Genomic DNA, 144,179 nt, shown 5'->3' on the forward strand with positions numbered 1-144,179 from the left:
AGGAAAATGTTCAGAGATAGATTGTGGTGATGAACGCATAACTATGTTATCATACTGTGGACAGTGGACTGTATATCATGGATGATTGTATGGTGTGTGAATGTATTTCAATAAAACTGAATTTAATAAAAAATAAAATAAAAAAAATGTGGAGAAAAAAAAAAAAATCAATTGCCACAAATGTACCACACCAATCCAAGGTGTTGGTGGTGGGGTTGTATATGGGAATCCTGTATTTTATGCATTATTGATCTGTTAACCCACAATTTCTATAATAAAATTAAAAAAAAAAAAAGACTTGGTATCTGTTTCATAAAGGAGACTTTAGCCAGACATCCTCTCATGGGAGCAAACCTGATTGGATTATCCTTAAACAGTCATTGCATATTTTTCTGCCTATAATGGACCTGGTCTTTGGATCCCTGGGCTTTTCAGGAACCACGTTTCATTTCCCATGCTTTCAAACACTGTTCAGAATGAGAATTATAGGAAGACACCAGCAGATTTAATCTGTCCGAAACACATACTGTCCTGAAAGTAAATTAAGTACATATAGATTGCCCATTCTGACACAGAACTAATGATGCTCCAACTTGTTGGGTTGTTACCTAGTTTGAATTTAGCCCAGTGGTGAGAAATTTAAGGTTTTTTGCAGCATCATGATGTGCGCACATTGAATACCAAGTTGTAGGGACAATCCCCCAATCATCACCAAAAAATTAAGGCACAAAAGACCGACGTATCTCATAGGTAGGTAAACTCTGACCATTGTATGCCCACAAATTAATGAAAATATAAATGTGTTTCATTATTTTTGCCAAATATAAATGCTAAGCAGACCTTAGGAATAATCTGACAAACCCTTGCTCATCTTTGTTTTCGTGGTTCAACAACTTGTCAATGCACCATTTTAGTTTTATTTTTATTATGGAGACAATATTTCAGGCAGAATCCTACCACCTAAAATATAATCACCCTGTACTTCCTGGCAGCAGACACATCCCCCCTAGCGTTTACATTAACAAATATCTATCTAGGCACATGTTCAAAACTGAGGTGATTATTATGATCAGTACAAAAAATTTAAGTCCAGTTTCATGCCTCAAAGAACTTATAGTCTTAGTGAGGATCTTGGGCGAGCATTCATTTATTCATACAAGAAACATTTCTGGCACAGAGCTAACTACTATATATATAAAAAAGACCACCAAAGACACAAAGACCAGATGAAACTAAGAACTTACAGAAAATATATAGAAAATAATTCGATAAACACGATAAAATGTTTATTTAGTGTATAACGAACATGGCATGCCTGATTCCTCTCCTTGCTCAATTGCCTTATTCTTGTCTCAACATCAGCTTCAACAAAACTATTTTCAATATAACTTAAAATTTCAAAATCACAGGTTTATGAAATTGTATAATTTTCTATTGCTGTCATAACAAATTAACACACTCAGTGGAATTGCTGTCATTACAAACTGTCACACACTTAGTGGATCAAAATAAAGCAAGTTTATTATCTTACAGTTCTGGAGGTCAGAAGTCTGAAATGGACCTCAGTAGGCTAAAACCAAGGTGCTGGCAGGGCTGTGTCCCTTTCCAGAGGGTCTGTGGGAAAATCTGATTCCTCGCCTTCTAGGAGCCGCCTGCGTTCCTTGGCTTGTGTCCCCTTCCTCCACCTGCAAAGCCAGCAACATCAGGCCAAGTCCTTCTCTTGCTGCTCTCTTGCTAGTTCTCTCTTTTCTACCAACCTCTTCCACTAAGGACTCTTGTGATTACATCAGGCCCATCTGGGTAATCTAGCTGGTTGGCAACTTCAATTCCATTTGTATCTTTAATTCCCCTTTGCTGTATAACATAAATATTTCCATGTTCCAGAGATTGGGACATTATTATCATTATATTATCTGTCTACAACATATATTACCTGAAAGATTCCCTAAAAGAAATTTTAGAGTAAAAATATTAATTTGTATTGTAATGTCAACTATGGACTATAAAAATATTGTTTCATTAAAATATATATTAATATCTGGGCTCAGTACTATAAATTGAAAGAAAATTTAAGAAGTCCTTGAGATTACTGGAAAACCCTTGCAATAAAATGAATACTTATCATACAAGAGTGTTCTTCCATGAATTATAACCAAAACTTACAGTATAGTTAAAAGACACTAACTTATTGTATTATTTAAGAAAAAATACAATAGTCACACTTGTATATTTTGACTGATTGTTGATGCTCCTTGGTCTTCTTCAACATCACAAATTTTGTCATTAGATGGAACAGAGTTGTTCCCCAAATCATCATTTAAGTCATCAGATTTCTGAGTGCTTGTCCCTTCTCCTTCTCCCGACTTATCAGCATCCTTAGAGGAACATGAAACCTCTTCTCTTTTTTCTTCATCACTGGATGTAGTGAGTTTTTCTAGGGATTCTATTACTTCATCTCTCAACTCATCTCCAGATTCTTCAAAATTTCTGAAACAATAAATATGAAAAATCAACTTTTTAATATCAAAACACTGAGGAACACAAACAGAAACTAGTTTTCCTTCTCATTCTCCCAATTTCACCAGAGCAGTATGAAAGCTGCACTTTACCACTGCTTATAAATTATGTTTATTTTATCAGTCTGGTTTTGCTCAAGGTGATAAACAGCTAATGTTGGGAAAAATAGGCTTCTGTTTTGTTGGGCTTCAGTTCAGCAACCTCTATTTTGTAATATTCACCTACATGCATGTTTAAGAAGATTGGAAAGGAAGAAAATAAAAAGAGAGAGAAAGGAAAAGAAGAAAATAATGACACAGATGCTTTCTATTGTGCCAATACTATGTACCAGTCACTGTTCAAGACCCTTTAAACACACTACATTTCTTTTAATCCTGCAAACACCTTAAGGTAGACTTTCTCATCATTAATTTAGGATGAAAAAATTGAGTCTCAGTGAGGCTGAAAAAGGTGCCAAAGGTCTCATGGCTACTAATTAATAGGACCAGGAACTGAAATTGTGTCTAGAACGCCATGTTGATAATTTTAAAAGGAACGAGAGCAGGAAATCAAGAAAAAAAAATCTCAAAGATCACTAATGTTCAAATGGCAGGTGAAGGAGACTGAGAAAGATATATCAAATTGGAGGACCAAAATGGAAGAAATAAGAAAAGCAACATTTGGAGATATCAGAGTGAAAAATCACTGGCATTCATATGATCATCTCTTTCCAACGTGCAAGGATTTTGAAATCCCGATTTTGAAAAGAGATTATAATAGACATTAGTTGGAAATTTCAAACTTAAACTATACCATTAATAAAATGAATAAGAAAGTCACAGGCTGAGAGAATATTGGCAAAATATGTATCTGACAAAGGAATGGTATCAAGAATATAGAGAGAATTCCTATAATTCAAAAAATATAATGACAATATTAGCCATAAAAACGGTTAAAAATTTTACAAAGACCATACCAAATTTTGGTTAAGGATGCAGAGCAACTGGAATTCTCCTACCCTGTTCATGAGAATATAAACCAACACATCCACTTTGGAAAACAGTTTAACAGTTTCTTTAAAAACATACACTTACCGGTAAACTCAGCTATTCCATCCTAGGTATTTACCCACAAGAAATGAAAACGTGTATCCACACAAAGACCTGTATGTGAATCTTCATATCAGATTTATTCATAATAGCCCAAAACTGGAAACAACACAAATGTCCAACAACAGGTTGAATAAATAAACCAAATTGTGGTACCTCCACACAATGGAATATTACTTAGCAATAAGTATGAATGATCCATCAATACCTGCAACCACATGGATGAATCTCAAAATTATTAAGCTGAATTTAAAAAGGCAGGCAAAAAGAGCTCATAGTGTATGATTCTATTTATTTGAAATTCTAGAAAAGTTACACTTATATTTAATGACAGAAGGATAATCAGTGTTTGAGGACAGGTTAAGAGGGAGGGATGAATTTCAAAGAGCATGAGGAAACTTTGGGGGATGATGGAAATGTTTGCTACATTGAATATGGCAATGATTGTACTGGTATATACAAATGTCAAAAAGATCAAACTGCATACTTTAAACATGAGTTTAGTGTACTTCAATTATACTTCAATAAAGATGGAAAAAACAATGAACTAAAAAGTTAAAAATATACAACCCAATTGAAAAGCATACAACCCAATTTTTGAAATGGACAAAAGATTTAGAGACCCTTCACAAATGAAGATAGGTGAATGGACAGTAAGCATGTGAAAAAGTGCTCAATATCTTTAGTCACTAGGGAAATGCAAATTAAAACCACTACACACCTATCAGAATGACCAACATTAAAAAGATTGGTAACACCAAATATTGCTGAGAATATGGAGTAACCAGAACCTTCATACATTGCTAGTGGAAGTGTGAGATACTACAACCACTTTGGGTAAATGACTGACAATTTCTGATGAAACTAAACATACAACATCCTAACACCTGACATAGCCACTCCTACGTATTTACACAAGAGAAATAAAAATATACAAACATATCTCCGCAAAAGACATTTACCGGAATGGTCATATCAGATTCTTTGCAATAGGCAAAAACTGGAGATGACCCAGTTGTATTTCACTAGAATAATGAATAAACAAATTACATGTATCTAATACTATGCAGCAATAAGAGGGAAAGAACTACTAATACATGCAATAACATGTATTCTAGAAAACACTAATCGAGAAAATGTTATGCTGAGTAAAAGAAAATGCATAAAATAATACATATTGTATGTATGATTACATTTCTATGACATTTAAAACCAGGGAAATCTAATAGATGGTGGGGAGAATATGAGAAGACAAGTGAACTTTGAAGGACTGGGGACAAGGACTGACTGGGAAGGAGCTGGGGGGTTGGTAAAGTTCCATATCTTGAATAGGGATTTGGGTTACACAGATATAGGCATTTATCAGAACACTGCAGACACTTAAAGATCTGTGCATTTCGTTACATGTAAATTTTACATCAAAAGGTAAAAACTAAACAAATATTTAACTTTAGTTAACCATATGTCTGCAGAAGTATTTAGAAGGAAATGTACTGATAACTGAAATTTAATTTTAAATGCATCAAAAATAAGATGGATGGATGGATGGTAAGACGGATGGATCGATAGACAAGTGATAGAACAATATAGTACAATGGTACTGGTAGAATATGGGCTGTGGGTAAATGGGTGTGCACCGAAAAATTCTTTCAACTTGTATATTTTAAATTTGGCAAGATGAAATGTTGAAGAAATTGAATCATATATAACCCAAGACTAAAAGAGGAAACTACAAAAAAATTGTAAAGACATTTGAAAATGAAAAGAATGAAAACACTATATAATAATATGTGTGGGTTTCCGATTAATAGTAAACAAAGAGAAATTGTCTGACTATAGCTATTATAGACCAGGGGTGAGAACCATTTTTTGTAAAGGAGCAGTTAAATACATTAGGCTTTTGGCCATACAGTCTCTCTCGCACCTACTTGACTTTGCCAATGTGGCTTAGAAGCAGCCATGGAGAATGTGTAAATGAACATGTGTGACTGTTCCAATAAAACTTTATTTACAGAGATAGGAAAGTGGGGTAAAAGTTATTGGAAACTGGAGGAAAGGGGGATCCTTGTCATGTAGTGGAAGAAAGTTTAGCTAAAGGAAAGAGTTAAAAAGCTGTGTTTTTTTTTTAATAGTTTGGTGATTTTCAAAGTTCTCAGCCTCTCCACATGGCAAATGATACTAAAATTAAGAAATGGCTTCCAAGCAAACAGCAAATCCAGGGCACTTGTGGGAAGACATGGGCCAAAGAGGAAGCTGAGAGTATGACTACAAAATCTTTCGTTACTATCTCAGAAAAATTAAATATGGTGCCTCAGAGCAGCACTCAGTCAGACAGAAGGCCCTCTAGAGGGTTTAAGGGTGTGCCCTGTAGATCCCCTCAGACAGTCAAGGTTGCTAGGAAGCTTAAGGTTGAGGTCCCCCAGAGGTTTTCGCATAAGCCCCAGACACAGAATGGCTTTTCTCAAAAAGATCTGTGGGCCTGGCTTTTGTCTAATGGCGTGAACTCCAGTATGATTTGCAGAAGAACCTCAAGGTTTTTGGTAGAATTATATATACAGAAACACAGCCAGGTAGGACTGAAAGGGACAGAGACAGTACAAAGTGAGGAGATTGCTGGATTCCAAAATTCTTTTGGCAGGAAGCAGGCTGGGAAAACTACCCATCTGTAAACATGTGCTTCCTTTCATGAAACAGGAAGACTCAGAGAGCAGAACCAAGACCCCAGGGTGCAGATCCAAAAGTCATGGAGAATTATTTCCAGACTTTGACCCCTAATCAAGGAACCTCCAACATTTGTCCAGCTATATTTCAGAATTTCTATTAGCCTGTGGCCCTTTCGCCTCTCCCATTCCCACCCCTTTGTGAACAGGACTGCGTATACATTTGTGCTGTGCCTGTCCCATCGCTGTATGTGAGTTGTGTAAAGGGCAGATATTTTGTCTCTTTACTTTCAAAGGTCTATAGATTGAAAGGAACTTTACTCGAGGAACTGAACTTAAGGGATTACACCTGAGGAGCCTCGTATGCATCTGGACCTCATAAGATTATGGATTTTGAACCTATATTATAACATAGAAATAAATAACTAACATCCCTAGGAATAAAATTTAACACGAAATGTGCAAGATCTACATAACAAAAGTTCTAAAATACTACCAATGGTGCAAAAATTACAAACATAAAAGCACACATTTTTCCTGTGGAAAAAAAATCATAAAGATGTTAATTCTCCCTGAGTTAATCAATAAAGTTCACAAGATCCCAATAAAAATGTCGACAATATTTCTTCCCTCTCTCCCTCCTTCCTCCTTCCCTCCTTTGTTCCTCCTTCTTTCCTTTTCTTCCTTCTTCCTGATTCTCATACTCATATGGAAAAATAAACAAGCAAGACTAGCCAGGAAAATTCTGAAAAAGGACAGTATTTAGAAGAGTTAGTCCCAAGAGAGAATAAGCCATATTATAAAAAATTTATATTTATAATACAATAATTAGATTAGAAAGCATAGGAATTCTGTACATACAAATACATAAATAAATATTGTGTATCAAATACATGGTAAAGGGAAAGACTTCAATAAATGGTGTTGGGATAAATGAGAAGCTATTTGGATAAAATAAAGATGGAGCACACCTTGCATTGTAATAGGAATAAAATTCAAGATGATTAAAATATTTAATTTAAATATAAAATTAATTCATAAATGTACTAGAAATAGCTTGGGGTCAGTTTTTAAATAAAATAATTGATAAGTCTATGTAAATAAAAGTAAGAAACGTCTACATGGCACAACCTACCATAAAGAAAGTCAAATGGCAAACAGCAAACTGGGAAAGATATTTTCAAATTATATAACAGATAAAATACTAAATTCCCTAAAATAAAGAAGTTCCTAAAAATCAAATAAAATTCCAATAGCCCAATTTTTTTTTTTTATCAACAAAGGCAAAAGCTTGTTTATTTTGAAAAAAAAAAATACAATCCTCTAGTGAGATTGATTTACATAAGAAGAGAGATGACTTAAATGATATTAGGAATGAAAAGGGGGATGTAATTACAGTAAATATAATAAGAAAATATGAAAGGTCATGGAGTTATGTCAATACGGTAATTAAAGTACATCACTCCTTTCTCTGCACTTCTGAAATGCCTTACTTGTGTACCTATTACAGCACTTATTTCATTCTCTCTTGTATCAGGTGTTACAGAAGACAATCTTCAATAGACTGTGATTTCTTCATGAGCAAGACTGTCTAGTCATTTTTTTTTTTAATCTTCATTTTATTGAGATATATTCACATACCACACAGTCATACAAAACAAATCGTACTTTCGATTGTTTACAGTACCATTACATAGTGGTACATTCATCACCCAAATCAATCCCTGACACCTTCATTAGCACACACACAAAAATAACAAGAATAATAATTAGAGTGAAAAAGAGCAATTGAAGTAAAAAAGAACACTGGGTACCTTTGTCTGTTTGTTTCCTTCCCCTATTTTTCTACTCATCCATCCATAAACTAGACAAAGTGGAGTGTGGTCCTTATGGCTTTCCCAATCCCATTGTCACCCCTCATAAGCTACATTTTTATACAACTGTCTTCGAGATTCATGGGTTCTGGGTTGTAGTTTGATAGTTTCAGGTATCCACCACCAGCTACCCCAATTCTTTAGAACCTAAAAAGGGTTGTCTAAAGTGTGCATAAGAGTGCCCACCAGAGTGACCTCTCAGCTCCTTTTGGATTCTCTCTGCCACTGAAGCTTATTTCATTTCCTTTCACATCCCCCTTTTGGTCAAGAAGATGTTCTCCGTCCCACGATGCCGGGTCTACATTCCGCCCCGGGAGTCATATTCCACGTTGCCAGGGAGATTCACTCCCCTGGGTGTCTGATCCCACGTAGGGGGGAGGGCAGTGATTTCACCTTTCAAGTTGGCTTAGCCAGAGAGAGAGGGCCACATCTGAGCAACAACGAGGCATTCGGGAGGAGGCTCTTACGCACAACCATAGGGAGGCCTAGCCTCTCCTTTGCAGCAACCATCTTCCCAAGGGTAAAACCTGTGGTAGAGGGCTCAACCCATCAACCCACCAGTCCCCTATGTCTGTGGTCATGTTAGCAACCATGGAGGTGGGGTAGACGAATACCCCTGCATTCTCCACAGGCTCCTCAAGGGGGCACTACATCTTTTTTTTTTCCTTGTTTTCCTTTTTTTTTTTTTTTTTTTTAACTTTCCCTTCTTTTTTAAATCAACTGTATGAAAAAAAAGTTAAAAAGAAAACAAACATACAATAAAAGAACATTTCGGAGAGACCATAACAAGGGAGTAAGAAAAAGACAACAAACCTAAGATAACTGCTTAACTTCCAACATGTTCCTACTTTACCCCAAGAAAGTTACATAATATAGCAAAATTTCTGTGAACTTGCTCCTACTATATCCATCAGAAATTAACAGACCATAGTCATTCCTGGGCATCCCCAGAACGTTAAATAGCTTATCTGTTCTTCTTGGATTATTGTTCCCCCTTCCTTAATTGCTCTCTATTGCTAGTTCCCCTACATTCTACATTATAAGCCATTTGTTTTACATTTTTCAAAGTTCACATTAGTGGTAGCATATAATATTTCTCTTTTTGTGCCTGGCTTATTTCGCTCAGCATTATGTCTTCAAGGTTCATCCATGTTGTCATATGTTTCACCAGATCGTTCCTTCTTACTGCCGCGTAGTATTCCATCGTGTGTATATACCACATTTTATTTATCCACTCATCTGTTAAAGGACATTTGGGTTGTTTCCATCTCTTGGCAATTGTGAATAATGCTGCTATGAACATTGGCGTGCAGATATCTGTTCGTGTCACTGCTTTCCGATCTTCCGGGTATATACCGAGAAGTGCAATCGCTGGATCGAATGGTAACTCTATATCTAGTTTTCTAAGGAACTGCCAGACTGACTTCCAGAGTGGCTGAACCATTATACAGTCCCACCAACAGTGAATAAGAGTTCCAATTTCTCCACATCCCCTCCAGCATTTGTAGTTTCCTGTTTGTTGGTATCTCATTGTGGTATTAATTTGCATCTCTCTAATAGCTAGTGAAGCTGAACATTTTTTCACGTGTTTCTTGGCCATTTGTATTTCCTCTTCAGAGAACTGTCTTTTCATATCTTTTGCCCATTTTATAATTGGGCCGACTGTACTATTGTCATTGAGTTGTAGGATTTCTTTATATATGCAAGATATCAGTCTTTTGTCAGATATATGGTTTCCAAAAATTTTTTCCCATTGAGTTGGCTGCCTCTTTACCTTTTTGAGAAATTCCTTTGAGGTGCAGAAACTTCTAAGCTTGAGGAGTTCCCATTTATCTATTTTCTCTTTTGTTGCTTGTGCTTTGGGTGTAAAGTCTAGGAAGTGGCCACCTAATACAAGGTCTTGAAGATGTTTTCCTACATTATCTTCTAGGAGTTTTATGGTACTTTCTTTTATATTGAAATCTTTGGTCCATTTTGAGTTAATTTTTGTGTAGGGGGTGAGGTAGGGGTCCTCTTTCATTCTTTTGGATATGGATATCCAACTCTCCCAGCCCCATTTGTTGAAAAGACCATTATGACTCAGTTCAGTGACTTTGGGGGCCTTATCAAAGATCAGTCGGCCATAGATCTGAGGGTCTATCTCCGAATTCTCAATTCGATTCCATTGATCTATATGTCTATCTTTGTGCCAGTACCATGCTGTTTTGGCAACTGTGGCTTTATAATAAGCTTCAAAGTCAGGGAGTGTAAGTCCTCCCACTTCGTTTTTCTTTTTTAGAGTGTCTTTAGCAATTCGAGGCATCTTCCCTTTCCAAATAAATTTGATAACTAGCTTTTCCAAGTCTGCAAAGTAGGTTGTTGGAATTTTGATTGGGATTGCATTGAATCTGTAGATGAGTTTGGGTAGAATTGACATCTTAATGACATTTAGTCTTCCTATCCATGAACATGGAATATTTTTCCATCTTTTAAGGTCCACTTCTATTTCTTTTAGTAGAGTTATGTAGTTTTCTTTGTATAGGTCTTTTACATCTTTGGTTAAGTTGATTCCTAGGTACTTGATTTTTTTAGTTGCTATTGAAAATGGTATCTTTTTCTTGAGTGTCTCTTCAGTTTGTTCATTTCTAGCATATAGAAACATTACTGACTTATGTGCATTAACCTTGTATCCCGCTACTTTGCTAAATTTGTTTATTAGCTCTAGTAGCTGTATCGTCGATTTCTCAGGGTTTTCTAGACATAAGATCATATCATCTGCAAACAATGACAGTTTTACTTCTTCTTTTCCAATTTGGATGCCTTTTATTTCTTTGTCTTGCCGGATTGCCCTGGCTAGCACTTCCAGCACAATGTTGAATAACAGTGGTGACAGCGGGCATCCTTGTCTTGTTCCTGATATTAGAGGGAAGGCTTTCAGTCTCTCACCATTGAGTACTATGCTGCCTGTGGGTTTTTCATATATGCTCTTTATCATGTTGAGGAAGTTTCCTTCAATTCCTACCTTTTGAAGTGTTTTTATAAAAAACGGATGTTGGATTTTGTCAAATGCTTTTTCAACATCTATTGAGATGATCAATTGATTTTTCCCTTTTGATTTGTTAATGTGTTGTAATACATTGATTGATTTTCTTATGTTGAACCATCCTTGCATGCCTGGAATAAACCCCACTTGGTCATGGTGTGTGATTTTTTTAATGTGTCTTTGGATTCGATTTGCAAGTATTTTGTTGAGGATTTTTGCATCTATATTCATTAGGGAGATTGGCCGGTAGTTTTCCTTTTTTGTAGCATCTTTGCCTGGTTTTGGTATTAGATTGATGTTAGCTTCATAAAATGAGTTAGGTAGTGTTCCATTTTCTTCAATGTTTTGAAAGACTTTGAGTAATACTGGTGTCAGTTCTTTCTGGAAAGTATGGTAGAATTCCCCTGTGAGGCCATCTGGCCCTGGGCATTTATTTGTGGGAAAATTTTTGATGACTGATTGGATCTCTTTGCTTGTGATGGGCTGGTTGAAGTCTTCTATTTCTTCTCTGGTCAGTCTAGGTTGTTCATATGTTTCCAGGAAATTGTCCATTTCCTCTACATTATCCAGTTTGTTGCCGTACAGTTGTTCATAGTATCCTCTTATAATTTTTTTAATTTCTTCAGGATCTGCAGTTATGTCACCTTTTTCATTCATTATTTTGTTTATATGGGTCTTCTCTCTTTTTGATTTTGTCAGTCTAGCTAGGGGCTTGTCAATCTTGTTGATTTTCTCAAAGAACCAACTTTTGGTGATATTTATCTTCTCTATTGTTTTTTTGTTCTCTATGTCATTTATTTCTGCTTTAATCCTTGTTATTTCTTTTCTTCTACTTGGTTTAGGATTGGTTTGCTGTTCATTTTCTAGCTTCTTCAGTTGATCCATTAGTTCTTTGATTTTGGCTCTTTCTTCCTTTTTAATATGTGCATTTATTGCTATAAATTTCCCCCTTAGCACTGCTTTTACTGCATCTCATAGGTTTTGGTATGTTGTGTTCTCATTTTCATTCGTCTCTATATATTTAGCAATTTCTCTTGCTATTTCTTCTTTAACCCACTGATTTGTTTAGGAGTGTGTTGTTTAACCTCCAGGTATTTGTGAATTTTCTAAGTCTCTGATGGTTATTGACTTCTAATTGTATTCCATTGTGGTCAGAGAATGTGCTTTGAATAATTTCAATCTTTCTAAATTTATTGAGGCTTGTTTTATGTCCCAGCATATGATCTATTCTCGAGAAAGTTCCATGAGCACTAGAAAAGTATGTGTATCCTGGTGATTTGGGATGTAATGTCCTGTATATGTCTGTTAAATCTAATTCATTTATCAGATTGTTTAGGTTTTCAATTTCCTTATTGGTCTTCTGTCTGGTTGATCTATCTATAGGAGAGAGTGATGTGTTGAAGTCTCCCCCAATTATTGTGGAAACATCAATTCCTTCCTTTAGTTTTGCCAGTGTTTCTCCCATGTATTTTGTGGCACCTTGATTGGGTGCATAGACATTTACGATTGTTATTTCTTCTTGCTGAATTGCCCCTTTTATTAGTATGTAGTGGCCTTCTTTGTCTCTCAAAACATCTCTGCATTTGAAGTCTATTTTATCTGAGATTAATATTGCTACACCTGCTTTCTTTTGGCTGTAGCTTGCATGAAATATTTTTTTCCATCCTTTCACTTTCAGTTTCTTTGTGTCCCTGTGTCTAAGATGAGTCTCTTGTATGCAACATATTGATGGTTCATTTTTTTTGATCCATTCTGTGAATCTATATCTTTTAATTGGGGAGTTTAATCCATTTGCATTCAACATTATAACCGTGAAGGCATTTCTTGAATCAGCCATCTTATCGTTTGGTTTATGTTTGTCATATTTTTCCCCTCTGTCTATTAATATCCTTTATTGTACCCATACCGAATCTCTTTAGTACTGAACCTTTCTCCAAGTCTCTCTGTCCTTTCTTTGTGTCTCTGTCTGTAGGGCTCCCTTTAGTATCTCCAGTAGGGCAGGTCTCTTGTTAGCAAATTCTCTCAGCATTTGTTTGTCTGTGAAAAATTTAAGCTGTCCCTCAAATTTGAAGGAGAGCTTTGCTGGATAAAGTATTCTTGGCTGGAAATTTTTCTCACTCAGAATTTTAAATATATCGTGCCACTGCCTTCTCGCCTCCATGGTGGCTGCTGAGTAGTCACTACTTAGTCTTATGCTGTTTCCTTTGTATGTGGTCAATTGCTTTTCTCTTGCTGCTTTCAGAACTTGCTCCTTCTCTTCTGTGTTTGACAGTGTGATCAGTATATGTCTCGGAGTGGGTTTATTTGGATTTATTCTATTTGGGGTTCGCTGAGCATTTATGATTTGTGTATTTATGTTGTTTAGAAGATTTGGGAAGTTTTCCCCAACAATTTCTTTGAATACTCTTCCTAGACCTTTACCCTTTTCTTCCCCTTCTGGGACACCAATGAGTCTTATATTTGGACGTTTCATATTATCTATCATATCCCTGAGGTCCATTTCGATTTTTTCAATTTTTCTCCGCATTCTTTCTTTTATGCTTTCATTTTCCATTCTGTCATCTTCGAGGTCACTGATTTGTTGTTCAACTTCCTCTAGTCTTGTACTATGAGTGTCCAGAATCTTTTTAATTTGGTCAACAGTTTCTTTAATTTCCATAAGATCATCCATTTTTTTATTTAGTCTTGCAATGTCTTCTTTATGCTCTTCTAGGGTCTTCTTGATTTCCTTTGTCTCCCGTACTATGGTCTCACTGTTCATCTTTAGTTCTTTGAGTAGCTGCTCTAGGTGCTGTGTCTCTTCTGATCTTTTGATTTGGGTGCTTGGGCTTGGGTTATCCATATCGTCTGGTTTTTTCATATGCTTTATAATTTTCTGTTGTTTTTGGCCTCGTGGCATTTGCTGAACTTGATAGGGTTCTTTTAGGATTTGTAGACCAATTGAAGTCCTTATCTCTAATTTATCAGATCTACAGCTTCGTGGAGTACACTTTCTCTAACTAACCAGCAGGTGGCGTCCACGAGCCACCTGTTCTCCACAAGCCAGTTCTCCCCTGCTTAGCCTTTTTGGTGAGTGGGGGAGTGAGTCTTGTGGGGTCCAATTGGTGTACCAAGCTTGCGTGTGTAGTTGGTGTTGCCTGCCCTGTATATGGGGCGTGTTTCTGGGCAGTCGGGGTGGGGGGTGGCTCTAACAATCAAATCTCCCTGGTGATCCTAGAGTTTTAAAGCTGCTGCAATAGTCTAATCCTTCAGTTCAGTCCTGCCACAGTTTGTCTCTGCCACTGACCCACAAGTCCTTGGTATTGGCGTATGGCTCCTGAGACTTGCAAGTGGGCCCCTCTTCCAGGCTGTGCACCCCGGGTCCTCTGTTGAGGGATGACTGTGCTATGTCACAGGTGAGTGCCATCTCCCCAGGGCGGTTCTGGGCTGCTGGGCTGTGTAGGGAGGCTCCCAGTCTGCTCAAATGATGGCTGAATGGGGCTCTGTTAATTCACACTGCTCCCCCTTCCCAGCTCTGGGACATTCAGCTGAGGTTGCAGGGAAGGCTAATGTCCACGCCCAGTTTTGTGGTGTGTGCCTGTCATTTGAAGCACTTCCGTCACACTGGGTTGTCTGGGGCAGTTCTGGGCTATGGGGCTGGGGATGGGCAGGAGTGTTTCCTGTCCACCAGGATGATGGCTGTGAGCGGACACCCCCCTTTTCTTGGGAAGTTGTGGTGTTTAGTGAATTTTCTCAGCCACTGGATTATTGCGTTTTGTCTCAGAGCTCTCCTAGTTCTGCTCTTGACTTGACCTGCCCAAATTGCAAATCTTTGAAGCTTTCTGTATTGGGCTTCTTAGAGTAATTGTTTTAGAAAAAGAAAAAAGGATTAAAAAAAAAAAAAAAGGGGGGGGGGACCTCCTCAGAGATCTAATGGGTTATTGAAATGCTAAGAGACAAAGCAACCAGGGCCATTAAGGAGAGGTCCACAGGGCAGAGAGATCAGCTTTTCTTCGGGATTTGCAAATGCGCCTCAGGGCCCTTCCCCTTTCTATGTTCACCAGAACTCCAAAAATTCTCCGCTTTTATTTTGGAGTTTTTCGTGTTGTTTTTTTTCTCTATGCCTGTCTCCTCTCTGCTGGGCTGGCTGCTCTCAGATTCTCTGGTGTCTGGTCTCAGTCTATCTATGGTTGGAGTTTGGATCAGTAGAATGAGATTCCGATAAGGGCTGCCACTGCAGTTCTCCCTTCTCCTTCCCGGAGCTGACAGCCCCTCCTCCCACGGGACTGAGCCTGGCAGGGAGGGGTGCGGGTCCCCTGGCCGCAAAAAACTTACAGATTTCGCTGATCTCAGCAGTTCCACGTTTTCATGAGTGTTGTATGAAGTATGCCCAAAGTCAGATTGCTCTGTGGTGTCCAGTCCACGCAGTTCTGGCTTTCTACCTACTTTCCTGGAGGAGTAACTAAAGCATACAGCTCACCAGTCTGCCATCTTGCCCCAATTTTTTGAAATGGCTGAGGCTGTGAATAAATTTTTTCCAAAGAAGTAAAGATGGCTCGTAAAACTTCACTCATAAGAGAAATGTTATTTAAAACTTTCCTGAGATGTTATTTTTAAAAAAATCTATAAACTGGGCAATAATCCAAAAGCTTGAGCAAGAAATACACTGAGCAATAAAGTGTGTGGGGAAACAGGTACTTTCATATTTTGATGGCGGGAGTTTCAACTGGTTTAACCTCTATAATGACAATTTGACAATCTCCAATATACAAACGTACATACACTTTGACCCAATACTTTCTACTTCTGGGAAATTAAACTATAGATATACTAGTATTTCTACATGGTGACATATATTCAATAAACACTGTTAATTGATAAAAGCAAATTGCAGGACAGTATGTACACTATGAAACCACCTATATAAAAAAAGCAAAAGATACAACATACACAAGATATACATAGTTCCTTATATTTGAATAGAATTCCTCTGCAGAAGCACATAATGAAAGCACATTAGATTGGTCAACTGGGGAATTGTGTGGGTGAGGTAAAAAGAGAGTTAGAAAGACTGTGAAAAGATTATACATTTTGACTTTGGAGTTATATGAATATATTACCTATTAAAAATAAATTATAATAAAATTTTTTAAATCCAAAGGACTCCAAATTTAGAACTAATAAGAGACCTAAGTAAGATTACAAGGTACAACATCAAAGTGTACACAAACCACAGCCAATGTGAAAACACAGTAGGAGAAAACAGAGGTCATTTATAATGGCAATAAAAACGAAATGACACCTATACCATGAAGAAAATTATACAAGATTGAAGAATATAAAAAAAAGACGTAAATGAATGGAGAGCTATATAATATTCATAGATGTTAAGACTCATAATAACCAAAGTCAATTCCAATAAATCAGTCAACAAATGTAATGTCATCTGATCAAAATCCCAACAAAGCTTTACAAGAAACCTTATTAGAGAAGGCAGAAATATACAGGTTGAGTAAAAGGCAGCAAAGGTAAGATAATTGTGAAGAAAAGGTGTGGAGACTTGAAGAAGATGTGGGGCCCAGCCTTACTAGATATCACAAGTTATGATGAAGCCATAGTAATTAAGACAGAATGTTGCTGATGCAGAGACAGACAACAGTGGCCATGGAAAAGAATTGAGAACCGTGAAATAAACCCAGTGTAGGCTACATTCTCTATCTCAGCAACATTATGAAGTAGATACTTACGTGTCATCATCATCTGATCTAGGTTCTAGTTGCTCCTCTTCCATATCAATATCAGAAACCCCTTCCACCTTCCCCTCATTGTCTTCTTTAGGAGGCCATTGTTTCAATGTTCCCACTATTAAAAAAAAGACAAAGGGAGAGATAAAATTTGGAATTTAGAAGTAGTTTGTAAAGTCACATAAAAGAGACAAATCTTTGGCAAGATTAACAGGAAAAGAAGAGATGAGGTACAAATAAACAATACTCAGAATAAAAAATGGGACACAAGTAAACATATGTTAAAAAATTTTAATTATAAAAGAATATCATGAACCTTGCGCTCATAAAATCAAAAATTTACACAACATGAAAAAATTCTTGAATATTATATGTATCCAAAATGACTCAATGAGAAAAAGAAAATGAAAATTAGAAAGTATCCATTAAAGAAATTAAGTAGTCAAATGTCTTCCTTACAATTCCCATACCTGCCACAAAGTCCAAGATCCAGAAGATTTTATAGCTGAATTTCAGCAAACCTTCAAGGTATAAATAAACCCTATGTAATATATATTGCTCCAGAGAATAGAAAACTACCTAACTGATTCTATGAGGCTGGTACCAAAACCAGAAAAAAACATTAAAAGAAAAGAATAGGTTAGTTTTGCAATGATGTAAAGATCCTCAATAAAATATAAACTCACTAAGTCCATTTACATTTAAAAAATAAAGTTCAATATTATCAAACTGGGTTTATCCTAGGAATTGAGGATGAGTTAACATCAGAAAATCTTAACTGTAATTTGCCATGTTCACAGATGAAAGGATGACTGATTATCTCAAAATAAGCAAAAAATAAAATCTTTCAATAAAATTCAAACTTCATTTAGGATGAAAACTTTAGCAAAACTAACCTGCTGTACCAGACTTTGCTTATGGACCCAAATTTCATCCCTCTCTACTTGACACCTATCTCTGGGCTTCCAATTAGATGAGATAATAAATTCCTCCATTGTTTACATCAGTTTGATTTCAGGTTTCCTGTTGCTTGCAGCTAAAAGCACCCCATCTATACACCTGATGAGGAATATGTACCAAAAACTTATGGTGAGCATCAACCACAAGGATAAAACTTTTTAATCTTTTCCACTAACATGGAGAATAAGACATGAGTGAGAAGTGACACCCCAATTATTCAACACTGTACTAGAGTGGTGAGCAACACAACAAGGCAAGAAAAAGAAGAGGAAAAAGAATCCAAAAGGAAGAGACAAATTGTCATTTTGGAGGTAAGTACTTCCATTATATAGAAAATTTAAGAAAATCTTATGTGTAAAAACTTGAGATTTGTCAAACTGGACCACCCTTTTTCTCTGCTGTTTTATAAACTGGTTATCTATCTTATAGTTAGGTTTAATCATGAATGCCCGCGGGAAAACACACACGTGACCATTTTTTCTTCTTCTTTCTGCATTTATTCTTCTTACCTAAAATGCACTTTTTTCTCCTGGGAAAATGATCAGAAGATGGAAGATGGTACAAAATTTCAGAAATGAAATTTCAGAAATGAAATGATCAGATGATGATGACACGTAAGCTGCTATAGAAATGTAGCAGCCCCTCAAAACTCCAAGATTTCATCAAGTATAAGATGTACTTTAATTTTATATACCAACAACAAAGAAAATATTCCCAATAAAATGATACAATTTTTTCTTAGTCCTTATAATTGATATTTTATAAATATAAATTAATAAAAGAACTCTTTTATACCTTTCTAAGGACACATTTTAAATCTTATGTCACTCTTGCACATTCATAAAAATGAAAGTATACCCTTCCCCATACTGTCCACACCCCCTTTCAATATGAACAAGTTAGGGTGCTCACTGCCTAGACACCCCTGAAGACGGAGAAAGAGATTAAGTGAGAGGAGGGGATAGCAACAAACAAGACAGGATTTAACAAAGGTCTATGAATACTGAAACTTTATATATAAATATATATATTTTTTAGATGCTGGGGTGTTGGAACGGCTGGAAGGAGGTAAATGACATGGTAGAGCTGTAACTTATAACATCCTTTGAAATTTGCTCTATAGTTACTCATTGAATTGTGCTTTGAAAGTCCTTACCTTTCTGTATATACCCTTTATTGCATAACAAGGAAAGAATTGAAACTGTGGAACTGTAACCCGTAACAATTTTTGAAATTACCTTTATAACTGCTTGTTGAGCTGTACATTGAAAGTTAACACCTTTCTGTATGTATGTTATATTTTACAATAATGGAAATGGCTGAAGTTGTGGAACTGTGACCCATGACATTCTTTGAAATTTGTTCTTTAACTACTTGTTAAATTGTACTTTGAAAGTTATCACTGTTAAGTACATATGTTAATGTTCACAATAAAAAATGCATTAAAAAAAGGAAAGTATAAGTGAAATAAATTGGATAAGGCATTCCTAAAATTGCTCACATTCAGAGTCTTACTCTGAATTATTTGTTTTATCTCACCTTTTTTTTTTTTATTAAATTCCGTTTTATTGAAATACACTCACACACCATACAATCATCCATGGTATACAATCCACTGTCCACAGTATGATAACATAGTTATGCGTTCATCACCACAATCTATCTCTGAACATTTTCCTTACATCAGAAAGAACCAGAACAAGAATAAAAAATAAAAGTGAAAAAAGAACACCCAAATCATCCCCCCATCCCACCCCATTTGTCTTTTAGTTTTTATCCCCATTTTTCTACTCATCCATACACTAGATAAAGGGGGTGTGATCCACAAGGTCTTCACAATCACACTGTCACCCCTTGTAATCTACATTATTATATAATTGTCTTCAGGAGTCCAGACTGCTGGGTTGGAGTTTGGTAGTTTCAGGTATTTACTTCTAGCTATTCCAATACATCAAAACCTAAGAGGTGTTATCTATGTAGTGCATAAGAATGTCCACCAGAGCAACTTCTCGACTCCATTTGAAATCTCTCAGCCACTGAAACTATTTCGTCTCATTTTGCATCCCCCTTTTGGTCAAGAAGATACTCTCAGTCCCACGATGCCGGGTCCGCATTCATCCCCGGGAGTCATATTCTGTATTGCCAGGGAGATTTACCACCCTGGGAGTTGGGTCCCATGTTGGGGGGGAGGGCAGCGAGTTCACCTGTTAAGATGGCTCAGTTAGAGAGAGAGAGGGCCACATCTGAGCAACAAAGAGGTACTCAGGGGGAGACTCTTAGGCACAATTATATGCAAGTTTAGCCTCTCCTTTGTAGTAACAAGCTTCATAAGGGCAAGTCCCATGATTGAGGACTCAGCACATCAAACCGCCAGTCCCAATGTTTGTGACAACATCAACACCAGTCCAGGTGAGGATGTCCAACACATCCGCACCTTCCCCCAGATCCTCGGGGCTGGGGAGGGGGAGGCTGTAAATATATTTTTTATTATCTGTCAAAATTACTCTGGGATGTGTCACTATTTCACTCCAGCCTATACTAACCTATCATATCTCACTTCCTATTCAAAGTTCCATGCAATTGTGGTGTTTGAACAAATCGACTGTAGAGCTGTACCATTTAGAAAATTTAAATCCTGTACCAAACAGATATCTCTTCCCTTGGTCTCATATGGAAGTTGAAGTTTTAAAACACAGTCAGTTTCGACCTTTACCCTTTGGTCTGGCTTGCCCTGGTCTTAACCAGACCTGCTTCATTCATATCACTAATTGAAATCTGGGCTCTTTTTCAGCTTTTTTTCTTTTTAACAGTGGCTGTATGCACTAATACTGACATTCATATCTGCTGAGCTCTAGCTCTGAGTTTTCAGGTGTCTCAGAGATATGCATTGTTCCAGAGACCAATCAGGTTATATGCTAGGGGATCAGCATCTCAAAGCTTAGAGATAGGCATTACAATTCAGGGACAGAGTTAACTGCTGTAAGAGCTTACAATCTAGGGACTATTACAATAATTATGTCCACATTAGGCTATGTTCTAAGATTCAATTCTGAGTTCACACATTGTAGTTAGTCCATACTGGTGAGGCACTGAAATGTTTGCCTTTATTTCTGGTGTACTTCACTCAAATACTGTGTACAGGATCCATTCACCTCGTTGCGTGTCTCACAGCTTCACTCCTTCTTGTAGTTGCTCAATTTTCCACTGTATGCTTACACCACCGTACACCATTCCATTCTTCAGTCAATGTACCCTTAGGTCTTCTGTACCCTTTGCAAATCATGATTACTGCCTCCATGAACACCAGTTTGCAAATGTCCGTTCATGTCTCTGCTCTCAGATCTTCAAATGACATACCCCACAATGAGGTTGCAGGACCTTTTGGTCCCCACATACTTAACTTTTTGTGGAACAACCACACTGACCTTCAGAAAGGCTACACCATTCTACCTGCTACTCAACAGGTAGATAGGTACATCCCTCTCACCATGTTTTCTCCAACACTGTTACTCCTATATATACATTTTCCTACAATTTTACAGAGTTATTGAATTATTTTTTATAATATATCAACCAAACTTTATTTGGATCCTAATTCAAATAGAAACAGTAATAAAATGATTTGTTAAATAACTAGGGAAATTTTGAATTACTTTTGGAGTCAAAATCCATTTTTTCCCACATAATTTCAATCTTCATGAAATTGAGGGCACTGTTGAAACAGTTTTCTCAAAAGATCGACAAAAGAACTAAAAATGTGCTTTAACACTATGTAACTAGTTACATACAAATTTAAAATTGTATGTGTCTGGTGGATTGACACTTTCTTCATTATGAAAATGTCTTTTTTTTATGTCTAGTTATGCTACTTGCTTTAAAATGAATTTTACCTTGGTTAGTGTTTTCATGTTATACATTTTTCCATCCATTTACTTTCTACCATTCTGAATACTTAGGTATAAAGAGTATCTTTTCAAAGCAGCCTACAGTTCTTTTTTTAAAAAAAACTAGTATAAAAATACATGTCTTTTAATTGGAATATTTAGTTCATATACATATAATGTAATTTTTCATATTTGAGTTAAATCTACCACATTACTATTTGTTTTCTGTTTGACTCATCAGTTCCATGCCCTTGTTTCTCTTTCTTGCCACTTTTTGGGTTAAGTTTTTATTATGATCTCAATTTTTTTCCCTCTCTAGGCTTGTAAATGTAGTTACCCTACATATTACATGCATTTTCATCTTAATGTATAATATAACTTAGTACTTTTGCCACTTTCCAGACAATGCATAGATGTATTTTGCATGTGCTATTTTGGTTGTGTACATCCTCTCTCTCTGTTTCCATCACTCCAAATTAATTAATTCATAAATCTACTGTATTTTCAAATGGATGCTTTTACATTAGGCATATGGGGCAATTTATTTAACAAGTGTGATTAGAAACAGGAACTTTTCTAAAAAAGTGGAATTAAAAGCAAAGTGTACATTTTCTTTTGTAAGTTACGTGAATACACATGGACATACCTGCAGGTGGAAATGTCACCACTGTGTAATTAAGTAAGTTTACCTATTTTAAATCAATAGGACTTTCACTGCAAATTATCACCCATATTATTTCCTAAAGTATGTTATAAAATAAATGAATTATCTGTAGATTCATATAGCTCATCTGTGAAGTAGTCTGGCTAGCTGCAAACAGCCTGAGTATTCTACTTGGTGTGGGACTCAGATAGTTTTTGTTCTCCTGTCCTAGGAGGACAATTTTAGAAAGCTCTTATTTTTGTTTAACATGATAGAAAAAAGAATGATTTGCTAACTAGAGAAGTATCAAGCAGCTATTAACAGGAAATGCAGCTATGATGTTATCAAGGCAACCATGCAGCCCAAACACACAAGAAAAACGGAGGAGACCTCCCCACCAAAGAGTCCCTCTGAGTGGTTAAACTATAAATAAGCTACTAACCTGAATTAATTTTGAACATGTAAAAAATACACTTGTCCTTGTTTAAAGAGCGTGGCTTTTACTAGTAAGACTGATTTAAAAGGATTTTGTAAAGTCCTGCTACTTTAAACTTTTTAAATTAGGAAAAATTAAAACATGTACTCAATGAAGCCTCATTTTTTAAAATGGAATCTGGAGCTAGAAGCATCAAAGCAATTAATTTTCAAGGAGCTGGGAGTCCAAGCTAAGGACTGTTTGATGAAGGATCTATGAATAATGCTTAAATGTATGACAAGTAACTAATTCTTAAATGCCTGCCTTTCATACACTGTGCAATTACACCTGTAATCAAAATTATTAACATTTAGACATGCAGAAAGTCGTTAGGAAGTTGATAAAAGTCAGTCTTAATGTTATGGTTTCCCTATCCAATCTGAGAGCATTCCAAGCATTGGCAATTACATGTCTTTGCATAAAGTGTTACTAAAATGCACTGAGGCTGTGTGCTAAGTCACAAATATTTACAGCACCTGTAACTGAGTTCCAGGCACTGGGAATGAAGAGGTGGATGGGGTGATGATCAAGACCAACTCTCATAGCTATAGTGTGTAGGGTAGTGGGGAAAAAAAGATATTAAATAAGAAATTGGAGAAAAGTGAAATTACTATTATAATCAGAGAATTACAGAGTCTGGTGGAAATATCCAACATTGAAATCAAACCTAGACCCATGGTAGGATTTGTTCCCAGGGCACAGATGTTTCCTCAATAATCTAAAAGAGTTGTTCCCCATCAGTAGCACACAAGAAATAATTTATTTTCATGCAGATCCAAGTTTCACATAGCAATTACTAAACATTCACAATAAAATCACTACTCCTTCTTTTCATGACCTGAACTTAAATGATTAGTAACAGAATGTCAGTACATGTATTTTTTTTTTCATTCACTTAACAAATATTTGAGTGTGAATGAATTTCAGCATGAGACTGAATGAATGTGAAATTTTCAGAGGTAGTTAAGTTTGGGAGAGAATATTACAAAGTTGAAGACTTACAGAAAGCTTCTTAGAATTTCTTGGATTTAAAAAAAAACACACATTAAGAATCTATTATATTCTACATATCTTTGCTAAGCCCTGCCTGGTAGCATGGGGGAAAGTAGGGAGAGAAGGATAACTGCCAATAATAAAACATAAGGACAGGAATGGGTGGGTGGTTGCATGAAAGCAGACTCATATGGGAGGGATTATTTAGGCAAAGAAGTGGGAGGTGAATTCTGAAGCAAAGGAAGAGGGGGTCTTGCTAATGAAGAGGGGCAGGCAGCTGTGGGGTTGGGCCGGCCAGGCTGGGAGGGGCTGTCCAGCCTTGAAGGTGCTTAGACAGGCTGCCCAGAGCCTAGATTTTATCATGAGGGCAAAGGGGCATCATTTGGCAGGATATAAGCAGAGAAGAGACTTAGTCCATTTTAGGGGGATCATCTGGCAGGGGTGCTGAGGGTGGACTGAATGGGAGGAAAGATTTCCAGAGCCAGAAAGTCAAAATTAATAAATGGAAAAGCAGAAGCTAAGCCTACTTATAATAATGCCTGGGAATCATCTCCAGAGAACCTCTTTTGTTGCTCAGATGTGGCCTCTCTCTCTAAACCAACCCTGCAAATAAACTCACTGCCTTCCTCCACTACATCGGACATGACTCCCAGGGGTGTAAATCTCCCTGGCAACATGGGACATAACTCCCAGGGGTGTAAATCTCCCTAGCAATGTGGGAGATGACTGGGGATGAGTCTGATCCAGCATCATGGGATTGAGAAAGCTTCTTGACCAAAAGGGGGAAAAGAAATGGAACAAAATAAAGTTGCAGTGGCTAAGAGATTTCAAATAGAGTTGAGAGGTCATTCTGGAGGTTACTCTTATGTCTTATATAGACATTCCTTTTTAGGTTCTAGTGTATTAGAATAGCTAGAAGGAAACACCTGAATCTGTTGAACTGTAATCTGGTAGACCTGATTCTTGATGATGACTGTATAATTATATAGCATCTATCTTGTGACCATGTGATTGTGAAAACTTTGTGACTGACATTCCCTTTATCCAGTGTACGTATGGACAGATGAGTAATAAAATAAAGACAAAATAACTATAAATAATAGTGGGGGATAAGGGGTATGGGATGTTTTGGGTGTTCTTTTTTACTTTTATTTATATTTTTTGGAGTAATTAAAATGTTCTAAAATTCATGTGGTGATGAATGCATAAGTATATGATGATCCTGTGAGCCACTGATTGTATACTTTGGATGGATTATATGGTGTGTGAATATCTCTCAACAAAATTGCATTAAAAAAAAAAAGAATGTGTATAGAAAAAAAAAAAAAAAAAAAAAAAAAAAAAAATTCCTGCAGGGAGAGAAAAGTGGGGTGAAGCCAATACAGGGACTAAAAGAGCATGCATGGCTGAAGCAGGAGGAGATGTCAGCGCCCTTTGCAGTTATAACAAAATATCCACACTTGGCTTTGGATAACACCTACAGAGGAAAATTCTTATTTCTAATCATACTTGTTAGCCAAATTGCCAACATACACCTAAAGTAAAACTGTCCATGTGAAAACACAGTTATGCTCATGAGTTAATTCATTCGGCATGATAGATGAAGAGATTTCCATGACTCTTCCCATGAATCATGGATGCCAATGCAGGCAGACACTTCACAGCCACCAAGTGGGGCCCCACCTCAGTGTTGTGAGGGGGTGTGACCCCCAACCTGGCACCCAGCCCTGGTCCTTGGAGACTTGCTTCCCCTGCTGTGGCCCAGACGTTGTCACCAGGAAAGAGCACACAAGTGTACTGCAATGTGGAGAACAATTACAATGTAGAGAACACCGGGAAGTCAGCTTTCTCTCTCTCTTCCTCCTTTTAAATTTTAAACAACAGTGGTCCAACTGAGGTAAGTAATATGACTGAACAACTCCACATCCTCAGGGACTCTGGCCCCTTCTACAATGTCTAGAAATTAGTCTAACTGATTTTCTCACTCTCTCCCACACGAGTCTTGTGTGTCTGCAAGTCCTTCCTTCATGCTTTCTCCACTTGAAATGTTCTCCTTATCATGTCCATTCTTTAATGCTCCATGAGATAGCTCTAATTTCACAAAGATTTCTCCTGTCCTTTGGTTCCACAAACTGGCAGACCCAATCTCTGGCAATTAATAATTTATATATCTTGCATTTTTCATAATATTGCATATATTTCTGTACTGTAATTTAACATTTTAAGCATTTGTCAGTCTCTATGATGATCTAGTTTTGGTCTAGAAAGTCCTTGAGAACCTCACCTTCATATCCCACAATACCAGGTACAAACCTCTCCCCACAGTAAATGCTTATGGTTGAATACTTGCACGCCTACCTGCCATAATCCTTTTTAAATTCATACCCGAATACCTGAAATAGGACCAAAATCCACTGTGATATGAACTCCCTCAAACTTGAGAAAATGACAGTTTCTGTTAAAGCAGAATCTTGCTAAAAATTGTGAGATGAAGAAAAAAAAAAACTATTATGTTGTATTTTTGTTGCCCTTAAAAGTGTAATTTGAGTCCACTGAGTAGCTGTCAGAAATAAACTGACTCTCTCAGGTAAAGTTAAGCCATAACAACTCAACTCATCATCTACAAAGCCACCAGCTGTGCTTATTTAACTTTTTTCATCAGTGGTCAAGTGATTACATTAAAGACATTTACCCCACCCTCTTGGAAGTTCATGTCTTTTGTTCATCGCATTTGGGACAGGCTTGGACAAAGCAAACCAGCTTCTAGAAAGGCTAGACACCCTCCCGATCCCCTCTCCAGGCTGAGGACATTTATATCCCCTTTCTGCATTTACAAGGCTTTGGCAAAATTCCTCTGGGGATGGACTATGTTCTTAAAAATAAGTTACATACCTAATTCTCCTTCATTTGCAGAGAATGAGCTTCCTGTGAGCTGTGCTGCTGCCAAGCACCTCAATAGGGTCCCTGGTGCTTCCTGCTGCCACCGTTTCCTACTTTCTGGGACGCTTTCAATCACAATAGCTTGGCCATCTGAAGAGGAAACCACATTATCAAAAGTAAAATGCTTCTTTATTTGCCCTTCTATAAAATCATAGTGTGTTAGAACCCTAGAGGTAAGTTAATCCCACCCATGCATTTTCCTAATTAAGAAACTAAGATATTAAGAAGTTTAGCAACTTATCACATTGCTGACAGGTAGAAGAGTCCTTTTATGCTCTGTCAACTGACTTTTTGGTGTGTTAAATTTTCGATTTGCTAATTTTATATTGGATTTCCTCTTTCATTGTCTCACTGGCTCAAAATGAATTAAATTGTATTACTTTCGCCAATTCTTGGAAGTTTGATGACTTCGGTCTTTTACAAATATTATTAAAGTCAAGTCAATTCATGCTTCTGATTACTAATTTCAGTGACATACTTACATATTTTAACTTAGTTTCTTTATAACACAGGTATAAATTTTAGCTCTCCCCAGCCCCACATTATCAAGATGAGCACAGGGGATAAGTAATAAAAATCTTCCCCACATCTAGAGAAAAGAAATACAGGGAAGTTGCTGTGAAAGCTCTCCTCAAAGGCAGCCATGTCAGAAGCTTCAAATATAAATGAAGGAATTGAGGCTGAAAATATCACCACATCTGAACACTTCAGTAATTTAGGCTGAAAATATCACCACATCTAAACACTGCAGTAGCACACTGGCTATTTTCTATGTGCTGGGCATTAACTCTCTAAATCTTGTGGAATAGCTATTATTTTTATTCTAACTTTATTGATGAAAAAACTGACATTCCTGCAAGTAGCTAGCACTGGACCGCAGATCCAGTCTACTACCCACTTCCTCATCCATTCTCTTAGGAAGCTGGGATCCTGGAGCCCCCTTATTTTCATAGCTAAAGTAGCCAATTGTCTAAGACATTCCACAGGCAAGCCTCTCTGCAGGTAGCAGGAAACCAAACAATATCTTTGAAAGGTATTGGACACAAAATCTGTAGGGATTCTCCTGGAGAGTGGGAACTTTCACGCCTGGGTGTGCACTGCAGCCCGGCTGTATCTGGGGTCTCCAGCCCCTCTGAGGGATGTTATTCACCATCGGGCACTGTAGAGCAGGTGGAGGTGAGTTCAGCTGCCGCCATCTTTCGCAGCAGGGTCTGGGGAGCCCTGGCCTCCCACTGCCTCCTATTTCCTGTAGCAGCAGCCTCCTGGGTTAATGGCTCTGAGAGCAAGAAAAAAACTTGTTAATGCAAAAGCAATCAAAGTGTGGCTGATGTGTTCAAAACAGAGGAAGTCCCCACCATCATTCCAACAGAGATCGTAGCTTATAAGACTGAAATCATACAGACTTAAAAGTTACTTCACTTTTATCATTAATATTTGATTGCCTACCCAATATACCTAAATGCTAAAGGAATTTTAGGGATGCAATTGGACAAATTCCTTGCAGTTTCTATGACATCTTTATCTTTCTATGAGATCAGTTTCTATGGAAATGCAATGTTACATTTTCTTAATTTAAAAAAAAAACTTTTTTTTTAATTTTATTACCATGTTTTCTTCATAGGAAATTTGAAAATGATATAAGTAGAAGAGAAAAATAAAAATCATCCATAATCCAACCATCCAAAATTTCCTTTTTTTTCCTTGCCTATACTTTTTGCTTTGCTTAGAAACAAACAAACAAAAAAGGACACATGCTACGTTTTCTTTCGTAACTTGCTTTTTTCAATTAGCAACATGTAATATCCAGGTTACCAGATATTCTTCTACACAACCATTTGAAAGCATGCATAGTACTCTGTTTTATGGATGTATTATAATTTACCTAATTTCTTTTTGCTGGATTTTTAGGTTGCTGGTGATTTCTCACTTTTATAAATTATACTACAATGGACTCATTTGCAGCTAAAATTTTGTGGATATTTATAATTATTTACCTTGGATAAATTATTAAAAGTGACACTTCTGGGGGCCAGTATTATTTGCCCTATCAAAGGTTTTTATTAAGAAAGTCAAATCTATTACTAACTATTCTGTGATTTTTTCCCCATGTATTTTGAATGAGTATTTCTTCCCTTTCAAAAAACTCTTCACCTATATTTTCTTTCACTTGCTTTATAACTGAATTTTTTTTACATAAAACTCTTTAATCCTTTTGAAATTCATTTTGTTATATCATATCATACAGGATCTGATTTCACATTTTTTTTCCAAGTTGTTAAGTAATTGGCCTACCAGTATTTATTTGAATAATCCTTTCTTTTCCCTCTGGCTTGTGATATCACTTTTAGCACACACTAAATTATGATACAGCCTATAGAGTTTGTTCCTAATCTCTTCATTGTTTTGTCTATTGTGGTGCTAGTATCATATTGTTTTAATGATTGTAAATTTATATATTTTGATATTTGGAAGACTAAGTGCCATTCACTGCTCTTCTTTTTCAAACTTTCTTTGCTAATTAAGAATCACTCTTAATTGTTTGTTAATGGGATTCTAAGTATCAGAGCTGTATTGAAGGTGAAAAGGATTGAAAGGGGTTGTTTAAAGCATGTATCCCACAAATAAGCACCACAAATATAGAAGGTGCTTGCATGATATACTTCTAAGGTATAACACTAGTACAGAGAGTTGACAACAGAAAGGTATATGGGAAAAATCTACCTATTGCATACTATAATTAATAGGAATATCATACTATAGTTAATAGGAATACTAGGGACAAATAATTAAGGGCTGAAAAGAGATACGAGGTGTTTTGGGTCATGAGAATTGTTTAAAATGGAGAGTGATGAGGATTGTACAACTAAGTGATGATAATGTGAGATATGGATGGATTATTGTGGACATAACATATACTATATGAACTTAGGAACCCCCTACTTTATAAGTCAAGCCCTCGATCTTGAGTCTTGCTCGAGTGAAACCTAGGGTTGTAAAGGGGAGTCTAAGCCCATCTACAATTATGCCTAGCAGTCACCTCCAGAGAACCCGTTCTGTTGCCCAAATGTGGACTTTCTCTCTCAAAGCTCAACTCGGCAAATAAATTCATCACCCTCCCCCAACATGGGACAGGACCCTCCAGGTGAGTGAGTCTCCCTGGCAACGTGGGACATGGATTCTGGGAATGAGCCTGACCCTGGCATTGAGGGATTGAGAATGTCTTTTTGACCAAAAAGGGGAAAATAAAGGCAACAAAATAAGATTTCAGTGGCTAAGAGAATTCAAACAGAGTCAAGAGGCTGTCACGGAGGTTACTCCTATGCAAGCTTCAGGTAGATATGCCAAATGACTACAGTATAAGCCAAGTCAACAGTCATTCCAAAAACCCTAAAGAATACCTGGATCCCTATCTGAGACTTCATAAAAGTTTCACTCACTAAGTTTACTCTTCAGAAACTTAAATCCTTCAGAGAACTCTTATGACAGCTAAGTCCCCAAAACCCAGAGGCAACAGCCTCTTCAAGAACAGCAAGCAGGTATGTCCCCTTTTTGCATAAAGTCGACACCCCTCTTTAACATGAACAAATTAGGGAGGTCACTGCCTAGACATCCCTGAAGTTCAGGAAAATGATTAAACTAGAGGAAGGGATAGCAACAGACAAGATGCAATTTAACCAAGGATTATGAATACTGAATCTCTGTATAATTTTCTTTTTCTTAGTTGCTAGGGTATTAGAATAGCTAGAAGGAAAGAATTGAAATGGTGGAGTTGTAACCCATGGCATCTTTTGAAATTTGTTCTATAGTTACTTGTTAAATTGTAATTTGAAAGTTATCACCTTTTTGCATAACGTATATATTTCACAATAAGGAAATAACTGACACTATGGTACTGTAACTCACAACATTTTTGGAAATTTCCTATATAACTACTTCTTAAATCATACTTTGAAAGATACTAACTTTTTGCATATATGTTATATCTCACAATAAGGAAGTAACTGAAACTGTTAAACTATACTCATAAGATTCTTTGAAAATTGCTAACTACTTGTTAAACTGCACTTGGCAAGTTATCACTTCTGTGTGTATATGTTATAGTCTACAATTAAAAATATGACAAAAATAAAAAGAATCATTCTAAGACAACACCCACCCCCCTGAAAAAACCCTTTCATATTATGGTTTTAATTGAAAGTGCCATAAATCTGTATATTTTTATTTGGAAAAAATATTTCCAATGTGTAGCACTGTGATTTCTCTCCATTTATTCTTGTGGTCTTTAAATACCTCAGTACAGTTTTATAGTTTTCTTCATATGTCCTACACAAGTTTTGTAAAGTTTATTTCTAAGTACTATACATACATACATTTGTTGCTGATACTGTAAATGAGATCTGAAGACCAATTGGGGCAAATATTTGGAATACATATTATAAGCAAAGGTTTAATTTAAATGCCATAAAGAAAAAAACAATCCATTACAGAAATGCAAATTAAAATGAGAGAGCATTTTCAGCACTAAACTGATTAAGTTCTTTTTTTTTCCTGTCTTAAATTTCCTAACAGAAATAAGGAAACTAAGATAAGACCTGAAACCCAGAGGTACCAGTCTCTCCCATAAGGCACCCTACCCCATAATGTCGACCCCCCTTTACAACACGAAGTTGCTAGAATGGTCATTGCCCAAACATCCTGAAGATTGAGATCCCTGAAGATTGAGAGAATGATCAAATGAGAGGGAGGAGTTGTAAAAGAGAAGTTGGATTCAAAAAATGATTATGACTACTGAATCATTATATAGATCTTTCTTTTTAGTTTCTAGTGTATCAGAACAGCCAGAAGGAAATACCTCAAATTGTGAAACTATAACCTATACTACAGTTTGAAATTGGCTCTATAACTATTTGTTAAACTGTACTTTTAAATTTATGACTTTTCTGCATATATGTTATATTTCAAAATAAAAAAAATGTTTAAAAAAAAAAAGGCAGGTAAGTCTTTTGAGACCCATGACCTACTCTCTCCTCTTTGCAGCCAGACTATGCCAAGAATAGCTTCTGAATTCATCTCTCTGATGGAAACTGCTCTCACTGAGGCCACTAAGGGTCCCTGATGGCCAAATCCTGAGGGCTTGTTCTCCTCCTCACTGGGTCTTTCTCCGTTTGTTGGTGTTGCCTCCTTCTGGAACTTTCTCTCCTCCTCTAGCTTCCCTCTTTCCGGAGTCTCCCAACACTGTCTAGACATTCTAGGGCTCTGTCCTGAGCTCTCCCTCTACCCCATCCGTCCAGGTATCTTCAACCATCACCAAGGTCTAAATACCACATGCACGCCAATGACCGCCAAACCACGCCTTTAGCCTTCATCACCCCAGGGCTTCAGTCTAACACAGCTTCCATCTCCAGCGGAAGCTCATGAAGATCTAAACCTCAACATGTCCCCGATTTCCATCATTGCCTTGGCTCCACTGAACTCCCCTGCATGACGTTTCTTCCCCTGTGTTGCCCATTTGGTTGGTGACAGCTTCAACCACATGAATTTGAAAACTGGGGGTCATCCTAAGCCCCTCTGTTCTCTTCCTCCACCCCACCAACTCCCGTCCATTCTACCTCAAAACAGCTCTCAGAGCTGGGCCCCTTTCTCCATCCCGCTGCCATGCTCCAGGTGGCACCCCATCTTCCTCCCTGGCCCTCCACACCTAGTTCCCTCCACGCCACCCCTCCCACTGCAGCCTGCATAATCTTCCTCAAATACCAACTTGATTAATTTCTTTTGACTGAGAGTCAGCACCCACACGGCATGAAGAAAGCCCCGTAGGAAAGGGAATCCCTGACTCCCGCCAGCTCACACCCAGCAGGGCCTTTGCATTCCAGGTTCAGAGACCGTGTCCTGTGCTTCCTTTCCTCTGCTCGGGGTCCTTCTGGGATGTGGAGGGCAGGGCCACCCCTCCCACCCAGAACTATCTGTGTTACAAGGGAGAGTCCAGTCAAATGCGTGCTAAACCGGATTGACTAAGATTTCTCCAGATAAAAACGAGGTAAAGTGTGTTATGTTCAGGAGAGGAAAGTGAGCCAAGCCAGGGCATGTAAATGCTCACCTGGATAGGAGGGAAAGTGGGGGCGACAGCAGGGTAAAAGAGCCGACTGTCAGTGGAAGAAAGAGGGGGTGCTGGTATAGGAAAGGGGGGACACTGCGGGTTCAGGCCATGCAGCGTTAAACACGATGCTATGTGGTAGGGATTTTAATGTCCAAGAATTGTCAGAGGAAAAAAAAAAAAAAAAACTGAACAGGGTAACCATATAACAAGATAACTCCAGAGAAACGGAGGACAAAAAAGAGAATATGGCAACACAGTGATGGAGAGTGACAAGCAAAGTAAGGAAACAGTTTCTATTAAGGACCTAATATGCATCAGGTAGTTTATATATCAAATCTCACTTTGACCTTTCTAATAAGCCTGGGTGGCAGGTAGTATATGTCCCACTCTTTTTTTATTCAGTTTTATTGAGATATCTTCACATACCATACAATCATCCATGGTGTACAATCAACTGTTCACAGTACCATTATGTAGTTGGGCACTCATCACCAGAATAAATTTTTGAACATTTGCCTTACTCAAAAATAAAATTAAGAATAAAAATAAAAGTAAAAAAGAACACCTAAAGCATTCCACCCCCCCCATCTCACCCTATTTTTCATTTAGTTTTTGTCCCCATTTTTCTACTCATCCATCCGTACACTGGATAAAGGGAGTGTGATCCACAAGGTTTTCACAATCACACTTCATCCCTTGTAAGCTACACAGTTATACAATTGTCTTCAAGAATCAAGGCTACTGGGTTGCAGCTTGACAGTTTCATGTATTTCCTTCTAGTTATTCCAATATACTAAAAACTAAAAAGTGTATCTATATAGTGCAAAAGAATACCCTTCAGAGTGACCTCTTGTCTCCACTTGAAATCTCTCAGCCACTGAAACTTTATTTTGTTTCATTTCACTTTCCCCTTTTGGTCAAGAAGATGTTCTCAATCCCATGATGGTAGGTCCAGGCTCATTCCTGGGAGTCATGTCCCGTGTTGCCAGGGAGGTTTACACCCCTGGGAATCATCTCCCATGTAGGGGTAGGGCAGTGAGTTTACCTGCCTAGTGGTATATGCCCCACTTTTAAGAGGAAATTGAGATTCAGACCATTTAAGTCGTTTGTGGAAGCTCACACAATCAGCAAGTGGCAGGGCCAGCTGGGATCCAACCCCCTGATTGTCTCCAGTGCCCTTGCATGTCCCCCAACGCTAAAGTGCTGGGAGGTGACAGAGCCTAAACTAGTGGCAAAGTGAATGAAAAGGAGGAAGATGCAGAGACATCGGAGAGTAGAGAGCACCCTGGACGTGCAGCAGGCACTGTCAGGATGGTCGTGGCATTGGCCAAGATCAAGGATGGCAGGAAGAGGAGCAGGCTGGAAAGGAAGAGTTAGAAGGTGTGATTTTGCACCTGTAGCATGAGATTCTAGTGGGACTTGCCCACAGAGCTTTCCAGAAGATAACGGGAAAGATGGGAGAAGCTGGAGCTGAGCCAGGGGGTGGCACCACCCAAAGAGAAAGCGGGGAGCAAGAGAAAAGGGCGATTTGAAGAGGAGGAGCCAGTGTCCCCTGAGAAGTCAGGCCCAGACTGAGCAGGGAACCCAGAGAGGCAGGGGAGGGTGGAGTGGCAGAGACGGCCAGGGGAGAGTTCAAGAGGAAGCACCAGGACACACCCCTCTCCAGCTGCCAGGGGACACATACCTGCTTCCAGGCAAAAGAGCTTCTCAAATGCTCTGTCGGTGTAGTCTTCGTGCTCCTTCACAAACATGTGTTCCTGAAACTTCGTGCTGTCCTCAAAGGTCAAAGTTTCATTTAGCACCTCCATTGCCAACAGCAATTCCACAGTGTTTCATGAGAAACAAATCATTTTTTGAAAAAAAATTAATGATTTTGTATTCTCAGTTGTACCACTGAGCAAGACACATAGCAGGTAGTCAATACATGGCTATTTAACAAGTTAATCAGTAGAGTTCCAAAACTGGAAATACGGTGGAACGAGAGAGAAATATTTTCATTTCTTCTCCTTGTCAGTAGCGACGAGTGCTGATCACGCAGCAACTTAATTTCATCAGACTCCCTGCCTCAGTGTCATTCTACTCCAGGTCCATTCTGTAGAGCACTCAAAGGCACCACCCCGATGCTCTGCTTGGAGAATGCAGCCTTTCTCCTCAGTCCTAACGGCTCCCAATATTCCATAATCAATACCAAAATCATCACTTCTCTTTCCATTGTATCAAAGCATAGAATATCAAAGGATGATCTCCCTGGAAGACCCAACTTCTTACTCTATTCTTTCATTCTTAGCAGGCCAAATTCACAGAAGCACCGCCCAATCAGGTTCCACCCTGGAGTATATTTCATATACTTTAAAAAAAATTGAGCTGCAACCCTGAAACCATGCACATTTGTTTTATGCCCTAATTAGTTATTAATTACCCTGCACGGGTCTTTGGGTAAATTGCAATTATACATTTGGGCTCTTGCTGCCGCAGTGATAATGGCACAAATACAGGACATTCAAACCTTACTTTATTACTTGAAATGTGTACTTAATGGCATACCTCTTTCTCTTGTGGGGTGTTTTCATCAAAACTATTTGTCTAAATCCCAGATCTGCTCCTCCAACACCCACAGCTGGGAGCACCCAAAGGCTTAGCAGTTAAGTAGATGTGAGCGCTCACTATTATGACTCTAACAAAGTCCTTATGTGGTAAAATTTCTAAACGGATCTAAAAATCTGAAAGAAGTGATAACATAAAGTGTTACGCTCATAAAGGACATGAAAGAAAGAGATTCCGTATCAGGTGTGACCCAGACAACTTACTGACATATATACGCTCATATCTAACTTTTGTAATACTTTTGGTAATTTAAAAGGCAAATTCAGAGAGGGTGAAATGGAAACACAAATCAAGTAATTTTTTTTAATTGAAGAAGAAAAAAAAGCATTTAATAATTTTATTGTACAAGGAAAAGAGCCTAAGGCAGGTACTTAGCTCCACACCCTCCTGTTTTATAAAACTATAGGACAGAGCAGAGTTGGAATTGAAAAGAAAGGTGGGCTAGAGACAACAGATAACTTGGTGGGAGCGGGGGATGTAGAAAGAATAACAGCCACACACACACCAGTCAAACACTTTTAGTCCCTGCAGCAAATCAAGGATACTAACCAAGCCTGCACTCAAACCGGTTAATTTTGATATTTGTTAGCAGGTCTGGTAAAAAGTAGGATTAAACAATGTTGAAATCAAGTAATAAAATGAAGTTTGAATTTACTGTATTTGTCCAGTTATCACTGTGGCAACAAGAGCCCAAATGTTTAATTGCAATTTACCCAAAGACCTATACAGAGTAATTAATAACTAATTAAGGCATAAAACAAATGTGCCTGGTTTAAGGGTTGCAGCTTAATTTTATTTTTAAGTAAATATATTAGGTGTTGACTATGTATCATGTCTTCAATTTTAATTTAGTTGTGATAAGAAGTTAATATTATAAGGAAAATAGCTCCTTTATAAAAAAAATTAAAATGGAATAATCCAGGGGAATAACCTTAAAAAAAATAGTGGGAGGATAAGAATTATTTCGGGAGATTAATTTAAATCTCAGTGATCCTTCTAGGAATATTTAAGAAAATTCTTCCTACAGCCTGTTGAACAATTTCATGAAACATTCTATTAAGATATATACATTTTCTCATACCTACTAAAGGCTACTAAAGGAAAAGTATACTTAATGGCATACCTGTTCCTCTTGAGGGGCGTTTTCATCGAAAATACATTTGTCTAAATTAATTTCAAACTTTACCCCTCTCTAGAAGAAAACAGGAATAAAAAATCTTAGTTTAGCAATACAATAAAAGCCCTAGTTTAGCAATACAATAAAAGCCTAGGTCAATTTTCTTTAACATTACAGATACTTAAAACCATTAGTCTGATATCACAAAATAAGGCAATTCCATAAAATAAAAGGGGAAAACATCTTGACAGTGACCCAGATCACAAGATGTGGACCCCCAGTCAGCTTTTTAATATGGAAGCAAAACACAAAAGTGTTTATTACCTTAGCTTTATATTTCTGTTCTGGAATTTTACTTTTCAGGTTCTGAAGCCTAATTTCTTTCAAGTTTCTTTCAATATCCTGAAAGGTTAGAGAAAATTAAATTCTATCATTTAATATTGACCAAAGAATTATACATATTTTATAACCCCTGAATTCACAACACAGTGTGTTTACATGACTTGATTTCTGGATTGAATCTGATGATTGATTTGAGGGTAAAAACATGACTTTGTAAAGGTGGGTTCATAATAACTCACTAAAAACTTGGTCACAGGATCCACTAATTTGAAATAAGAGTGCATTTTAACACCAGCCTCTCAATGGCTATAAGCCTGTAACACGCCAATGCGTATCACCCCAGTTCAGTCTCTCCAACCCAACCCAAAACAATTCAAGAGCATAATTTTGCCTAGAGAATCCCGACTTTAAGAGGCTTATGATCTTAATCAGGAAACTAAGAAAAGTACACAGCTCACCATAGTATAAAGAAAGGAGAGAGCTCTAAAAATTGACAGGCAATTTCAAGAAGGAAGGGAAGAAGGTAGTAAAATGGGATAACAAAAATTCAAAGGAACAGCAGATACATGAACTCTAAAACTGGGGTTTCTTGCGGTTCAGTCCCAGGCCCTCTTCTCCTCTCTTCTTCATCTCAAGGGGATCCCATTAACTCCTATATATCTGTGAATTTAGGTTCATGTGTCAACTTGGCCAGGTGATGGTGTCCAGGTGTCTGATCAAGCAAGCACCGGCCTAACCATTACTGCAAGGACATTTGTGGCTGGTTAATAAACCAGAAGGCTGGTTTACTAAATCATAAGTCAATTGACCACACCTGTGGCTGATTACATCAATGAAGGGCATGTCTTCCAAAAATGAGAGAATTCAATCAGTTGGATTTAATTCAATCAGCTGAAGACTTTTAAGCGAGACAGATAGAGAACTTTCACTTCAGCCAGCCAGCCTCCCCTGGGGACTTCATCAAAGACCTTCGTCAGAGTTGCTAGTTCACGGCCTGCCCTACGGAATTTGGACCTGTGCATACCAAAACACAGCTGCATGAGACACTTGCATGAAATCTCATATTTACAGATATCTCCTGTTGGTTCTGTTTCCCTAAGAACCCTAACTAATACAATATCTAAATGCCATCTTCATGCAATGACTCTTAAAAGTGTAGCCTCAGTCTTGACCTTTCCTCTCCTTTGACCTTCAGACTCACACGTCCAGCTGCCTACTCACCATCATTTCACTTTGGCATTCATTCCCAAATTCTTATTGAGCCCCACACTGTGCCACACACCTTCCCGTTCTCTGGGTTAGGACAGTGAACTTGACCAAAAAGGTCCCTGCTCCCATGGAGCTTACATTTTACCAAAGTAAGATGGGTAATAAATGAGTCAACAAAATAACGACATAATTTCAGCCAGTGTGAACTGCCATCAAAGAAATAAAATAGGGTAATAGGATGGAAAACGAGTTGGAGGAGAGGATAATGTGGGGGCAGCTTGTCTGGCATTTGATGTGAGTCCTGGAATGATGTGAACTGGGATCTGGGATAAATAGGTGGGAAAGCATATTTCATGCAGAGGAAAGGAACGTCTCCCAAGTGCGAATGCAATCTCAGCTCTTCTATAACTCAACAAGTCCCAAATGGAATGCTTGACTGCACCCTACACGTCACAAGCTTGTTCCCCCACTCTTCCCCATCCTAGTAAATATCACTGCCATTCCCTTCAAGCCAGAAACTTAGGAGTCCCTTGATTCTTCATTACCTCACATCCAACCAACTGCTCAGTGTATATAAGCCCTCAATTATACACACACACACAACACACCCACACACACAACTGTTTTCTCCAACTCTATTGACAGCATTTTACTTTAGGTCTCTGTCATCTCTCATGTGTGTTACTACAATGAGCCTCTCTTCCTGCTTCTTCCAGTCTTTTCTTCCCATAGCCACAAAAGCAATCCTCTTAAAATGTAAATCACATTGCATTTACCCTGTCTCTCTGGAAAACCCCCTTTAATGACCTCTCACCATGCTTAAGGAAAATCCCAAGCCTAAAAGGCCCTTCAAAATCTGGCTCCAAGACTGATTTACTGCTTAAAGTCTCTTTATTCATTTTTTTACTGAACTTTTTATGTAAAAAATAAAATCAATCAAAGAAAAAAAAAATCTGATCTCTCTCCAAACTCAACTTTTACTACCAAAAGCCATCAATCACTACATTCTAGTTATGCTGGTTTTACTTTAATTTCTAGAACATTGTAAGTTTCTCCCACTTCAGAAGTTTTGTGCATGTTGTTCCCTTTTAAAAGCCTGGAATTCTCCATTCCCCAACTCCTCTAATGGCTTGCTTCCCTAGACTTAGTGTAAATGTTTAACAGTGGGTTTCCATGACCTTCCCAATGTTAATCCATATCTCAGACCCTTGCCTGTTTACTTCTTGGCACTCGGTGATGGTTAGTTTTATGTGTCAACTCGACTGGGTTTCCATTTGTTTGGTCAAACACTGGCCTATTTTGTAGATGGGATTAGCATCTACCATCAGTTGACTTTAAATAAAGGAGATGACCTTTGATAATGTGGGGGATGAGCCTCATCCGGTCAGTGGAACACCTTAAGGACAAAAAAACCGAGGTTTCCCCCAGAACTGCTGCCTTAGGACTGCAGACCAGCTCCCGCTCAGTTTCTAGCCTCCCCTACAGATTTCAGAATTGCCAGCCGCTTTAATTGTGTGGGCCAATTCCTTAAAATAAACCTCTTAAAACATATACACACTTATATTTGTTTCTCTGGAGAACCCTGACCGATAGACACTGAAGAAAACGTGCAGCTCTTTCAAACACTGAGTTTTGCCTGTCTTCCCACTAAAATACAGGCTGAGTACAGAGACCTTGTCTATTTGTTCACTGCTGTTTTCCCAGAGACAAGCACAATACCTAGCACATTTTTTTGGCACTCAGTAAATACTTGTTGAATGAGTAAGCCAAGATGGCAGATCAATGGCCTGATAATGGCAATGGGAAAAAGGAAAGGGAGTTAGGAAGGGAGGAAGGGAAAGAGAAAAGGAGGGAGGCAGGGAGGTAGAGAGAGAGAAAGAAAGAAGAAGATACAAAGGAAGAAAGGAGGAAAGGAGGGGAACAGAGGGGGAGGGAGGGAGGGTGATTGAGGATGTATACTTTCAGATCCTGCTTCAAGATGAACTGGAGCTGGGGAAACGGAAGAGTGGGAGAGGATGAGGCTTCATAGATCTGGAGAAGGTCACAGGCAATTTGGGCAGTGGGGGAAGGAAAATCATCAGAATGTCAAACAGTTTTCTAGTAACAGAATGAGATTCCTGAGGACACAGAAGGAAGGATCCAACAGTGGGGTAGAAAGAGATGGAATTGGTCTAGGAAGCAGTAGAGCTAAATACCAATGAAAATACAGAGCAAATAGTAAGGGAAGGAGAGATTTACACTGAGGGCAGGTAACTTATGCTTATCTCAGCTGACACCAAGAATTAGAGAATCAGTAGGTTGGAAACAGGCTGGAAGGATGTGACAGCAATAAGGAACCAGGAGAATCTAGCCAGTAGAAAAGATCATGGAACAAATCAACTTCAGATACAATGTTGGGCTGATGGAATTCTGTACAATTCCCTTTTCCATGTGGCCGGATGAGCCTGTCCAAGGTTTCTGGTCAGTGTCCTGCCATCTCCAACCTGGCTCCTGAAATGACTGTACTTAACTAACTCCACGAAGAAAAATAAGCACCTATTACCATATTAAATTAAATCTAAGATGTCATTAATAGGAAGACACACACCAATTTTCAGAAATATTAAGAAGTGTGTGTGTTTGAATTGAGGAAATATGGCATAGCCCAGACCTTGCTAGGTGCTGAAGATGTAAATATGAGGTGGATAAAGAAGTGGGGAGCAAACGTCCAGTTCCAGCCAAAGTAGATTTTTGGGAACTAGATTTACAATCCTGCCCAAAATGACCAAAGACCTGGTTGAAATATATGAAAATCAATTTTTAATTCACTGGACATCAGCAACAAAGCAGTGATCCCTGAGTACTAGAAAATAAAACTCTCCCAGTTTACTATCTTGAGAGGGTTTACAGGTTTTGTGCAGAGATGGAGAAATAAGCAGAACAAGGCAGCCTCCCTGGATTGATGGGGCAAAGCTGAGAGCCTGAGGATAACAAGGGAGAGAGGAGTCCAAAGAGAAGAGTCCCGAACAGGAGAGAAGTGTATAAACACCATTAAATGCCCTCTATTTTCATGTGTTCTCTTTCAAAGTTATTCCTTTTGCATAGAACATAGGAAATTTTATTTACCTCATTTCAGAAAAGGTGCTCTTTGGGAAAAGGCACCGTAATTCACTTGTATTCTTTTCAATACCTTGTTTATCTTTGGTCACTTGATTTTTTTATTTATTTAGTATTTATTATAACCAGGGAAAAACATGAGAGAAAAATGTCTATGTAAAATCTCACCTGTCTTTTCATGGAATTTGACTATGATTATCCTGTATCTTTGACAATTTTACAATATCTTAAGGATTTTTAACTTCTAGCTATATGGATCGGGCTCTAATAATATACTTTAAAATATAAAGAATTACTCTCATAATACTCAGTCAGTTTATAATAATAAACCCCAATACTAGCCAACTCATCAAGAATCTTTTTATTAAACAAATATAAAAAGTTATACCAGGGCACTTTCTTCACAAAATCAATATAATTAATTGAAAGGTAACACATTTAACCACAGGTACATGGTTAATGAGGTCATTTCACAGGCTGAATAATTCTTTCTTAGAAGTAGTTGAAACCAAATGATCAAATGATCCTATAATTGTTTCCCAAAGGAGGAAAAAACTCCATTTGATATTTTGGCTTTGCCTGGCTCCTTACCCTGCCGAAAATGTAAGGTTGAAACAGAAGAGACATTTACCATCAGATCTCATGACCGCTGGCTCAGACACCATTCACGAAGCTGAAATTTCCTACACTGAGAACAACAGTTCTCAAAGCTGTCTTGCACACTGGGGTTGCCTGGGGAGCTTCTGAAAACAAGATGCCTGGTTCCTACCCCCAAACCAGCTGGGGTGGAGCCAGAGCATCTGAGTTTTTTTTTAAGTTTCCCACATGAGTCCACCGCACGGTGAGAGTTAAGGACCACTGGGTAAAGCAAACTCAAAGGGAAACTTAAAAGCATCTAACAATAGCCATCACTACCTGCACAGGTGGCTCTTCCTCAGGTGCATCTCGGTGGATGGGCAGGACACTCTTCTTCACCAAATAGGTTTTGTGACCTATCTTTGAGTCCTCCTATAACACAAATTATGCAGTCAACAAGCTTCGCTGTGGATCGGTTCTGCAGGCTGCTGTATGAACCTCAGCTGGGTCTGAATGGCTCTAGCAGGGAGTCCCTTTCCTATACTAGAGGGATATCAAGGAGAGGGTTAGAGGTAGCTCAGTTCTATGGCTCCTTTTCCCTGTGGCTGCCCCAGGTGTTCCCCACGCACTTCTATCATGCATGCCCTTCTTTCATAGTCCCTCTATCAATATTTGCTATCCATCTTCCCTTGACTCAGTGTCCCCACCACAGACCTGCTGTAAATATAAGGCTGATGAAGGCATGAGGCTCCCTCACCATGAAGCAAGCCTCTGCTCTGCAGAGAACCACCCTCAACGTGCTCCTTCCTAACACATCTGGCCCTTGTCTGAACCTTTGCATGGCCTCCTTCTCTCAGAATGCACCCGTCCTTCTCTCTGCTTCTCTACATTCTACTCTTCTTCTCAGACCCACTTTCGGGTCTCCTCTCTTCTCCTGTAAGAACCTCACTCTGGTTTATCCTTCTCATCTTTATTCCTTGTGCACTTACAGGGCTTAACTCCATTCAGTCTTACTCTGTGGCTGCTTCATAAGTATGGGTCTTACACCTGCAACTACTTAGGAGCTGAACTGCATCCTGGAAAGAGTAGAGGTTTTAGAGTCAGCAAGAACCGTATTTAAGTATTTAGTCTGCCATGCAATATCTAAGTGAATTTGAACGCATTACTTCACCTCTCTGTTATGGGGAGTAAATGAGATAAAGAATGTGAAAGTCTTAGAGCTTCACACATACAATGGAGATGCACTGCATGCTCATTTAGCTTATATTAACTCATCTTCGTGTACTTGGGAGGGGGTGAGGTGCTCTGAGAAGGTGCTCCTCTTCATTGAAAGGTGCTCCTCTTCAATGAGCTCATGGTCCAAGCTTGTGTGAGAGGGGGCTGCTTCTCCTCAGCCAGTCTCAGTCTCCACTGGCCCCTCCTGGGTTAGGGATTCCAGGGTGCTGAGTATTTAAACATCTGTGTATTTTTCACACAACAGAGACCCTGAACACAGGCCAGCTATTTCATCTGGAGAGCTACTGAAGAAGCAGCAATCTGCCCCAATTCTAGAGACCTTCCTGAGAAACCAAAGCGTGAGTTTCCAGTATGGCACTTTCCTAGGGGATTTTCAAGCATTAACTCTTTCTCCCTCAAATTTCACCTTCCATACCGACTTTAGAAACTTACTCATGCATATATGCTAGTTTTTTTTTTCCCACTTATGTGCATAAACTTATACTCATTTTGGACTTCCTGCATCTAGATTAGCTGCTGGGTAAAATAGTAATTGACTGATTCATGAGGAAGACAATCAACAAGTGGTTTTAATAAAAGCCATTCTAACTGAGAATCTTAGATATCCTCCACATCTTGTGTAGGCTCAGGTAAGCGCTAAGGAAGTGAAGCTTTAGTTAGGTCCGACAGCTTTCCTATTAATAAATTTGCACAATTATCTCTATAAGAAGATTTGGTCTTTTCTGTGAAGAGATCGTTAATGATAACACCCGTTCACTTCAGTTAGTTATAAATTGACAGAACGATGGTTCCTCTGGAATAATGAATCTGTTTACCTCCAGTTCTCTCCCCATCTTCTTTCTAATTTCCTTCATGTCATCATGGTACTGCTGGCGAATTTCCTCTAACTGCCTCCAATATTCCTGGAAAGGAAACCCGATCCAAAAGTTTAAATGTTCGTGAACAACTTAGAAATAATCTCTCTACAGCCTGTGAGTTTAAAAAATGTGTGATAAAAATAAGAATCAGAAAACCTGCTGCTCTTAAGGATGATAACCGTCCCCCATTTGGGCTGCTGTACTTTGCACTCCATGTGTGATACGGTGGCTTGGGGTGACCTCACTTTTCCATGTAAAACCCAAATACTTTAATGACATTTGGTGACTTAATTTCTCTCACTTTCATATAAACCCAAATACATTAATTAAGTACAGTTACTTTATATATCTCACTTTTATATATTCACAAATATGTCAGTGATGTCCAATTACTTTATCAATTCAAGAAAAGCCTTGTGAAATTAGCTACATGGCTTTCTCTGGGTAGGTATATCCACCAGAACACCCAGCATGGGACTTTACACATTTAGTATTTGTGGAACAGGGCCCTCTCAGGCTCACCGTAAAAATAAAAGTAACACCCTACTACAGGACAGAAGACAAAGATTCAAGTACAGTCGTAACTCTGGAACCACACTATTTTTAACCTGTTCCTTCATTAAGTTTCTCCGAATCTGAAGCTCCTGAAGTTTAGGTTCTTTTCCCTTATTTCTCAGCTCTTGTCCTTGGTTACAATTTGGCTCAGCAGAAGATGGACGAAGACCCTATTTATTGAACAAAAGAATTTATAAAGCTTATTTTCATTTTGGAAACATCTGATTTGCCCTTGAGGTTTTCCTATAAAAAAAGAACTATAACACCAAAACAAACTCAGTATTTGGGAGTTTTATTAAATGGTAAGTAGCATAATTTTCTTAAATTAAGACAAGATAGTAAAAATTAAAGAAAATCAATAAAACCATTTATGCTGTTTGTTCTAAGCAATTAAGATGTTGTGCTACCATTTAAGACACCTAGATTCATTTTCCTGAATTGGTAAATTATAATTACGAAATTGCATCTCGGTAAAGGCTTAGCATCCCCTGGAGTATGAGATTAGGTAGAGAAATAGAACGAGAGTTTTCAAGCAGTTCACAACATGAGTGACACAAATAGGATACATATCCAGCCTCCCTCAACACCCAAATTCTGACACTCAAGGGTAAAGGTTAACTTTCATTTCAAATAAAGTACAATTGTCACTTTTTAAAAATACGTAGAAGAATCTTTAATACAATAGAAAAACACCGCAACACTGAAAGAACACATCTACTTCAATACTGCCATTTATAGAAAAGGAAACTGAGGTTCAGAGAGGTTGTGAGACATGCTCAAGGTGATAGAGCCAAGTAAGAAAGCGGGCTTCCCAAATACTGATTCAATCTGTTCCCATTATTCTCCTTTAGCCATTGGAAATTGAGGGAGGAGGGTGGGGGGTCTTTGTCTTCCACATGGAATGAACTTTTACTTAAGGAGCCAAGCATATCTGCAGAAAGAAATGATTAGGAAATTACTGATTGTCTCCCACATTTGATATTTGACTTACCAATTGCTTTTCCACTTTCAGTTTATATTGTTGAGCTTCAAATCTCCTCTGAAGGTACTCAGCAGCCCTTAGGAAATAAGAAAGTTCAGCTTGAGCAGAACTTCTAAATAGACTCGGGCACTGATTTGACAAGTGGATTTTCAGCTTAGTAATGGGATTCACAATTTACCTGCGGCTTTAAATTCCAAGTTCAAGAAACAGTTTAGTTATAGAATGTTTACAATGAAAAAGGAAATTTTTGGAATCCAGAGGGAAGGTGGGTAAAGAGAAGAGTAACTATTGGATAGACAGAAGGGGATGAAGCCAAAAAACATTCTGATCCAGTGATTTTTCTTCAAGGCAGTAACATCCTTCTAACATCTACAATGTGTGGGGGGAGATCCATACTCCGGATCTTCTTGTGCTGTATGTACGCATCTACCCAACAGATCACCAAGGAGCCCATCCATGGCTGCCTGTCCACCTCCTGCCCTGCACCCTGAGCACCTTGAAAGCAGGTAGTGCCCTATTCTTTTAACTCTACTGCTCACCCTGGAACATAAATGCTCAATGAACAAGATGCTTCAGCTGTCTCCCAAAATGTTTAAGGCATTTCTCCAGCACAATTCTGGTCAACCTATTTTCAGATTTATACTTACATTCTATATCCCTATCTTTTTGCAGAATTTCCTGCAAAGAATTTCTGTTACTACTGATTGTTAAATAAAAACTACTCTATTTCAGATCACAGTAGGAACTATGTGATAACATTTTTTGACATACCAGCAACTTCTAGAGCTCCAGAGACAGAATGATCATTTTGGAAATAACTCCTTTAGGAACGTCACAATGAGTGGTCCCAATTTACGAATTTAAGGTAAGTTGATAAATAAGGCCATTGTTTAGAAATATGGCAATATGACGAGCTAGTTAAGGTTTCCAAGTTTTCATTCCTCATCTGTAAAATGGGCACAACTGTCCCCTAGGGTTGATCTCAGGGTCAAGGGAGGTTGGGTGTGTGATGATGCCTGACCAGGGACTGACACACGGTGCCTGAAAAGACCCAAATGCTAACAGGTCACACTAATCCCTCTCAAAACCTAACAGGCACATGCAACAATATCTCCATGAGAAAAAATATTCAGAGTCATCCAGGAGCTCCCTAAAAGACAATCTCTCTCTCTCTCACTACATCCTGTACAGATCTCTCTTCTCTGGACAGGGATATCAAGATGATTCCCATGGCCTGGAATCAGGACTCCAACAGAGAGAAAGCTGAGGGGGTGAGGAGTTGGAGAATAATACGATGGCAGGAAGGAGGATCCCAGTCATCGGAGGCAGGAGGATGGAGCACGATGGGGAGCAGAGTAGTATGGGGAAAAGGAGGACCCACCCTTTTATGTGAGGTTCGGAAGATAAAATCACAAATGATCAACATAACTGATAATTTGCAAGCTATCATATCTAGAGTGGGAGGTATATTTAGACAAAGGTGGAAGATAAATTTCTCAGTGGCTGAGAAAAGAGAAAGGGAATTTTATGACTCCACCCAGCTCATATGTGAGATACACGTCACTCATTACACATGAGTGAGTTGAGGTGTGTATGGATATGATTTGAACTAATGGAACCCATAACTTTTGACCCTCATCGGGGCAATTTAAAATGTGTTATGAAGATGGATAAAACATAAGTAGCTCCCAAATCTTTAAAAATAAAACTTTTCCCATGATGCATTTCTGAACTCATTCTTTCATCCCTCTTGCATATCTAATTTCATTAACCATCTGATGAGCTCACCATCACGCAGTCGCTCATATTTTTCATGACTCATTCACAATTCCAACAATAAATAACCACAATCACCCAAAGTTAGTAAATTCCCAATTCTGAAAGAAAAACATGATGGCAAAAAACATTTTTAAGAAATGACTCTCAGCTTTAGGTCTTCAGACCTGTGGGTGGATGTCAATTATTTTGGACCCAGAAACACTGACACCAGTGTGGAAACAACTGAAAATATTGCAAATCTGTGGTAATTTGTTTATGGAGTAAATTTTGAAAAAAAAAAATCAACCATAAGAACGGTTTATATTATTTTCTTTCTAAAACATCCATATTCTGAAAAATTCCAAGAATATAAATGCTGAATGAAATATTATATTTCCCTTTTCAAGCTTTCCCAAATGACAATTTGATTAATTAATGATTAATTTAAAATTATTAATTATTTATTATTTTAATTAATTTAATTATTAATGATTAATAGTAATAATATGAATAACCTGCTAGAAAATGGACAATATACAACTATTGTCATAGAGGAATTTACTAGGAGGAAGAAAAAATATTGAAAATTCAAGTGTATGAATCTGTGCCCACAGTAAAATGGTTACATAGACTAAGATTAAGAGCTACATCAGATATGAGATGAAGCAAGGTCAAGGAACTATGAATTAAGTATTTAAAGTAAAGAATTTGGAAGTTCTTCCTGGATTATTTGTTTTAGGCAAATTTGGAAGGGTTTCAGAATAAAGAATGTTGAGAAAAAACATATTTACAGAGTACCAACGTTTAAGTTAGACCATGGCATTACCATTGGGGTAGTGGTGGACTGTGGCTTTCTTCATCATTACAATTCTCCTCAACTCCGGTGTTTTTCTGAGGAGCGCAATGATAATGTGACTCATGGGCCCGCTTCCTCAACAAGTCAAGTCGAGCATAATAATAATCATAATGTCCACACACTGCAGCAAGTTTGGGCATTTCCACCATTTTTATCTGAGAGATTGGAAGATTAAAAAATATATAACACAAATCTATAGTAGCTGACAATTTGAAAGTGTCCATAGCTAAGAGAAAGCACTGAAGATTTTTGTTGTTTTTGCAGTAGACTTGTTTTCAGAGTAAAATAATCATAGAGCCCCCAAAATCCTAGAACAGAAAAAGACATTAGAGGTCTCAGTACTGTAGCATAGTAGTTTTTAATTTTTCTAAGGTATGGATATGAGTCACACATACTCCATGACTAGTGAGTATGCCTAGCTACCCCAAGATCCAAAACTAAACTCAGAATTATTGTTTTCTACTTTAGTTATTTATACTTTACTGCACTTATCAGAGAATAAATGCTACTGTGCAAATCACAAATTTGGGAATTTGCAACACTTTCAATACTGGAAAAATAGACTAAACACAAAACGGCAACATGACTTGAAGAAAAGAAGATGCTGAGTCGCTGAGAGTCATTCTTCCCGAGAAATCACAAGGAAGGTCCTTTGACATCTGTAACAGGCATATTACTAACCCAGGCTACAGCAGCTGCACCTTACCACTGTCTGAACCAAAGAAGAATGAGAACACAGGCAAGATGCAAAAGCTTAATAGAATTGAGTAGAGACCACTGAGCTAGAAAACAACAATCAGAGCAGATTAATGTATGAAAACCAGTCAAAAGAAAATAAAAAACAAAAAAACAAACAAAAAGAAAACCAGTCAAGAACTTGTGGAAAGTAGAGTCAATTTAACATGAAACACGACCACTCTGAATACTTAACAGAAGATAATAAAAAAGAAAAAGAAGCTTTGCCATCACCCACCCCAATCAAGATGGCAGAATAAGAGATTTCAGGGTTCCATTTCCCCCACAGAAGTTTTGAACAACCAGCAATACGGCATAAACATCTTTCTCAAAGCTCCGGAAAAGAGTTAAAGGACTGCAATAACAAAGCACATGCCAAACCAAGAGAAAGGCTACTTAAAAGTGGTAGGATCTTGTGGTGCCCTGACTGGCACCTCCCCAGCCCCTCAGTGGCTTGGTGAAGAGGGAGCCCTCACTCCCAGTGTGGATTCTTGGTCCCAGTTCAGGAGCTAGCATCCCTCATGCACATGCTGGAAGCAAATGTGCCTGGCCCAACCTGGCTGATAGTGCCTGATGGACTCGCTGTCCCAGAATTTACCGAGTGTAGACGGCAGCACACTGAGCTCTTATACAGAACGCCATGGGAGAGAAGTCAAGTGGCTGCATGGAGCAAAGACTGCTGGCTGTAAGACCAACAGTGCAGTGCCTGGGACTGTGAGGAAACTATTTCCCAGGGAAGAGGGGACATTGGTATCCATGTAAACAGGGGAATTCCCAAATGCACATACCCAAGACAAGTCACACGTGCAGAAAGGATCAGGGAAATCCCTATGCTTTGGCCTGGAGCTATTCTCTAAACTCCTTGTATGGATAAGCCCTGAAAAAGACCATTCACACAGGTAAATCTGCAAAAACTGGGAAAGGTGTTTTCTTTTCTTTTTTCCCTTTTTTTTTTTTTTTTCTGGTTAGTTCCTGGCATTCAAGGAAAGCTCTGTCATAATATTAGCTGGATACAAGCTTAAGGAACAGATGCCACAGAATCTAAATTCTAGCAGCAACACATTAAAATATCAAAATGTCCAGATTTCACACAAAAGATTACAAAACATACAAAGAAACAGGAAGTGATGGCCCAGGCAAAGGAGAAAATTAAAGCATGAGAAGCCATCAATGAGGAGGGCCAGACCTGGGGCACAAGAGATAAAGACTTTCTAAAAAATGGTCCTAAATATGCTCAAAAGAGATAAAAGAAGACTTGGACAAAAAAACTAAAAAAAATCAGGAAAACAATAGATGAACACAAAGACAATATTAATAGAGGCTAGCATTACAAAAAGGAACCAAACAGAGCTGAAAACCACAGTCACAAAAATTAAAAATTCCCTACAGGGATTCTACAGCAGATTGGAGCGTGCAGTAGAATGAATCAGTGAACTTGAAGAGACTATTGAATTAATACAGTCTGAAGAACAGAAGGAAGAAAGAATGAAGAAAAATGAACAGAGCCTGAGGAACCTGTGGGATACCACGAAGCATCCAAATGTATGCATTTTTAGAGTCCCAGAAGGAGAAGGAAAAGAGTAAGGGGCAGAGAGAGTATTCAAAGAAAGAAGGTCTGAAAACTTACAAAATTTAGTGAAAGACATGAATACACACATCCAAGTTGCTCTATGAACTTCAAACAGGGTAAACCAAATAGATCCACACCATGACATACTATAATCGAACTGCTGAATGCAAAGATAAGGGAAGAATTCTAAAAGCCACAAGAGAGAAGCAACATGTCACAAGCAGGGAGTCTAAATAAGATTAAGTTCCAATTTCTCATCAGAAACCATGGAAACAAGAAGGCAGTGAAAAGCAAAAAGCCACCAACCAAGAATTCTATGTCCAGCAAAACTGTCTTTCCAAAATGAGGAAGAAATGAAGACATTCCCAGATAAACAAAAGCTAAAGGAGTTCACCACCACTAGCCTGGTTCTTCAAGAGACGCTAGAAACAGAGTTCTGCAATTTGAAAGGAAAGGACAATGGACAATACATCAAAGCCACATGAAGAAATAAAGATCTCCTAAAAGGGTAATGACATGAGTAAATATAAATGCCAGCACTGTTGTAGTTTTGGCTTGTAACTCCACTTTTCACTTCCTACAGGATCTAAAATGCAAACACATAAAATGTAATAAGAAATCATTGGTTTGGAACTTATTATGTATAAACATGTAATTTGTGACAAGAATTACACAGAGCTGGGGTGACAAAGGTGTAGGAGCATAGTTGTATATACTATGAAAAGTTGATATCTAAGCAAACAAGGTTGTTACAGATTAAGGGTGTTAAATTTAAGTCCATGAGAACTATAAAGAAAATATCAGAATACGCAAGATCACAGAGACAGAAATCAGACACAGGTTGTCAGGGCACAGGTAGGGGGAATGGGGGGTTAATGTAAAAATGGGTGAAGTGTTTCTGTTTTGTGAGATGGTTAAGTTTTAGTAACAGAAGGTGGCAAGGGTACTACAACACAGTGAATGTGATTTTCCCACTGAATGGTATGTGTGGGAGTGATTGAGATACCAGGTTTATGTTGTATATATGTTCCCACAATAAAAAAAGAAAGGACAAAGAGGAAGATGGGAGGGAGGGAGGGAAGGCAAATGAGTAAAGATACAATGACAATTTTTTTTTTCACTTTTTTTATTTTTTTTATTTTTTTTTATTTTTTAACTTTGTTTATCAAAAAATTAAAAACAAACAGGCAAACAACAACCAAAAAAACCCCACAACATTTCAAACAAAGCAATGGATTAAGGAAAACAAATAACCTAAAATAACTACTTTGCTTCCAATATGTTCCTACCATACCCCAAGAAAATTAATAAACCATGACAATGACAATTTAAGGCAATGCATAATCCTGGATGGGATCTAATAAGGGAGGAGAGAAGGCTGAAAGGGACATTATTGGGACATATGAAAAAACTGGAACATAGACTGTAAGTTTTATTTCAATGTTAAATTTCTTGAACTTGGTAACTGCACTGAAGGTGGATACTTAAGTGAATACCCTGTTCTTAGGAAATGTACATGGAAGTATTTAGTGTTCAAGGAGCATGAAGCTTGTTCAACCTACACTCAAGTGTTCAGAAAATTGATTGATAAAATAGACAGACAGACAGATGGACAGAAATATAGACAGGTGGATTGACAGACTGATGGACAGATAGAATGAAACAACAAATGTGGCAAAATGTTAATATTGGTGGATCTGGTTTTCAGGGAGATAGGGGTATGTCAGAGATCGCTGTATGGGGTTTGTATCATTTTTGTAACTGTCCTGTAAGTTTGAAAATATCTCAAAATAAAAAGTTAAAAAAGAAAAAGAAGGCCAAATCATTGGAAAGACCTAGGAACTGGCAGTTGAGAATGTGAATAACCAAACAAATGGTTAAAGATGAAATTTCCTTACTGTAAAGAAGTGACACGCTATATTCTTTGCTTTTTTTAATGAAATGTAGTTTACATGTATGTTAGATTGAACTATGTGAAATTGTAGATATTCAAGCATCTTTAACTTACAAAAAAAATGGCACTTTCATATAGCTCTATCTAAACATTAAAGTAAGTGTATAAAATCCGGTTTGTTATTCTGAACAGATAAAATTATGTTTAAAATCCTTTAAAGTTTTCTTAGTATTGTAATTTTACCTGTATACATCCCAAAAGAAAGTACTGCTAATTACTTGTTGAAAGCGGTTACAAATAGAGAAAAATATTGGAAGGAAATAAACAGCTTCTTTAGGACTTTCTTTAAACTCCCAAACAACAATGAGAACATCAGAGGTGATTCCTGAGGACACCCATTTACTACATTGCATTAGCAGAAGCTTTTTCACGGGATTAGAAAAAATGACAACCTGCTCAACAGTTTTCCTAAACTAATCCACCCTCAGATCTTTTAGATGTTTTTCTCCCCTAAAAGTCTGCTACAGAGTATTCTGAATCACAACATTCTTCTCTTTTTTCTTTCATAAAGTTAAACCACATAAATGAAAGGCTATCATTTAGCCAATAGTTGCAAAAAGCTATTTCTACACCAACACATTTTCTAAATTGCCTATATATCAAGTAATCTCTTAGTAAATGAACCCCCAAATCATCCTGTAATTATACCATCAATAGTCACTAATGGAATTAACCAACCCACATAGCGTTTCTTCATATCCATACTCATGCGTTCTTTAAAGTTAGCCTCCTTTAAAGATACAATTCTTCAATAAAGACAACAGTTATCATTTATATATAAAAGCACTTCACTAGCATGAATTAAAAGCTTCAACACTCTGCTGAAGGAAAAGATCAATTACTATACAGTAACAACTTCTCAATTGCATATAACATGGTAAAATTAAGAGTACAAAGCACAGAGTATTTTTGAAGTTATGTCATTCACTTGCCCAATGTAGAAAATCTTATTTATTTAAAGAATCTAGAAGAATTTCAGTTTATAACAAGAAAATTAAAACTAATGTTTAGGATACTTGTAAGGAAATTCAGGATTGTTTTTAAACATATAATTAGAAATTGCCCTATGGACACTTTAACACTCATTAAAGAATGATTTTATTATAAATGCAAAACGAGCGGACTCCACGCTAACGAGCTGGTACCTCATGAGCGTGCACCTGCAGGTCTGCAAGAACATCCCATCTGCTAAAGGACCAGGGGGAGGGTGAGCATGACTTACAGATACAGGCTTTCGGTCTCCAGCTGGGGGCTTCTCTTCATTTCTGTGTGATATATCCTTCCTTTTAATTGGCACTGATATCCTCGATCTCGGTGCATTCTTTCCCTGGAATCTCACTTTATGGACTTTAGAATCTTATTTAACAAAAATAAAACAACTTTGATTTTTAAAAATGTCCACACCTTTAAGAACAAAGCTTGTAAGAGTGAAAACATAAGCTAAATTTCACAGTTCAGTAAACTTACTTTAGCCCAAGATATTTATACTTGTAAAGAGAAATACTGATGGGAAATTACAATGCATGTTCTTCAAATGGAGAAAATCTTTTTGTCCAGGGTTCCTTTACATACTTCTAGTAATACGCATGCTACCTTTCCCCAAAAATCTTGGGAATTAATCTTAACATTTACAGAAAGGGTATTCACAAGTAATCAAATACAGTCATCAAAGCATGGGTTAACAGGTCACACCATTTGCATTGCATCGTTTTTGTTAAGTAGCTCTCATAATACGTTTGTCTTTGTCTCCATCAAAATGTTCTTGTTTTCCTATATTTCCTATATTAAGAATGTGGATGATGCACCTTCTCCCAAGTAGATAAGCTCTTATCTACTTTCTAAAGATTTTCAATCTTTAGAATCTGATATCTAACAATGCCAAATCAAATTAAACATGGCAAAGAGGTCCCTCCATTTTCCCTCTAAAATTTTCCTCAATTTTAGTTCCTCTATTACAGTGGATGATACTTCTTTATCACTATTTTTTTTTTTTTGGAGACGATTTTCTATTCTTTATGATCCTCTCAGTTCAGATATTTGGTTACAGCTAAAACCTGCTGCTCTTTCACAACATCTATTGAATTAGTAAATGTCTCTTCCCTCCAGCAGCTATCTTAATCATTTATAACCTGGCCTAGGAAAAAATTCTTCTTGCATTTCTCTCATGCCACTTACCCCCCAGTTACAGCACTTCATCAGCTGATTCCTGATACTACCACTAAAACTGTTTTCTCTACTTATCATTACCACGAAGTTATCATCTGCTTTCTTTGAGGTCACATGGGAACAGAGCTCTCACACTATGACTGATTAGGTCCAAGAGCCTGTCCTCAGCTCCAGTGGGTTACTCAAAAGGCCTTTGCAAGAGATCCCTTCATCAAGAGTCCATCCTCTCTTCTTTCACAAAAATAAGCTCAATCTCATCATCCTGTGTCTATCTGTGAACCTTCTCCCACTCTCTATCCTTGCCCACACAAAATCCAACTTGGATACTCCTGCTTCAAGCATCTCCTTATTACTAAGTCCAGTGCTTCATGAAATTTTCCTGACTAATGAGAAGAGAGGAGACAAATCCTCCAGGCCACGTATGAGCTAGATTTACAACTTCTCACACTCACCCACTAATCACCACTGGACAAGATGATTTTCTCCTGCTTAAAATATCCATGTTCAATATATTTGATAGAATTTCCCCACTTGTGTTGACAGCCATATATTACATGATGTGGGAAACGTCATAAAAGTGTTTTGATTGCATGACCAACAATGACCCCCTTCTTACCCAGGACCCCCTTCCTGGAAGGCTGCAAAGCTGAAGGTCTTGCTCTCCGTGTGAGTGTGGTATTGAACTCTACCTGCAGGACCTAAAACCAAACACACGTGTCACAGTCAAGGATCTGCTGGCCAAAATCTTGGCCAAAATCTAAAGAGCGCCACTTCAAAACTCACCTCGGGAGCCAAGTATTTGGCAATAAGAGTCTCTAAAAAGGGTCTTTTCAAAATGGAATTAATGGATGGTCGATCTCGGGGAGATACTTTAAAGAGCTGATGTATCAAGGACTGTAGGTCACAAGAAAACCTTGGAGAGATTGGGGCAAAATGTGCTTGGCAAATCTTCAGAACCAGCTGGTGTAAGTTGTTACTCTCAAACTGAAAGGAGAAAGAGTAATTACGCTAAATGAGAGAAGCAAAACGATGATTTTAAGCACCCTAAATCGTTTTCATCAACCAATATTTCAAAAATAGATATTATAGGCAGTTAATCAATGAGATGCCCTGCTATGTAAAACTAGTCCTTTTAGTTTTAATATTTCTTATCAAAATAATATTTACTCATTGTAAAAAATTGGGAGGTATAGAAAATTATAAACAGGAAAAATACTCTTACCACCCACAGGTATATTTTCTCCCAGTCTTTATAAAAATAATGTTTATCTCACAGAATTGAAGTCATAACACATATGAAATTTTACATCTTGTTTTTTTTAACATAAGCATTTCCTCAATTTCTCAAAAACCCTTCATAAATCAGATGAAATCTTCCATCATATGAAATCCTTAGTTATTTACACATAATAATAATAGGTGGCAGTAAAGGTACAGCTTTGGACAAACACAATACTAGTGTGACCTTTGTCAATAATTATAATAATAATACTGATAATGATGGTGATGTTGATAGCTGTACAGAAAAAGTTAACACAGCATGACTAAGACTGCTTTCTTAGAAAGGCATGCTTGCAGAGTTGGCCCTTGGCTGGAATTTGGGAACTTAGGTTTCAGAAGGGTTTGCATCATTCCATCTAAATGATAAGACTGGCTCATTTTGCCTAAACTCGTTGGTTTATGCTGAACACCTGCCTTCCTTCTGGAGGTCTGGAATTCTGGTACCTGCAAAGCAGAGGGTGAATACATGACCGGCCCCCAATAAAATCCCTGGGCACTGGGTGTCTAACGAGCTTCCCTGGTAGACAGCGTTTCACACCCGGTGTCACAACTTGTTGCTGGAGGAATGTTGGCCTATGTTATTCCACTGGGAGAGACCGCATGGAAGTCTGCACCTGGTTTCCCAAGTACTTCAGCCCAGGAACCATTCCCATGCTGATCTGGTTTTGTATCCCTTTGCTGTAATAAATTATAGCCCTGAACATATATTATTTTGAGTCCTGTGAGTCCTCCTGGCAAGTCATCAAACCCCTGAGAAAACAGCTAACTCTTTTAATGTAATTATTGAGTGCTTATTATATGTCAGATTCTACACTAACAACAAGCCCTATTTCATTTAATCCACCATGAATCTCTAAGATAGCTACTATATACTGTTATTATCTCCATTTTTATATATGGGAAAACTGAGACATGGAAAGAACAAATAACTTGCCCAATGTCACACAGCTAGTCAATGGAACCCAAATCTGAACCTACACAATATAGTCCCAGAAAGCGCTAACTTCAAAGGTTATTTTTTAAATGGCTTTATTGCTTTAAAAATGACACACACTCATTATTAAAAAGTTAAAATAGTAAAATACAAAGAAGAAAGAAAAAGTCACATCTAATCCTACTGTGCCAGTCTAAATGCATTACGTCCCCCCAAACACCATTATCTTTGATACAATCATGTGGGGCAGATTGATTAATCTTTTTGTTTAGGGTACGACCTTTTGATTGAGTCTTTCCATGGAGATGTGACCCACCCAACTGTAGGTGATGACTCTGATTCGATAATTTCCATGGAGGTGTGGCCCTGCCCATTCAGCATGGGCCTTGATTAGTTCCCTGGAGCACTATATAAGCTCAGACAGAAGGAGTGAGCTTGCTACAGCCAAGAGGGACACTTTGAAGAATGCACAGGAGCTGAGAGAGGAGCTGCAGCTGACACTGACATTTTGGAGACGGCCTTTGAAAGCAGACTTCTGCTCTGGAAAAGCTAAGAGAGGACAAATGCCCTAAGAGCAACTGAGAGTGACATTTTGGAGAGAAGCTGAAGCCTAGAGAGGAACGTCCTGGGAGAAAGCCATTTTGAAACCAGAACTCTGGAGCAGACGCCAGCCATGTGTCTTCCCAGCTAACAGAGGTTTTCTGGACACCATTGGCCATCCTCCAGTGAAGGCACCTGATTGCTGATGTGTTACCTTGGACAGTTTATGGCCTTAAGACTGTAACTGTGTAACCAAATAAACCCCCTTTTATAAAAGCCAATCCATCTCTGGTGTTTTGCATTCCGGCAGCATTAGCAAACTAGAACACCCACCTTGTAGGTGTAACTACTATTAATACTTTTGAACAGCCTTTCAGATAACTCTCTCTGCATATATATGCAGAGCTATACCATTTTATACAAATAAACAATAATGTTTATGTTCTGTAGCCTAATTTTCCTGAACAACATGTGGACATCTTTTCATGACAATAAATATAGACCTAATTATCATAATTCTTAGTCCACATTATGTATCGACCACAGCATGTTAATTCCTCTATTGATGGATATTTACAGGGTTTCCAATTCTTCTGATTACATCCATATTTCAGCCAGCATCTTTGTGCACTCATCTTTTCCAACCATCTTCTTACGGTAAATTTACTGATTGGGAATTGATGGGTCAAAGGGAATAATAGTAGTTATTTGGAGGATGATTCAAAACAATCAATAATTCAAGAATACTGTAAATTTTAAAATCTTACTAAGAACCATTTGTGTAAAATGTCCATTAGAAGACATACCCTGCCATACTATGCAGTTCTGCTGTGAAGGTTAGAAACACCGTATGTCTCTGGATATTTCTGAGAATCTAGAGGGCCACGGGCATGTGCAGAGCTGTGCGTGTGCTCAGTAGAGACCTGAGAAAGCTTCAGGTTCTCATCTCCGAAGCTCTGTGCATGCAGGAAATGAAGGCTAAGGTGGAGCTGTAAACTGCCTGAGTGTGGAGGGTGTGCGTCAACATGCAAACAGAGACTCTTGACAAAGGCTGGGAGATTTTTTGGTTCCAGACATTTAAGGAAATCTCTCTTCAGTCATTAGCTGACCTCTAAGGTAACCAAACAGAGATTTTGTGGCCACACACAACAAAGAACACAGACTTCCATACTGAAAGTCATGAAACAAGCAAAGAGCAACAACAATGGCGACAACCACAAACTCTGGGGTGGGCAGGGATCTGGTTTCCAGAGTTGCCACATTATATTATTTTAAATGTTCTGTATTCAAGAAAAAATTATGACACATGCAAAGAAACAAGAAGGTATGGCCCATACATAGGGAAAAAGGAGACCATGGAAACTACCCGAGGAGGCCCAGACACTGGACTTACCAGACAAGGTAAAGTATTTTAAATATGTTAAAAGAACTAAAGGAAAGTACAAAAAAAAAAACAAAAAAACAAAAAACAAAGGAAAATGAGAGCTCAATAAATAGAGAATACCAATAAACAAACAGAAATTATAACAAAAAAAGAACCAAATAGAAAGTCTAGAGTTGAAAAGTTCGGTAACTGAAGTGAAAAACTTCACTAAATTTGAGCAGGAAAAAGTAAAAAATCAGTGAACTTGAAGACAAGTTAATTGTGATTATCCATTCTCAGCAGCAGAAAGGAAAAATAATGAAGAAAAATGCATCAAGCCTCAGAGAACTGTGGGGCATCAGCAAGCATATGAACATACGCATAAAGGAGTATCAGAAAGGGAAGAGAAAGAGGAAAAGGCTGAAAGAATATTTGAAGAAATAGTGCAGAAAAATTCCCGAATTTGATTTTAAAATATTAATCTGCATGTCCAAGAAGCTCAACAAACTCCAAGTAGGATAAACTCAGAGAACTCCAACCTAGACACATCACAGTCAAATTATCAAAAAACTCTTGAAAGCAGCAACAGAGAAGCAATTTATCACATACAAGGGATCATCAATAAGATTAACAGCTAATTTCTTATCAGAAACCATGGAGGCCAGAGGCAGTGGGATGGAATATTCAGGATGCTGAAAGAAAAAGACAATCAACCAAGAATTCTATAAAAGTACAACTACCCTTTAAAATGAAGAAGAAATTAAGACATTCCCAAATAAATAAAAACAGGGAAAGTCCATTGCTAATAGAACTTCCCTACAAGAAATATTAAAGGGAGTCCCCCAGGCTGAAATGAAAGGATGCCATATAGAAACTCAAATCTACATGAAGAAAATAAACAGTAACAGTAAAGGTAACTAGATATGTAATTATAAAAACAGTATCAATTTTTTTCTGATTTAAAAGACAACCACAGAGGGGAGGCGGGGCAAGATGGCAGACTGGTGAGCTGTATGTTTTAGTTACTCCTCCAGGAAAGTAGGTAAAAAGCCAGGAACTGCGTGGACTGGACACCACAGAGCAATCTGTCTTTGGGCATACTTCATACAACACTCATGAAAACGTGGAACTGCTGAGATCAGCGAAATCTGTAAGTTTTTGCGGCCAGGGGACCCGTGCCCCTCCCTGCCAGGCTCAGTCCCGGGGGAGGAGGGGCTGTCAGCTCCAGGAAGGAGAAGGGAGAATTGCAGTGGCTGCTCTTATCGGAAACTCATTCTACTGATTCAAACTCCAACCATAGATAGACTGAGGCCAGACACCAGAGACTCTGAGAGCAGCCAGCCCAGCAGAGAGGAGACAGGCATAGAAAAAAAACAACACGAAAAACTCCAAAATAAAAGCAGAGGATTTTTGGAGTTCTGGTGAACACAGAAAGGGGAAGGGCGGAGATCAGGCCTTGAGGCGCATATGCAAATCCCGAAGCAAGGCTGATCTCTCTGCCCTGTGCACCTTTCCTTAATGGCCCTGGTTGCTTTGTCTATTAGCATTTCAATAACCCATTAGATCTCTGAGGAGGGCCGTTTTTTTTTTTTTTTTTTTTTTTTTTTTTTAAATCCTTTTTGCTTTTTCTAAAACAATTACTCTAAGAAGCTCAATACAGAAAGCTTCAAAGAATTGAAATTTGGGCACGTCAAGTCAAGAGCAGAACTAAGAGAGCTCTGAGACAAAAGGCAATAATCCAGTGGCTGAGAAAATTCACTAAACAACACAACTTCCCAAGAAAAGGGGGGTGTCCGCTCACAGCCACCATCCTGGTGGACAGGAAACACTCCTGCCCATCGCCAGCCCCATAGCCCAGAGCTGCCCCAGACAACCCAGTGTGACGGAAGTGCTTCAAATAACAGGCACACACCACAAAACTGGGCGTGGACATTAGCCTTCCCTGCAACCTCAGATGAATGTCCCAGAGCTGGGAAGGGGGAGCAGTGTGAATTAACAGAGCCCCATTCAGCCATCATTTGAGCAGACTGGGAGCCTCCCAACACAGCCCAGCAGCCCAGAACTGCCCTGGGGGGACGGCACTCACCTGTGACATAGCACAGTCATCCCTCAACAGAGGACCCGGGGTGCACAGCCTGGAAGAGGGGCCCACTTGCAAGTCTCAGGAGCCATACGCCAATACCAAAGACTTGTGGGTCAGTGGCAGAGACAAACTGTGGCAGGACTGAACTGAAGGATTAGACTATTGCAGTAGCTTTAAAACTCTAGGATCATCAGGGAGATTTGATTGTTAGGGCCACCCCCCCTCCCCGACTGCCCAGAAACACGCCCCACATACAGGGCAGGCAACACCAACTACACACGCAAGCTTGGGACACCAATTGGGCCCCACAAGACTCACTCCCCCACTCACCAAAAAGGCTAAGCAGGGGAGATCTGGCTTGTGGAGAACAGGTGGCTCGTGGACGCCACCTGCTGGTTAGTTAGAGAAAGTGTACTCCACGAAGCTGTAGATCTGATAAATTAGAGATAAGGACTTCAACTGGTCTACAAACCCTAAAAGAACCCTATCAAGGTCAGCAAATGCCACGAGGCCAAAAACAACAGAAAATTATAAAGCATATGAAAAAACCAGACGATATGGATAACCCAAGCCCAAGCACCCAAATCAAAAGACCAGAAGAGACACACCTAGAGCAGCTACTCAAAGAACTAAAGATGAACAATGAGACCCTAGTACGGGATATGAAGGAAATCAAGAAGACCCTAGAAGAGCATAAAGAAGACATTGCAAGACTAAATAAAAAAATGGATGATCTTATGGAAATTAAAGAAACTGTTGACCAAATTAAAAAGATTCTGGACACTCATAGTACAAGACTAGAGGAAGTTGAACAACGAATCAGTGACCTGGAAGATGACAGAATGGAAAATGAAAGCATAAAAGAAAGAATGGGGAAAAAAATTGAAAAACTCGAAATGGACCTCAGGGATATGATAGATAATATGAAACGTCCGAATATAAGACTCATTGGTGTCCCAGAAGGGGAAGAAAAGGGTAAAGGTCTAGGAAGAGTATTCAAAGAAATTGTTGGGGAAAACTTCCCAAATCTTCTAAACAACATAAATACACAAATCATAAATGCTCAGCGAACTCCAAATAGAATAAATCCAAAAAAACCCACTCCGAGACATATACTGATCACACTGTCAAACATAGAAGAGAAGGAGCAAGTTCTGAAAGCAGCAAGAGAAAAGCAATTCACCACATACAAAGGAAACAGCATAAGACTAAGTAGTGACTACTCAGCAGCCACCATGGAGGCGAGAAGGCAGTGGCACGATATATTTAAAATTCTGAGTGAGAGGAATTTCCAGCCAAGAATACTTTATCCAGCAAAGCTCTCCTTCAAATTTGAGGGAGAGCTTAAATTTTTCACAGACAAAGAAATGCTGAGAGAATTTGCTAACAAGAGACCTGCCCTACTGGAGATACTAAACGGAGCCCTACAGACAGAGAAACAAAGACAGGACAGAGAGACTTGGAGAAAGGTTCAGTACTAAAGAGATTCGGTATGGGTACAATAAAGGATATTAATAGAGAGAGGGAAAAATATGGCAAACATAATCCAAAGGATAAGATGGCCGATTCAAGAAATGCCTTCACGGTTTTAACGTTGAATGTAAATGGATTAAACTCCCCAATTAAAAGATATAGATTCGCAGAATGGATCAAAAAAAATGAACCATCAATATGTTGCATACAAGAGACTCATCTTAGACACAGGGACACAAAGAAACTGAAAGTGAAAGGATGGAAAAAAATATTTCATGCAAGCTACAGCCAAAAGAAAGCAGGTGTAGCAATATTAATCTCAGATAAAATAGACTTCAAATGCAGGGATGTTTTGAGAGACAAAGAAGGCCACTACATACTAATAAAAGGGGCAATTCAGCAAGAAGAAATAACAATCGTAAATGTCTATGCACCCAATCAAGGTGCCACAAAATACATGAGAGAAACATTGGCAAAACTAAAGGAAGCAATTGATGTTTCCACAATAATTGTGGGAGACTTCAACACATCACTCTCTCCTATAGATAGATCAACCAGACAGAAGACCAATAAGGAAATTGAAAACCTAAACAATCTGATAAATGAATTAGATTTAACAGACATCTACAGGACATTACATCCCAAATCACCAGGATACACATACTTTTCTAGTGCTCACGGAACTTTCTCCAGAATAGATCATATGCTGGGACATAAAACAAGCCTCAATAAATTTAAAAAGATTGAAATTATTCAAAGCACATTCTCTGACCACAATGGAATACAATTAGAAGTCAATAACCATCAGAGACTTAGAAAATTCACAAATACCTGGAGTTTAAACAACACACTCCTAAACAATCAGTGGGTTAACAAAGAAATAGCAAGAGAAATTGCTAAATATATAGAGACGAATGAAAATGAGAACACAACATACCAAAACCTATGGGATGCAGCAAAAGCAGTGCTAAGGGGGAAATTTATAGCACTAAACGCATATATTAAAAAGGAAGAAAGAGCCAAAATCAAAGAACTAATGGATCAACTGAAGAAGCTAGAAAATGAACAGCAAACCAATCCTAAACCAAGTACAAGAAAAGAAATAACAAGGATTAAAGCAGAAATAAATGACATAGAGAACAAAAAAACAATAGAAAGGATAAATATCACCAAAAGTTGGTTCTTTGAGAAGATCAACAAGATTGACAAGCCCCTAGCTAGACTGACAAAATCAAAAAGAGAGAAGACCCATATAAACAAAATAATGAATGAAAAAGGTGACATAACTGCAGATCCTGAAGAAATTAAAAAAATTATAAGAGGATATTATGAACAACTGTATGGCAACAAACTGGATAATGTAGAAGAAATGGACAATTTCCTGGAAACATATGAACAACCTAGACTGACCAGAGAAGAAATAGAAGACCTCAACCAACCCATCACAATCAAAGAGGTCCAATCAGTCATCAAAAATCTTCCCACAAATAAATGCCCAGGGCCAGATGGCTTCACAGGGGAATTCTACCAAACTTTCCAGAAAGAACTGACACCAATCTTACTCAAACTCTTTCAAAACATTGAAAAAAATGGAACACTACCTAACTCATTTTATGAAGCTAACATCAATCTAATACCAAAACCAGGCAAAGATGCTACAAAAAAGGAAAACTACCGGCCAATCTCCCTAATGAATATAGATGCAAAAATCCTCAACAAAATACTTGCAAATCGAATCCAAAGACACATTAAAAAAATCATACACCATGACCAAGTGGGGTTCATTCCAGGCATGCAAGGATGGTTCAACATAAGAAAAACAATCAATGTATTACAACACATTAAAAACTCGAAAGGGAAAAATCAATTGATCATCTCAATAGATGCTGAAAAAGCATTTGACAAAATCCAACATCCCTTTTTGATAAAAACACTTCAAAAGGTAGGAATTGAAGGAAACTTCCTCAACATGATAAAGAGCATATATGAAAAACCCACAGCCAGCATAGTACTCAATGGTGAGAGACTGAAAGCCTTCCCTCTAAGATCAGGAACAAGACAAGGATGCCCGCTGTCACCACTGTTATTCAACATTGTGCTGGAAGTGCTAGCCAGGGCAATCCGGCAAGACAAAGAAATAAAAGGCATCCAAATTGGAAAAGAAGAAGTAAAACTGTCATTGTTTGCAGATGATATGATCTTATATCTAGAAAACCCTGAGAAATCAACGATACACCTACTAGAGCTAATAAACAAATTTAGCAAAGTAGCGGGACACAAGATTAATGCACATAAGTCAGTAATGTTTCTATATGCTAGAAATGAACAAACTGAAGAGACACTCAAGAAAAAGATACCATTTTCAATAGCAACTAAAAAAATCAAGTACCTAGGAATAAACTTAACCAAAGATGTAAAAGACCTATACAAAGAAAACTACATAACTCTACTAAAAGAATAGAAGGGGACCTTAAAAGATGGAAAAATATTCCATGTTCATGGATAGGAAGGCTAAATGTCATTAAGATGTCAATTCTACCCAAACTCATCTACAGATTCAATGCAATCCCAATCAAAATTCCAACAACCTACTTTGCAGACTTGGAAAAGCTAGTTATCAAATTTATTTGGAAAGGGAAGATGCCTCGAATTCCTAAAGACACTCTAAAAAAGAAAAACGAAGTGGGAGGACTTACACTCCCTGACTTTGAAGCTTATTATAAAGCCACAGTTGCCAAAACAGCATGGTACTGGCACAAAGATAGACATATAGATCAATGGAATCGAATTGAGAATTCAGAGATAGACCCTCAGATCTATGGCCGACTGATCTTTGATAAGGCCCCCAAAGTCACCGAACTGAGCCACAATGGTCTTTTCAACAAATGGGGCTGGGAGAGTTGGATATCCATATCCAAAAGAATGAAAGAGGACCCCTACCTCACCCCCTACACAAAAATTAACTCAAAATGGACCAAAGATCTCAATATAAAAGAAAGTACCATTAAACTCCTAGAAGATAATGTAGGAAAACATCTTCAAGACCTTGTATTAGGAGGCCACTTCCTAGACTTTACACCCAAAGCACAAGCAACAAAAGAGAAAATAGATAAATGGGAACTCCTCAAGCTTAGAAGTTTCTGCACCTCAAAGGAATTTCTCAAAAAGGTAAAGAGGCAGCCAACTCAATGGGAAAAAATTTTTGGAAACCATGTATCTGACAAAAGACTGATATCTTGCATATACAAAGAAATCCTACAACTCAATGACAATAGTACAGACAGCCCAATTATAAAATGGGCAAAAGATATGAAAAGACAGTTCTCTGAAGAGGAAATACAAATGGCCAAGAAACACATGAAAAAATGTTCAGCTTCACTAGCTATTAGAGAGATGCAAATTAAGACCACAATGAGATACCATCTAACACCGGTTAGAATGGCTGCCATTAAACAAACAGGAAACTACAAATGCTGGAGGGGATGTGGAGAAATTGGAACTCTTATGCATTGTTGGTGGGGACTGTATAATGGTTCAGCCACTCTGGAAGTCAGTCTGGCAGTTCCTTAGAAAACTAGATATAGAGCTACCATTCGATCCAGCGATTGCACTCCTCGGTATATACCCGGAAGATCGGAAAGCAGTGACACGAACAGATATCTGCACGCCAATGTTCATAGCAGCATTATTCACAATTGCCAAGAGATGGAAACAACCCAAATGTCCTTCAACAGATGAGTGGATAAATAAAATGTGGTATATACACACGATGGAATACTACGCGGCAGTAAGAAGGAACGATCTGGTGAAACATATGACAACATGGATGAACCTTGAAGACATAATGCTGAGCGAAATAAGCCAGGCACAAAAAGAGAAATATTATATGCTACCACTAATGTGAACTTTGAAAAATGTAAAACAAATGGTTTATAATGTAGAATGTAGGGGAACTAGCAGTAGAGAGCAATGAAGGAAGGGGGAACAATAATCCAAGAAGAACAGATAAGCTATTTAACGTTCTGGGGATGCCCAGAAATGACTATGGTCTGTTAATTTCTGATGGATGTAGTAGGAACAAGTTCACTGAAATGTTCCTATATTATGTAACTTTCTTGGGGTAAAGTAGGAACATGTTGGAAGTTAAGCAGTTATCTTAGGTTAGTTGTCTTTTTCTTACTCCCTTGTTATGGTCTCTTTGAAATGTTCTTTTATTGTATGTTTGTTTTCTTTTTAACTTTTTTTTTCATACAGTTGATTTGAAAAAAGAAGGGAAAGTTAAAAAAAAAAAAAAGAAAAAAGACAAACAAGGGAAAAAAAAAAACAAAAAAAAAAAACGATGTAGTGCCCCCCTTGAGGAGCCTGTGGAGAATGCAGGGGTATTCGCCTACCCCACCTCCATGGTTGCTAACATGACCACAGACATAGGGGACTGGTGGTTTGATGGGTTGAGCCCTCTACCATAAGTTTTACCCTTGGGAAGACGGCTGCTGCAAAGGAGAGGCTAGGCCTCCCTGTATTTGTGCCTAAGAGTCTCCTCCTGAATGCCTCTTTGTTGTTCAGATGTGGCCCTCTCTCTCTGGCTAAGCCAACTTGAAAGGTGAAATCACTGCCCTCCCCCCTACGTGGGATCAGACACCCAGGGAAGTGAATCTCCCTGGCAACGTGGAATATGACTCCCTGGGAGGAATGTAGACCCGGCATCGTGGGATGGAGAACATCTTCTTGACCAAAAGGGGGATGTGAAAGGAAATGAAATAAGCTTCAGTGGCAGAGAGATTCCAAAACGAGCCGAGAGATCACTCTGGTGGGCACTCTTACGCACACTTTAGACAACCTTTTTTAGGTTCTAAAGAATTGGGGTAGCTGGTGGTGGATACCTGAAACTATTAAACTACAACCCAGAATCCATGAATCTCGAAGACAGTTGTATAAAAATGTAGCTTATGAGGGGTGACAGTGGGATTGGGAATGCCATAAGGACCAAACTCCACTTTGTCTAGTTTATGGATCGATGTGTAGAAAAGTAGGGGAAGCAAACAAACAGACAAAGGTACCTAGTGTTCTTTTTTTACTTCAGTTGCTCTTTTTCACTCTAATTATTATTCTTGTTATTTTTGTGTGTGTGCTAATGAAGGTGTCAGGGATTGATTTAGGTGATGAATGTACAACTATGTAATGGTACTGTAAACAATCGAAAGTACAATTTGTTTTGTATGACTGCGTGGTATGTGAATATATCTCAATAAAATGATGATTAAAAAAAATAAATAAATAAAAAAAAAAAAAAAAAAAAAAGAATGCAGTATTGATTCATGGTACAACCTGAATGAACCTTGAAAACAATAAGCTAAGTGCGAGAAGCCAGTCACAAAAGACCATCTTTTGCATGACTGTATTTACATGAAATGCCCAGAATAGGGAAATCTACAGAAAAAGAAAGTAAATTAGTGGCTGCCTAGGGCTGGGGAGATTGGGGAGATTAGGGGAAAATGTGTCTGGGCTTTCTCTTTGGGGTGATGAAAATGTTCTAAAATTGATTGTGGTGATGGTTGCACAACTCTGTGAATACAGTAAAAACCAATTGGCATGTACATTTCAAATGGAAAAAAAAAAAAAAAAAGACAACCACAAAAAGCAATGATTACAAATCTGTGTTGACAGGCATACAATATATAATGATATAATTTGTACAACAATAATAGCAAAAGGTAGGGAGAACGCAGCTATATAGGAATAAGATTCTGGTAAACTCTTGAAATTAAGTTTGTATTAATCTAATCTAGACTATTATAAATTATACTGCTAATAGTAATTCCCAGGGCAATCACTAAGAAAATAACTCATGAAAATTAGTAAAAGAATTGCCAAGGCAAATAAATTGATACCTTAGAAAATGCTAACACAAAATAAGGCAGTAATGGAGGAATAGTGGAACAATACAGATATAAGACATATAGAAAACAAATAACAAAATAGCAGCATAAATCCTATTAAACATAAATGGAGTAAACAAACCAATCAAAAGGCAGAGATTGGCAGAATGTATTTAAAAACATAATCCATCTATATGCTGCCTACGAGAGACACACTTTACATTCAAAGACACAAACAGGTTGAAAGTAAAAGGACAGAAAATGATATGCCATGCAAACAGTAACCAAAAAAAAAAAAAAAAAGAGTTGGGATTACTAATATCAGACAAATAGACTATAAGTCAAAAACTAACTGTGAGTAGAGGTAAAGAAGGAATTTTACAATGATGGAAAGGTCAATCAATTATAAAGATACAATATTTATAAACATAAGCACACCTAACAACTGAGCCCCCAAAACAGAAATGAAGGGAGAAATAAGCAATTCAATAATAATAGTTGGAGACTTCAGTATCCACATTCAATTATGGATATAACAACTACAGAGAAGATCAAAAAGGAAACAAAAGACTTGAATAACATTATAAACAAACTAGACCTACTGAACATCTATAGAATATTCTACTTAACAACAGCAAGATACAGATTTTTCTCCCAGAACATTCTCTAGAATAGACTATGTGTTAGGCCATAAACTAAGTGTTCCGGTTTGCTAATGCTGCCATTACACAAAATACTAGAAATGGACTGGCTTTTATAAAGGGGATCTATTTGGTTACAAATTTACAGTCCAAAGGCCATGAAAATGTCCAAATTAAGGCATCAACAAGAGAACACCTTCACTGAAGGTGGTGACGGAGTCTGGAAAACCTCTGCCAGCTGGGAAGGCACATGGCTGGGATCTCCTGATTCTTTGCTCTGGGGTTCTGAGTTCAAAATGGTTCTCTCCAAAATTTCTCTGGGCTTGTTTCTCTTAGTTTCTTTAGCTCCTGTGCATCTAAGCATTGGGGGTCCTCTCAGTTTTTCTGGAGCAAACTCTGAGCCAGCATCTCCAAGCGTCTCCAAGCATCTCCAAGTATCAGGGTCAGTGTTGGCTCTTAGCTTTTCTCCAAAATGTCCCGCTCAGCTGCTCTGAGCTCCTTCTGTTTGTGAGCTCTTTTATAGGCTTCTAGTGATTAAATCAAGACCCACCCTGAATGGGTGGGGTCCATAGCACCATGGAAATGATTTAGTCACATGTTTCACCCAGCTGATTCAGTCACATCTCCATGGAAACACTCAATCAAAAGATTCCAACCTAATCAATATTAATAAGTCTGTCCCCACAAGACTGCATTAAAGAATACGGCTTTTGGGGGGACATAATATATCCAAACTGGCAGACCAAGTTAATAAATTTTAAAGCACTTCAATAATACACAGCATGTCCTCCAACCACAATGGAATGAAATTAGAAATCAGTACCAGAAAGAAACATAGGAAATTCACAAATACGTGTATTAAACAACATTCCTAAGTTACCAATGTGTCAAAGAAAAAAGTAACAAAATGAGAACTGCTTTGAAATGAATGAAAAAAAAAAAAAAACACAACATACCAAAGTTTATGGGATGCAGCTAAAGCAATAGTTAGAGGGAAACTTAAGGAGTACCTTAAAAAACTAAAAACTAAATGAAGAACAAACAAAATCCAAAGCTAGCAGAAGGAAAGAATAATAGAAATTGTAGTGGACATAAACAAAATAGAGAATTGGAAAGCAATAGAGAAATCAATACAACTAAAACACGGTTCTTTGAAAAGATCAATAAAATTGACAAACCTTTAATTAGACTAACAAAGAAAATAAGAAAAGACTCACAATACCAACAGCAGGAATAAAAGAGGGGATATTACTTCTTAAAGATATGAAAATATTGTAAGAGAATACTATGAAAAATTTTATACAAGGAAATTAGATAACCTAGATGAAATGGAAAAATTCTTAGAAAGAAAAAAATATATAAACTGACTCAAGAAGAAATAGAAAATCTGAATAGACCTATGACAAGTAAAGAGATTGAATTAGTAATCAGAAAATCTTCCAGAAAGAGAAGCTCAGAACCAGATAGCTCCATTGGTGAATTCTACCAAATATTTAAAGAAGAATTAACACCAATCCTTCACAAACTGTTCCACAAAATAAAAGAGTAAAGAAAATTTCCTCATCCCCTTCTAGGAGGCCATAATTATCGTGATATCAAAACCAAGGACACATAACAAGAAAATAAAACAACAGACCAATATCCCTTATGAATATAGATGCAAAAAATCCTCAACAAAATATAAGCAAACCAAATCTAGCAACACATAAAAAGGAATGTACATCACTTTTGGCTTTTTGGATAAGACCAAGTATAAAAGGAATATTATACATCATGACCAAGTGGGATTTATCCCAACAATTCAAAATTGGCTTAACATATGAAAATAAGTCAATTTATATACCATATTAATTGAACAGAGGACAAAAACCACATGATCATCTCAACTGACAAATAAAGAGAATGTGACAAAAATCAACATCCTTTCATGATAAAAACACTCAGCAAACTAGGAATAGAAGGGAACTTCCTCAACCTGATAAAAAGAATCAATTAAAAACCCACAGCTAACATAATACTTAATTATGAAAGACTGAAAGCTTTCTCTTAAAACAGATTTCTGTATCTATTCAGCATTCAAAAATAGGTTCTAGCCAGGGGAATTAGGCAAGGAAAAGAAATAAAAGACAAGCAGATTGGAAAGAAAGAAGTAGAACTTTCTCTATTCACAGATGACATGGTCTTGTATATAGAAAATCCTAAAGAATACACAAAACAACTATTAGAGCTAATAAACAAATATTGTTTATTACCTTCAAGATGTAAGATCAATATACAAAAATCAATTGTATTTTTGAACACTTGCAATGAACAATTTGAAAATGAAATTAAAGACATAATTCCATGTGCTCCAGCATTAAAAAATATAATACAAATAAGTTCCAAAAGAGAAATGCAAGGCTTGCACACTGAAAAATACAAGATATTGTTGAAAGAAATTAAAGACCTAAATAAATGGAAAGATATCCCATGTTGAGAGATTGGAAAATTCAATATTGTTAAGATGGAAATACTCCACAATTGATCAACAGATTCAACAACCTCTTTCAAAATCCAATTTATTCAGAAATTGACAACCCGATCCTAAAATTAATATGAAAATGCAAGGGACTCGGAATAGCCAAAACAATCATGAAAAAGAACAACAAAGTTTAAGGACTCACAGTTCCTGATTCCAAAACTTACCAGAAAGCTACAGCAATAAAGACTGTATGGTACTAGCATAAGAACAGACATTGTAGCTTAATGGAATAAAATTTAGTGTCCAGAAATAAACCCTTGTATTTACGGTCAGTTGATTTTGTGACAAGGGTGCCAAGGCAATTCAATGGAGAAAGAATAGTCTTTTCAACAAATGGTGCTAGGACAAATGTATGTCTACATGCAAAAGAATAAAGTTGGACCCCTAACTCCAAAAGCAACTCAAAATGTACCTTAGACATAAATGTAAAAGCTAAAACTATAAAACTCATAGAAGAAAAGATAGGAGTAAATCTTCATGACCTCGGATTTGGCAATGGTTTTTTTAGATATGATACCAAAAGCACAAGCAAAGAGAAAAATAGGCAAATTGGACTAAATCAAATTCAAAATCTTTTTGCTTCCAAGTTCACTATCAAGAAAGTGACAAGACAACGGGAGAAAATATTTGGAAGTCATATATCTAGGAACTGACTTGTAAGCAGAATATATAAAGAATTCTTACAAATCAACAGTAAAAGAGGCAAATAACCCAATTAAAAAATAGATGAAGGATTTGAGTAGCTATTTCTCCAAGGATACATAAATGTCCAATAAGCACATGAAAAGATGCTCAATATCACTGGTCAAAAGGAAAATGCAAATCAAAGCCACAAATAACCACTTCACAACCACTAGGATGGTATAATAAAAAAGACAGACAATACCAGGTGCTGGTGAGGATATGGGAAAATCAGAACCTTCACACATTGTTTATGGAGCTGTAAAACGGGGCAGCTGCTCTGAAAAACAGTTTGAAAGTTCATCAAAGGTGAAACACAGAGTTACCATATGACCTAGAAATTCCATTCCTAGGTATATACCCAAGAGATCTGAAAACATATGTCAGCACAGAAGTTTGTAAACATTTGTTTATAGCAGCATTATTCATAATAACCGAAAAAAAATAGAAACAACCAAAGCGTCCATCACCAGATGAATGGATAAACAAAATGTGGCACATGAATACAGTGGAATATTATTCAGTCATAAAATGGAATGAAGTACTGAATCATGCTACAAAATGGACAAATGCTGAAAACATTACACTAAGTGAAAGAAGCCAGGCATAAAAGGCCCGTCATTGTATGAGGCCATGTATCTGAATGTCCAGAATAGGAAAATCCATAGAAACAGAAAGCAGCTTAGTAGTTCCCAGGGGCTTTTGGGAAAGCAGAAAGGGGAATAGTGCTAATGGGTACCGGTTTTCTTTTGGGGGGTGAAGAAAATATTCTGGAACTACAAAGTAGAAATCACTGCATACCTTTGTGAATATACTTAAAAACATTGAATTTTTTGTCATGTGAATTATATCTCAATAAAAAAGATTAAAAACAAATTGCAAACATACTTACAAACAGATTATTAATAAATAGTATTTAGCATTACCCTGCATGAAGTAAGTTTTCATTCACCAACCACAGCTCAGAACAAAAGACAAAACGGTATCAGAGAACACTGCTTCTCCCCTTCTCCTGGATGACACATGTGGGAATGATAACATTTCTACGGCACACTGGGATACACCAGGGAGGCTGCTCCAGTTCCCACACAGCCACCCCAAGGGATCAATATAGCAGTCATTTTGCACCACATTTGGTGGTTGGGAAACTGGTTCAGGAGAGTCGGCGGGAAGGAAGGAGAAGTGAGGAGGGGACGGGGTCCGGAGCTGCGGCAGTTTCTAGACCTGGGCACTACAGGGACCAGTCTTGGCACTGGTGAGGAGTTAGGGCGCTCGTCAGGGATTCAAACACACCATTCAGTCCTCCAGCAGGGCCTAATTCTACTTTCCAAGCAAAGGGTAGTTCCTTTCTCCATTTTCTCCCATTTCCTGAGTGCTTACTCATTTCTGTTGCTTTCCCTTAAACCCTCTCAGGCTCTCAAGACACTTAAGGGGTGGTCGGAATAAGGCACTTTCAACAGAAGTTAAGAGAAATAGGAAAATAACCACATGCAAGTAATACCCAGAAAAATATAGAGATTATCAAGCAAAACTGAAAGGGCTCAAGCCTCAGCTCCACCCCTTATTAGCTGAATGACTCTGGGCAAGTTACTTAACCTCTCTGTGCTTCAGTTCCTCCGTAGGGTTGTTGCAAATATTTATAAGCTAATGATCATAAAGCACATAGTACATGTTCTCATGTATTTACTGTTTGAGTCCTATCTGTGTATGTATATGTTCTAAACCATACATATTATAATACATTTTATCAAATTGAAATGTATGTACATAAAATTGTTCAAATCTTATTTTATGTAAAGCAATCCTTTTTTTAAAGTCCAATATTACAGGAGAATACCAAGTAAAGTGTATGTCCCTCTCCTCTCTCCCACAGGACTTATTGCCTAGAGGTAAAACCATTTGTTACATTTCCTAACTATCTTCAACACAGAACACACATACACACATAACACATACTGCCTGTGCATGTGTCTGTGTTTATATGGATTTGGTGTGTGTATTTTATTCACACACACTTTACTTTTAATGGAATGTGCTACACATACTGTTCATCTTGGATTTATCTGCTTTATAATGTAGCTTGTACATGTTTCCATGTCAGTATATATAGATCTATCATTCTTTATAATAGCTTGTCCATATAAGTTTTAACAATCAAATCAAATCAAACCTTAATCTTTTTCTCCCAGAAGTTAATTTCATTTATGTGGTTTCAATAATACAAGAATAACCTGACAATTAACATACTTACAGGATGCTTGAGTGTACAAAGCTCATATAAGACACAGCCAAGAGACCACATATCCCTGGGAAAGATAAGAGTTTAAATGCCAAGAAAATATCCATAATTCCTAATAAAAGTTTTCACCCTCACAGTGCCTTACTTCTGAATACTTTTACAATTTATACAGGTTTACCAGTTTTTGCAAATGCTTTCAGAAACATTATCATTATCAATGTTTATTCTTACTAAGATAAAGTTAAAATAAAAACTCCTTCTAGTTTCTAGAATCCCAGCAGAGAAAAGGTATATAAACTTTGCCATAATCTGATAGTTCAATATTTACTTGGATTTAATGTGCTCACAGAAAATGTGTGTATGTGTGGAATTCTGAGCAATCTGGAGGGAGGCAGGACTGAAACACGGAATTATTTCAACTGAAAATATAAAATTTGGTTGATTTAGGAAGGTATATCCTACCCAATGCTCTTGACAGTACCAAAGTTATACTAAGTGTTGAATGTAGTATTTGGTACTTAACAAACATTCAGAAGGTGTACTTACAATATAAAACTCAAGCCTTGCTCTGTACAGACTTGGTATTTAGGAAGTATTTATATGCAATTAGTTTAATAAGGAGTTATTTTATAGACTAAAAATGCATAATTAAATCTGAAACATCAAAGAAGATATAATGAGAAGTCAAAGAGGTGGTCAAAGGGCCACAGCATAGATTCAGGTAAGTGAGGTGAAAAGCACAACTAGTTATGTGAGTTGGGGGGTTAGGGAGAGGGAGAGAGAGGGGCAGCGAGGGAGACACTGAATACCAAAGTCTGAGGGACAGTGGAGGGTGATTACAAAACAGGTAGGACAGAACTTCCAACTGAATATCACACACCTTAGTTCCTAGAAACCCACTGACACTTCCCGCCAGGCGGAATTTCTCCCTGGGCCCCCAACTCCTCTTGTGTTCCCAGAGCCCCATCTCTACCAGGGTGGTGACCCCATGTGCCCACCCGGAACCCACGAGCCCACAGCGCTCAGCCCTGTGGAGAACCAGAGGGGGCCTCCTAGTCCAATGCGGATGGAAGCTACCCAGCTGCCAAGATCTTCCTGTTTTTAGAAGCACCAGATCTGTAGGTTTCTTAAAATCTCCCCATATTTAAATACTGTCTTGACCCAAATTCTCAAAAAGCAGGGCCAGGAAACTAGTCCCGGCTGCTGGCCTGGGGCCCTCAGCCCCCAGTGCGTGAGCTTGGCTCTGGACCCCTACCCTCCCAGCCATCACCTCCCACCTGCATCACTGCACAGATGGACTTGAACCCTTTCTGGGTGCCAGGGAATGTCTCCCAGAAAATGCCCGACCTTATATGATGCAAGAAAGTTCTACTCTTCTTTTTGTACATCTCTACCATCTGGATTTTGCCTTCCATTTATCTCTTCCGAAGTCAGCTGACATATCCCTTGGCTATTTTCCTAAACAAATGGACAACTTACTTCCAAAGGAGCTCAGCGTTCCGCTGGGCCGACTGGTTCAACTGGCAGCCAGCTTTGTTGAACAAATTGTTCTCCTTCCCCTTATCTGGAGGTAAAACTACTGCTTCTTCATCTTTATCCCCTGTGTATATTAATATCACCCCTGAGAACTAGCCCCTGATATCTCACACATTAAAGAAACTAGTGGAAAATACCTTAAAGACTCCCTAGGCCAACACTCTCATTCCAGGTGGGGAAACTGAGGCCCTCAGAGGGCAGGGGACTCAATAAGTTAGTTACAAAGCCAAGACTAGTGGAATCCCTAACTCTCCTAATCCAGTGCTCAGTCCACCAGACCATGCTGCCGACACTTGACCCAGCTACGATGTTTTCCTGCAGTCATCCAAACACTGCTTAAAAGCTATGAAAATTAAACACAAAGACGTGTATCATAGGGACTGCAACTTCCAACACTATTCTTTAATTATATCACCTGTATGTTCAAATGAAGAGAAATGGTCATCTTCTAAATAAGTGCAAAAGCTTCAGGGAACACTGATGTGGTCAGAGACAATCAAACATGGAGTCAATGAAACCACAAAACTAGCACAGGAAAGAAAAGAGATTAGAACTTCAGCTTCTGGAATCTTAATTCACTATTATCCACCAGATTTTCCAATACTTGCAGATCAATAATCAGCAACTCACGTTTTATTATTGTAGGGTTTATTCTGACAGATCTCTGGGGATAGATAGTAAGGTGTTCCAATACAAGTTCGAGCAAGTTCCATGGAACTGGTAAAATATATTAAATAGTAAAATAACATGGTTTATTATTGGAGTAAGAAAGGGCTTAAAATATAGGAATGCAGCATGTAAAAATCAATAATGCAAAATTTGATGCACACAGATGAAAATGCAGCAAAAACACATTGTACATTGATAAAGGAGTAATATAATTAGTTGATTTTTTAAGTTCATAATCCACCCTTCAAAAATACACATATTAAAATATATATTTTTTAAGGCTTAAAGGCTCCCCATAGGTACAAATGCTGTGCTACAAAAAACACTCAGAGACAAAAGATACCCCCTTTCCAATGAGCAATGTTTCATGATTTAAATTTGGAAAACACAAAAGTGAATAAAGAAAAAGAAAAATTTACCCAGAATCTTACCACTTAAAAACAACTATTGCTAAAAGTTCGGTTGTGAACATAACATATGCTATGTGAACAGTAAAACAATTTTAAAAAACAGAAAAGAAAAAAATACAGAAAAAAATGATATATTTCCATCCTATCTTATTTCCACCCATGGTTTTCATATAGCTGCAATCAGTGTATTTAAAATTCAGTATTCTAATTTTTTTTACTTAATATAACAAAGTGTTTTCTCAGGTTATCAAAAAGTCCTCAAAATCATAAATTATGCAGTTAGGAACTGCATAATATTCAGGTGCATGCCTGTGACACAGTTTATAGTTAACATTTCCTGACTTTTAGACATTTAAATTATTCCAAAATTTAAAGTATTCCCTTAGAACAAATTCCAAGATTAGAAGAGATCGCACCAATTTATTCCCACCACCATCTCTGAAACCTCCTGTTTCACTGCATGCTCACCAGCACAGTCACATCTCATATTTCATAACTTTATGACATACTGTACAACATTGCCACCATCATCCTATTATGCCCAATTTATCTTGGGAATTTTAATCTCAGGCAAATTAACATCTGAATGATTTAATGCATTTATATATATAATTAGCAAAATAATTTGGACAACAAATTTTTAATAACTTCTTACTTAAAAATATAAAAAAAATAACACATTTTGGCTTTTGTAAATAATTAGAAGAAAGTGGTTTTTAAAAGCACTTACTTGTTCAGGACCCTTGCTATGCCAAAGTCTCCAAGCTTTGCAACTGTTCCATTCTTGCTAAGAAAAATGTTCTATAAATGGAGAAAATGCTATGTTGTTTGAGATATTTCAAGAAAATGAAAGATCAGGACTTTCTTGGGCTTCTCTCTGAGCTGTACCTGTGTTTTTATGTCCCTGTGCAAGATCTTCCTGTCATGGATATGTTTTAGTCCTAGAGAAATCTGTACAAACCAGGCAAGAATCTATAGAAGGAAAGCAAAACAAAACAACTATTCAGTCACCAGACAATCGTACTTTCAGTGAAATGTCTTCTTGATAAAATGCAAACACAAAGAGAAATAATATGTGTATGTTTATATGGATGAAGCTAATAGATGTGCCACCTTATCCTATTAGGTATGTTTCACATCTAGAAAAATTGAGGTGCAGATAGGCAATTCAAACATCCTTGCATCAGTGGGGACTCCATATGTAGAAAAGATAAATAGAAGCAAGGGAGAGAACGGGACAGTTATGATTTTCTCTTTTCTTATTTAACACTGGGTTGCTAAGTGCATTAGGAATAGCAGGAAGATACTGTTTCCTGATAATCCGAATGCTATTTGTTTTTCTTTTTTATTGAAGGGATGTTACTGTCCCCAGAGAGAGAGAGGAAGAGGTGAAGAATCTGTGAAGTTATTAAAAATGCTAGTGAAATATCAATGTACATGTACAATATAAAAATTACAAATAGTTTACTTTTAAAGCTAAACCTTAATTGTACTTCTTATTCATGCTTTTGTCCTTTCTTAGCTGGCCGAGAGCCTTTTAAAATGTATTCTAAGCCTGTAAGGATTTATTTAAAGTGTTCTAAAATTCAACTGGTTCCTTGTCTGTCAAAGCATACAGAAAGAGGAAAATAATAGGAGAAAAGAAGTTATAGTCCAGATTTTAGGTTTCAGTTGTAATTTTAGTTCTTTCCCAACAAAAGGAAACATAATTCAAAATTTTATAGGGAAGAGCATTTTTATAAAATGTGGCAAAATCAAATACAGATGGAAAGAAAGGAGGGTTTCTATAAAAATGTAATTTAATATGGAATGTAAAAGAGCATAGGAAGAATACTTGATTAAATTCATGGAGGTTACAGAGATTGGTTCTTTAATCATTCATACATTCAAAATATTTAACTTTAACTCTAGAAGACTATTATATAGGAGTGATGCTCTACATGATAGAATAGAATAAAGAAACAAATGGCCTAAAGAAAGATGGCGGAAAGAGAAGGAAAGGAAGATGGCGGAAAGAGAAGGAAAGGAAGATGGCGGCCATTCCAGGCCAGGCTGAGGGCTGCAGCTGTAGCTCAGTCACACAGGCCCTGACTCAGATTCCCCTCCACACGTACACCCGTCTCTGCCAAGAGCACAGTTCCCAGGAGGATCCCAGGGGAGACTCAGAGTACAGAAGAAAAATGTGTTGTGCAGAGAGAGAAAATGGGAATTAAGACCATTATTCTTCACCATTTCTCTCCCTTTCTTTATAACCCATGAAACTAAACAGTCGAGGCTAAAAAGAGTTTCTATCCTCCCTTGCAAACTGGTATAGCTATTTTAAAACAGAGTACCAACTGGAAAAAAGGAAAAAGAGTGACATTATTAAAATATTACATTTAAATAGCTAAGAAACAGACACATTCTGATTTTTTTTAACTGTGAAGATTTATCTCAGAGGCATTCTACATGAGATTGTCCAAAAATAAGAAAAACTATCTTTTCTCAAGAAAACCTCAATCTCAAAAAGAGATTAAGGTCAATTGCAAACATGTTCCAGACTACACTGACCAAGATTATTGATGTGGTTTGAATTTCTGCAACAACAATCAAGCTTCTTATCAGCACATTCTACTATGTATGGCATTATAAATTTAATTTCCCCTACTTATAAATTAAAAAGCAAATGAGAAGTGTGTTTACCTGATCTTCGCTAAATAACACCCCCTGCTGTCTACTGATCCTTTTCATGAGATCTCCTCCATCGCAATACTCCATCACAATAAACAAACTGTTGTTCTCTGCAAGAAAAAGCATCATTTGGTGCTGGAGGGTCTTCAGAGATTTACTAATCATTTGCCTTTCAAGCTCTAGAAATATAACCAAAAATTGCAGGACAGAGTGGCTAAAAACTGTGGACTCAAGATGAACTGGGTTCTAATCCCACTTCCCCACTGACACTCCTTCTGAGACTTTCGGCAAATTATTTTTTTCTCTGTGTGTCACTACCTCACCTGCAAAATGGAGATAGTAATCTTTTTAGGATTGTTGTAAAGTAGAGGTGAGTTAATCTGTGAAAAATGCTTAGAACAGAGCCTGCACATGATGAGAGCTCAATACATGTTAGCTATTCTTATTAATACACTCCTGCAAGAGATTAGCGATGTGCTGTGAAACCAGAAGCTGCAATCTTTCTCAGTGCTCCAGGAAGAACTGAAAGCCACCCCCTGAGTTTGGTATACAGTTTTATTTACACAGCACTTATTCAGCCATGTTGTGAAACACAACTGACCTCTGCCCAACCTTCTCTCTAGATTAATGGACAGTCTCCTTGACTGGTGCCCATGCAAGGTTACAGCTGGAGACACACAGGCTCACGGACCCAAAATACCTCCCTTCACACCAACTGACCTGATGCTTACCAGGATCGCTCTGCTTGTTCCCAAATCTGTTTATGCCAAATGAATTTGTTACTGTTATTATTACATAAACAGATGAACTATGAATGGATAAAGAATGTGATTATTTCTACAAAAATTAAGTTGAATGCTTTGGAGGACTCAGGAAATGTGAGTAGCTAAAAAAGAAAAAAATGCCATTGACCTAAATGTTGGATGAAACAAGTGGAAAATTGCAGAAAACTTTCTAAAAGGATTGTGCATGCAGATCATCCATAAATTCTTACTCAACTTTAAAGAAAGGAAACTGGAAATGACAAATAAGGATGAAGCTTATGTAAGAAACTATTCTCAGTTCTCCAATAAATGGACTCACAGTAAAAGTCATTAGGGTTGCATCGAAAGTTTGACAAATGTTTGTGCATTTATATATTAAAATGGGTATGATTCCCTGCTTTAACTAGCTTTTCCCATTAACCAATCAACTACCAGTTGGCTTCTTGTTAGAAAAAAAGGGCTTCTGCTAACTTGTTTGTTTCTCCCACTAGTTTGTGGTCTCTCTGAAGAGAGAAAACACTTGTTTCTGTGTCCCCTGCACCTACCACAGTACACACAGAAGGTTCAACAAAGGTTTGTTGAGTGGAGCCCCCACCCCCACAAAAAAAAAGCCACTGAAGGAACACAAAATAGATGCTGAAAATCAAGCTTATAAGCAAGTATGAATCTCTCTAGTATTTTTTCCTGTGTTTTTGAGTATCCATTGAATGCCAAATCTCTTGCCAAATATCTACCTTTGCTACCTTTTTCTTTCAAGCAGATTAAACTAACTTTAAGTAGAGATCTGTGACTTGACAGCTCCTGCTGTTGGCTACTTCTATTTCAGGAATTTAGTGCTTCTTCTTTCGCATAAGACTTCAGTTTTCCACCCTCTTAAAGGGGACAGATCCATTTACTCATCCATAAACTCTCGTAAGGACATGCTATAAGTAAGGAACGTTGTGCTAGGAATAAAACTAAATTAGCCATTCTTTCTATTCTTAAGGAGATGATGATCTAGTGCAGATCACTCAGCACCGTGGGAGAAGTGATGTTAGAAGTCTCCGTGCTCAAGGGCAAAGAGAGCAGAGAGAAAATGAGTGGAAGTCAGAGAGTCTAGAAAGATTTGGGAAGAGATTTCCCGACATGCCCTAACTGTCTTGAGATCAGTTATTTTCAGGAATGTTCTACTTTTGGAAGAATTAGTGTTCCTTATATAATTCAGGCATTGAAGGGGCTGCCACAGCAGTGACAAGGTAGCAATTTCAAAATTGGTGGGGAAATCAGAATAAGGAGAGGATTACATTTCATTTCCTTCCCACCAATGTCCAATTCACTCATCCTTACACTGGCTTTTGATGAAATAAATTGTTTGACTTATTCAGGATTAATTGTGACTAAGCCATCCCAAAGGAACTATGCAGGTCAATGAACATCACCTGGTTCTAAAATACACATTTTCCCCCCACTGGCCCCTGTTAATTTCATATTTAATGGAGTTAAAAACAGTCTGGAAAGTTCATTTATGTTCTCAAATTTTCCATCTATTTAAAAAAATTAATAAGAAGGAAAAGAGGTGTAAGAAACAATTCTTGTCCTTGAGGAACTTCCAATCTCATTAACGGAAATAAGGAATATACAGTATCATTATAATAAATACAGTATATAGCAAATGGCACTTGAGTGATAAGGCCAGGAGGGTTTGGGGGAGCTCAGAGCAGAGGGAGAGACATCACTTTAGGTTTGAGCAATAAAGGAAGTGGGATCTGCATTTAGTTTTAAAGGATGTATAATATTTGAACATGCAGAAAGGAGGAAAAGGGTACCCCAGAAAGGAAGTGCAAGGTACATTACAGGACTATAGTTTCCAGAACTGTAAATCTTGTTGATAGTTGACCTTTCAAAAAAAGAGGGGCACTAACACTAGGAGCATACCTTGTTATTTGCCAAGGTCCAACATTTAAAAAACAATTACTGTGAACTGTACAACATGAGTGAATCCTAACATAAACAGTGTGCTAAATTTAATAGCATAATTATAATAATGTTGCTCCATGAATTGCAACAAAGTATCACCCTAATGCAAAATGTTAATAACAGGAAAAACTGTGTGTGTGAGAAAGGGGTATAGGGAACCCTGCACTTGCAGCATGATGTTTCTATAAACCTATAACTGCTCAAAAAAATAAGAATAAAAAATTACTGTGATTAATTCATTCTAAACTGCCCTTCATAAAATCAGGATTGCATCTTACAGATATTGGCATCTTACAAGCTATTGCTGTAGGATTGGCAGTCTTGGTGCTGGGATTTTCTGCATAATTTTTAGAATAACTAACCATTTAATTTGCTTATATTTTCCTATTTATATAGAAATGCATGAACAATATAAGATTAAAATCTATGTGTAAGTCTAAAAGAGCTCTTTCAATATGTATGAAATAAAAATTATAAGTGATATAAGTGATTTATGATATTGTATCAGTATATTTCTAAGTAGCACAAAAGGGTGCATCTTACATGCAATGGCAAATTAGACTTGATGGACTTAGATATCATCCATGATCACCATCATTCCATAAAATAAAATAAGCACCAAAAAAAGGAGGAAGGACACAAAAATAAAAAATTTCTACACTCTGCCTACAGTGACTTCTACCAGACCTGCACATGGTCTAAGATTTTACACAAGTTAACAGGTGAGCTGTTCATCTTTCATGGGTGCTGGAAGAAGACATGAGACTTCTGGGTCAGAGACAAAGGACGCTATTAGTCTTGGCAAAGGTGGTAGCCAGAGAGGTTCCTGTTAGCACGGGTGTTACCACATGGGTTAGCACCCCCAATTCCCACAGAGGTGACACATGTGAGCTAAGATGGACACGCACCACCTAGTGGGTTGCATATAGGAGAGCAACCCTGAGCTTGGAGAATCCACTGCTTTTCTACAGCTCTTGGTAGGCAGGAGGAGGTTACCTCATTCTTCAAGGCTGCTGGCCACAGCCCATGTGGACAGTGCTCAGAGCCTTGCATTCTTGGCATATCCAGCAAGAATGTGCAGGGATGCTCAGCACCCATGGAGGAGTGCCTCTCCTAATAGCCCCCCTGGCTGGTCCACATCAACTTGCCCTCACCTTGGCTACTCTCTTCACCTAGAAGGCTCTTCCCCAGGTGTCAACGTGACTCTCTCTGTCATTTCCTTCCAGGCTTTGCTCAAATGTCACCTTCCCAGGGCCTTATCCTGACCACTCCATTTAAAATTGTACTCCCAACCCTGCCTCCTTCTGTTCTATTTTCCCACTCACTTATCACCTTCTAACATACTATATAACGTACTCTTTAAATAGAATTTAATAGAATCAAATTTAATTTATATAGAATTTACTTAGCCTAGGAAAATCTCAGTACTTTCTTCTTATTTTTCTCATGTTGCTTCAAACCAATAAAAATCTCATCACCTTCTATAGATACGAATGAGCTACAGTCCCACAGCCGTGCGGCTTATGTTCAAAGTTAAGCTGTTTGAGGGTAAACAAAGGCTTTAATCCATTCTCTCAGAGCCTCTCTGAGGCTTTCAAATGAGTTTGATGTTTCCAGTCCCAACAATCTGCCAAGCAAACTCAAAGGCATCACAGGAACTCTAGCTTTCCCAAACCAGGATTTATCTCCTTGGGAGAAAAAAAAAAACAGTCATAAGAAAATTTAAACCTACAGTATAAACAAACTCAGCAGAGATTACGTATTATAAAAAGGACTTCTAATTTATAAAGTATCCCCTACAGATTGTTCTCAAATATCAACCTTCCGCAGTGTGAAGACCTCTTCCCGTACAGGGAAGGGTCCGTCCCAGCTGCACCCTCAACAAGCATGTGTGGAGCACCTACCCTGGAAACATGTGTTAGATGCTGAGGTCAAGAGGTGAGTCAAAGAGATGGGGTTCCAGGACTCATGAGGTTTAGGCTCAGAGAGGGGGGCAAATATCAAACAAAACCACAACTGCAAATATAAATAGACGTGCACACCCAAGTACCAAAGTACTGGAGAAGTCAGGAAAGGGAGCTGTAACGGCAACTGTGAGCTCAGCGGAAGGACTGAGGGTGAGCAGGACAGACAGACAGAGCCCCCAAAATGGCCCAAAAATGAGGGAAAGAAAGATTATCTTACAGCCTTGTCATTAGGAATCAACAAACAGGAATGTGGGGCGCCCTATTCCAGGGCTGCCCCTTGGGAGTTTTTCAGTAAAACCCAATTCTCTGCCCAGAGGTCCTTCTATGCTCCTGGGAAAAAACCTCAGAAGAGGCCCGAGAACCCTTTTAAATCTGCAGTAGGGAAGGTCTGTATGGCCAACCACACTGAATGCAGTGGTTTCAATGTGTAATAAACATAATTTCTGGAAGGAAAACTCTGGGTGAGTAAATGTTAGTACAGCTTATGACAGTGCCTGGCTCCGTGTAAAAGCTCCAACACCAGGGCTGTGTTCCTTTCTTTCCTTTTGCCAACCTGATGACTTTGAAGCCATCCGTGGAACACTCCCGCTGCTTTAACTACTTATGCATGTGAATCAAACACCCCAGAGCCGGGCGCTAGGAGGACGACCGCCCCCTGTGGGGTCTGCACAGCCCTGCCCCAGCCTCATCAACACCCAACGGACTGCCTCCCCCACCCCACTAGAATGTATGCTCCAGGGGGACAGGAATCATTTATTTTTATCTGCTTTGCTCCTTGCTGTCTTCCTGGCACCTGGAACACTTCTGGCCTACAGGAAGCACCCAACAGATATCTGTGAAATGGATGAATGATCTCTGTCCAATGCTCCTTTCACGGTGTGTGTTTGGCTGTTTTGTTTTGTTCACCTTTGGGGTTCAGTGATGGATGGATGCAGGATGGACGCTGTATTCAGGTGTGCAGAGGAGGGAACTATGTCCCTAGTGTACTCACTGTTTTGGGAGAAGGCGTGGCCACAGTAGGTGACTATCTGCTCCCTCTGGGCCGGGGACTCTAAGCGCTGCCCCTTGTCTTGGGACCTGGGGGGCTGGTGGGGAGGGAGTGGTAGGGGGAGCGGAGGGGACACCCTGCCCCCCTCCCCCATTCCCATATCAGACTTGGCCACAGGGCTGCTTTGCGGACAGGAAACGGGAGCACAGGGAAACCTGCTTCCTGGGAGCTGGGCTTTGAGAGTGGGGTGTGCACGAGAACCACAACCACGTGCTCTGGCCGCGGGCTGCCCCTTAGGACTGGATGCCAGCCCCAGCCCCTGCCCAGCCAGCCAATGTGGTTCATGAGCGGGAGATACATATAGACACACACACTGTCACAGGCCACCGAAATCTGGAGGTTGTCACTACAGCAAAGCTAGTACACCAATCGCCCACCACCTGTGAGACTGCGCTTAAGGGGAGGTGAAAAAACTTAAGAAAACAGGAAAGCTGCCTACAGACCCCGCCAGAGAAGAAGTCAAGTCGATAGCTCAAATTACAATTAAAGTAAATGAGAAAATGACACCATTTACAAAAAGTCATTTATGAACAGTTCTCCGTAACTTACCTTTTATATAGGTCAGCACGCCTAATACTTTATTAAAATACTTTAAGAATATAGAAAGCCAAACCTTGAAATGAACTGAAGAAGGTTACGATGTTGGGATGTTTCATTTTTGCCAGAAGAAAGACTTCTTTCTTTGAAGCTTCTTTTTCTTGGACGGGCATCTAAATTATACGAAGAGACAGGGGAGTCTGTAGAGGTAATTTGCTTTCAAAACATGCTTTCTGCTCACGCCTATCTAAAATCCTCCAGGCTTTTAACGACACTTCCAAAACTGATGCCTCAAGAGCAGAAAACAATGTTTCCAGAATTAGTAGAGTGCTCTACATCTAATCAATGGCTTGTCAAAGGCAGTCATAATCAAGAAAATAAATGTATCTGGTAAAGATATGCAGTATAAAAAGTTCATTAGGTTAGTGGTATTATGTTCATTCTCTAGGTACTGGGAGGAAAACTATTTTAATATTTATCTTTCAGCAGCAAAAGATATCTTAATAAAAATGCAATATTCCCAAAGCATTCACTGTTGAGAAGCAGCAAGTGAAATCTAAAAAAAGAAAATGTGTTACATAGCACATAAATCTAACCAGTGAAGTTCTATATAGATTATCACCTTTTTCGTTTCCAAGTAAAAACTGTCTTTTATGAATTCATTTTAGATTTGCTGTGTTGTCTTGTTTTCCCAGGTATCTTTTATGGACGATACCTTTCAAGGGTTTGGTGCCAACACCAGCAGTCACCCCTCATTTCCACCTTTTCTTCCTCATTCTGGACACTCGGAGACATCACGTCTTTCTCTGCCCTCTGCCCTCACCTTTTCGGCCTCCAAGCCTCACCCAGTCCTTCCCACTGCTCCCTCCGTAGTGCTCTCCAACTGGCCCACACAAAACCCATGGTCTCCAATTTTCTCATCAAGGGATTTGGATTTAAGGACTTTTAAAAAATTAACTCTCAATCCCAGCTTCACTGGCTCCCAGTTACGTATCCTTCAGTGAGTCATTTCGCCTCTCTAAGATTCAGTATCCACCCTCCCCTAATTTATATTGCATAGTCGGTGCAGATGAGTTTCGAAACAAAAATAACTGGATTATTCCTGCCAGATCGATAGATTTATGTACTTCAAAAAAATTTCACTGCTATTCCTCAAAAGAATAGTATAAACAAACATAAAGGCAAACATAAGTTAGGTACAAATGCCGGCAACATATATGACAAAGATTTTTGTATTTGTAATATATAAAGCGTTCTGGCAAATTAAAAAGAAAAGGGAAACACTCAAATAGAAAAATGGGCAAAGTACATAAATAGGCAACTCACAAAAAACAAAAAAACAAAAATGTTGATAAAGAAAAGGTATTCAACCTCGCATAATAATCAAAGAAATCAAAACTAAAATAAAATTTGACTAGATGTTTTATCTACAAAACTGGCAAAGATTAAAAGAATGTTAATATCCTTTCTTGGCCAGAAGGCAGCAAAATGGACACCCACATTCTTCTGGTGAAAGTATATAAATGGGTAAAATCTTTCTGGGAAGGCAATTTTACAATATGTAATAAGAAATTTTAAATTTTCCTATTTTTGACTGACTAATTCCTCTAGGAATTTATCAAGATAATCAGAAATGTGCCCTAGGAAAAAGCTTTCATTACAGTGTTTCATTGTTAGTTTTAAAAATTACTGTAATAATACATGCTTCTGATTTTGAAAAATATTTTAAGCCAGATAAAAGGGAATAAAGGAAAAGTGAAACTTCTCCCTCTTCCTCCCCACCCATCACCTGAACTCCTATTTCTTAGGGGTAACTGCTGTTAATCGTTAGGTGTGTATCTTAACAGACCTTTTAATTTAATGCATATGTATGTATATACAAACTACATACATAAATACACATGCAAAGTTTCTGCTTAATAAAATAGATCATACTCTATATATTGAATGTTATTTATTATAGCAAAAAAATCAAACAATGTAACTGTCCAAAAATAGAGATAGATAAATTATGGTACTTTTATGTGACAGAATACAATGCAGTCATTACAACTCATGGGAAGCAATGTTTTATATTGGGAAGAACAGATGAAGAGTTAGAGAAATCAGCTGGTTACTGTGTATCCTTGAGCAAATTACTCAACCTGTCTGAGCATCATCTATCTATACAATGAAGATAATGAGAACTACCTTTTAGAGTTGTTGGAGGATCTAAATGAGATGATATATGTAAAGCGCATAGGATTGCTAACATACCCAGTAAGCAGTAACCATTATCACTCTGATTTAAAGATTTAAAATTTAAATGTTGTGAACATTTAATATTGCTATATGAGAACACTGAATGACTCGAGAAAATGTTCACAATACACTGTCAAGTGTAAAAAAGCTGCTACAAAAGAGCATATCCAGCATGACACCAATTATATTAATAAAAGTACATGTATGCATTAAAAACAGTCTGGAGAGAAATTTACCAAAATGTTAACAGCGATTAAGAGAGAGATTATAAGTGATTTCTATTTTCCTCTAAATTGCCTTATTTGCTCCGTTGGTTCTTTGCAAAGTTTCTACAATAAACATTTTCATTTTTATAATCAAGAAAAGATTTAACACTTTTTTAAGAGCAAGAGTACATGCTCAATACTGGTAGAATGATGAGAGAAAAGATTAGATTTTTGGTACCTGTAAGAAAAAAAGCAATTTAAGTTCTGGAGTCCAGAGCTTAGTGAGTGGACAAATGTTGGAGAGATGAGAAGAAATGCAAATTTCTCTAGATAAGAAGTAATGAAAAACTATATTAAGGTAGAAAGGAAGAAAGAAGTAATAGATGTTAAAATCTTGACACATTTAGGTTGTTTTTCTTATTCCTTTGTTTTGGTTTTGTTTGAAATGGTTTTTTATCATTTGTTTTTTAATTAAAAATTTAAAAAAAATAAAAAATAAAATCTTGACAGATGTTGCTAGGAAAATTTGATAACATAAAGATGTATGGGAAAATGAGACTAATGCAGTCTAATATAACATTCTACTTATTTATGGCATGGAGACAAGGGTGATTCGTGAGTAAAATGATGAAAAACATCAGTGCTGTATTAGAAATATAATCAATTCTCGATTATGCTAAAGAATGGGAGAGATGCTACGAAATGCATTAATATAGATTTTAATAATAATTCACTGTCGAAATAATTTTTCTTACAATTAAAACAGATGTATAATTCCTAAGCATGTACCAGCCTACAACTGGGCAAGAGGGCCTGGAAGCAACCCTCCATTCAGTCATTCATTCAACAAGAATTCATTCAAGACCTACTTGGATGAAGTTACAAAGCATTATTAGGAGGTGTGTGTAATACAAGACGAACAGACATGGATTCTGCTGCCTAGAACATACAGAGTAATAAGGGGTTAAAGGCACAAAATAACCAGCTCAAGCACATCAGAGTAGAAAGCCATTAGCTACCGGAGTTTACTTAGAGTGGAAAGATTGTGGAAGGTGTCCTGGAGGCAGAGGAATCGGAGCTCAGCCTCGAACAATTGGGATCTTGACTCCCGGAGAGGGGCAGGCTAAGACCCTGGGAGAAGGAGCCTCACAGAGAGTAGAGACACTGGATGTGAAGGATTTTTATTTAAAATGTGGATCTTCACATTTGACCGAAAAGAAGGAAATGGAAAAGGGAGGTTGGAAATGTAATTTGGGAACAAAACAGAGGAGGTCTTAAAAACTGATCTGAAGAGAAACCAGAAATGAAACAGTATAAAAGCACAAGGCAAAAATTATGCATAATCCCATTTTCCATCTTGGGATAATAATAATTTAGCATGTCTTTTTTTCTTTGTGCATATTTTTTATGTATATACACACAGACACATAGACATACATATATGTAGAGAATGTGTATGTATATATAAAGATTGCATCATACTGTACATACTGGTTTCTCAATTAGCAAAACTGTGACTATTTCCCCCGTCAATTCCTAAGAGCTGCATAGTTTTCCATTAATTACTTAGTCAACCCTCTACTAGTGGTTGTTTCTGTCTGTATAACTCTGGGTATTTCCTTGGAATAAATTCCCAAAAGAAGAACTCCTGGGTCCCAGGATGTATACTTTCTTTTCTTTTTCAAAATAAAGATAGCCTTTTTTCTACTAATACAAATAATACAATGCATACCTTCTAAAACATATATTTCAAAACTTATTTTTTATGAAATATGAAAAGAATGTTGTTCACTAATCATGCCATGATAAAAGTAAGAATTCTTTTCTCCCGAAGTGAAACTGATATATGTATATATAAAATGAGAAAAATTCCAGTATAAATTCTGTTCCTTTTAGCAGAAAAGTACCTGCCATATGTTAGACATTGAACCAAGTCCTGTAGAATTACATCTGACCTTACAAAGTTTAGGTCTGTTGGAGGAAACAGGTGTATATAAGGGGTAATTTGGTACAAAATGTGCTGTACTGATAGGGTCTACATTTCTTAGAAATAGTGGCTAAATAAAGTAGAACCAAATCTGTGACCACCCTTAGCAATTATGTAGAATCCTAAAGCCAATAATTTGGCCCACTTCTGAGTTGATAAAATCCTCTTACTTTTGCTTTATGTTAGCCCTGCTTCTGGTGGACATGCAGAGATGCCCAGGATACGGAATCCCCAGTTTCTATTTTAACCTTTGCAATATACATGTCCAGATTTTCAGGGAACCTTCTTGGACATTTAAGGTAAAATAACAATCCATCAGTTTCATCCCAATTCCAAGTGTATTTTCTTAAGCTTTTGCACAAAGTTTCAACACAGTTGAGCTACAAAGACATCATTTACATCTCTGGCTAAAATCAGCTTAAGTGTTCTGTTAAATTCCTCCTTTGCTTTGAACCCCACTCTGATTCCAGTTTGCCCTTCTCATATTTCGCTCATGCTGACACACACTATATGCCTGAAGTACATACTGCAGATACTGTTAAGATGGTGAGAGGGTTAAGCCATATAAAACACAATGGCTTTAATTTGTATTCTTGCCACTGCCAAAGGGCAATCCCTAGGGAAATACAGCGCCTTTTTAAAGACATTAGAATTCACTATTGGACTGCTCTATTTAGTATAAATTCCTTGAATATGTTGATTCAAAAACCCAAACCAACACTTCCTAATGTTAAAGGAAAATAATAAAATTAATGTATTTTGTGGTCAAATTGTAGAAAACAACTGTCCATTTTTCTTTTAAAATATGAGGAAAGAGATGGTGGAGTATGCTTATTAGAAAAGTGAAACTGTTAAACTGAAAAAAAAACACAACATAATATATGCTCAATGTAAAAATTTCTGGCAATGCAGAAGGCAACGGCAGAAGTGAAATCCCACCACCCAGCAATAACCACAGTTAATGCTTTGTGATCATTTTCTTTTTCATTTTTACAACATATTTTGGACCTTATCCTTTGTCAATTAATACAAACAGGGCATGAATCCTTCTAAAGCTTAGATACATATTGATAAATTCTCAGGATTTACTTTTACATAATCAGAGACAGCCTGCTCCCCCCTTTTCCTCATTTACTTAAAGCCCACTTCCTGACAATTATTTGCATATAAGCTTTTATGTAACTGTCTGGATGACCCAACTTGCACACATTTCGAAGGGAACTTTTTCTGCTACCCTCGTATATAAATCCTAGAAGGAGACCCATAAAATTCAGACTTAAAATGTATTCCAGTGCACTATGGGTGTTAAAGTTGCCTGCTAGGAGGTCCCAAAGTATTTTCAAATGAACATATTTTATAGAGAAGATGACATAAAATAAACATTGACCAAGGTGAATTTAGCAAAAATTCAAAAATGGGAAGATTTAGGCTATATATATGTTTCCACAATTGAAAAAAAAAAGAAAAAAAAAGACAGTCTAAATAGATGACAACTGAATGCCAAGGATGATCCTGGATGGGATCTGAGGGTGGAGGAAAGGAGGCTCAAAGGGACACAGTTGAGACATAAGGAAAAAAAAGGAAATACAGAATGTAAGCTTTGTATCAATGTTGAATCTCTTGTACTTCTTAGCTGTGTTTAATGGGATAGCATAAAAGAATGTTCTTGTTCATGGGAATTGTATACGTGAATTATAGTGTTTGTTCAAGGATGTGTGCAGCTAGCTCTCATGTGTTCAGAAGACAGAGCAATAGATGATGGATGATAGTAAGGGAGGGAGGGAAAGAAATGGTGTGACATCATGTTAAAATTGGTGGGAGTGTGGTATCAGGGGAGGGGATCAGTGTATGCTGGAGTTCTGTGTATGGGGTTTGTATTGTTTTTGCAACTGTTCCTATAACTTTGAATTTATTTCAAAATAAAATTAAAAAAAATTAATCCTTCCTTAATTAAATATATTTATTTTCCAAATTCATTAGACTAAGAATAACGTATTATTTTCTTTCATTTATTCAATGCAGTCAATAAATATTTATTGATTTATTTAGTATTTCTTAAGTTACTAATGAGTTTGACATTGTTTGTCTAACTGCATTTTTGTTGTCTGCCAGGCACTATTCTGAACGCTGAAGGAGATAAATGGATAAACGAGCAAAATAATTTCAGGTCATTATATCTGCTAATAAGAAAACAAACCAGGTAGTGTGATGAGGAGAGGCTGATGTTGGGGCACTGCTTTAGCCAGGATGGTTGGTGACAGGCCCTCTGTGGAGGTGATCTGAATAAGGACAGACAGACAGAGGGAAATGCAGCACCTTGGGCACAATAGGGAAAAGTCAGAGCCAGAGAAGGGGCTAGAATTTTACAGGGCGTTGCAGCCACCTTTGGGGTTTAGGTAATCTTATTTCTTTTCTTTTCTCTGTTTTTTTTTTTTTTTTTTAAATTAGATCATTGGTTGTTGTTTGGGCAATGGGCTTAAAAGCGCAAGACTGAAGGAGAGTCGAACATCTTCTTGACCAAAAGGGGGAAGCGAAATGAAACGAAATAAAGTTTCAGTGGCTAAGAGATTCCAAATGGAGTCAAAGGGTCACTCTGGTGGGCAATCTTATACACTATACAGATAACCCTTTTAGGTTTTACTGCACTGGAATGGCTACAAGTAAATACTTGAAACTATCAAACTGCAACCCAGTAGACTAGACTCTTGAAGACAACTGTATGGCAATGTAGCTTACAAGGGTGACAATGTGATTGTGAAAACCTTGTGGATCACACTCCCTTTATCCAGTATATGATGGATGAGTAGAATAATGGGGACAAAGACTGAATGAAAAATAGGGTGGGGGGCTGTTTTGTCTGTTCTTCTTTACTTTTATTTTTTATTCTTATTTTCACTTTTCCTGGAACAAGGAAAATTTTCAAAAAATAGATTGTGGTGATGAATGCACAACTATATGATGATACTGTGAACAACTGACAGTACAATTTGGATGACTGTATGGTATGTGAACATATCTCAATAAAACTGAATTTTTAAAAAAAGAGTGAAGGGGAGTCAACTGAGGCTTAAAATACATCATCCTCAAATAAAAGTATTTCCTTGACATATTGGATTAAAACCCAGCAAAACCATACTGCTGAAAATTATCAAAAATTTGAACTTAACATTACCTTTGCAAAACTGATCTCTTTTATAACACAGTGCTTGTTATCTGACTTTCCTCTTGCCAAGTATGCTTTCCCGAAGGCACCTTCCCCAATGGCCTTAATCACATCATATTCATCCATGGTCTCTAAGGTTCGTGGGTTCCTGGAAGAAGAGAGATGGAATTTTCTCTCACACCTTTCATCAAGGCCAACAAACTCAGAAAACTGATGACTAAAATGTAAAAGAACTCACTTTGCTAGAACTTTCCTCCCAACCTTGCCAAGACAGAGTCAATTAACTTTCCTCGTGGCCTAGTGGCCACGGGTACCCACCAAAGTAGACGGAGCTTCTTGGTGGACCCGGGTCAGGCTGGGTTGTAGTCAGCTTTGACAACAATCTAGCATGCTCGTCCAGGGCATGTCACTTAACGTCGCACAACCTGGCCTTCCAAATTTCTAAAACAGAAATAATTTATTTTACCATGTTGCTTCCACAATGAAAGAGCCTGCGGAGTTTTACAGTCCAGCCTTTCTGGGTGGGGCGGTGCCGCCCCTAGGGGCGTTGGGGATATTTGCGGGGTTTCTGCTGTTCCTCCAGACACTGAGGCGGGTGCCCGGGATGCTGAGATCCTGCAGTGCGCGGGGCTGTCCCGCATAAAAGATGATCTCGCAGCCCCACAATCTGCAGTCTCCCCGGACAGTCATGTGTGTGGAAAAAAGTCCTTTTATAATTATCTGCGGCTACAATCAAATTCCATTTTATATGGAAAAGCTAGGTGTTCTTTTTGCACTGAATCTTCGGAGAATGCAACTACACATATATCGAGGCTCGACTGCACTTTTTGTTGGAACTGAGTGCATATCTGCTCACCATTTTGGATACTCCCGCCCCCTGGCCGCGTGCTCGGGGCTGGAGAGCCCACCGTCCGCACCGCGGCGGGCACCGCTGCCGCTTTACTCCTCCCAGTGCGGCAGCGCCCCGCATTTTCATATCGAAATACAGCCGTTATTGTCCACGGCTTTCCCAGTGGGAGAGCAGGTAAGTTGTTTTATGGGAATTTCACGCCAGAGCGGGAGGCCGGGCGCTGCGCTCGGGGCAAGGGAAGCTGCGGACACCCGGGGGCCGGCTCTGAGCGCGGCCGAGGCGGAATCCGTGCTTAACGGGGTGGGAGAGTCCCCCGGTTCAGGGAAACTCCCCTCTCCGGGACACCCCAAGGCTGTGGGATCTCGGCCCTAGCCCGGCGCGCGCCGAGGAGCGCGTTTCCATGGAGACCGACGCGGCCCGGGACGCCAGGCGGCTCCTCTCCCTTCCCGCCCCTCCCACGGATCCCCGACCCTTCCCCGGTGGCTCCCGGAAAGCTGGGGGCAGCTCGCGGTCAGCACTAAGAGTGAACAGCCCGCAGTGTACCTGCTCAGCCCCGGCCGGGGCCGAGGGGGAGGTCCAAGCTGCCCAAGCTCCGGAAGCTGCAGCGCCCCCCACCGCCGCGGCGGGGCCTCGGGGGCGGGGCTCAGGGGCGGGGCCTCGGGTGGGGCTCGGGGGCGGGGCTCAGGGGCGGGGGCCTCGGGTGGGGCTCAGAGGGCGGGGACTCGGGGGCGGGGCCTCGGGGTGGGGCTCAGGGGCGGGGCCTCGGGTGGGGCTCGGGGACGGGGCTCAGGGGGCGGGGCCTCGGGGTGGGGCTCGGGGGCGGGGCCTCGGGTGGGGCTCGGGGGCGGGGGGCTCAGGGGGCGGGGACTCTGGGGCGGGGCCTCGGGGCGGGGCTCAGAGGGCGGGGACTCGGGGTGGGGCTCAGGGGGCGGGGCCTCGGGTGGGGCTCGGGGGCGGGGTCTCAGGGGCGGGGCCTCGGGGGCGGGGCTCAGGGGGCGGGGCCTCGGGTGGGGCTCAGGGGCGGGGGCCTCGGTGGGGCTCAGAGGGCGGGGCCTCGGGGTGGGGCTCAGGGGGCGGGGCCTCGGGGACGAACACCCGGGAGCGGAGGGTGGGGGAGAGAGAGCCGGGGCGGGAAGGGGCGGCCCAGGGCCGGGACGACTGTGCCGTGGAGCCCCCGACACGACCAGCGCCAGTCAGTAGAAAACCTCATCCACAAAAGGAAGGAGAAAGGAATGGAAGGTTCAGTGCCCATCATTTCTTGCCTAGTTATAAGCCAAGAATAATATTGTAATCTATCATTTAAAATGGTTTCCAGTCATCAGCTAATTCCATTAGAATCTCCTCAAATTTCATTGAAAGCAAAACCCTGGAAACCATCGGACTCTCCAAAGGATTCGTATTCCAGTCAAGAATCATGCACTTTATCAATAACTATACATATTTCAATTCCTTGTTTGATGGCTTAGAAATGTTTACACCCTGGGGCAATGATAAGATTTGAGATGTCTAAGAGGTATAGAGCACAGTATTTATGGAAGCTGAGTATATGGAAATACCCTCAACTATCCAAACCCGCCTTAACTCATGAAAAGTTAAGAGGGTGGTAAAGAAAAGAAGCTAACGTAAGTAACTCTGGAAAACGGTGAAATCCTAATAAAGACCCGAGGTTAGCTAATAGTGATGTACCCACGGTGGGTTGCTAACTTTCACAAATGTAGCAGAGTAATGTAAGAGGTGAACATTAGGGGAAACTGGGAGGACGTGGAAACGCTATCATATCTTTGTACCTTTTCTGGAGATTTAGTGAATAATCGCCCATTTGAAGGCAGCTTGGAGCCTTCCCTATGGATGCTCCACCTTCATAACTCAACCGACACTCATCTCCAAGGAGCACCCACAGGGCACACTGAACCCCTTCCAGGGTACTGCTGCATTCACATTCTACCACGTTTAATGAGATTCCCTGGGGGCAGGTGATCACCCCTTAAATAGATTTAAATTCTGCATAACTCCACTCACTTAATGGGTCCTCCGTGAATTGGGATCAAATGGCTGTGTTTAAAAGTAATGGAGTGAAAATGGCAAATCAAAAATGGGATTTTGGATGCCTCCTGCGTGTTCTCCTTTCAAAGCATTTCCCCCAGCCTGTCCTCACACCATTTTTCTTACGATATCCATACCTCACATTCAACATTTCATTAGGAGGTGTCTTGAAAATTCAAACCCAAAGAAATGAATGAAAGGTGGAAGTTCAAGCAACAGGGCAGAAAATGACTATCAATTTTTAATCGAAGGGCCCATCTTAAATAACATCTATTACCAGTTCCAAATGTTGGCCATAAGGAACTGTTAAGGATGTGTGTGCATTTGATCCAAAATTGAGACAGCTGGAGTAACTGCCCATTTTATCTCTTTGCAGGATTTGTATGGTACTCTTCAGACAGAGCTCCAGGGATCCAGTAATAATTGTTCTGCATGTATTTCAGTTCCATTTACAGTTTCTAAAGCAAACACTCTAAAATAGACTTTGCTTATATATAGCAAAAGGCTCTTAGAAATAATGTGGCTTATATAACATTTTCAGAGAAATAGTACTTTGGGATCAGGCAATTTCTTCTCTTTAAATTTGTAAAAAAAAATTTTAAATTTGAAAGGAAAAAATAAGACCTCTTAGCCTGAGAGAAGTATTTTTCACTTATGTGAATTCCTTTTTTGTCCCTTGCATATGTACATGTATTTATAGTTGTAACTATGTTGTACATATAATTTTGCGTTCTACCCTCTGTATGTTTGGCATATTTTACAACTACATTAACACAATGATTTTAGGTTTACTCAGGTAGGACTTTCATAAAATCTGAATATCCAGCATGTTGCTCAGTAATTTTTCCACAATTGGTCACCAAATTGGAGGTCATGTCAACAGTTCAACTGAAGCAGTTGACAAAATCCTTTTCACAGAAATAAAGCAGCTCTGACCCCGGGTAGCTCCAGTGCGCAGGATTTGGCAACAGAGGCCCTGGGCTTCAATCCCACCCTTCCTTCCGTCAGGTGTGACCCGAGCTTCCTGGGCCTGTTTCCTGAGTGGGCGATAGATGCTGCGGTGTGTAGACCATGGAGCCACCAGCTGCTCTGGAAGGCAACTGCTTTCACCAAAGACTTATTAAACTGCACACATATTGTTGAATTACTTTTTAATTGTAAGTTAAAGGGTAATAAACACAAGAAAATATGGTATTTCTCCAACTAAAAGAATAAAAATCTGATCTAAAAAACAAACTAGCAACCAAAGAATGAAAGGCAAAAGGATAAAACTGAGATTTCTAGGGAAGTGTTATTGGCTTTAGAGGACTTCAACCCTACACAGATGCGTTTTTGTGTCAGTGTAAATAGGGTGGGGGCGGGGGCTAGACCATGGGGTTTGTGTGTTAAAATGAAAACATCGGGTCAAGTTTTAAAAAGATGTATGTATTCCATATGTCAGCAGATCCTGGTTAACAATCCTACTGCAGGTCACAACTATTTCACCCCGATTCTTCCCGTTAGCAGTGGTCCCACACGTGTCCCTGGGAGCCTGAGCCTGTTTCTTCTTTAGGGAACTCTCCCCACCCCACTGAGGTATCACAGTATCCATGAGGTACCCACGACAGGACCTGGCACATGCGTGTGTGCTGTAAGGACACACAGCATCGGTCCCACAACTTTCCCTGGTCCCTGACACTCCCTATGTCCACCCTGGCCCTTGGCCCTCCCCCCTGCTCCTTGACAGGACGGCCCCTTCCCTCATGCAGCCTTAGCCCATCCCGCCCCTCCTGTGGGACCTGTGGCCAGGGCTCCTCTGCAAGTCCTGGAAGGGCTGTATTTGAGGACAGCTGGCATTTGGGGAAGACCACAGAAAATGAGCTGCAGCTCACAACAGAAATGGGTCTTTTTGAAAAGACGCATACATTATATGTTGTAATTAGATATATTTGGACCTTCCAACCTTTAGGAACTGGAAAAAGAGCTACAGAGTAATAAGCAAAGACCATAACCCAAGAAAAGAACATCAGGGGCAGCTGCTCTGCTCTGGGTCAGCACCTCTGGGGGCTGTGGGAACTCGGGCTCAAAGGGGTTAAGCATTTCTCAAGATCACCCAAGTAGTAAGTGCTGCTAGTGTCTGAGTCTCGGTTCTACCCACCTTCAAAGCCCAAAGCTCATACCCATTATGCCACCACACCTGTGTCCTTGAGTTCAAACCCTCACAGGACTTCTCGAGTTTTGTAAAGCCTGTGATACTATTCAGGGACAATTTTAATCTTCACAGCTTCCCCTCTTCGTTGTGTTTCCAAGGGAAAACATTCATCCTACAAACTAATTATGATCCAAGCATTAATGACTCATTTAAAAATCCAAGCAGTATGACTGAGGCACATTTCCCGAGCGTTATCCATCAGTTGCTCCCTGCCAGCCAGCACGCTGCTTCAGCTCTGACACCCAGTCACAGTTGTCGTCTTCCTCAAAGTCCCTGGAGAAAAGAATTTGGACATTAAGCCTTCACATTAGGGGCACAGCAAGAATTTGTTGATGGAGTCAAAACAGAATACCACCATGAAAATATTTAATTTTTTTGAAAAATGAGCTCCACAAGGAAATTGAGCAGAGAGAAAAATTGTTAGTGATTTCAAAAAACACTTCTTTCATTGTTTCTATAATTTTTTTCAATGGGAAACCTAGTATATTAAAAAAATAAATCTAAGCCGAAAGGTTATTGCACAGGGTAAGCAAAACATTCTGTAATACCCAGTGCTCATCCCAGACAAAAGATCAAGGTGCAAATATTCATTTATGGTGAAAGGTGACATAACAAGGCATTTTTATGGTAGTTAAGCCACACACCCACAGACGCCATCTAGAGTTTTCTGGGGACGTCACAACATACGTGTCCTCCTCGTCTAGACCAGGTTCAAGTCTCTCCGGATCCAAAACGACAGCATCGTGACCTCCATCGACATTGTCTGCTGCATCTGCTTCTTCAGACAGGGGGCCTTTCAAGAGCCCTTCTGAACCTTCAGAGGAAGAGTAACGGGAATCATGCAAATTTCAACAGTATTACTCATTTCATGAATGTTGGACAAGCATCCTCCAAAGCTTGCTAGCTGATTGAGGACAATGCCGTATTCCCTATTCCTTCTGCAGAGGCCTCCCCACACCACCCAGCATGGTTTTGGCATAAAACAGGCCCAGTAAACATCAGTATGTGGATTAACTTCAAAAATAGTACTTTCTTCAAAAGAAGAAACTCAGAAAATCACAATTAAAACCCTCAAATATAGGAACCTATATTAAAGCATGAAAAGCTACATTTTGATAGTAAGATCACAGGTGATTTTTTTTTCCTTTGAGCTTTTTATCCCCTGAATTGTCACAATGGAGAGGAATAAAATTAAGGAATACAAGAAAAAGCACAGACGTGCTATTTTAACAGTTTCCAAATAGTAATTAATTTCAGACGTTTGCTTACAAAATAATAATCTGACATAGAAAAATGGGCTGAATATGGCTTTACAAAAATCAAACCGAAATACAGCTATGATGTATTTTTGAAACAATTTTCCTAAAATGACAGACTGCATCACTGGACCAGAAATAAAACCCAGGACCCATAATCACTAAATCATTAACCTTCCTTAACACCTTCCTCCCACACATCAGCTTTTCCTCAGGGCTCCCTAGTGCTCTGCACGCAGTTCTATCAGTATATGTCCCTCAAAGCTCTGAAATTCTCTATTTGTGTGCTGGTCAACCCAGTATTGAATTCCTTCAGGGCAAGGAAATGTGTTTTATTCTTTTTTATATTTAAACCCAGCATCTATTAAGTACTCAATAAATGCTGATTGAATGAAAAATACAGGCTTAAACCTCTTAGAATAAATCAATAGAGACTTGCCGTAACATTATGTGCTCCTCTTGGTATAATTTATGTTAGATCTTAACCAAGCAAGGTGGGTTAGTAACTGAATTATCAAACTTACACTCATGTACACATACACGTATGTACACGCTCATAATGCTGTCCCTTGCCCTGGATTGCTGGGGATAACATTACAAAAGGTTATTTTGTACAATTTTAGTGAAAATCTCTCTAGAAACAAGAAAATCAAGGCCTACTAGTTCACTTTTTTAAAGCCCTATTCAATATGACAGAATTCTAGGATACAGCAAAAGAAATCTTGGCATGACTCAAAGTTTACAGTGATTAAGACTAAGTTGTAAAGCCACTAAAGCAATGGTGTATTTTCATGATAAAAATGGGCTGTTCTTCAAAGAAAGTAATTGGATGATTACTGAAACAAACCAATGAGCAAACAGACGATCACTCTATGGGAAATTTTAATTACAGCTCAAGACAGGCTAGAAAAGAGCCAAGAATACCTAACAGTACAATGCTATGAGTTCTTTGATAGGTTTGCAGTTACAGAGTTTCCGTGGTTACGTAACAGACAGGAATCACCTGGTTTATACACTGTGTATGTCTGAAACGCCAAGCTGAGATCAGCATTCTTAAGGATGTTCAACAAGGTCTCCGGGGTCTCTTTGAGCCACTGCTTACGGGCATTATTTTCACTGTACTTTATGACAGAACCACCTGGTTGTGAAAAGGTAGAAGTTAGTGCCAAATTCATCACGTAACAAATGTTCCCCCTCACGCGAGATGTTAATAATGGGGGAAACTGGGTGTGTGCTGGGGGTGATACTGGGGAACTCTCCGTGCTGTTTGTTCAACTTCTCTGCAAACTAAACTGCTCTAAAAATAGATTTTATTGAAAAATTAGTGCCAAATAAAATAAGATTATTTTCAGCACATATCTTCCATATTCTGTTTCAGGCAAAGTTAATTATATTTTACTCTCCGCTATCTCGTCCATCGGAGCAACACTCTGATGTGAATCGCCTAATATCCTCCAGCGAGTGACACTAAAAAACCCCCAAAACTCTAGCACATTAAATAACTATTAGAAAATGTACTCTAATAAAATAATAGTATCCCATCCTACTACCAACCTCTGTCATCCTCTGGGGTTAAACTGGAGGTGAGTATGGATGCTCTTTCCAAGGCATTAACAGCCGTAGTGGATGTGTTCTTCTCCCACTGTCGTCGGTGAGAACTTGGTGATTTGGCTTTCCTTGGAAGAGGTGATTTATTGTCTGATTTTAACATGTAAAAACAGGAATGCTAAGCATATTATTTCATTTATTCATCTATACTCACTCATATACCCTAATAATAATACGTTAGTATTTTCTTTTCTCTTTCCAATTCAGGTCTAGCAATAATGTTCTTTTAAGTCTAAGTAGTAAAGAAAATGAAAAAGAAATCTAAAATGAAGAGGAGAAAATAATCATTAATATGACTGTATTTTTAAAAATAAGATATATATCTACTTACATATGACACAATTTACAAGAACGAAGTCCCAAGTAGACTTACAAACACACAGTTTGCCATACTTTTTAGGGTAGACAGCACAACAAATACTGCATTTACTAGTGGTTCTTACTGATAAACATTAGTTTCTTTTTTTATGGATAAATAAAATATTCCTATAACATTAAATAAATTACTTGGATAAGCAAACAAAAATCTGCCTGACCACTTGCTTATGATACTTAAGATCAAGTCACATGAAAACTGGTATTCCTTCTACGTTTCCCAATTCCCCAGCTATACAATGACAAGAATTTGAATAACTTACCTTTTTCTTCTCTGTTGATTTTCCTCAATGCATTTTCAACTGAATTTTCATTAACGCTTTCTAAATCAGAAGAGCTATACTTTCTACCTCGTTCTTCCTTTTGCTTTAGAAGAGATTAAAAATACAGATTAAACAATGCTTGAACTGCTAAAAAAGGTAAACAAATATTCCATAAGCTATTTTCATTTTAGATAAAAATCAATGAATTTTAGAAACCTGATAAAGTATATATATATATTAATAGCTGTATATATCATATATACATAAACATTTTACATATGCACATTAATGCAAACATATACCTATACACATTCATGCATATATGCACCATATACATATATTAATAGTCATAAAATACATATATGTATATTAATAGCTATACACATAAATAGCCTTTAACATCAATACTGCATGAAGAGGATACATAAATTATGACAGATATCTGAGCAGTCCTTATCAAGGAAATGAGTCATGAAAAATTTCAATATGGTTTGCTGTACTGGGCTTTTCATGCTGAAATATAAAAATGAGATTATAAAGCCAAAATTTTCCCACTTAATATTTGAGCTCTTGATGTCATGAAGAAGAGTTGCAGGCTATCTAGTATTTACTAAATCTGCATATAGCGTGACAAGGAATAAATATCCTGTGCCTAAAACAGTGGCTGGCGCCGAGGTTCTCAGTTATTTGTTGAATGTATTGATTAATTGAACAGTAGGCTGTAGGCGGCATGTTGAGTTGTCTTATTTCTACACGGTGCTTCTCAAATTGTTCTCATACACCGAGGGGCCTCATAAATCCCTACCACCTAACGGAGGTGACTCCCTGTAGCGGCGATTTGTAGGTCCCCCCACAAGGACCCCAGCATCTTGGAGGGGCAGTGGTGAGGGTGGGCTCCCTAACAGCCGCCGGGAGATTCTGGGCTCCCCTCCACCCTGAGACCCGCTGCTCTCTGCTCTGAGGGCTCCCCACCTCCCACCCTGCCTCACTCCAACCACGCTGCACTGGCCTGCACGCTGATCTCTTCTGCCTCGAGTCCTCTTTTACCCTACATCTATTTTAGTCTTTCTTCATTTTGTTTACATATCCACACCCTTGGCGTTTTGTGCACACACACTGATGTGTCCACTATAGGTGATACTGAAATTTAGTGGTGACCCTGGGGGCAGGGGTCAGCGTCATCTGCAAAGGGGCACAGGAAACTTTTAGGGTGATGGGCTGTCTACATCCTGATCCCAGTGGTGATTACATGACTGCATAAAATAATTACCAAAATTCATCAATGTATGCTAAAAACAAATGATTTTTGTTGTATGATATTATACCTCAATAAATCTGAAGCAGGATATTTTGCATTTGAAGTAATCTAATGCTGTAATGTCATTCATTTGCAACCTCAGGCTCATTTAAAAAGTTTACAAGTTTGATTGTTAGTATATTCCATAAATAGAATAACTTGTTTTCAGCATCTTTTCCTTTTTGAATTTAAATGTAGATTAAAATGTTGAAGAAAGAAAAACAATCCCCAACAGCACAACATTTCATGAGGTGGGTGTGAAATGCCAGACACTGGGTCAGCTGCTACCTACTGGCGACTTTATCTCAGCTTTAGCGTGAAAATCGCTTCCCGGCCGCCCATGAAGGACACGATGGTCAGGACTCAGATGCCAGGCTGCAAAATGCTGACTCGATTCGCGGCATAACGGGGAGGGCTGTGGGTGGAACCATGTCCTCCTATAAGATATGCTCAGTCTAACCCCAGGACCTCTGGACATGACCCCATTGGAAGCAGGGTCAGTGCAGGTGGAAACCAGCCGAGTTAAGCTGAGGTCACACTGGATTAGAGGCCCTGAGTGCACTCTGCCTGGTGTCCTTTAAGGAAAGGAAGAGACAGAAGACAGATCCCAGGGAGCAGGCCAGGTGAGGCAGAGCAGCTGCAAGCCCAGGGTCCCCAAGGACTGCCGGGAGCCCCAGAAGCTAGAGGAGGCGAGGAAAGATGCACCCCCAGAGTGCAAGAGAAACCTGACCCCTGACAGCTGGGTTTCAGATTCCTTGTCTCCAGATCCGTGAGAAAAGAAATCCCTGTTGTTTTAAGCCACCATTTTGTGGTGACTTCTCATGGCAGCCGTAGGAAGCTAAGACAGGGAGGCTCTAAAAGTTTTTGAACAGATAAAGGTCCAGATCCAAATGCTGACCTAAAGGGTTATCAGCTGGGGGTGCAGGACACCAGCTACCAATTCCTCTCAAGCCCCACTTTTAGCTTCAACAAAAGACATGAAACTAACTGGGAGGCACCAGATCATATTCTTCCAAATATCCCACAGCACCCAGGGTTACAGCGGACCAGAAGACGGAGGTCTCCTAAGTTTAACTTGAAAGCACTTACCATTGTGTTGGCTTCTTTTCCCAAAGCTATCCTGATTCTGCTGGGGTCTGCTTTGAAAGAATAGAGATGCACATAAAGGCTCACACTATTAACCTAACTTGATTTGCATAAAGCTGGAGAGACAAATGACGGTTTGAGAGTCAAAGGGCCTAACACTGATCATTGCCTGAACACACCTCCATTGTGAAAAGAGGCAACTGCCACTGTCTTATCACTAATGATAAACTCTGACAGTTGAAGGACATCTGTATTCACTCAGGCAATTCATTTTAGCACCAGGAGGTAAGGGTCTCTGCTCACTCCAAGGTCATTTATTTTCCACCTTCAGGGCTTGCTGCACAGTCTGCTCCTTTCGTGGCAGCTCCTACAGCAGGTGGGCAGGTGACCTGACAAGAAGAGAGCTGCTTCATCCCTGACGGGGCCAGCTTGGGTCAGGGGGAAGCTGTGTCAACTCCTCCCCCTGGCAGGGAAGGCCCTGCCTGACAGTCCCCTGCAGAGCCCTGCCATCCATGGTCCTGAGATAGTCCTACAGAGCATCTGTGAGGGCCAATGCTGAGGAAACAACATAAGCAAAGTGGACACTGTCCCACCCTCCTGTCCCTTTCCTTGCTCTGGTCCCAGGGTCTGTGGAGTGAAGACGCCACCGAGCCCCGTCCTGGTGGAGGGAACCTCTCCACTAGTTTACCTCTTTCTTCTTAGAAACTACAAAACTACACTTTTCCAGACTACCTTGAAACTCTTCTTAGACTGCTTTTTGTTGCCAGCATTTAAAAACCCATTTCCCACTCTTTGGGACGTGAACAAAGGATACTTTTTGAATCATACCTAAAGTAGATTGATTCTGAAATAAATTGGTAAAATGAAGAAAACAGCAACCTCTGAAGTGACAGAGAAAAGGCTGAATTACAAGACTGAAGGGTTTCCATCTTAGAAGGTTTACATCCTTACAAGACAACGTTTAGAATTGTTTCAGATTTTAAAAATAGTATGGTTTCCACAATGCTTCTTTCGTAGTATATGAGTATAATACTAAGGTAAGGACTGGGAGACAATGGAGGTTTTGCTACGTTTCCAAATAGTGGCTGACCTTCTGTACTTCTTAGCTTTCCTCCCTTATGCTGCTCATATCTATTGTCTTTGTTGGATTTTTTCAAGTGGAAGATGTGTGTCGTTGATGACAAATGAAAAGGAAAATGGCTTTGAAAAAACCTAGAGATGACAACTTCCAAAGAGACCATAAATTAAATTTGAAATTTGCTCAGGATAGACTATAGATGCACGGAAATTTTATGCAGTCTCCAACTTTTGAAAAGACTCCTGTAAAAGCAGAGAAATTGGGGATATATTTTCCCATAAGTGTGATGATATATTTTCATGGTTAGGTTCCCAAGTGAACCCACAGGAGCCTTTTACCTGACCCATAACAAAGCAGAGGAAATACGGTGCTAATGATAAGACAGAGCTCCGTCCCTGACGAGAACAATCTTCTATTACCAAAATTTCCAAGCTAGAGTTTTGTGAACCCTGGCAACTAAATGTATCAGATTTTGTGACTGAAGTCACAAAAGAAAATTCTGATTTGAAGAGTATCTCTGATAATCATCTCTAAAAACTTGCAAATTAATTTTTTCTTTTTTACTATACTATATTTTTAGAAAGCACTTAAAAACTAAACTTTCCAAAATTGTTACCATCTTTTCTTGGTGTATTATGCTTAGATCTCTTGGTTTCTTCTAATATCTGTTTGCCATATTCTGTGATGATCTGAAGATTTAAAGTGGAGAATTATAATGTCATTTAATTATCATATTTATAGCCACAATAATATTTAAGTTTGAAAAATAAAAACGTCAATTTTTTAAAATATACAATTTAGACAGACAAAGGTTTATGTATATCTAGCAAGATCTGGAAAGATATGCAAATTATATACGTGATTACGCTTGGAAAGTAGCATTGTGGGAGGGATAGAGGGAAGGGAAACAAGTTTTAACTTTTTTATATAAATATAAATACATATATGTTCTTCTGCATCATTTGAATTTTTAAAAGCATGTGCAATGTACAATTGTTTTTAAAAAGATAATAAAACAATTTTACCATACATTTGAAAAAATTCAGTCAATGTAAATGCTGATTACAGCAGTTTTTACTTGTAATTCTAGTTGTTACAGTAAGCTTATTTCTTTACTTGTCATTGTCGTTGTTATCTTATGTTAACTGAGGGACTTATAACACTTCTGTAACCAGATGCCTCTCTTGCCCCTCACTTACAGCCAGTGTGTTTAGCTTATTTCCATTCCTTTCCTTATTATTTGTTGTTGTTTGTATTAACTGATAACCATGCTGTTGTAGCCTAATCCCTTACTTGTGACTTCCTTCCATTATTATAATTGTCTGCATTAGCCAAATGATTACAACTGTGCTGTGGCCACATGCTTCCTGCACTCCTCCTTCAAAGCCAGATAAAGTCTATCCCAATTAGTTCAGAGGCTTGATAGGCCAACTTACAATCCTTAATTTGAATGTTTACCAACCAATCACATGTGCCAATATCTCTAACCCCACCTCCCTTTGTCTCATCTAATAAAAACTCTAAGCACTTCCAACTGCAGGAATCTGAGCAGGGGCTCCTGTCTCCATGCTGGATGACCTTGCACTAATGCTCTTTCTTTTCTCAAAATCCCAATGTCATGGCATTGACGTCTGTGTACACTGGGCACCAATCCAACACGAGCCATACCTCCGGGGGTAAGCATTTCTGGATAAGCCGTGCCAGACTGCCTCTAGAAAGAAGTGTTGTAGCTGAAGGGCGATGGGACGGGTTCTTTTTAAACAGCTGCTTGATTAGATACTGAAGCTCACAGGAATAATGAGATGGCAGTGGACTGATGGATCCTTGACATATTTTGAGGATTAGAGTTTTCCAACTATTTGCCTGAAACTAAAAAGTAAAATTGAATTTTAAAAGCAGATAAAGGGGAAGAAAATGGAAATAAGAAAACACCAGCTAAACTGAACTCATATAAATTTTAAAAATTTCGCTGCCACCTGGTTATTTTTCTTCTTTGAGGTGTCCTTAAGATGCTAGCTTAAAATCTTTTGGTGGTTCAGGAGAAAGAGAAACATGAGTAGTAAAAAACTTCCCCATCTAGAGAAGGTCTTTGGGTACTTTTGTAGTCAGTGTTTTTGCAGATACACATTTTAAATATATTTTGAAAATCAAAGTAATAGATACACATGGCTTATACATTTTTAAAAAAAGCTAAATGGTACTAACAGGCTTACAAAATGCATAACATTCCTTTGCCCCACCCCTTCCCATAAAGCCGCAGGCCTGTTCCCTAGTGACATACACTGTAGACTTTTCCAGATTTAAACTCCTACTGCAAAATCCTTTTTACCATGCATGTTACTAAAGTAGCTATTAAAATATGACAAGTAGCAGAGTGGGATATAAAATGACTTAAGCGAATAACATTTTTAAAGTTTTCATTATGTAATAAACATATTGCAGTTAGCATTAGATGTCAAGCTGGGCAATGCTTATTTAAGAACATGTTGGCAGTCTGCCTTGAAAATATATTACACAATCAGAGAAAAATACAAGTGAAGATGGGGAAAGGGAAAAATCAACATATAACAAAGGAAAAATTCAGGTGGTAAAAAATATAAGATTGAATCTGTGTTGCCTCAAGCTTTCAGTCATTATACCACATTTCTGTATTTCCTAAAGGTTTGGGAACTACTCTGAGTTTATGCAGGAAGAGACAGCAGAGAGTGCTCCAAATATTCAGAACAATCCAGCCCTTAGTACTTACTCTCTAGAAAAAGAAAAGAACACATATAAGTCAGGTTAAGAAAAAAATAAAACCAGGGAGGTGAAGAATATAATCATAAATAAGGTATGGAAATTTAAAAAATAATTTTATTTGCCTACAACATGGGTTCTCAACTTGGGCTGCACATTAGAACCACCTGTTTTTAAAAACAGTAAAGTCTGGGCACCCACAAAGATTTCAGTTTAATAAGTCTGGTATGGGGCCCAAACATCAGCATTTTTACAAGTCTTCCAAGTTATTCCAACTGTGCAGCCAGGCATAAGCAGCTTATATTCAAGGAAGTCGACATGTTGTTAACAGAGAGCACTTTCAGTCTGAGTTGCTTTCATGGGGAGTGATGAAGGACTTGTCTCATCTATTTGCATTTCTTCCCTCTGCGAGCTCTCAGGCACATTTGTGACAAAACTTGGTAAACTGTTTCAATCCATGCCCAAATAACAGAATTTTTTTATATGCAAAGCTAACACCTAATAGGTATCAACCCTATGATTGGCCGTTCTATATAATAAACAACTGCCAAACAGGCAAGACAAGTCATTTAACCTCTTTTTTCTTAAATTATTTCTTGAAATATCTTGAAAAGATACATAACATAGTACATCAAAGATACCAAGAAAGTGAAAAGACAACCTACAGAATGGGAGAAAATGTTTGGATATCATATAGCTGATGAGTTTAATACCCAGAATATATAGGAACTCCTACAACACAACAACAAAAAGACAAACAACAAAATTTAAAAATGGGCAAGGAGGAGAAGGGTTATGGGAAGACGGCAGAGGAGGAAGCTCCAGGACTCAGTCCCTCCACCAAAACAACTACTGAACTGGCAGGAACTGTTTGAACCAACTATTTTGAAATTCTGGAGGCTAGTGGAACACCGTTCAGCATTCCAGGCAGAGCTGCAGAAGTGGGCTGGTAAACTGCAGCAAACACCAGTGAACTTCACCCTCCCTGCAGGTGCCACCATCCCACATCTGCCAAATGCCTGGCAGGCAGCAGAGGGGACACAGCCCGGGCTCCTGCTGGCCATGAGGACCTCGTCTTCCAAATCCCAGGGAGTGTGGCCTGATTGTTGGTCACTGCTTTGGATCAGCTGCTTCAGATCACTGCACTGTTCCAAACCCCAACCCTCAGGGAAAACCGGCAGAGGATTCTTAAAGAGGCAGGACCTGTATCGTTGTTCTCCTCTTGACACTACATTCCCCAACTTGGAACAAAAACAGTTTAGAAAAGTCAGAGGTTGACAGTTCCAGCCCTCAACAAAAATAACAACAACAAAACCCCTGCAATCCCAGAGGAGTGGAGGAACTGGATTTCCAGAGTTACAGCAACATAGGACTCAGAATGTTCTCAAAAAAAGAATTATAAAACACACAATTAAACAGGAAAGTATGGCCCATTCACAGGAAAAAAAGTTTGCCAGAAACTATCCCTGCCAGAAACATTGGAACTACTAGTCAAATACTTTAAACCAATCTTCTCAAATATGTTCAGTGAGCTAAAATAATCCATACACAAAAACTAATGAAATTAGGACAATGTTGTCTGGATAAAATAAAGAGATGGAAATTATAAAAAGGAACCAAACAGACTTTATGGAGCTGCAAAGTTCAGAAATTCATATGAAAAACCGCTTAGACAGATTGATTTGAACAGGCTGAAGAAAGTATCAGCAAACTTGAAGATAAGACCATATTATCCAGTGTGACAAGCAGAAAGATAAAATTTTGGAGAAAAATGAACAGACTGTGGGAAGACGGTGGAGTAGGGAGCTCCTGGACCCAGTCCTTCCACCAAAACAACTGTTAAACAGGCAGCAACCGTCTGAAACGGCTATTCTGAAATCCCAGAGGGCAGAAGAACCCTGTACAGCACCCAGGGAAGAGCGGAAAGAAGGGGCTCATAAATTATTTTAAAGAACAGTAAATTGCTCTCTGTGCACCGGATTGCAGTGCCCAGTCCCCACTCTCACAGCAGGCCACTATGAGGTCCAGTCCCTGCTAACTAACTTGGTAAACTGTTTCAATCTGTGCCCAATAACAGAATTTTTTTATATGCAAAGTTAACACCCACGGGTATCAACTCTATGATCGGTAGTTCTAAATAATAAACAACTGCCAAACAAGCAGGATAAGTTATTCAACCTCTTTGTGTTAAACTGTTTATTGAAATATCTTGAAAAAATACAAAATAAAAAAGAAAGCGACATAAAAATCCTCTTCCCCAAGAACAAGGGTGTGCACAGCCAATCACAGATCACGGCTTTTCATTAGTGACCTCAGATCGCTGGGGCCTGCTGGGGCCCGGCTCTGAGGGCAGCCATTGTTTCAACCCTTCCCATATAGGGTGGGGGCAGTGGAGGTGTAAAGACACAGGGTTTCCTCAGGGCTGTGGGGGAAAGTTAGCTGAAGGGCTGCATTTGCTGGGCAGGCCAAGGAAAGCAGCTTTGGGGAGCCATCAGAGAAGCTCTTAGCACCCTTCCTGAAACCTTCCACCAGACACTTTGGAGCTGTTCTGTGTCCACTTCATGGGTCCTTGGTCCTGTTTTTGCAGGAAAAACTGAATTAGGAAAGTGCCCTCCAGGCAAAAGCAACTGAGACAATGAAAGGAGTGTAAAAAAACCATAGAGGCAAACAGTATGGGACAAAGGCTTCCTGGCTTTGAACATCTGGGAGAGGGAGGTCTGCCTCCTGGAAAACAGAGGAGACAACCAAAATCTTGTGAACTGGGGAGCTCCAAAACAACTAACAAGCAAAATCCCAGAACAAGACAGAGGCCCAGGAAGGCAGGGAAAACCCTGCACACTGCATTGGCCTTGGGCAGAGCCTTCCTGATGAGAGAATCTCTGTCGTATCACAGCTGCTATAAAACCCAAGAAACTGACATCCCACGGATGTAGTAAAATGAACAGTCAGCAACAACAGAGTACAAGAAAAACAAAGAAACAGGAAATGGTGCCCATCCAAAGGAAGAGAATAAAAATCCAGAAAACACCAATGAAGAAGACAAGAATGTGGACATATTGAACAAAGACTTTTAAAAATGATCTTAAAAATGCCCAAGAAGATGAAGGAAAATACAGAGAAAGAACTAAAGGATATCAAGAAAAAAATGAATGAGCAATATGAGAATCTTAAGAGATAAAAATTTTAAAAAGAAACCAAACAGAATGTGCCAGTTTGAATGTATTGTGTCCCCCAAATGCGATTATCTTTGATGTAATCTTGTGTGGGCAGACGTTATCAGTTTAGATTAGATTTCTTTGAGTGTTTCTTTGGAGATACGCCCCACCCAGCTGTGGGTGATGACTCTGATTGGATAATTTCCATGGAGGCGTGGCCCCACCCATTTAGGGTGGGCCTTGATCAGTGGAGCCATATAAATGAGCTGACAGGCAGAGGGAAGTCAGTGCAGCTGAGAGTGACATTTAGAAGAGGAGCCACAGCCAAGAGGGATACTTGGAAGAAAGCACAGGAGCTGCAGATGAGAGACAGTTTGAAGACAGCTGCTGAAAGCAGACTCTTGCTCCAGAGAAGCTGAGAGAGGACAGGCATCCTAAGTGCAACTAAGAGTGACATTTTTTTTTTTTTTTTTTAGGACTTCATTGAGCTTTTATTAAAAATTCTCCACAAGTTAAGGATTAATCTTTGTTTTATGGAGGAGTAATCATCAGATAGCTTAATTAGACAAACGGGGCGCTCTTCAGGATTTAAAATTATCTTCATTACATTTGAAACAGCTATGGGAAAATAGTTGCTAACATTATAACATTGACTTGCATGAGCATAACTTTGGGAACAGGTTTCAGATTACAGAAATGTGAGCTTTAGCGGCTTAGTGTCTATCTGACCCAGTAGGTACATGTTATTTTTTTATTATTATTTTTTTAATCTTCATTTTATTGAGATATATTCACCTACCACGCAGTCATACAAAACAAATCGTACTTTCGATTGTTTACAGTACCATTACATAGTTGTACATTCATCACCTAAATTAACCCCTGACACCTTCATTAGCACACATACAAAAATAACAAGAATAATAATTAGCGTGAAAAAGAGCAATTGAAGTAAAAAAGAACACTGGGTACCTTTGTCTGTTTGTTTCCTTCCCCTATTTTTCTACTCATCCATCCATAAACTAGACAAAGGGGAGTGTGGTCCTTATGGCTTTCCCAATCCCATTGTCACCCCTCATGAGCTACATTTTTATACAACTGTCTTCGAGATTCATGGGTTCTGGGTTGTAGTTTGATAGTTTCGGGTATCCACCACCAGCTACCCCAATTCTTTACAACCTAAAAAGGGTTGTCTAAATTGTGCGTAAGAGTGCCCACCAGAGTGACCTCTCGGCTCCTTTTGGAATCTCTCTGCCACGGAAGCTTATTTCATTTCCTTTCACATCCCCCTTTTGGTCAAGAAGATGTTCTCCGTCCCACGATGCCAGGTCTACATTCCTCCCCGGGAGTCATATTCCACGTTGCCAGGAAGATTCACTCCCCTGGGTGTCTGATCCCACGTAGTGGGGAGGGCAGTGATCTCACCTTTCAAGCTGGCTTAGCCAGAGAGAGAGGGCCACATCTGAGCAACAAAGAGGCATTCGGGAGGAGGCTCTTAGGCACAACCATAGGGAGGCCTAGCCTCTCCTTTGCAGCAACCGAAGAGTGACATTTTTGAGGAACTGCAGCCTAGAGAGGAATGTCCTGGGAGAAAGCCATTTTGAAACCAGAACTTGGAGCAGACGCCAGCAACGTGCGTTCCCAGCTAACAGAGGTTTTCCGGACACCATTGACCATCCTCCATTGAAGGTACCTGATTGCTGATGTGTTACCTTGGACACTTTATGGCCTTAAGACTGTAACTGTGTAACCAAATAAACCCCTTTTATAAAAGCCAATCCATCTCTGGTGTTTTGCATCCCAGTAGCATCAGCAAACTAGAACACAGAACTAGTGGAGTTGAGGCTCACAGTAAAGGAAATGAAAAATGCCCAGGAGGGTTTCAAGAGCAAATTGGAGCTGGCAGAAGAAAGAATCAGTGAACTTGAAGACAAGACATTTACTTGAAATGAGTCAGGCTGAGGGGCAGAAAGAAAAAAGGATTATTAAAAGTGAAAATAGCCTAAGACATCTCTGAGACACCAACAAGTGTACCAACATGTACTATCCTGTGAGTTCCAGAAGAAGAAGAAGGAAAGGGGTGGAAGGAATATTTAAAGAAATAATGACAGGGAACTCCCCAAAGTTAGCAAATGATGCAAATATGTATAGCCAAGAAGCCCAGAGAACAACAAACAGGATAAACATGAAGAAAAATATACCCCGTCAGTACGTGATCACACTATCAAATGTAAAGGACAAGGAGAGAGTTCTGAAAGCTGCAAGAGAAAACCAACGTGTTACATACAAGAGAGTCCCAATTAGATTGAATGCCACTTTCTCATCAAAAACCATGGAGACAAGAAGGCAGTGGGTTGAAATACTTAAAGGGCTGAAAGAAAACAACTACAATCTGAGAATTTTATATCCAGCAAGACTTCCTTTAAAAAATGAGGGCAATTGAATTGCTAAAAACACTCTAAAAAATAAAAATGAAGTGGAAGGACTTACACTCCTTGAATTTGAAGCTTATTATACAGCCACAGTAATCAAAACAGCATAGTACTGGCACAAAGATGGACATATTGATCAATGGAATCGAATTGATAATTCAGAGATAGACTCCCAGATCTACAGCGGACTGATCTTTGATAAGGCCCCTAAAGCCACTGAACTGGGACATAAGAGTCTTTTCAACAAATGGGGCTGGGAGACTTGGATATCCATATCCAAAAGAATGAAAGAGGAACCCTACCTCACACCCTACATAAAATTAACTCAAAGTGACTCAAAGACCCCAATATAAAAGACAATACCATAAAACTCCTAGAAGATAATGTAGGGAAACATCTTCAAGACCTTGTATTAGACAGCCACTTCCTAGACCTTACACCCAAAGCACAAGCAACAAAAGAAAAAACAGATAAATGGGAACTCCTCAAGCTTAGAAGTTTCTGTACCTCAAAGGAATTTGTCAAAAAGGTGAAGAGGCAGGCAACTCAATGGGAAAAAATTTTTGGAAACCATGTATCTGACAAAAGACTGATATCTTGCATATATAAAGAAATCCTACAACTCAATGACAATAGTACAGACAGCCCAATCATAAAATGGGCAAAAGATATGAAAAGACAGTTCTCTGAAGAGGAAATACAAATGGCCAAGAAACACATGAAAAAATGTTCAGCTTCACTAGCTATTAGAGAGATGCAAATTAAGAACACAATGAGATACCATCTAACACCGGTTAGAATGGCTGCCATTAAACAAACAGGAAACTACAAATGCTGGAGGGGATGTGGAGAAATTGGAACTCTTATTCATTGTTGGTGGGACTGTATAATGGTTCAGCCACTCTGGAAGTCAGTCTGGCAGTTCCTTAGAAAACTAGATATAGAGTTACCATTCGATCCAGCGATTGCACTTCTCGGTATATACCCAGAAGGTCGGAAAGCAGTGACACGAACAGATATCTGCACGCCAATGTTCATAGCAGCATTATTCACAATTGCCAAGAGATGGAAACAACCCAGATGTCCTTCAACAGATGAGTGGATAAATAAAATGTGGTATATACACATGATGGAATACTACGCAGCAGTAAGAAGGAACGATTTCATGAAACATATGACAACATGGATGAACCTTGAAGACATAATGCTGAGCGAAATAAGCCAGGCACAAAAAGAGAAATATTATATGCTACCACTAATGTGAACTTTGAAAAATGTAAAATAAATGGTTTATAATGTAGAATGTAGGGGAACTGGAGATAGAGAGCAATTGATGAAGGGGGAACAATAACCCAAAAAGAAAAGATAAGCTATCATGGGTAAATTTAATGTTCTGGGGATGCCCAGGAATGACTATGGTCTGTTAATTTCTGATGGATATAGTAGGAACAAGTTCACAGAAACGTTGCTCTATTAGGTTATTTTCTCGGGGTAGAGTAGGAACATGTTGGAAGTAAAGTAGTTATTTTAGGTTAGTTGTCTTTTTCTTACTCCCTTGTTATGATTTGTTTGAAATGTTTTTTATTGTATGGTTTTTTTTTTAATTTTTTTGGATATAGTTAAAAGATAGTTTTTTAAAAAGAGTTAATTAAAAAAAAAAAATGAAAAAAATATGCAGAGCCCCCTTGAGGAGCTGGTGGAAAATGCAGGGGTGTTGGGCTTCCCCACCTTGATGGTTGCTGATGTGCTCCCAGACATAGGGGACTGGTGGTTTGATGGGCTGAGCCCTCTACCACAGAATTTGCCCTTGGGAAGACTGTTGCTGCAAAGGAGAGGCTAGACCTGCTTATAACTGTGCCTAAGAGCCTCCTCCTGTATGCCTCTTTGTTGCTCAGATGTGGCCCTCTCTCTAGCTAAGCCAACTTGGCGGGTGAAATCACTGCCCTCCCCCCATGTGGGATCAGACACCCAGGGGAGTGAATCTCCTGGCAACATGGAATATGACTCCCAGGGAGGAATCTAGACTCAGCATCGTGGGATGGAGAACATCTTCTTGACCAAAAGGGGAATGTGAAAGGAAATAAAATAAGCTTCAGTGGCAGGCAAATTCCAAAAGGAGCCAAGAGGTCACTCTGGTGGGCACTCTTACGTACAATACAGATAACCCTTTTTAGGTTCTAATGAATTGGAATAGTTAGCAGTAAATACCTGAAACTATCAAACTATCAAACTACAACCCAGAACCCTTGAATCTTGAAGACAATTGTATAAAAACGTAGCTTATGAGGGGTGACAATGTGATTGGGAAAGCCATGTGGATCACACTCCCCTTTGTCCAGTGTATGGATGGATGAGTAGAAAAAATGGGAGCAAAACAGACAAATAACAACAACAACAAAAAAGGCACCCAGTGATCTTTTTTACTTTAATTGTTCTTTTTCACTTTAATTTTTATTCTTATTATTTTTGTGTGTGTGGTAATGAAAATGTTTAAAAATTAATTTCGGTGATGCACACACAACTATATAATGGTACTGTGAACAACTGAATACGCTTTGTATGACTACATGGTATGTGAATATATCTCAACAAAATTGAATTAAAGAAAATGAGGGCAAGATTAAGACATTCTCAGATAAACAAATGCTGAAGGAGTCTACCACCACTAGATCTGCCCTACAAGCAAAGCTAAAGGGGGCTCTTCAGACTGAAAGGAAAGGACGCTAGGCAGTGGTTCAGAGGGGCATAAAGAAATAAATAAAGGCCTGTGGCAAAGGTAACCATTTGGGTAACTATAAATGCCATTATTATTGTAGTGTATTTTTGTTATTTAACTCCAATCCTTACTTCCTACAAGTGCTAAAATGCAAATGGCACAAAAATAATGAAAATCTATGTTTTTGGATATACAATGTACAAAGAGATAAGGGGTAACAATTCAAAAAAAAAAATGGGGTCAGAGGGATATAGGAAAAGTATGTGGGTATGCTACTGAAGTTAAGTTGGTATCAAACCAAATATGACTGCTATATATTTAGGATGCTAAATTTTAACCTCATGGTAATTGTTCCGGTTTGCTAGAGCTGCCACTATGCAAAATACCAGAAATAGATTCACTTTTATAAAGGGGATTTATTAGGTTACAAATTTACAGTTCTAAGGCCATAAAAGTGTCCATACTAAGGCATCAACATGAGGCTACCTTCACCGAAGAAGGCCAGTGGCATCTGGAACACTTCCATCAGCTGGAAAGGCAAGTGGCTGCTGTATGCTGGTCCCTTGCACCTGGGTTGTGTTTCAAAATGGCTTTCTCCAAAATGTCTCTGGGCTTCTGTTTTTGCTACTGTCTCTCAGCTCCTGTGCATCCTTGTTTCTTTCTCCCAGGGCATTTCTCTCTAAGCATCTGGGAGTCCTCTCTTAGTTTCTCCAGAGCAAACTCTGGGCTTCATCTCTTAGCTTAGCATCTCCAAACATCCTTCTGTCTGCATCTCCAAGCATGTCCAAGGGTCTGGGTCTGTGTCAGCTCTTAGCTTCTCTCTTAAATACTCCAGTGAACTAATCAAGACCACCCTAAATGGGTGGGGTCCACACCTCCATGGAAATAACCCAGTGAAAGGTGTCACCCACAGTTGGGAGAGTTTATGTCTCCATGAAAACACTCAATCAAAATGTTCAACCCAACAAGATTGGGTAATAAGATCATGACTCTTCTGGAGTCCTTAACGGTTTCAAACTGGAACAGTAATTGCAAAGAAAATAGGTGGAAAATAGATCTGGATAGAAATTAGAAGGCACTCAATATGGTACATCACGAAACATCAAATAAATATAAAGTAGCATCAAGAGAAGTGAGGGACAAAAAAGGTATAAGACTTACAAAGGCAAAATTACATAAGAAAGTCCTATATTATCAGTAGTGACTTTAAATGTAAATGGATTAAACTCTCCAGTCAAAAGGCAGAGACTGGGAGAATGGATAAAAAAGCATAACCCAACTATATGCTGTCTGCAAGAGACTGTCAATTCAAAGACACAAGTAGGTTGAAAGTCAAAGGATGGAAAAAATACAACATGCAAGTAGTAAACAAAAGAGTTATGAGAGAACAGTTATGAGAGAAAAAGACGTCATTATATCGTGAAAAAGGGGTCAATTCAACAAGAAACATCAGAAATGAAAAGGGGAACATTACTAATGACTCCACTGAAATAAAAGGATTATAGGAGGATACTATTGACAATGTTACACCAACAAATTAAATAACCTAGGTGAAGTGAACAAATTATTAGAAACACACAAACTACCTACATTGACTCTAGAAGAAACAGATGATTTCAACAAATCAATAACTAGCAAAGAGATTGAGTCAATCATCAAAAACCTCCCAATAAAGACATTCCAGGACCAGAAGGTTTCATGGGGAAATTTTACCAAATCCCAGAACATTTAACATCAATCCTGCTCAAACTCTTCCAAAAAATTTAAGAGGAAGGCACATCCCCTAATTCATTCTACAAGACCAACATCATGTTCATACCAAAGCCAGATAAAGATACCACAAGAAAAGAAATACAGATGCAGAAATCCTCAAAAAAAAAAAAAAAAAAAAAAAAGCTAGCAAACCCAAATCCAGCAGCATATTAAAATAATTGTACATCATGATGAAGTAGGATTTATCCCTGATAATGCAAGGTTGGTTCAACAAAGAGAATCAATTAATGTAATACACCATATTAACAGAATGAAGGAAAACAACCACATGATCATTTCAAACAATGCAGAAAAGGTACTTCACAAAATTCCACACCTCTTCATGATAAAAACACTTAAAACACTAGGAATAGAAGGTAACTTCCTCAGTACAATAAAGGTCATATAGGAAAAGCCCACAGCTAACATCCTACTTAATGGTGAAAGACTATAAGCTTTCCCTCTAAGATTAGGAACAAGACAAGGATGCCTACTGTCACCACTGTTACTCAGCATAGTGCTGGAAGTTCTAGCTAGAGCAATTAGGAAAGAAAAAGAAATAAAAGGCTTCCAAATTGGAAAGGAAGAAGTAAAACTTTCTTTATATGCACCTGACAAGATCCTATATAGAGAAAGTCCTGAAAAATCCACAACAAAGACCCTAGCCCTAATAAATCAATTCAACAAAGTGGTAGGCTACAAGATCAACATGCAAAAATCAACAGTGCTTTTATATACAAGCAATGAGCAATCAGAAGAAGAAGTCAAGAAAAAAATTCCATTTACAATCACAACTAAAAGGATGTAAAGGAATTGTACACAGAAAACTACAAAACATTGCTAAAAGAAATCACAGGACATTCTGTGTTCATGGATTGGTAGACCAAATATCTTAAGACATCAATTCTACCCAAAACAATTTACAGATTCAACACAATCCCCACCAAAATTCCAACATTCTTCTTTGCAGCAATGGAAAAGCCAATCATCAAATGTTACGGAAGGGTAAGGGGCCCTGAAAGCCAAAGCCATTTAAAAAAAAAAAAAAAAAAAGGATAAAGTTGGAGGACTCACAGTTCCTGATCTTAAAACTTATGACAAGGCAATAGCCATCAAAACAGGATGGTCCCAGCACAAGAACTAACATATAGACCAATGGAATCAAACTGATAGCTCAGAAATCAGCCCAAATGTTTATGGTCAAATGATTTTTGACAAGGGGGCAAAGACCACTGTGATGGTTAGGTTCATGTGCCAACTTAGCCAGGTGATGGTACCCAGGTGTCTGGTCAAGCAAGCACTGGCCTAACCGTTACTGCAAGGACATTTGTGGCTGGTTTATTAAAGCAGTCAAATGGCTGCAGCTGTGATTGATTACATCAATGAAGGGCATGTCTTCCACAATGAGAGAATGTAATCAGCTGCATTTAATCCAATCAGTTGTAGACTTTTAAGTGAGACAGAGACAGGACCTTCACTTCTTTGGCTAACCAGTGAAGCATTTCCTGAGGAAGTCATTGAAGTTGCCGTTCATTTCCTGAGATGTTCATCAAACATGTTCATCACAGTTGCCAGTTCACTGCCTGAGTTCATCAGACATCTTCATTGGAGTTGCCAGTTTGCTGCCTTCCCTATGGAATTTGGACTTGTGCCTACCCACAGTTACGTGAGACTCTTTTATAAAGTCTTATATTTACAGATACCTCTTGTTGCTTCTGTTTCCCTAGAGAACCCTAACTAATACAATCACTCAAATGGGAAAGAATAGTCTCTTCAACAAAAGGTGCTGGGAACACTGGATCTCCATTTGCAAAACAAAGGAAGAGGACCCCAACCTCATACCTTATACAAAGACCTAAATATAAAAGCCAGAATTATCAAGGTCCTAGAAGAACACATCGGGAAGAATCTTCAGGACCTTGTGTTAGGCAATGGCTTCATGGACTTCACACCCAAAGCATAAGGCACACACATACACACAAAATAGATAAATGGTACTTCATCAAAATTAAAAACTTCTGTGCCTCAAAGGATGTGCCGGTTTGAGTGTATTGTGTCCCCCAAATGCCATTATCTTTGTAGTCTTGTGTGGGGCAGAAGTTTTGGTGATGGTTGGATTTGCTTGGACTGTGCCCCACCCAGCTGTGGGCAATGATTCTGATGAGATGTTCTCATGGAGGTGTGGTCCCGCCCATTCAGGGTGGGCCCTTATCGGTGGAGCTATATAAATGAGCTGACTCAGGGGGAAGAAAGAGAGTGCAGCTGGGAGTAATGTTTTGAAGAGAAGCAAGCTTGCTAGAAAGGAACTTCCTGGGAGAAAGCCGTTTTGAGGCCGGAGCTTTGGAGCAGACACCAGCTGCCTTCCTAGCTAACAGAGGTTTTCCGGACACCACTGGCCGTCCTCCGGTGAAGGTACCCGATTGCTGAGGTGTTTGTTACCTTGGATGCTTTGTGGCCTTAAGACTGTAATTGTTTAGTGAAATAAACCCCCGTTTTATAAAAGCCTATCCATCTCTGGTGTTTTGCATTCTCCAGCATTAGCAAACTAGGACAGATTTTGGTACCAGAGAAGTGGGGTGCTTTTGCTGCTGTGTTTGCAAATACCAAACATGTTGGAACGGCTTTTCAAATGGATAAGGGGAAGACTCTGGAAGAATTGTGAGGAGCTTGATAGAAAAGGCCTAAACTGCTTTAAAGAGACTGTTTGTGGAAATATGGACTCTAAAGATACTTCTGATGAGGACTTGAGCAGAAATGATGAATGTGTTGTTGCAAACTGGAAGAAAGGTGATCCTTGTTTTAAAGTGGCACAAAATTTGGCAAAATTGAGTCCTGGTGTCAGATGGAAGGAAGAATCTGGAAGCAACAACCTGGAATACTTAGCTGAGGAGATCTCCAGACTATGTGTGGAGGACATATCCTGGCTTCTCCTTGCAGCTTATAGTAAAATGCGAGCAGAGAGAGATAAACTTAGAACTGAACTCTTGGGTTCAAAGAAACCAGAAGTTGATGGCTTGGAAAATTACAGGCTTCCAGGGGGTGGAATCCCAGAAGCTACAGCCCAACATGAGGATGCAACCAAACATGGAAGCTAGCCGCCATTTCAGTACAAGCCAAGATTGGAAAAGGAGTTAAGCAGAAAGGATTTGTGGAAAGTCCTATTGTCTGATGGCTTTGACCCCTGCATGCTTCATGCAAAGCCAACATAATTTTTGAGAGATCTTTATAGACAGAGCCATTGCCAGTCTGGACTGGAGGAGACAGACAAGGAAAAAATTAAAGGAAAAACCTCTTCAAAGACAGAGCCATGGAGGTTGAAGTCTGGAGTCAGGAGGTCTTGGGCTGGGAGAGCGGAGCAGCCCACATGCATGGAAAGGGTGAGTTTGCCCTGGAGGTCGAGGGCGGGCTTTCCGCCTCGATGCTCTGGAAGAGTTTTGTCACCTCAGGTCCCAAAGAGGGTGGAGCACATTTCCAGGGAATTGAGGAGAGCCTGGCTGCCACCACACTGTTTTGAAGGGGTTGAGCGTGTGCCCCAGAGATGGAAGAGAATCCGGGAGCTGCCCCGAGGTTTGAGGAGGGTGGAGCCGAGAAGGTGGTCTCCCCAATGTGTGGAAATGTTGGAGCACTCACCTAAGCATTTGGAGAGAAAAGGGCTGCTACAAAGGCCCTTAGGAAGCATTGGACTCCCGCTCTCTCAAGCCCCAAGGATGCAACATTGTTCTGTTAATGACTCTCGGACTTTGAAATCTAATGGAGTTTGTCCTGTGGGCTTTAAGAACTGTTTTGCTCCTGTTAACCCTGTTTTCCTTACTGTTTCTCCTTATGGCAATGGGAATGTTTATCCTATGAATGTCCCTCCTTTGTATATTGGAAGCACGTAACTTGTTCTAAGTTCACAGATCCACAGCTAAAGAAAGATTGTGCCTTGGGACTGACCATGCCTAAATTGATTTTGATGGGATTTTGTGCTTAACTTTTGTTACTGAAATGATTTAAGTTTTTGTGGTATTGTGGAATGAATGTATTTTGTATTTGGAAAGATAATGCCATTTTGGGTTCCAGGGGGTGGAATGTGCCGGTTTGAGTGTATTGTGTCCCCCAAATGCCATTATCTTTGTAGTCTTGTGTGGGGCAGAAGTTTTGGTGATGGTTGGATTTGCTTGGACTGTGCCCCACCCAGCTGTGGGCAATGATTCTGATGAGATGTTCTCATGGAGGTGTGGCCCCGCCCATTCAGGGTGGGCCCTTATCGGTGGAGCTATATAAATGAGCTGACTCAGGGGGAAGAAAGAGAGTGCAGCTGGGAGTAATGTTTTGAAGAGAAGCAAACTTGCTAGAAAGGAACGTCCTGGGAGAAAGCCGTTTTGAGGCCGGAGCTTTGGAGCAGACACCAGCTGCCTTCCTAGCTAACAGAGGTTTTCCGGACACCACTGGCCGTCCTCCGGGGAAGGTACCCGATTGCTGAGGTGTTACCTTGGATGCTTTGTGGCCTTAAGACTGTAATTGTTTAGTGAAATAAACCCCCGTTTTATAAAAGCCTATCCATCTCTGGTGTTTTGCATTCTCCAGCATTAGCAAACTAAGACAAAGGACTTTTTAATGAAAGTAAAATGACAATCTATACAATGGGAGAAAATATTGGGAAACCACATATCTGATAAAAGTTTAATATCCAGAATATATAAAGAAATCATTCAACTTAACAACATATGAAAAGATGCTCAACATCATTAGTCATTAGAAAAATGCAAATCAAAACTACAATGAGATACCATTTCACAGCCACTAGAATGGCTACTGTTTTAGTTTGCTAATGCTGCAGAGTGCAAAACACCAGAGATGGATAGGCTTTTATAAACAGGGGGTTTATTTGGCTACACAGTTACAGTCTTAAGGCCATAAAGTGTCCAAGGTAACACATCAGTAATCGGGTACCTTCACTGGAGGATGGCCGATGGTGTCCGGAAAACCTCTGTTAGCTGGGAAGGCACGTGGCTGGCGTTTGCTTCAAAGTTCTGGTTTCAAGATGGCTTTCTCCCAGGACATTCTTCTCTAGCAAGCTTGCTCTTCTTCAAAACGTCACTCACAGCTGCACTCCGTCTAGTCTCTTTGAGTCAGCATGTTTTATATGGCTCCACTGATCAAGGCCCACCCTGAATGGGTGGGGTCACGCCTCCATGGGAGTATCCCACCAAAGTCACCACCCACAGCTGGGTGGGGCACATTCCAAGCAAATCTAACCAGCACCAAAACGTCTGTCCCACAAGACCACAAAGATAATGGCATTTGGGGGACACAATACATTCAAACCGGCACAGCTACTATTTTTAAAAAAAAACAGAAAATAAGTGTTGGAGAGGATGTAGGGAAATAGGAACATTCATTCATCACTGGTAGGAATGTAAAATGGTGCAGCTCCTATGGACAACAGTATGGGGGTTCCTCAGAAAGTTAAGTATAGAATTACCATACGACCCAGAAATCCCTCTTCTAAGTATACACTGAAAAGAATTGAAAGCAGGGACTCAAATGTATATTTGCACACCAATTTTTCATGGAGGTCAAAAGACGGAAGCAACCCAAGTGTCCATCAACTGATGAATGGATGAATAAAATGCAGTATATACATACAATGGAATATTATTCAGCTGTAATAAGGAATGAAGTTCAGATACATGTGACAACATGGATGATCCTTGAAGACACCATGTTGAGTAAAATAAGCCAGACACAAAAGGACAAATATTGTACTATCTCACTGATATGAAATAATTAGAATAAGCAAATTCATAGTCACAGCCTACAATATAGTTTATCATAGTACAGGGTGGGGATAGAGAATAGGGAGTTAAGGCTTAATATGCACAGAGTTCCTATTTGCAACATTGGAATTGTTTTAGTACTGGATGGTGTTGATGGTAGCACAACATTGTGAATATAATTAACAGCAATGAAATATATAGCTGAATTGTGGCTGGAAGGGGCGATGTTAGGTTGTATGTATGGTACTGGAACAAAAGTGTTTTTAAGAAATCCATGAAACTACACTACATGAACAGAGAATCCTAAGTTAAAATATGGATTATAATTAATAGTACAATTATAAAAATGTGCTATCAGCAATTGTAACTAATGTACCACATGAAGGCAAAGTGTTAATAATCAGGTGGTATATAGGAATCCTGTATTTTATGCATGATGGGTCAGTAAACTGACAAATTTTCTAATAAAAAACAGAGTTCAAAGAAAATGAACAGAGTCCAAAGGACCAGTGGGACACCATCAAGTGTACTAACATACACATCACTGGAGTCCCAGAAGGACCAGAAGAGAGAAAGAAAAAAAGCAGATAAAGAATTTGAAGAAATAAAGATCAAAAACTTTCCAAATCTGATGAAAGACATGAATATAAACATCCAGGATGCTCAACGAACACCAAGCAGGATAGACTCTAAGAGATCTACACCAAGACGCATTATAGCAAGATTGTCAAAATTCAAAGACAGAGAGGACTCTGAAAGCAGCAAGAGCAATGCGACTTGTCACAAACTAGGATTTGCCAAAAATATTAACAGCAGAGTTTTCATCAGACACCATGGAGGCCAGAAGTCATTGGAAGGGCATATTTAAAGTCCTCAGAGAAAAAAAAATTATCCAGTAAAATTATCTTTCATAAATGAAGGAGATGCTAATATATTTACAGATAGACAAAAGCTGAAAGAGCTCACTGCCAGAAGACCTGTCCTACAACAAATGCTTAAGGGAGTCCTTCAGGCGGAAATAAAAGGACTCTAGACAGTAACTCAAAGCCATAAGAAGGAATAGAGAACACTGGTAAAAGTAACTACATAGGCAAACATAAAAACTGTATTATTGTAATTTGAGTTTGTATCTGCTTTTTTGCCCCTATATGTCTTAACATAGAAATGTGTAAAATAATATTATATATCTATGTTAATGGAAAATTACAATATAATTGGAAAGGGAAGGAGATTTATAGGAGTAGAGAGTTTGTTTACTACTAAAACTAGGTTGCTACTTGTAGTTGTTATCAGTTTAATATGTTCATTGTAATTACAAAGTTAACAACTATGAAAATAACTAAAATATATAGAGAAAAGGATAGACGGGAATTTAAATGGTACACTATAACTAAATTTAAAAAAAGCAGTAATAGAGTATCTGAGGAACATAAAACATACAAGACATACAGAAAACAAACAGCTAAATGGCAGAAGTAAATTCTTTCTTCTCACATATTACCTTAAAGGTCAATGGATTAAAATTTCCTATTGAAAGGCAGAGATTGACAGATTGGATGAAAAAGCATGCTGTCTACAAGATACTCACTTTAGGTACAAAGACACAAAGAGGTAGAAAGTTAAAAGGTGGAAAGATATTCCTTGCAAACAGTAATCAAAAGAAAACCAGAGTGACTATATTATTCTCAGACAAAATAGACTCTATGTAAAAAAAGATTTGTAGGGTCAACAAAAAAATATTATATATAGATAAAAGGTACAAATGAGCATGAAGATATAAGGATTATAAACATATATGCACTTCACAATAGAGCCCCAAAATATATGAAGCAAAAATTGACAGAATTGAAGGGAGAAATAGATAGTTCTACAATAATAGTTGGGGACTTCCATATACCACTTTCAATAATTGATAGAACATCTAAGCAGAGGATCAATAAAGAAACAGAGGATTTGAACAACACTATTAACCAAATAGAGCTAAACTACATATATAGAACACTCCACACAATGACAGCAAAATATACATTCTTCAAATAAAAATATATATGCAGGGCCCCCGAGGAGCTGGGGGGAAATGCGGAAGTGTTGGACTTCTTCACCTGGACTGTTGCTATGTTCTCACAAACATTGAGCACTGACAGCTTGGTATGCCGAGCCCTCTATCTTGGGTCTTGCCCTTATGAAGTTTGTTACTGCAAAGGAGAGGCTAAACCTGCTTATAATTGTGTCCAAGAGTCTCCCCGAGTACCTCTTTGTTGCTCAGATGTGGCCTTCTCTCCCTAGCTAAGCCAATTCATCAGGTAAAGTCACTGCCTGCCTCCCTACATAGGACCTGACTCCCAAGGGTGTAAATCTCCCTGGCAATGCACGATATGACTCCCGGGGATGAATCTCGATCTGAAATCGTGGGATTGAGAACATCTTCTTGACCAAAAGGGGGATGCAAAATGAAACGAAATAAAGTCTCAGTAGCTGAGAGATTTCAAATAGAGTTGAGAGGTCACTCTGGTGGACATTCTTATGCGCTATATAGACAACATTTTTTAGGTTTTAATGTATTGGAATAGCTAGAAGGAAATACCTGAAACTATCAAACTCCAACCCAGTAGCCTTGACTATTGAAGAGTATTGTATAACAATGTAGCTTACAAAGGGTGAGACTGTCATTGTGAAAACCTGGTGGATCGCACTCCCCTTATGCAGTGTATGGACAGATGAGTAGAAAAATGGGGACAAAAACTAAATGAAACAGGATGGGATGGGGGGGATGATTTGGGTGTTCTTTTTTACTTTTATTTTTTATTCTTATTCTGATTCTTTCTGGTGTAAGGAAAATGTTCAAAAATAGACTGGGGTGATGAATGCATAACTATACGATGGTATTACGAACAGTTGATTGTACAACATGGATGATTGTACGGTATGTGAATATATCTCAATAAAACTGAATTTAATTTAAAAAAATATAACAGACAGACCAGCAGCCCAGAACTGCCCTGGGGGGACGGCACTCACCTGTGACATAGCACAGTCATCCCTCAACAGAGGACCCGGGGTGCACAGCCTGGAAGAGGGGCCCACTTGTAAGTCTCAGGAGCCATACGCCAATACCAAGGATTTGTGGGTCATTGGCAGAGACAAACTGTGGCAGGACTGAACTGAAGGATTAGACTATTGCAGCAGCTTTAAAACTCTAGGATCACCAGGGAGATTTGATTGTTAGGACCACCCCCCCCTCCCTGACTGCCCAGAAACACGCCCCATATACAGGGCGGGCAATACCAACTACACACGCAAGCTTGGTACACCAACTGGACCCCACAAGACTCACTCCCCCACTCACCACAAAGGCTAAGCAGAGGAGAACTGGCTTCTGGAGAACAGGTGGCTCGTGGACGCCACCTGCTGGTTAGTTAGAGAAAGTGTACTCCACGAAGCTGTAGATCTGATAAATTAGAGATAAGGACTTCAATTGGTCTACAAATCCTAAAAGAACCCTATCAAGTTCAGCAAATGCCAAGAGGCCAAAAACAACAGAAAATTATAAAGCATACGAAAAAACCAGACGATATGCATAACCCAAGCCCAAGCACCCAAATCAAAAGATCCGAAGAGACACAGCACCTAGAGCAGCTACTCAAAGAACTAAAGATGAACAATGAGACCATAGTACGGGAGACAAAGGAAATCAAGAAGACCCTAGAAGAGCATAAAGAAGACATTGCAAGACTAAATAAAAAAATGGATGATCTTATGGAAATTAAAGAAACTGTTGACCAAATTAAAAAGATTCTGGACACTCATAGTACAAGACTAGAGGAAGTTGAACAACGAATCAGTGACCTGGAAGATGACAGAATGGAAAATGAAAGCATAAAAGAAAGAATGGGGAAAAAAATTGAAAAAATCGAAATGGACCTCAGGGATATGATAGATAATATGAAACATCCGAATATAAGACTCATTGGTGTCCCAGAAGGGGAAGAAAGGGGTAAAGGTCTAGGAAGAGTATTCAAAGAAATTGTTGGGGAAAACTTCCCAAATCTTCTAAACAACATAAATACACAAATCATAAATGCTCAGCGAACTCCAAATAGAATGAATCCAAATAAACCCACTCCGAGACATATACTGATCACACTGTCAAACACAGAAGAGAAGGAGCAAGTTCTGAAAGCAGCAAGAGAAAAGCAATTCACCACATACAAAGGAAACAGCATAAGACTAAGTAGTGACTACTCAGCAGCCACCATGGAGGCCAGAAGGCAGTGGCACGATATATTTAGAATTCTGAGTGAGAAAAATTTCCAGCCAAGAATACTTTATCCAGCAAAGCTCTCCTTCAAATTTGAGGGAGAGCTTAAATTTTTCACAGACAAACAAATGCTGAGAGAATTTGCTAACAAGAGACCTGCCCTACTGGAGATACTCAAGGGAGCCCTACAGACAGAGAAACAAAGAAAGGACAGAAAGACTTGGAGAAAGGTTCAGTACTAAAGAGATTCGGTATCGGTACAATAAAGGATATTAATAGAGAGAGGGAAAAATATGACAAACATAAACCAAAGGATAAGATGGCTGATTCACGAAATGCCTTCACGGTTATAACGTTGAATGTAAATGGATTAAACTCCCCAATTAAAAGATATAGATTGGCAGAATGGATCAAAAAAAATGAACCATCAATATGTTGCATACAAGAGACTCATCTTAGACACAGGGACACAAAGAAACTGAAAGTGAAAGGATGGAAAAAAATATTTCATGCAAGCTACAGCCAAAAGAAAGCAGGTGTAGCAATATTAATCTCAGATAAAATAGACTTCAAATGCAGGGATGTTTTGAGAGACAAAGAAGGCCACTACATACTAATAAAAGGGGCAATTCAGCAAGAAGAAATAACAATCGTAAATGTCTATGCAGCCAATCAAGGTGCCACAAAATACATGAGAGAAACACTGGCAAAACTAAAGGAAGCAATTGATGTTTCCACAATAATTGGGGGAGACTTCAACACATCACTCTCTCCTATAGATAGATCAACCAGACAGAAGACCAATAAGGAAACTGAAAACCTAAACAATCTGATAAATGAATTAGATTTAACAGACATATACAGGACATTACATCCCAAATCACCAGGATACACATACTTTTCTAGTGCTCACGGAACTTTCTCCAGAATAGATCATATGCTGGGACATAAAACAAGCCTCAATAAATTTAAAAAGATTGAAATTATTCAAAGCACATTCTCTGACCACAATGGAATACAATTAGAAGTCAATAACCATCAGAGACTTAGAAAATTCACAAATACCTGGAGGTTAAACAACACACTCCTAAACAAATCAGTGGGTTAAAGAAGAAATAGCAAGAGAAATTGCTAAATATATAGAGACGAATGAAAATGAGAACACAACATACCAAAACCTATGGGATGCAGCAAAAGCAGTGCTAAGGGGGAAGTTTATAGCACTAAACGCATATATTAAAAAGGAAGAAAGAGCCAAAATCAAAGAACTAATGGATCAACTGAAGAAGCTACAAAATGAACAGCAAACCAATCCTAAACCAAGTAGAAGAAAAGAAATAACAAGGATTAAAGCAGAAATAAATGACATAGAGAACAAAAAAACAATAGAGAGGATAAATATCACCAAAAGTTGGTTCTTTGAGAAGATCAACAAGATTGACAAGCCCCTAGCTAGACTGACAAAATCAAAAAGAGAGAAGACCCATATAAACAAAATAATGAATGAAAAAGGTGACATAACTGCAGATCATGAAGAGATTAAAAAAATTATAAGAGGATACTATGAACAACTGTATGGCAACAAACTGGATAATGTAGAAGAAATGGACAATTTCCTGGAAACATATGAACAACCTAGACTGACCAGAGAAGAAATAGAAGCTTCAACCAACCCATCACAAGCAAAGAGATCCAATCAGTCATCAAAAATCTTCCCACAAATAAATGCCCAGGGCCAGATGGATTCACAGGGGAATTCTACCAAACTTTCCAGAAAGAACTGACACCAATCTTACTCAAACTCTTTCAAAACATTGAAGAAAATGGAACACTACCTAACTCATTTTATGAAGCTAACATCAATCTAATACCAAAACCAGGCAAGGATGCTACAAAAAAGGAAAACTACCGGCCAATCTCCCTAATGAATATAGATGCAAAAATCCTCAACAAAATACTTGCAAATCGAATCCAAAGACACATTAAAAAAATCATACACCATGACCAAGTGGGGTTCATTCCAGGCATGCAAGGATGGTTCAACATAAGAAAAACAATCAATGTATTACAACACATTAACAAGTCAAAAGGGAAAAATCAATTGATCATCTCAATAGATGCTGAAAAAGCATTTGACAAAATCCAACATCCCTTTTTGATAAAAACACTTCAAAAGGTAGGAATTGAAGGAAACTTCCTCAACATGATAAAGAGCATATATGAAAAACCCACAGCCAGCATAGTACTCAATTGTGAGAGACTGAAAGCCTTCCCTCTAAGATCAGGAACAAGACAAGGATGCCCGCTGTCACCACTGTTATTCAACATTGTGCTGGAAGTGCTAGCCAGGGCAATCCGGCAAGACAAAGAAATAAAAGGCATCCAAATTGGAAAAGAAGAAGTAAAACTGTCACTGTTTGCAGATGATATGATCTTATATCTAGAAAACCCTGAGAAATCGACGATACAGCTACTAGAGCTAATAAACAAATTTAGCAAAGTAGCGGGATACAAGATTAAGGCACATAAGTCAGTAATGTTTCTATATGCTAGAAATGAACAAACTGAAGAGACACTCAAGAAAAAGATACCATTTTCAATAACAACTAAAAAAATCAAGTACCTAGGAATAAACTTAACCAAAGATGTAAAAGACCTATACAAAGAAAACTACATAACTCTACTAAAAGAAATAGAAGGAGACCTTAAAAGATGGAAAAATATTCCATGTTCATGGATAGGAAGGCTAAATGTCATTAAGATGTCAATTCTACCCAAACTCATCTACAGATTCAATGCAATCCCAATCAAAATTCCAACAACCTACTTTGCAGACTTGGAAAAGCTAGTTATCAAATTTATTTGGAAAGGGAAGATGCCTCGAATTGCTAAAGACACTCTAAAAAAGAAAAACGAAGTGGGAGGACTTACACTCCCTGACTTTGAAGCTTATTATAAAGCCACAGTTGCCAAAACAGCATGGTACTGGCACAAAGATAGACATATAGATCAATGGAATCGAATTGAGAATTCAGAGATAGACCCTCAGATCTATGGCCGACTGATCTTTGATAAGGCCCCCAAAGTCACTGAACTGAGCCATAATGGTCTTTTCAACAAATGGGGCTGGGAGAGTTGGATATCCATATCCAAAAGAATGAAAGAGGACCCCTACCTCACCCCCTACACAAAAATTAACTCAAAATGGACCAAAGATCTCAATATAAAAGAAAGTACCATAAAACTCCTAGAAGATAATGTAGGAAAACATCTTCAAGACCTTGTATTAGGCGGACACTTCCTAGACTTTACACCCAAAGCACAAGCAACAAAAGAGAAAATAGATAAATGGGAACTCCTCAAGCTTAGAAGTTTCTGCACCTCGAAGGAATTTCTCAAAAAGGTAAAGAGGCAGCCAACTCAATGGGAAAAAATTTTTGGAAACCATGTATCTGACAAAAGACTGATATCTTGCATATATAAAGAAATCCTACAACTCAATGACAGTAGTACAGTCGGCCCAATTATAAAATGGGCAAAAGATATGAAAAGACAGTTCTCTGAAGAGGAAATACAAATGGCCAAGAAACACATGAAAAAATGTTCAGCTTCACTAGCTATTAGAGAGATGCAAATTAAGACCACAATGAGATACCATCTAACACCGGTTAGAATGGCTGCCATTAAACAAACAGGAAACTACAAATGCTGGAGGGGATGTGGAGAAATTGGAACTCTTATTCACTGTTGGTGGGACTGTATAATGGTTCAGCCACTCTGGAAGTCAGTCTGGCAGTTCCTTAGAAAACTAGATATAGAGTTACCATTCGATCCAGTGATTGCACTTCTCGGTATATACCCGGAAGATCGGAAAGCAGTGACACGAACAGATATCTGCACGCCAATGTTCATAGCAGCATTATTCACAATTGCCAAGAGATGGAAACAACCCAAATGTTCTTCAACAGATGAGTGGATAAATAAAATGTGGTATATACACACGATGGAATACTACGCGGCAGTAAGAAGGAACGGTCTCGTGAAACATATAACATGGATGAACCTTGAAGACATAATGCTGAGCGAAATAAGCCAGGCACAAAAAGAGAAATATTATATGCTACCACTAATGTGAACTTTGAAAAATGTAAAACAAATGGTTTATAATGTAGAATGTAGGGGAACTAGCAATAGAGAGCAATTAAGGAAGGGGGAACAATAATCCAAGAAGAACAGATAAGCTATTTAACGTTCTGGGGATGCCCAGGAATGACTATGGTCTGTTAATTTCTGATGGATATAGTAGGAGCAAGTTCACAGAAATGTTGCTATATTAGGTAACTTTCTCGGGGTAAAGTAGGAATATGTTGGAAGTTAAGCAGTTGTCTTAGGTTAGTTGTCTTTTTCTTACTCCCTTGTTATGGTCTCTTAGAAATGTTCTTTTATTGTATGTTTGTTTTCTTTTTAACTTTTTTTTCATACAGTTGATTTAAAAAAGAAGGGAAAGTTAAAAAAAATAAGAAAAACAAGGAAAAAAAAAAGATGTAGTGCCCCCTTGAGGAGCCTGTGGAGAATGCAGGGGTATTTGCCTACCCCACCTCGATGGTTGCTAACATGACCACAGACATAGGGGACTGGTGGTTTGATGGGTTGAGCCCTCTACCATAAGTTTTACCCTTGGGAAGACGGTTGCTGCAAAGGAGAGGCTAGGCCTCCCTATGGTTGTGCCTAAGAGCCTCCTCCCGAATGCCTCTTTGTTGCTCAGATGTGGCCCTCTCTCTCTGGCTAAGCCAACTTGAAAGGTGAAATCACTGCCCTCCCCCCTACGTGGGATCAGACACCCAGGGGAGTGAATCTCCCTGGCAACGTGGAATACGACTCCCGGGGAGGAATGTAGACCTGGCATCGTGGGACAGAGAACATCTTCTTGACCAAAAGGGGGATGTGAAAGGAAATGAAATAAGCTTCAGTGGCAGAGAGATTCCAAAACAAGCCGAGAGGTCACTCTGGTGGGCACTCTTACGCACACTTTAGACAACCCTTTTCAGGTTCTAAAGAATTGGGGTAGCTGGTGGTGGATACCTGAAACTATCAAACTACAACCCAGAACCCATGAATCTTGAAGACAGTTGTATAAAAATGTAGCTTATGAGGGGTGACAGTGGGATTGGGAATGCCATAAGGACCAAACTCCACTTTGTCTAGTTTATGGATGGATGTGTAGAAAAGTAGGGGAAGGAAACAAACAGACAAAGGTACCCAGTGTTCTTTTTTACTTCAATTGCTCTTTTTCACTCTAATTATTATTCTTGTTATTTTTGTGTGTGTGCTAATGAAGGTGTCAGGGATTGATTTAGGTGATGAATGTACAACTATGTAATGGTACTGTAAACAATCGAAAGTATGATTTGTTTTGTATGACTGCATGGTATGTGAATATATCTCAATAAAATGAAGATAAAAAAACACTAAAAAAAAATAGATTGGGGTGATGAATGTATAACTATACAATGGTACTGTGAAGAGTTGATCGTACACCATAGATGATTGTATGGTATATGAATATATCTCAATAAAACTGAATTTAATTTGAAAAAAAAAAAAAAAGAATGTTCTTTTTCATGGGAATTGTATATGTGAATTATAGTGTTTGTTCAAGGATGTGTGCAGCTTGCTCTCATATGTTCAGAGGACGAAGCAATAGATGATGGATGACAGGGAGGGAGGGAGGGGGTGAGGGAAAGAAAGAAATGGTGGTGTGACAGCATGTTAAAGTTGATGGATCGGGGTATCGGGGGAGGGGGTTAGTGTCTGTTGTGTATGGGGTTTGTATTGTTTTTGCAACTGTTCCTGTAACTTTGAATCTATTTCAAAATAAAATTAATATATATATATATATATATATATATATATATATATAAGAACTAGAAATAATTGTACATAATTCTTGTTTTACAATAATGTAAATGGTCTCCTGATCTAACTAACCTCAGTGAATTAAAGTTATTGTAATTTTATGTTAGCCATTCATATTTAAAACCCCATTAAAGTAAAAGATTTTATATATATATATTCTTCACATGGGACACTTTCCAGTATATAAAATCTTAATAAATTTTAAAATACTGAAATCATACAAATCATCTCCTTGGACCACAATGGAGTAAAGCTAGAAATCAATACTACAAAGAAAACTAGAAAATTTACAAATATGTAGAAATTAAACAACACACACTGAAACAGCTAAGGGTAAAGAAGAAATCACAAGGCAAATTTGTCAAGAGACAAACAAAAACAAAACACAACATACGAAAACTTATGGGATGCAAGCAAAGACAACAGTAGAGGGACATTTATAGTCTAAATGCCTGCATAAACAAGGAAAAAAAAATAACAAATCAATAACCTAAGTTTACACCTGAAGAAACTAGAACAAGAAGAACAAACTAAACTCAAATGAAGTAGAAAGAAGGAAATAGTAAGGATTAGAACAGGGATAAATGAAATAGAGTAAAGAAAAACAATAAAGATAATCAAGGTTGTCAATCAACCAACCCTTAGGCAGACTGACAGAGAGAGAGAGTAGGGACATAAGTAATTAAAATCATGAATGAAAGCAGGGACATTACTACTGGCCCCACAGAAATAAAAATGATTATAAGAAGGTGTTTTGGTTTGCTAAAGCTTCTCTGAAGACAGGCTGCTGGCATTCGGAACACCTCTGTAACATGGGAAGGCACCTGGGCAGCATCTGCTGGTGTCTCCCTCCAGGGTTTCACTGCCTTCAGCTTCTGGCTTCAGTGGCTTCCTCTCTCAGCTCTTCTGGGGGCTTTTTCTCCATGAGCTTCTGGGCTTTTCTGTCCTTTATGCTCTCAGTAAGGTACCCAGTAAAAGGATTAAGATCCACCTTGAATAGGCGCAATACATATTTTGCATGTATTCTGTACATCTCAATTGAAACAACTAACCAAAAGGTCCTACCCACTATAGGTCTACACTCACAGTGATGGATTAAAAGAACATGGCCTTTTCTGAGGTACGTAACAGCTTCAAACTAACAAAGAAGGCATTATGAACAATTATATGCCAACCAATTAGAAAATCTAGATGAAATACACAAATTCTAGAAACTACAAATTATCTAATCTGATGCAGGAAGAAATAGAAAATCTCAACAGACCTATAACAAGTGAAGACTGAATCAATAATCAAAAATTTCCCAACAGAGCTAAGATGGCAGCACAGAGAGGAGTGGAAGCTAGTTAGCCCCCCCCGGAACAACTAATAAACAACCAGGAACAACTAGTAAATAATCTGGAATAACTGTGGGGGGACAAACGTGATTGTTCACTCATCATACACCAACGTGAATTGGGAGGAATGCCCAAGATCACAGCCTAAAATCTGTAAGTAAAAACTGTGGACCTGAGCTGAGAGCCCCCTCCCCCACAGAAAACTGCAAAGCCTGAGAGCCCCCGCCCCCATGGCCAGCTGCAAAGCCTTGCTGTGATAGAGAGCAGCATTATCCGGGCAAGTGAATATAGCTCGGCTGAGCTCCAACTGAGGTTTTAATTAACAAGCGTGGACTGCTCAGTACAAGCTATGAATCCCCAACAAGCTTTTGGCGATGACTGACCTTGGAGAGCTGGAGGATCTCTCTGGGAGGGAGGGAATGTCCAGAGGACCAGGTGCTGTCTCTGGCCAATGGGTGAAATGGAGGGTGACGCAGACTTGGCCCTGAAGGGGGGATTTCTGTCCCTTTTTCAGCTCAGTGGAGAAAGCCTCAGCCATTTTCAGTTCCCAGCGCTCTGACCCAGACAAGGGTGGAGATACCACAGGCAGAGAGACTATTTGAATGTAAATGACCTCTCCCCAGGTTTTATATCTTCCCTAAGAGGAAACAGGTGGTGCAAAGCTCTACTACCCACCATCCATTCAGAACCAGACCCCAAAGCCTGGGGAAAAACAGCCACAGGCTACACCTCCTTACACCAGTATGGAGCTACAGGCTGACAGGTGCCACCTGCTGGGCAGAAAAGAATGGTGACTTGAGGCATCACAGAGTGTATCAATCTAAGACACTCTCAGAGAAACCGGATACTATTGCCTCCTTCTAGGCCTGAGCCCATTCTGGTCTGGGAGAACCTGACTGGGGTGATCAAGGAAACCAGATACCTAGAAAACAGAAACTACAACCTACACTAAGAAAAACAAAGTTATGGCCCAGTCAAAGGAACAAACTTACACTTCAACTGAGATACAGGAATTTAAACAACTATTACTAAATCAATTCAAAAAGTTTAGGGAAGATATGGCAAAAGAGATGAAGCATATAATGAAAACACTGAGCATACTTAAGGTAGAAATCAAAAGTTTGAAAAAACAACTGGCAGAATCTATGGAAATGAAAGGCACAACACGAGACGAATGACACAATGGAGACATATAACAGCAGATCTCAAGAGGCAGAAGAAGACACTCAGGAACTGGAAAACAAGACACTTGAAAGCCTACGCACAAAAGAATAGATAGAGAAAAGAATGGAAAAATACGAGCAATGTCTCTGGGAACTGAATGACTACATGAAACACAGGAATGTACATGTCATGGGTGTCCCAGAAGGAGAAGAGAAGGGAAAAGGGGCAGAAGCAATAATAGAGGAAACAATCAATGAAAATTTCCAATCTCTTATGAAAAACATAAAATTACGGATCCAAGAAGTGCAGCATACCCCAAACAGAATAGATCTGAATAGGCCTAAGCCAAGACACTTAATAATCAGATTATCAAATGTCAAAGATAAAGAGAGAATCCTGAAAGCAGCAAGATAAAAGCGATCCATCACATATAAAGGAAGCTTGATAAGACTATATGTGTATTTCTCCGTGGAAACCATGGAGGCAAGAAGGAAGCGGGGTGATATATTTAACACACTAAAAGAGAAAAACCACCAAACAAGAATTCTACATCCGACAAAACTGTCCTTCAAATATGAGGGAGAGCTTAAAATATTCTCTGACAAACAGACAATGACAGAGTTTGTGAACAAAATACCTGCTTTCCAGGAAACACTAAAGGGAGCACTACAGATGGAAAGGAAAAAGACAGGAGTGAGAGGTTTGGAACACAATTTTGGGAGACAGCAGCACAGCAATGTGAGTATACTGAACAAAAATGACTGTATCATTGAAGGAGGAAGGTTAGGAGCATGTGGGACTCCAGAAGGAAAGAGGTAAGATAGAGACTGGGACTGTATAACTCAGGGAAACCTAGGCTGCTCAACAATTGTGATAAAAGGTACAAATGTTTTTACATGAGGTAGAACAAATGAATGTCAACACTGCAAGGTATTAAAAATAGGGTGGGACTGGGGGAAAAATACAATCAATGCAAACCAGAGACTATAATTAACAGGAAAATTTTATTATGCTTCTTTTAATATAACAAAGGCAATATACCAAAGCTAAATGTATATGGTGTGGGGCAGGGGGACATCGGGGCTCCTGGCATTGGTGATATTGTCTGATTCTTTATTCTACTTTAGTTTAATGCTATCTTTCCTTCTGGTGCTTCCTATCTGTTATGTGTTTTTTTTCTCTCTCTCATATTTTTTTCTTTCTCTTTTGTCTCTCTGCCTTCTTTAACTCTTTCTCTTTCTTTGTGGACGAAACGGAGATATCCTTACATAGATAGTGGCGATGGTGGTTGTTCTAGTTTGCTAATGCTGCCGGAATGCAAAACACCAGAGATGGATTGGCTTTTATAAAAGGGGGTTTATTTGGTTACACAGTTACAGTCGTAAGGCCATAAAGTGTCCAAAGTAACACATCAGCAATCAGGTACCTTCACTGGAGGATGGCCAATGGTGTCTGGAAAACCTCTGTTAGCTGGGAAGGCGCGTGGCTGGCATCTGCTCCAAAGTTTTGGGTTCAAAATGGCTTTCTCCCAGGATATTCCTCTCTAAGCTGCAGTTCCTCAAAAATGTCACTCTCAGTTGTTCTTGGGGCATTTGTCCTCTCTTAGCTTCTCCAGAGCAAAAGCCTGCTTTCAATGGCCATCTTCAAACTATCTCTCATCTGCAGCACTTCTCTCAGCTCCTGTGCATTCTTCAAAATGTCCCCCTTGGCTGTAGCTCCTCTTCAAAATGTCACTTTCAGCTGCACTGAGTTCTTTCTGTTTTTCAGCTCATTTATACGGGTCCAGTGATTTAATTTAGACCCGTCCTGAATGGGTGGGGTAACACCTCCATGGAAATTATCAAATCAGAGTCATCACCCACAGTTGGGTGGGGCACATCTCCAAGGAAACACTCAAAGAGTTACAATCTAATCACACTGATACATCTGCCCACACAAGATTACATCAAAGACAATGGCATTTTGGGGGACATTATACACTCAAACCGGCACAGCGGTGAATACATAAATACATGACTATACAAGGAAACAATGATCGTTTACTTAGGATAGAATGTATGGTGTGTGAACAAAAGCGTCTTAAAAAAATGGGTTGATGAAGAAACCCTGAGGACACTATATTGAGTGAAATAAGACAGACTCATAAGGACAAATATTGCAGGGTCTCACTGATATGAACTAATTATAATACGTAAACTCATAGACATGAAATATAAGTTACCAGGATATAGAACAAGACTAAAGGATGGGGAGCAGTTGCTTATTATGAGCAGAATGTTCAACTAGGGTGAACTTAAAACATTTGGAAATGGACAGAGGTGATGGTAGCACATTGTGAGAATAACTAACAGTGCTGAATGGTCTGTGAAAGTGGTGGAAAGGGGAAGCTCAGAGTCACGTATGTCACCAGAAGGAAAGTTGGAGGTTAAATGATAGGAATGTATAAAACAATGAATCTTGTGGTGGACAATGTCCGTGATTAACAGTACAAATATTAGAAATCTTTCTCAAGAACTAGAACAAATGTATGACACTATAACTAGAAGTTAATAAGAGAGGGGAATACAGGAAAAAAATATACTTATTGAAAACTATATAATACAGTTAGGAGTATTTTAACATTCTTTCATCAACAGTAACAAATGTACTATACCAATACTATGAATCAATAATGGAGGGGTGGTGGCTAGGGGTATGGGAAGATTTGATTTTCCCTTTTTTTTTCTCTATTTCTTTTCTGGAATAATGAAAATGGTCTAAAAATTGAAAAAAAAAATTGTGGTGATGAATGCACAACTGTATGGCCAACTGATTGTACACTTTGGGTCTCTGGATAATTGTATGGTATGCGAACAATCTCAATTTAAAAAATGCAACAAAACAAAACAAAAGATTATGGATCAGTGTCAACCAAGTCCATTTCATTCATATCTCCCCAACTGAAGTCTGGACTTGGTTGTGATTTAGGTAGATCAGACTAAGGGTAGAGGATGATATTAAAAGTGTTTTAAAACTTTGGCTTCTGTGTAGGACCAAAGGAAGAGATGTTTACTTGTTGCAAAATCTGTATTTTCTGTAGCACACTATATAATTTAACTTGTATGGTCGGTTTACTCAAATACCATAATTACATGGAATCTTGACTAGGGAGTGTGATCTTATTGGTTTGTACAGGTTAGGCTGAAGCCCCGATACAACCCAGAGTAATTTGGGCAGAGAATAAAAATCATTTGCAAAAACCTCTGGGGACTGGGGGAAAATGTGGAAATATTAAACTCCCCCAGCTGGGGTATTCCTGATGTTTTTGCAAGCACTGTGGACTACCAGCTTAGTAGGCCAAGACCTCAATCTTGGGACTTGCCTTTCTGAAGCTCATTACTGCAAAGGACAGGCTAAGCCTACTCATAATTGTGCCTAAGAGTCACCCCCAGAGAACCTCTTTTGTTGCTCAGATGTGGCCTCTTCCTCTAAGCCAACTCGGCAGGTAAACTCAGTGCCCTCCCCCCTACATGGGACATGACTCCCAGGGATGTAAATCTCCCTGGCAACATGGGATGTGACTCCCAGGGATGAGACTTGACCCTGCATCATGTGATTGAGAAAGACTTCTGGACCAAAAGGGAGAAGAGAAATGAAACAAATCTCTCAGTGGCTGAGAGATTTCAAATGGAGTCAAGAGGTCATTCTGGAGGTAATTCTTATGCATTATATAGATATCCCTTTTTAGTTTTTGGTTTATTAGAATAGTTAGAAGGAAATATCTGAAATTGTTGAACTGCAATCAAATATCCTTGATTCTTGAAAGCGAACTTATAACTATACAGCTTATGTGGTGTACCATGTGATTGTGAAAACCTTATGGCTCACACTCCCTTAACCAGCGTATGGACAGATGAGTAGAAAAATGGGGACAAGAAGTAAAAGAATAATATGGGGGAGGGGAGGTATGGGATGTTTTGGGTTTTCTTTTTACTTTTATTTTCATTCTTATTTTTTGGAGTAATGAAAATGTTCAAAATTGATTGTGGTGATGAATGCAAAACTATATGATGATATTGCGAGCAATTCTTTTATACTCTGGATGACTGTATGGTATGTGAATATATTTGAATTAAAAAAAAAAAAAAAACTCCCCAACAAAGGAAAGTCCAGGACCAGATGGTTTCACTGCTGAATTCTACCCAACATTTGAAGATTTAACACCAATCCTTCTCAAACTCTGCCAAAAAAAATACAAGAGAAGGGATTACTCCCTAACTCTTTCTGAGGCCAGCATTACCCTGATACCAAGAAAATTCCGACCAATATCCCTTATGAATACAGATGCAAATATCCTCAACAAAATACTGGCAACCAACAGGTTTACACACTGTGACTAAGTGGGATTTAATCCAGGAATGCAAGGATGATGGTTCAACCCACGAAAATCATTCAGTGTAATATATCACATTAACAGAATGAAGGAAAAGAACTACCTAAACATCTCAATCAATGCAGAAAAAGCATTTGACAAAATTCAATATCCCTTCATGATAAAAACAAACAAACAAACAAACAAAACCCAGAAAACTAAGATTAGAAAGAAACTTTCTCAATGTAGTAAAGGGCATTTATGAAAAACCCACAGCAAATGTGTTTCTCAATGAAAGATTGAAAGTTTTCACCCTGAGATCAGAAACAAGACAGGGATGCCCACTGCCCCACTGTTTTTCAACATTGTATTGGAAGTTCTAGCCAGAGCAATCAGGCAAGAAAAAGAAATAACAGGCATGGAAATTAGAAAGGAAGAAATCAAATTACTCATTTGCAGATGACATGGACCTATATTTAGAAAATCTCAAAGAATCTGCAAGGAAGCTTTTAGAACTAATAAATGAATTCAGCAAAGTTGCAGGATATACGATAAACACACAGAAGTCAGTTGGATTCCTATATGCCAGTAATGAACAATCCGAAAAGGTAATCAAGAAAACAACTCCATTTATAATAGCACCTTAAAGAATAAAATACCTAGTAATAAACTTAACCAAGGAGGTGAATGACTTCTATACTGAAAACTACAAAATATTACTGAAAGAAATTAAAGAAGACCTAAATAAACAGAAAGTCTTTCCATGTTCACGGGTTGGAAGACTTAATAGTGTTAAGACGTCAATTCTGCCTGAAGTGATAAACAAATTCAATGCAATATCCATAAAAATTCCAGCAGCCTTTTTTTGCAGAAATGGAAAAGCTGATCCTTAAGTTCATATGGAATTTCAAGAGGCCACAAATAGCCAAAATCATCTTGCAAAAGAACAGGGTTGGAGGACTCAAGATTCCTGATTTTAAGACTTACTAGGAAGTGACAGTAATTAAAACAGTGTGGGATAAACATAGACATATAGGCCAAAGGAACAAAATTGAGAATTCAGACTGAAATCCACACATCTATGGCCAGTTGATTTTCGAAAAGGGTGCCAAGTCCATTCAATGGGGAAAGAATAGTCTCTTTAACAAAAGGTTCTGGAAAAACTGGAAATCCACGTACAAAAAATGAATTTAAACTCCTACCTCTCGCCATATATATAAATTAACTCAAAATGGATCAAAGACCTAACTATAAGAGCTAATACTATAAAACTCTTACAAGAAAACATAGGGGTAAGTATAGCGTTACCATATGACCTGGTAATTCCACTTCTAGGTATATTCACAAAACAACTGAAAACAGGGACTCAAACAAATATCTGTTCACTGACGTCATAGTAGGATTATTCACAATTGCCAAAGGTGGAAGCAACCCAAGTTGCAGATGAATGGATAAACAAAATGTGGTGCATACATATAATGGAAATTATTCAGCCATAAAAAGGATGAAGTTCTGATACATGTGACAACACAGATGAACCTTGAAGACATCATGTTGAGTGAAAAAAGCCAGACACAAAGTACAAGTATTGTACGATTTCACTTATATGAAATACCTAGAACAAGCAAATTCATAGACAGAAAGTAGATTACAGGTCACCAGGGTCTGGGGATGGAGGGTGGGAGATGGAGAGCTATTCCTTAATTGGTACAGAGTTTCTGTTTGGGATGATGAAAAAATGTTGGTAATGGATGGTGGCAATGGTAGCACTATACTGTAAATGAAATTAACACTACTGAATTGTATACATGAAAGTGATTAAAATGGGAAATTTTGTGTTGTATATACATTACAATAGAAATTTTTAAAGGTACATAATGTAATATGGCAAAATCTATTTTCCCATGATATATCAGATAGAGAAGAAACTGATATGTGAAATTTAACTGCAAAAAGAGAAGTTTAGAACTACAGAAACCAAGTAATGGAAATCTCCCGTTGGTTTATGCTACAAAAGTGACTTTAGGCAAAGTTGATAGCAGTGGAAACATGTGAAAACTTTTATGATGAATTCATTCTAGGGAAGCAAACTGCCAGCTGGAATTTGGCACATTACTTAGGACTTAGTCAGATATGAGACGTGGCCTGCCTTTTCTGCTTGCATGCTATACTTACTGGATGTTTCAGGGTACAGAGTTCATACAGAATGCATCCCAAGGACCAAATGTCACTGCAAACATAAAGAAGGAATAAAATAAGAAGCGGTTTATGAGTTATCATATGAAAATATATGCTTTTTCCAAAATAAAAAATGAAAAAGAATTCTTTTAACAGGAATAAATACCACAAGTAATGACTATTAAAATAAAAGATACAGTAATTTTGTATATTATTTACTTAGATAGTAAGATCAATGTTCACAATTAAAACTCTTATCTGCAACCCCCACTGTTCCAAATAAAGGTGGTGCAGATACCACTTCAGTAGCGTTTGCTGTAAGAGGCAATATTTGTGGACTCAGGTTATCATAGTTAGAAGAAGGACTTGAGAAGCCATCCCAGGCAGCTCCCACCCACACCACCTTCTGCCCAACACTTCACCTCTGACAGCTTCTACTGATGGATGGTCCTTCACCTCTTGGGACACACAGAGATAAGGGGTAAAGTTCTTCCTTATCAGAAACCAAAATGTGTCTTCTGGAAACTCTCTCCACTGCCACTGTTAGCATTATATTCCAAAATGAGAAGATAGACTACTCATCCTTCCACAAAGCAGCTCTTTGAAATCAGAAAAGCATTCTACTTTTTGCCCATTAAGCTTACCCTTCTTGATGCTAAGCCTCTCTCGGCTCCTCATCATTCTCACCACCTACTTGCCGTCCTCCAGATTTTTTCTAGATGATGCTCTGTTTATTTTAACGAATACTCTTTATCAACTGTTTCTCCTCAACTTTTAATTTAAACCTACAGAAAAGTTGCAGATGCCCACCTGCTCTTACCTAGATTCACCAATCATTAAACATCTGCCTCATTTGCATGCTGCCTCCGTCTTCTCTCTCTATATATATATCTGAACCTCTTCAGAAAAGGTTGCAGACATCAAAACACTTCACCCCTTGTGCTGGTTGAATCTGTTATGTACCCCAGAAAAGCCTCTGTTCCTTTGATCTCATCTTGTGGGTGCAGACCTACTGTGGGAGGGGCCTTTTGATTGGGCTGTTTCCATGGAGATGTGACCCCGCCCATTCAAGGTGGGTCATAATCCCCTTGCTGAGTCCT

General features: G+C 38.7%; 2 protein-coding genes across 7 annotated transcripts in view; both read right to left on the reverse strand.

Moving 5' to 3' along the window:
* Positions 1 to 966: 966 nt before the first annotated feature.
* Positions 967 to 94,758, reverse strand: NEK5 (NIMA related kinase 5). Of its 3 annotated transcripts, none has more exons than XM_037800118.1 (24): positions 94,669 to 94,758; positions 93,594 to 93,716; positions 93,285 to 93,423; positions 85,755 to 85,851; positions 79,419 to 79,516; positions 77,625 to 77,708; positions 77,467 to 77,537; positions 76,288 to 76,374; positions 74,134 to 74,188; positions 55,273 to 55,473; positions 55,106 to 55,187; positions 53,546 to 53,679; positions 48,035 to 48,219; positions 45,460 to 45,526; positions 44,522 to 44,638; positions 43,872 to 43,958; positions 42,160 to 42,252; positions 36,922 to 36,999; positions 36,604 to 36,672; positions 34,561 to 34,678; positions 27,930 to 28,055; positions 26,732 to 26,869; positions 16,888 to 17,002; positions 967 to 2,487 (listed from the first exon to the last, which is right to left on the reverse strand). In XM_037800118.1, the coding sequence occupies exons 3-24, from the start codon at positions 93,399 to 93,401 to the stop codon at positions 2,217 to 2,219; spliced, it is 2,490 nt and encodes an 829-aa protein (XP_037656046.1). In that variant the 5' UTR covers positions 93,402 to 93,423; positions 93,594 to 93,716; positions 94,669 to 94,758; the 3' UTR covers positions 967 to 2,216. The 3 variants fall into 3 exon arrangements, with proteins under 3 accessions (XP_037656046.1, XP_037656047.1, XP_037656045.1); XM_037800119.1 differs by having other exon boundaries at positions 53,546 to 53,661; positions 93,514 to 93,716; XM_037800117.1 differs by having other exon boundaries at positions 93,514 to 93,716.
* Positions 94,759 to 97,302: 2,544 nt separating this feature from the next.
* The window catches only part of NEK3 (NIMA related kinase 3), a 56,702-nt gene continuing 9,825 nt past the window's right edge, over positions 97,303 to 144,179 (reverse strand). For 2 of the 4 annotated variants that reach the window (XM_037800122.1, XM_037800120.1), the window contains exons 8-16: positions 143,077 to 143,131; positions 106,991 to 107,191; positions 105,927 to 106,011; positions 104,248 to 104,294; positions 101,862 to 101,964; positions 101,170 to 101,313; positions 100,619 to 100,753; positions 99,047 to 99,173; positions 97,303 to 98,632 (exon numbers count right to left, since the gene is read on the reverse strand). In XM_037800122.1, coding sequence (XP_037656050.1) covers positions 98,551 to 98,632; positions 99,047 to 99,173; positions 100,619 to 100,753; positions 101,170 to 101,313; positions 101,862 to 101,964; positions 104,248 to 104,294; positions 105,927 to 106,011; positions 106,991 to 107,191; positions 143,077 to 143,131 — 979 coding nt within the window. In that variant the 3' untranslated portion in view covers positions 97,303 to 98,550. Of the gene's footprint in view, positions 98,633 to 99,046; positions 99,174 to 100,618; positions 100,754 to 101,169; positions 101,314 to 101,861; positions 101,965 to 104,247; positions 104,298 to 105,926; positions 106,012 to 106,990; positions 107,192 to 143,076; positions 143,132 to 144,179 lie in introns of all 4 variants that reach the window. The other 2 variants (XM_037800124.1, XM_037800123.1) reach the window with 2 other exon arrangements.

The sequence above is a fragment of the Choloepus didactylus genome, chromosome 12, assembly GCF_015220235.1.
Source record: "Choloepus didactylus isolate mChoDid1 chromosome 12, mChoDid1.pri, whole genome shotgun sequence".
NCBI classification, from domain to species: domain Eukaryota; kingdom Metazoa; phylum Chordata; class Mammalia; order Pilosa; family Megalonychidae; genus Choloepus; species Choloepus didactylus.

What these genes read in the sequence shown, in the direction of transcription:
- NEK5 (XM_037800118.1), bottom strand. Translation starts at nt 93,401, where the DNA reads ATGGATGAATATGATGTGATTAAGGCCATTGGGGAAGGTGCCTTCGGG. An exon ending in AACAGAAATATAAAGCTAAG is followed by an intron (nt 36,673 to 36,921) that starts GTAATAAACACT and finishes GTTTTCTTCTAG; the next exon opens with AGAGGGGTAAAGTTTGAAAT. An exon ending in TGCAAATGAAGGAGAATTAG is followed by an intron (nt 17,003 to 26,731) that starts GTATGTAACTTA and finishes TTTTTTTAATAG; the next exon opens with TGGGAACATTGAAACAATGG.